Source organism: Pempheris klunzingeri, chromosome 3 (genome assembly GCF_042242105.1).
Source record: "Pempheris klunzingeri isolate RE-2024b chromosome 3, fPemKlu1.hap1, whole genome shotgun sequence".
In the NCBI taxonomy this organism is placed as follows: Eukaryota; Metazoa; Chordata; class Actinopteri; order Acropomatiformes; family Pempheridae; genus Pempheris; species Pempheris klunzingeri.
The window spans coordinates 5,366,372-5,510,550 of record NC_092014.1 but is presented as its reverse complement, the minus strand read 5'-3'; the positions used below and the strand labels follow the sequence as shown (position 1 = coordinate 5,510,550).

The 144,179-nt window shown below is 41.6% G+C and overlaps 7 protein-coding genes across 8 annotated transcripts; 4 read left to right on the top strand and 3 right to left on the bottom strand.

Moving 5' to 3' along the window:
* Nucleotides 1–64,321: 64,321 nt before the first annotated feature.
* On the bottom strand, nt 64,322–69,154 carry LOC139198743 (homeobox protein unc-4 homolog). Its single transcript, XM_070827673.1, has 3 exons — nt 68,893–69,154; nt 68,036–68,211; nt 64,322–65,488 (listed from the first exon to the last, which is right to left on the bottom strand). The coding sequence occupies exons 1-3, from the start codon at nt 69,152–69,154 to the stop codon at nt 64,322–64,324; spliced, it is 1,605 nt and encodes a 534-aa protein (XP_070683774.1).
* Nucleotides 69,155–92,171: 23,017 nt separating this feature from the next.
* On the bottom strand, nt 92,172–96,209 carry LOC139198748 (vascular cell adhesion protein 1-like). The gene is made up of 6 exons (XM_070827679.1): nt 96,040–96,209; nt 95,004–95,079; nt 93,963–94,101; nt 93,543–93,878; nt 93,016–93,246; nt 92,172–92,765 (listed from the first exon to the last, which is right to left on the bottom strand). Exons 1-6 carry the CDS (start codon nt 96,159–96,161, stop codon nt 92,695–92,697), a joined length of 975 nt encoding a protein of 324 aa, XP_070683780.1. The 5' UTR covers nt 96,162–96,209; the 3' UTR covers nt 92,172–92,694.
* Nucleotides 96,210–99,947: 3,738 nt separating this feature from the next.
* LOC139198752 (pyrin-like) lies at nt 99,948–102,958 on the top strand. The gene is made up of 3 exons (XM_070827685.1): nt 99,948–100,019; nt 102,067–102,328; nt 102,445–102,958. Exons 2-3 carry the CDS (start codon nt 102,076–102,078, stop codon nt 102,609–102,611), a joined length of 420 nt encoding a protein of 139 aa, XP_070683786.1. The 5' UTR covers nt 99,948–100,019; nt 102,067–102,075; the 3' UTR covers nt 102,612–102,958.
* Nucleotides 102,959–104,336: 1,378 nt separating this feature from the next.
* LOC139198751 (pyrin domain-containing protein 1-like) lies at nt 104,337–106,437 on the top strand. Of its 2 annotated transcripts, none has more exons than XM_070827683.1 (3): nt 104,337–104,453; nt 105,510–105,776; nt 105,936–106,437. In XM_070827683.1, exons 2-3 carry the CDS (start codon nt 105,512–105,514, stop codon nt 106,121–106,123), a joined length of 453 nt encoding a protein of 150 aa, XP_070683784.1. In that variant the 5' UTR covers nt 104,337–104,453; nt 105,510–105,511; the 3' UTR covers nt 106,124–106,437. The 2 variants fall into 2 exon arrangements, with proteins under 2 accessions (XP_070683784.1, XP_070683785.1); XM_070827684.1 differs by lacking the exon at nt 104,337–104,453 and adding an exon at nt 104,998–105,021.
* A 685-nt stretch (nt 106,438–107,122) lies between these two features.
* On the top strand, nt 107,123–116,700 carry LOC139198742 (protein GPR108). The gene is made up of 18 exons (XM_070827672.1): nt 107,123–107,306; nt 107,577–107,696; nt 109,354–109,404; nt 109,618–109,709; nt 109,801–109,871; nt 110,023–110,234; nt 110,332–110,394; nt 110,489–110,590; nt 110,668–110,801; nt 111,987–112,062; nt 112,190–112,263; nt 112,351–112,468; nt 112,559–112,689; nt 113,216–113,259; nt 113,352–113,401; nt 113,855–113,938; nt 114,483–114,604; nt 115,020–116,700. Exons 1-18 carry the CDS (start codon nt 107,211–107,213, stop codon nt 115,105–115,107), a joined length of 1,728 nt encoding a protein of 575 aa, XP_070683773.1. The 5' UTR covers nt 107,123–107,210; the 3' UTR covers nt 115,108–116,700.
* Nucleotides 116,701–117,491: 791 nt separating this feature from the next.
* On the top strand, nt 117,492–123,347 carry LOC139199107 (uncharacterized). The gene is made up of 7 exons (XM_070828122.1): nt 117,492–117,730; nt 118,850–118,909; nt 120,088–120,169; nt 120,263–120,383; nt 120,470–120,609; nt 121,757–121,920; nt 122,849–123,347. The coding sequence occupies exons 1-7, from the start codon at nt 117,492–117,494 to the stop codon at nt 123,345–123,347; spliced, it is 1,305 nt and encodes a 434-aa protein (XP_070684223.1).
* Nucleotides 123,348–127,419: 4,072 nt separating this feature from the next.
* On the bottom strand, nt 127,420–142,804 carry LOC139198733 (calmodulin-regulated spectrin-associated protein 3-like). The gene is made up of 19 exons (XM_070827659.1): nt 142,642–142,804; nt 137,942–138,219; nt 137,207–137,347; nt 135,986–136,072; nt 135,758–135,793; nt 135,071–135,118; nt 133,954–134,092; nt 133,443–133,582; nt 132,920–133,013; nt 132,768–132,819; nt 132,424–132,485; nt 132,269–132,299; nt 129,631–132,097; nt 129,400–129,521; nt 129,021–129,307; nt 128,824–128,923; nt 128,278–128,390; nt 128,054–128,172; nt 127,420–127,852 (listed from the first exon to the last, which is right to left on the bottom strand). Exons 1-19 carry the CDS (start codon nt 142,775–142,777, stop codon nt 127,523–127,525), a joined length of 4,782 nt encoding a protein of 1,593 aa, XP_070683760.1. The 5' UTR covers nt 142,778–142,804; the 3' UTR covers nt 127,420–127,522.
* Between the last annotated feature and the right edge of the window lie 1,375 nt (nt 142,805–144,179).

The following is a 144,179-nucleotide window of genomic DNA, read 5'->3' as shown; positions in this document are numbered from 1 at the left end:
TCTGCATTGTTTCATTTGTGTGTGTGTGTGTGTGTGTGTGTGTGTGTATTTTGTTGAGTTGTGTGTGTCAGGTAGTTAAGTGGGTTTGTCCGGGACACTGAAGACATTCTCCAGCCTCTCCTCCACTCCATTAGGCTGTAAGTGGAGGCGGAAGTGTATCAGATGTGTGTGTGTGTGTGTGTGTGTGTGTGTGTGTGGTGCGTGGGATGTCACTTCGGCTGTATTGGGGTCAGGTTGGGAAATATAGAAGCTTCCAGGCACTCAGCACATAATTGAAAATCTATTTCGTTCAAAGTGAGAAGAGGGAACGAAAGAGTGGAGAACAAATGAAAGAGGGAAGACCGACGGAGGAGGAGGAGGGGGAGGAGACGAAGGAGGGGGGGGGGGGGGGGTCGCAAGTGACCAAAAGATAATAGTGAAGGGGAGGAGGAGAAGGAGAGAGTATAAGGAGGAAGAAACAGAGAATGGAGAAGATATTATTTTAAAGGGTGGCGAGTGAGACAGTGGAGGAGGTGGTGGAGGTGAGGGAAGGACAAACCCGGCGGTGGAGGGCGAGGAAGCTTCTCCGCCGTCATAAGTGGATAAAAAGCAGAAGAGGCGTTGAGAACGGTTAATTTTTTGTAAAGACTTCCTTCCCGTATTATCCTCCTGATCTGTCACAGTGTGACTCCTTTACTGTGATCTCCTCTTGAAACACTGACTGCATAATATCACATACACTCATAATAATACAATATATCTAAATACAGCTAAATGAAAGTATGATTTATAACTAAGAAATATAGTTTGCATGAAGATTTAGTTCATTTTAGAGATATTACTGCTGTAAATAGTCGCTGTAGTGATCAAACGTAGTTATTGTTCTCATCCATCGTTTCTTTTATGTTTGGTTTGCTAATTTCACAGAATGTTTTATTAAAAAGCACAATCTGTGATCCAAATATAAACACATGCTGCAGCCCTTAAACTGATTAAATTACAGTCATTCTAATACAAACATGCACAAGACAAAATCCTCATTGCTGTTCTGATTCTTTAAGACCAGCTCTGTGCCTTTCTGGGCCTCAGGCAGATTCTTACTCCAGACTGACCTCACAGAAGTATGTATTTGTTTGCCTGATGTTACTGTCCACCTGCTTTTGAAATTTATCTCCCTTTAAAGCAAAGTAAACTTTCATTTTACTCACTGGTTTGACTATATGTCATGATTCTGAGGCATTTTCCCATTAAAATCTAACTGTATAATAATTTTTTTAAAAACAGGTTGATTCTTCTGCAGGTGTTTCTGACTGACTGAAACTGCAGGATGGCGTAAACACACATTAGTCCACTTAACATGCATGTTACATTTCACTGTATTGACTTTGCACTCAGGTTTAGTGTTGTCCACTAAAACCGGTTGCAGTGTTTTACTGCTTTAATGGCGGGCTGCTGACTGTCTCAGGGGCCTGTGCTTGTTTCCTTATGCCAGAGCCTAGTGTTGGTTAGCAATGCTTTTTGGTGCCTGTGTTTTATGTTTATGACCATCGAAGTGTCTGTGAAATTGTCACTACTTTCACACCTACCGGAGTTTTGTTCTTGGATAAATAGCACCTGCATGAAGATCAGAGGTTATTATGAATTGATTTTAAATGAATATGGTCTCAGTTATGGGATTAATTGTTATTTCTATGTCTAAAAATGTTTTCAACGTTTGTTCACTGACTAAAACTGAATAAAAAGCCGGCCCTCTTCCATGGAGTCCCTCGTGTTGCACTGCCATGTTTCTACAGTAGCCCAGAACAGACAAACAAGGCCCTTCATGTTTTTACGTTGTCGTGGCAGCTTGAGGTTGGTGGCAAGAATGCACCAGTTATAAGACTAAAAAGAAGAAAGAAGTGGAAAACCATTTTGTGTTGTGAGACGCCTGAGAACCTACATTTTCAAACTTATTATCTAGCACAAGAAAAGGTGATGAATCCTCTAGCTGCTCGAAGGAGGAGGACACACACACACACACAAACAAGCACACACACGACAGATGTGATGATCCTCTCCACTGGAGGGGATAACAAACAACAATGATACCATGAATCTGGACTGCTTCTCACTTGTTTCTGGTCTGATTGATTTGTATATTACTATATCTGTGATGACTGACCATAATCTTGCATTCATGACCCTAATCATAAATTCTAAACTTCAACCCAAGTGATTCCTTACTTTCCAAAACCACCCTCCAAAGTTGGCGACCAAGAAGATAAAAGTACAACAGCACATGCACTTAAGTTTTAGTAAATAATTTATCATCAGACCACAGTTTTTGGCCTTCCATTTAACTAAAACTGCACTTTTAATTAGTGGAGCAGCAACAACAAGTAACAAGCCAACCACAGACACACGGGTATGGACACACACACACACACACACACCGAGGCACTGACAACATAGTGTGACACATCACCTCATTAAACCCACAAATACTGAATCTGTGAACGTGGAAAGGACAGGATCTGGAGAGGGAAAACAGCGATTCTGGGAAAAGGGAGAGAGCAGATTTTATTGTTCACTGCTGCTAAAAGTCCCTGACACCAGAAGCAACATGGAAAGTTTTCTTGTACTAAATACATGTTTAGATATCATGTGTGTATGTGTTGTGTCTTTGTGTCTGTACCTGTTCAGCCAGGAGGTTTGGGGCTGAGGACGTCTTATTCACTGGGATGAAGGAGAGGAAGAAGCTTCAGTTAGGAGAGTAAATAACGGCAGGAAGCTGACGACGGGAACAAACACGACAAATGAATTAGGAGATGAAGTCGCTTTGACTCAATGACAGACTGAACAAGCAGGAGAAAGTAGCTGATGTAGACAACAAAATAATTTAATTCAATGATTGAATGACTGACCATCACAATACTCTGAACTTTCATATGCTGAGTACTTCAAATCCACATCCACAAAAACTGGCTTGGATGGTGAAATGGTTGTAATAGAGGTCAGATTCAGAGAGGGTCAGAGGGAGGGATACTCATACAACATGTGAGTGATGTTTTGATTAAATTGTTAGCTTATACTCATTGACGGTAGGACATTGTGAGAGGGTTGAAGGGTTTTTTTGGATGGTAAATGCTCATAATGCCACATATTCTCAGAAACGGTAGCCTCAGATGTTACAAAGCCAGAGAAATGTAACATAGTGCCTTTGAAAAAATTAACTACACAATGCTTAATATTCTATAATTGCTGCTGTGTTTAAATAAATACTATTATAATGTAACTCTGTGTATTTCCAAATCATTCATTTGTAAATCATTCTCTAAACAGTTCTTATTAAATGGTTCATATTTTCTCTTATATATCATATCTCAGATTTTTTTTTTTTTAAATGATGCGAGAAATTTTATGAAAATTGCTCCTAAAATCGTGTGCAAAAGACAAGAATAGCAGCACAAAGAACACAATTTGGCTCATTTGTCCACATGTCCATGTGTCTGTATGTGTGTGAGAGACAGCGAGGTGGAGGATGAATTGTGCGTGTGTGTGCATGTGTGTGCTCTGTGCGCCCGAGGCCTCTTCATCTCATCAGTAGAAATCTATTCTGCTCAGACTCATCCAATAAGGTGGGTAATGATACTCCACTCTAATATTGGGACCATCCAAATTGAACACATTTAAACTTTAATGCAAGTCAAGTCCTGGGGAGAATGTAATCTGCCCCACTTAATGTGTGTGTGTGTTTTAGGGTGTGTGTGTGTGTGTGTGTGAGAGAGAGAGAGAATCCATGAACATCTGTTTTTCTGTAACTTATAAAGGACTCTCAGTTATTTTTTTCACTGTTGCTCCACTAATGAAATTAAATATGCTGAATTAGTTTTAAGAAGCAGGTGAGAGGTGAGAACACGTGTGACGTTCTGCTTCAGGTTGTTTAAGCTGTTGAAGCAACAGTGTTTCTATGTTTAGAAGCTTCGGCTGAGAGGAGATCTGTGATGAGAAAAACACATTGAACACCTTTCAACCTCGCTCCCCTCATCCACCGAGAGAAAGTTCACGCTCTCTTGACTTTTTCCTGTGAATGTGTAGACTAAAGTCTGGAGCCTTTTTTTGATACAGGTTTTTTAATCTATTTTTCACCAAAAATTTCCTCTCAGCCTTGTCAACACTCACTTACTGCAGTAGAGCTCAAACTGTTTTAGCTGCGTTCACTGGCAGAATGTAACTAAATACTTACTTATGTACAAATTTGGGTTCTTGGCTCTCGAGTATTTTTCGTTTTATGCGGCTTTCTACCTCCACTGCATTTCAAAAAGAAATGTTCTATACTTTGTACTCCACTGTTAGATTGGCCTCCTAACGAATTAAGAGTTTTGCGCACAAAACCTACAAAGGGCAAAATTAAATCAAACTACCCAACAGTATATATAAATACAGGCGATTAATCAATTAGTCGATTGACAGAACATTAATTGACTTTAATTATTGTTTAAGTAATGCTTTATGCAAAAACATTTCTTGCTTCCACTTTAACAAATGTTTACCTGTTATTTTGATAATTGTAAATTATTCTTAATAATTCTGGGGTTTGAATTATTAGTTGGACAAAACAATCAAAACATTTGTGAAAGTGTCACTTTGGGTTAATTGTGATGCATTTATCACAAATTTTTACAAACCAAACAATCCATTAATCGTGCAAATTTTTTGCACGATGCAGTTGAAACAACGTGGAATCAACTAACATGGACGCAGATTCGCGTCTATTTACGTCTATTAACACGTTTGCATTGACTTAGTGTGTAAATTTGCTACTCCGATCTTTCGATCTTTCAAATAACAAAAAGCAAACATGTGTTATTGTGTACAGACAAAGATTTAAAAATATACTGTGTATGTTTGATCTGTGATTTATTGATCTTGGTGTAGACATTAGGATGTGAAATGTATGTGCCACATGAACTTGTGGTATCATTAAAATGCTTTTTAAAAATAAAATATATGTTACAAATATTGTAGTTTACACCTGATAACATCCATAATAAAATTTTACTGTGTGTGTTTGTGTATTTGTGTGTGCGTGCAAGTCATAACTCTTTCTTGCGTGTGTGTGTTGAGCGAAAGTGTTGTGACTGAGTATTTAGACATGTTGAGATCCTTACCTGCTCTGTCCAGCTGCAACGTCTGTCCGTGAATACGAACGTGTTTGTGTGTGTGTGTGTGTGTGTGTGTACACGTGTGCGTTGTTTTACCACTAATCCATGAAGAATCCTCTTCCTCCTCCATTTCCTCTTCCTCCCAGGATGTCAGGGTCACATCAAAGGGAAAGCAGCGACCTTCGACCCCGTGACCCCAGTTTAGCAGCTTTATGAGTGAGCAGGGCGAGAATCCATTAGCTACAGCAACATCTTCACCAACAAGAAGGTTGAAAATTGAGGAAATGTTGTTAACTGTTAAAGCCACAATTGTAACTCCATTTCCATTTAAGTACAGGTGATGAAGACTGTTATTAATTGAGTTAAACTGCGGCAAAGCACGTGTTATTATTAATGTGATAGAAGGATGGAAGTAAACCAAATACAGATGATCACACCTTATGATAATGGCAGTGATTTACTCCACCAGTAATAATGATAATATTCAGTGTCTTTAACATCTTTTCTTTTGTATGTTTCAGTGACACAATTATTTTGTAGCTGGAAACATGATGAGATTCGATTCCTTGTTTTCATAACTAATGAAAAATGACAGGGCAAACTGAAAGGCGCTTAAAATGCTGAGTGCTGTGTGTGTGCATGCGTGTGAGTGCATTTGTGCTTGTAAATGGGGCTAACCTGCATTTAAAGCAGCCCTCGGCATTGCTCCCTGTTTTTGTCTTTTTCACAATGAGTAACTTATCTAAACCATTCCCTCTTCAACACTCAACTTCAGCTGCCTATTTATCCATTTTGGGTTGCGTGCAGCCCGTCGTTAGTATTCCAGTACACACCTCAACAAAGCCATTATCATAAAAACACACACATTCACATGCAGATGGATGGCTCTTAGCCTCTTAGCTCTGCAGCTAATGGTGCTAGCCACTTAATTAAGGTCACTTATGGACAAACTCTGTTAGCATGGGCACTAATGAGTACTGCCCAGACAATGGGACTGCGTGAGCGTGTGTGTGAGTGTGTGTATGGTAATGATATTGCTGTAAAGCCTGACCTGCAGTCTCCATTACCTCCAGCTTATTGAGTGGTTTGTTTTGCAGAGTGGCTCTTAGAGGTGGGTATCATTGAAATTTCACTAGATGGACAACTGGACACTTTAGAAAATGCATCACAATACGTTTTGAGCCGGAGCATGTGTGTGGCCCCGTTGAGGGGTGTCCAGAGACAGAAAAAAAGAGATAAAGTGTCTGCAGTTTTCTCACCGAAACCCATGTGGAAACTAAATATCCGGCACATCGTTAATTTATAGCCCTCTGCTTTCCTTGTCCTCTCCCTCAGTCCTTTGGTGCTGTCCTCCCTTCCGGAGCCTCTCCTCAAGTAGCCTCATCTAAAAACAATTAGTTCCCCCAAGCAGACTGACCAACCAGTCAGGTTAGAGAGTGTGTCTTACGTGTGTATTTTCGGTGTTGTCCCGCTGGGGAGCATAACATTGCCCTCTAACATCACCACACAGGATGCTTCCGAACACTTGGTGACCTCTCACCTTCAGTGGCGAAGATGAGAGACGAGAGGGGGGGGGGGAGGAAGAGGACAGAGCGGGGAAGCAATAGGAAGACCCCGCTGCCCTGCCATGGCAGCTCAGCGCAGGATGAAGGAAAGTCCTTTTGGCCCAGTTAGTACATTTGGTGTTCAAGTGTCAAAATGGTTCAAATGGCAGAAGGTTTAAAATCAAGTTTTGTTGCTCTAATTTTATTTTGTGTTGTGCCATCTTCAGTCATCATATCTTCTCCAAACTTAATGAAATGTGTCAAATGCTACTAAACCCCATTATAGTCATTTTTATTCTATTGTATCCCATCATATCATATAGTATCTTTTCCTAATGTGACTTAACTGATCATAAAGCAATGTAGCACGCAGTGTTGTAAACTATACTTTTGTAACATTATTCTCTTATTCTCTTATTAAATCCAACCATATCCTACTATATTGTTCATAATGTATAGTACCATGCAGTTACATAGCATACCATGTTCTAATGCATCTTTTTGTATAACATAATGCAATTTAACATGTTGTCACATCTTATTAAATACTACAGTATTTTTCCTAGTGCTATGTACCATTGAGTAATATAATTTTCGTAACATAATCAACGTAACATAACATGTTGTTTGTAACATGTTATCAAATCCTATTATATCCTGTTGTAAGCTAATATATCTTTTCATAATATAGCGTGACATAACGTGTTGTCATGTCATATTGATTCATATCATTAATCATATCATAATATCTTTTTTTTAATCTTATGCTATCGTATCTTTTCTAAGCCTACCTAATGAAACTATACGTAATGTAACATATTGTATCTTTTCAAATCCTATTGCATCTTATCATATTTTCGTCCCAATACAATGTAAAATAATGTAACATAATAACACAGGTTAATGAAATGTAAGTTGTTTTATCTTATCCCATCTCATCCTATCGTGTCATTTCCTAGAATAATGTAACACAATGTCGCTTTGCATCTTTTTTTTTTTAATATAACAGAATTATCTAATGGCCGCAGAAAAAACTCAATTCTGATTGGCTGGCTGGTGTCTAAGAAAATCAATCAGTGTGCAAGGTATATAAAATTGCAAGTAACCATAGCAACAACATGTTTGCTGGTAGGCCTACAGATGTAAGTATGTTTGTTAATGTTGATCTGATCTCAGTCTTCCATGTTTCACTTTATAAAGTGACAATGAGAAGCTTGATAATACACTCCAATGTTTCCTAATTCAGAGAATAATACAATTATTCCTTTTTTCCACTACTTCCATATATTAACACACCCACTCACATACAGTACCATGTTACATCGTATTATATACTTTTGTTGTATTATGTTATAACTCATCGAACCTTGTCTTGGTGTATGCTGTTGTGTTACCTCATGCTGTATTGTTTTATATGATGTCTTATTATATCGAGACATTGAATGACATTAAATTGTATTTGTTGTTTTTTTCCTGGAGAATATTTACCATATAGTGTTGTATCATATTGCATTATTTTTTGAAGAAAGACTTGTTTCATTCATGTGTTCAGCTGCTATTCACTGAGAGACATTGACTTATTGCTCCCCAGGTGAAAACAATTGATTATGTCCTCACAGGGACACTAAAGAACAGCTGTTTCTTTCTTTCTCTGTTCACTTCCACCACCAACAAATCCATCTTTCACCCTCACGAACTCTGTCTTTTCTTTCTGTCTTCCCCGCCTTCCTGTCCAATATATATATCCTGTATATCCTGCATTCTTTTTAACCACAGTACTCCTCTTTCCTCAACTTTTACGGAAGGCTACTCTCTTTGTTTTTTATCTCTCTCATTTTCACTTCTGTCTGTTTGTGTTTGTATGTGTGCATCAGCAGCAGGAGGATTGTACGCGGTCTCACGATCAGGAACCCAAAGGTCAGAGGTCAGATAAATAGTTGTCAGGAGGGCCTCATCCCAAGAGACATAGAGAGAGAGAGGGAGAGAGAGACAGAGAGAGAGATTGTTATTATATGAGAAACTTGAAGCTGGATGTGAAATTAGCATCTCACAAGCTCTTGCCCCCTTTTCCCTCTTTGTCCGCTCTCAAAAGCAGCCTGCAGGTTTAATGGTCTTAAGGATAAGACTGAGACTGAGTGGCAATTTAAAGGTAGATGCGCTCTATCATTAGTAAATTTTCAGCTAAATGAAGTTTAATTAGGGCAGGACATTTCTGAGCTTGTAATAAGACTTGTAATAAGTGAAAAATGTTGCCTTACAATGTATTTTGCTGCATGAATATTTGTATTTCTTTGGAACTTGTGAGTATGATATCAATTTCACTGGAAATGAGACTTTACAGAGCATCTGAAAACACATTTATTTTAGATTACCAATGAGCTTCACTCGTGGATTTTGGTGCATTTCAGTATGATTCATTCTCCTGAACGTCCTGCGCTGCTGAAGATTTTGCATTAAGAAGGTTTCTGCTGTAGATGAAATAGGTGGCTAACAATCCCATTTCCAAAAGCCATGTGAAATAGATGCATCAACACAAAACGAAGAGGGAGACAGAGAGAGGGAGAGATGGGGGTTGGAGGAAAAGGGAGGAGATGGGTGAAAGGATAAAAGATGGATTAAGGTTGTGTTTCAGATCGGCAGGAGCGGTTTGTATATGCTGCATGTGTGTGTTTAATGTGTGTGTGTTTAGTGCGAACAGTAAGCTGAGAGATGTGCGACTTTATTTGTTAGTGTTTTTTTCAGCAGCCTGCCATTCCCCATGTCTCAGAAGGAAAAAGCCTTCTTACCCAACATACTTATCTGTTTGTGTGTGTGTGTGTGTGTGTGTGTGTGTCTGCAAGCCCCCTTACATGTGATAATGACAGCTGTAATGCCTGTCTGATATCTACTCAGCTCTGGGACTTCAGTTGCATGTTTGTATCTATTTGTGTGCTTGTGTGTTAGTGTGCATGTGTGTGTGTGTACATGTAGCTCAAACATGCACTTGGGATAGACATGCTTTAAACGCTCTTTGTGTGAACACAGGAACGTATCAGAGAGGGATAATCTTTAACGTGTGTGTGTGTGTGTGTGTATGTGTGTGTCTGTGTGTGTTTGATAAATAGTCTACGACAGGTGTTGGGGATGAGATCTCCAATTATCACACTTTAATACCTTTTTTCCTGTTCACACATAAACACACACCTCAGTGTGGAGTGGAGGGGCGATTTCAGGAAGAAGCGAAAATGTAGTGAGAGAGAAGAGTCCCAAAAAGAGAGGAAGAGCAGGGAGTTTTAGGGAGGTTTATTTGTGAACCTGCATGTTTTTATCAGTTCTGAAATCCAATTAATGGACTTAAATTCCAAAATAAAAGGACTCACATACATAATACATAGTCTACAAAAAAGACAAATGACAAATTTCTGATGATGCCTCAAACAAAAGTCTGGGTTTGTCTCGGCTTGACTGTTCCTTTTCAAATCTGTTTATTTGGAGGCCCCTAACTTTATGGAAGCACAATGCTAAATTAGTAGAGTACTCCTTTAAAGCAGAAAGAGCATGAGTTGATTTTGCAGCAAGAAGATGCAAAACAAGTATACATTTGTATGTGTAGTATGTTTAGAAAACAGTTGAAATGACAAAAGAGGACTTTGTCTGATGATAGCTGGTCTTAAATGTGTGTTTCACTGCATGTGTATAATCTAAGCTTTCATGTAGACATCATGCAGACAGAACCTGCACTTGGAATCACATGCATAGACAGTTTCATCAACATTCAGCCTCCCTCCCTGTGTTTCTGTCATCTTTCTCTCTTACGAAGGCACGGAGCTGCCATTTCCTCTCCCACTCTCCCACCTTTGATCGTTCTGTATCCGCTGCATCAGCAAGGTGCCAGGCAGCACAATGACATCATCTAACGGAGACAGAGTGGGCTGACTGACACTATCCTCCGCCCGTCAATCATCATCACCGCCCTCTAGGAGCACTGTGTTTATCTCCAGCTGTGACGGACTGAGGGACAGGTGTGTGTGCCCCGTCCAACGACTGCCATCACACAACAGGCCCGATTGCTCTTCTATGTTTGTGGGAACCATCTATTTATTGCTAACCTGACTCGAAGTCCATTTGAAATCATTTACACCAATCTTAAGCCATAAATCCAAGGCTCCACTCTGCAGGAGGGATGACGGACCATTGTTGTTGAAAATGTTCTCGACTGACCAGGTAATGTGAGAGCAGATATATTCAGTCACTAAAGTGATTAAGTGCGATGAAATTGGGTTTGTCAATTTTTACAAATGTGACCAAGCAAACACGGAGAGCATCTGCAGACAAGGCATTTCCAATGTTTTGCCCCAAAATTACAGGTTACAAGTCCTGACACGAGGCGATATTTGCCCAGTCTCCATTATTTAGTATCTTATTCCAAGAGAAGATGTCCCAGTGTATGAAAAACTGGAATGACTGGATAAAGGCTAAATCTCTAAATATAACTTATGCGTTAGAATAAATTTGCTACTCTGATTTTCTACAGTTCTCTAAATATCTTCTTTGTGTCCCATTTGTGCTGAACAGGAGCTCATTTACACAATTATATGGAAATTTCTTCTTCTGAATGAATGAAATTATTGTGATTCATTTGTTCTTAATAATCTAAAATGCAGTTTATATGCCAAATTTGTTACGCCTTAAAGAGCAATTTCACCCCAGTTTAAAGTCTTGTTTTTTTAGGATTATTTGATAGTGTCAGACTTTAAACACATATTCGATTAAAAGATGACATGGCATGACCAGATTAGACATCAACCACCATAAATAAACACAGACAGATTTGACAGCAATATACAAAATGTACTGGTCCTTTGAGGAATACAAATTAAAATATATTCCTCTCTCCCTGCAGGGAGAAATGGACCAACAGCACATAACTCAGCAATAAAAAGCAGCTGAGGGCAGCTGTTGACCCTCCAAACAGACCCAGTCAGGAAGAAACTCCTCTTTGGCCGTCACTGGTGTTATTCTTGTTGGACATTATTGTTATGAGGTTAATAAAACATCTTTTTAAATTCAGATATATAGTTGTTTACATGCTGATGCCAGCAGTTATTGTGAGGAGGTTATGTTTGTTTGTTTACATGCTTGGCTCATAAAATTTAAAGACTCAAACCAAATTTTCTTTGTTTATAGACTTGTATAGCAGATTATTACATTTTCAGTTATTCTTCCACTTAATGTTTTTTTTCAATCTTATCATCTTATTAAATGAAAAGACAAAAGTGATTTGTAGTACCGTTGGGTCCAGAGTTTGTAGATGGTACAGGAGCCACGGACTGAACCACCAAACTGTGTAATTAACGGCCTAATGAGGTTTTCACTTTTCACACTCACAGTATGTGTTCAATAAGCATACAAATAAAGAGCATCTGCCAAATGAGCCCATTTTAGTTTCTTTGCATGTCAATGCTGATCTTAACAAATGTATATTGCTGTATTTTTGATTTGTTTTTTTATTGGAAAACTGAAATAACTATATCACCAGCCCAGTATGAATAGCACGCCACTTTAAGGCCATTTTGCTTGTTATATGTTAATTCACATCATTTAGTCTCGACAGACTTGTGCACAGATGGTGTTCCATTTTATGTACCAGTAGATAAAACATTAAATGCACAATTTGCGTCACAAAAGTGACGTAACTTCACTTCCATAATTATCATACTTATTTTAACCCAAACCATTATCTTTTTGTAAACTGAACCAGTTTTGGTGCCTAAATCTGACGGAAATACGACCACATTTGAAACGTTTCTTAGAAAGTTTTATTTTGAAGTAAGCTTGCTGAGAATATTTTTTATTGCTACATATTTATTATTGCTAATGTGACCATGGAGTGAAAATGTGGAAGGTTTTGATTCTTAGGCAAGGAAAACTGTTAAATGACACACAAAAAGCTTAAAAATCTGTGCTATTAATAATCAATCCCATGATAAATACACGATAAAGAAAAAATGCTGTTGATCACAAAGGATATAGGCATATGTGTATGAGATGTAGAGTTCTGGAAATAAAAACTAAATAAATAATTAATTACTATGGATGGTCAAACAGTATTTCAATGATAGATTGTTAATGATTGATTCATTTTGCAGTTTCCCGTCCATGTTTTGCTCCTATTCAGGATAAACTCACTGCTGCTGCTGCTGCTGTAACTTGACTGATTTTCATAACCAGTTTTCAGACATTTTTGTGTAACACAGCAGATGGTAATTGTTGTTTTCATAGTTTTAATGTAGTTTTTAAAGAATTTATGCTGATTCACCCTTATTTGTTAGAGACATACAGCGTAACCACAGAGCAGTCATTCATCTCTCTCACACTGAATTTGGAAAATGAGAGCGTATTAGTCACTATTACCTGCTCTGCTGCCCTAATTTGACTTTTTTTTTTGCTCTGGCTTTGGTTTGGATGCAGGATTATTTTCTCCAAGTTGATTGGCTCCCTGCAGTAAATAGGATATTTCTGCAAAAGTGATCAGGATAATAAATGCAGCAGATTATTTGTGTATGGTTGTTGGAGAGCTAAGACAACATGCTAGCCTTATCTTTTTGATTGTTAGAGTCTACTGACAATGAATGTGTTATTACGGAGAAATATTAATATTCTGCGAGGTCTGGCCACCAGGTTTGTGCTAGACCTGCAGAATATTAAAGTTTCTTTCATCTCTTTTCATGAATGTGTTTCCTAAAACCTTTTTATACTGCAGCAGTTCTTATATTAGTTTTAGTAATATCAGTGGTCATTAATGAAATGCTTCTAATCTGAAATGTTTTTGTTATGACTGATTCTACAAACATTAAGCTACAGATTGAAAATCACTGATGGCCGTCACTGAATGGGGCCTTTCAAACCGTAAGATGGAATTTTCTTGTGTGCGTTGGTTCCTGCTCATGAGTTTGCAGTGTTTGTACAGTTCTGTATGTTTTTACAGAACATGCGTGTGTGTGTCGCGTGTGGCCTGTGTGTGTGTGTGTGTGTGTGTTATGGTTGGACGACCGTCACAGGCTCATGAGCTGGCCGTGATCCATGCTGGTGCGTACAGTATGTTTACACATGGTACAGTCGTGTCTGCAGCCACGGTGGCTGTGCATGTGTTAGTGTAAATGTGTGTGTGTGTGTGTATTCGCCGTGACCCATAATGTTGGTTTTGTTTTATTCCCAGAAAAAGAGGGGAGGTCAAAGGAGAGTGAAGCCCCAGTTCGAAGCGGGGTGGCCAGGCATCCCGCAGGGCCTGTGGCTCCATGTCTGACCTGGAGAACGTTCCAGATCTGTGAAGATGCTCCGTCCGTGGAGGGTAGGTTTGTGTGTGTGTTTGTGTGTGAGTGTGTGTGCATCTCACTCATTAGCCTGACTAGCTGCTTATTGATATACTGGTTAACGGTGTTCCCAGAACGACAAAGACAGATGGAGAAGAGGAAGAGGAAGAGGAGGAGGAGGAGGTTCATGACAGTAAAAAAACTACTGTGGAGGGAGAGAAAAAGAGCACATACATGCATATCCCTTCTATTGTTTACATTTCTGAGCTTGTTTGGACAATAACAACGACAAACAGTGGTTGTGTTTTTCAGCCTCTGTCATCAGATGCAAATCTAGACGCTAGAAATCAACTGTGCATTTATTTGTCTTCAGTAAAGTGAAAGAAAATGCATTTACTGCTGTCGTTTAAAGATGAAAAAACATACAAAAGAAATTCACTAAAACTCATTTAAATCAACTGGAAATCCTGCAACATGCAGTGCTGCAGTGTTTTGGGGCCAAAATAGTTTTTCGTTCTATTGTATAAACCTTTGTTGACTTGTGTTCAGACATAAGAAAAATTGGGATTACCTGTTCAATTCAATATGGATACACCTTTTTTTGGCTGAAGCTGATCAGATTGAAGTGGTCAGTGAGTTATTATGCTTGCAATTAACATTGGCTTCTTTTAATTAAAAGCTTTTTTGACAGCAGACATTTTGACTCCTCATAACAGAACAAGCACAGGTGTAATCAATACCACTAATAGAGGCTGCATTCCATTTAGATTTGCCATGCTGGCTCACCATATCTTATTGGGGCACTTAAATGGAACTGATGGACTTTTAGTTTCAACACTTTCACCTGTTATGAAAAGTCAAGATGTCTCCAGTGGGAAAAAAAAAAGTCTGCTGTTGTCAGTATCGCCAGAATATCTCTGGTTTCTCTTCATTAATCACTGCAACAACGAAAAAGTGTCTTAAAGAACTCACACTGACAACAATTTCACCAAATACACAATTCAAATAACATTACATTCATAATACTGAAAACATTTTAATTATTTATCATTTGGTATAAACTGAGTGTACTTAAAGAAGCAAAAGTAAAAGTACTGATTTTCAAGAAATTCTCTCAGTCTGTCTTGTTATACTCTATTTTTGGAGTTTTATTGTATCAATTATGAGTGATGCATTACTGAGTAAATAACTAGGGGCTTAAGCTGTCAAATAGCAGGGTAAGACATAAAACATTAAACTCTACTGTACTAAATGTACTTAAGTAGACGTATAAAACAGCATGAAACTGAAATGCTCAAGTAAAGTATTGTTAAAATTGCATTTGATTACCTCGTTGCAGTCCAACAGTGCTGACTGGATGAGCATGTTTTTTAAAAAAAAAAAAAAAACACTACAGACTTTCTCTTTGGCATGTAGTTACATCATTCTGGTCATTAAGCCCTCTGAAACGTAAGTACAGCAATAAAATTACTCACAAGAAAACCAAAAACACACCACACGGCAGAGAGGCTCCTGCCACTAACTACCTGGAAAACACGTTTTTTAGAGGGATTTTTGAGTTTGGGGCCGAACGCACTTCATCCAATTGCTCAAGAGATGGTTTTAGGTAAGTTTTTCAACAAGCTTTACCAAATGAAACCATTAAAGGGACATTCCTGCTGTATGTGTCTTGCAGTGTTGAGACTCTGTTGTCTTTGATTGTATGTTACCTCTTATTGTTGAAGTCCTCCAGGGTATTATAATCCACGGTTCTGTGTGTTTACATGTTTGTCTACATGGGTTTGTATCAGTGGCTACATGTGTGTGTGTTCATGTATGCAGCTGCATTTGTGTGTGTGTGTGTGTTATTGGTGTATAGTCCCTTGGTGGCTGTTCTCCTGCTGTAGACGCCTGTTCTGGCGATAGCATTGTCTTCATGTCCAAAGACCTGCCGGCTGCCCTATTCCACCACGTCTTTATCATGCTAATACAGAGAAAGAAGGAACGGGGGACGAGGGACGAGGGAGGAAGGGAGGAGGGAGAGGGAACGATAGCTCGACAAACAGAGAGAAGGGGTAATCTCTCCCCTCCTCTCTCCGTCCTCGTCTCTTCATTCTCACCACCTCCTCCGTTCTCTCTATCCCCCTCTACTTCCCTTTCTTCTCGTCCCCGCACCCTCTTCATCTGCCGCTTTCTTATCTTCCCCCTTACTTCTTTGATAATCCCTTCGAACATTGTCTTCATAATTACACACAACAATGATTCCCATCCTTGCAAGAGAAATGTGCGCTGTGCATGGAGAATATTTCATAGATGGAGACCAGTGTGTGAATTAATAACTTGGGTCTCTCATATAAGGTTGTTTCTGTGTGTGTGTGTGTGTGTGTGTGTGTGTGTGTGTGTGTGTTTGAAGGGGGAGCACGTTGAGCCCAGTGTTGTTTTAACACGACTGTTACATTATGCATGCTGACAGCCCTGCCTGTCCCCATTAAAGGCCCATCTTGTTTCCCCATTATATCTGGTTTCTCTGTTAATAGAGCTCTTTGTGTGGCACTTCCCTTTATACTGGGGGTGTTACAACAAAAAGGTCAGCGCCGGTACAACCTGCCACGCTGCCGCTGCTCTCAGACACAAGGCCCTGAATGACGACGACTGCACGGCGCTCTCATTACAGCTCCGGCTCTGGGAGGAGGTGTGGTGCGCTACTCTCTCGCGTTCAACATCTCTTCCTTTGTTTTGATTTTCTTTCTGCCTTCACTTCTGTATCACTTTATCATAAGGCATCGGTTATGCAGGTTACTTAATGGCTTTATTAATGATTATCATGATTTATTGCTACTTTAGAGATTAACCAAACAATCAGTACAAGTCTTGATTGTGAAAAATCCACGTGGCTGTTGCATATCTTCCTCCAGCATAACTTATTTTGTCTTCCTAGCTAACACTTTAATTCATCAGAATAACCTCATAATTGGCAACCATATCAACCCTAGATGCTTACAAACTCATTTGTTTTGCTAAATACACGGATGGTGGAGCATACCAGGCTCGAGACTTTGACAGCAGAGATGGGAGATATATTCTTCTGATTAATTTATCCATTCAACCTGAAAAAATGTAAAAAAAAAAAAAAAAAAAAAAAGGGGGCAAGGGGCTGCATTGGTTGTCTATGGTAGCGGTGAGAAAATAAAATGGGATAATGCTGGGTTCATTTTCAAAGTAATCTACCAGGAATGTGCAGTTGGACGTATTTCATTGGCCAACACGATGCTTGGCTGGATGACGTTGTGTTAAAAGTTGAACCAGATTAATCTTCACAAAACCACAACCTTTTCCCAACTTTACTGGAGTGCTTTGAGTTGCCTAAACAAAACGTTAATCATGCTTTCGTTGCAACGACAAATGAAATGTGTTTTTTTCTTCCATTTTCTAATGCAAATTTGTTGCATATAAACAGAAGCGCAAAGAGTTCCACAACATCCACTCTAAAATCTGATTATCATGAGCGAACTTGGTGAAATATCGTGGTGGAAGAGCCCTTTATCAACCATTCCTTACTACAGCTCCATTGGCTTACTATAAAGTGAAAAATGTATGACCCTTTGTTAATGACTCTTCTAGTAAGACACCAAGCCTGCTGTTATAAATGTTTCCTTCATCCGTCTGCCTCATCTCATCAGTCAGACGCCGAACAGATAAAATATGAAATGAAATGTCTGACGTCAAGTTGAGCTCCCAAATGAAATAAAACCGCATCCATGAACCTTAGTTTAGTACCCATAATTTTGTGGGACATGTTCCCATCCAAATTCTGTCACAACGAGAAAAATGCAGCGAGTATGTATGTGTGTGTGATTATATTTGCACTGAATCCATCAAGCGGTTTAACGTAGCTACTACTTAGAAATCCTCCATCATCACAAAGGCTGTGGAATGACTTCATTATAATAACTGCATGAAATAATATCCCGCTCCCTCTGCCATCTTTTCTCTTCTTTCCTTACCCTTTTCCCCCATTTGGGTTTTTCTTCCTCAATGGTACCTTGTTGACCTACCCCTTGCTCTTTCCCTCTCCCGCTCCCTCTCTCATCTGAGTCCACTGTGTGCAGGCCTCTGCCAGTGATCCATGGATGGTAATGGCCATTCCTGCTGCTCCCACAGCACACACCATTACTGCTGGAACACCCAGACGGAGAGCGACAGACGGAGGAAGGAAAGACGGAAAAAGACCAGGAGACACAACACCGACAGACAGACAGACAGACAGACAGACAGACAGACAGACAGACAGAGGGAATATTTTGGTTAAAAAAAAGTATAATCATGACATGAAACTGGAAGCATAGCAGCATGTGTGTATGGCGCATGGATGTGTGTGTGTGTGTGTATAGATCATTTCACGGTGAGGATTAGAGAGGGCCAGGTAAGATATCTTGTTTCCTGTGACCTGCTCATCGCGAGGTTTCCCACACTCATCACCTCACTCTATCACATCCCTCTTGCTGAGATATAAAACATATAGACATTGTTCCCTCTGACCCCCAACACACAGACAAAGACACACACCGTTACATCACACACACACACACACCTATACCTTTTATGCTGCTGAGCTGTAAATCCAAATTATCTCCAAATACCTCATTTATACTCTCACTTTCAGTCTATCTGTGTGTGTAACGCTATATTCCTGTCATACGGAAAACTTGAGAGATGTGTGTGTTTCCTGTAACTCACTGTGGGTTACGATAACAACCGTTTCTCCTGTCAGCAGCCCATAATGTCAGATTTACAGGGTTGCCCCCGGTAACCAGCCGGGCTGGCGTGCCTGAGTGATTCTACAGCATCTGTCAGAGCTAGAGAGGCCATCTATCACACACACACACACACACACACGCACACACACACTGGCACTCATATTAAATGTGTCTCACACACACACATTTTCATGGACAGAAAATCAGCATGAATTATCCAACACCTATCCTCCGCACTTCTCTCTTTCCATCAGTCTGAGTTCGCCCTCGTTAAGAAAAATGTCACCATTGGTTGTTTGTTCAAACAGCTTAAAACAATGTACGTTTATGTCGGCTGCCATTTACAAAAGAGGTCAGCGTGCATGAAGTGGACAGAGAATCTGATTTTGTCCGGGGATCTGCGCTTCCAAATCGTCATTCACACCCACCTTCTTTTTTTTCAGCATTTCAAAAATGGTGTATACGAAGATTAATCTGACTGAAAAACTGACTCAAAACGGGTGAAAAATGTGGTTGTACAGGTTGTTGTAAGATGACTTGGAGAAGAACTTAAGTTACCTCGCTAGTTAGAACACTGAAGCTTCTTCAGTGTGTCGGCTGGGTGTTTTCTAGGTTGTAAATGTTACTGTAAAATATATCTATTTTTAAGCTTTGACATGGTTTCAGTAAATATGCATTCATGAACACTGAGTCTGGGCCCAGATTCTCAAGCTCCAGCTAGCTTATCAGGATGTCCCATTTCACAATAAACTGACACTGAACTGAGCTGTAAATGATGTTGGAAAATGGAAATTCAGTCTGATTATCAGACTGTCGGCATCTCATACTAATACTAAAAAGAGCTTTAATGAAAGTTACGCTTCTCTGCAGGACTTGAACAGAGTATTTCACTTAACTAAAAGGTCTGAATCAAACTTATCAAACTGTTAGTTGACCATGATGATGACCGTTTCATAACCATAACTACGTACTCTTACCTGCCTATACTTGGCCATGGCCTGAAGAAATATGCCTTCATACTTACTGTGTATATGTTTGAAAGCTAACTCTAAAGTCTGTTGTTGTAGCTTCTACCCTCAAAGCGAACGGCAGCTGTGGTCAGATTGTGAAAATGGACTCAAGCCATCTTTTGAAACACACGTGGGTCCGTTTTGAAGCAACCTACTTGGTTTAGCTATACTTCCTGTCTCCTTCTCTCTCTTTGCTGAGGGGAAAACAGCACAAACTAACTGAACAGTAAAAGTTATGCCTTTCTTTTGCATTAATGTGATCAAAGCTGTGTTTTAACTGTTTTAAATGGGTCTCGCTGGCAGGCGTTTCCACCGATGTGAAAACCTGGGGGACATATCTGAGGATGCGATCATGTACCACATTCACATTCTGACTGTTTAGTTCTTATCACACCACACTATTCTAGATCTGATCTTGATAGACTATTTTAATTCTTATCATAATAGACTATTTCATGCACTGATGCCTTTTTACTCCCATGCAGCTGTGATGAGGTATAATTGGTTTGTTATGCACATATTCTCAGTCTGCTTCGCCATGCAAGCGCACAGAATTTTATTGTGTTTTCTCTTGTTGCCTTTTCTTCTCTTTTGTACTTTCACTATTGTTGAAACTGTAGCACTGGCCTACTTCTTTTTTACTATATCTTCAGACACACACACACACACACACACACACACCAAAGGTTAATAGTTGTTGCAGTGGTGGCGATCACCGATGATTGTCCACTGAAGCGTAACTGCTGTCTCTTCTAATCTTAAACACACACTCAACACATGCACACGTGCAATGAAACAATGTCTCTGGGATTTCTATCGACGAATCTGTCAGCCGGTAATTTCTCACTTAGTTACAATGTAGACAGAGGATGAAAATACTCAATATTTAGCTCACAAGTATTAAACAAAGCTTCAAAAAGGTGTGCAGAGAGAAAGAAATGCAGTGACCATGTTGTGGCCCAATGTTTTTCACTTTCACTTCCTCAGCCTCTCAGCTCGTCTCTGTGTGAGTGATTCTCAGGGATGTTTAGTCTCCCTGCTAGACCTCACTTAGCTGTCGGGGTCAAATTGGATCCTGCAGCGCCACATTGTCTTCTGCCACTTCGACTTTTCCTCCTCACCTTTATTTTCCATGTAAAATATAGACTGTATGCGTAACATTTAACGTGAACACTGCCCAAACATGTTTCTATAGAGATAATAGTCTGGAAAACATCCCTGAGAATCAGAGAAGTGGCTGAGATCATACCTGCAATATACACATGTATATACACACATATGTAAACAAAAAATGTTTTTTTTTGACAGCCAAAACTTTGCCAGAGAGAGACACAGTCATGTGGCGTTAACACAGACTTGTCTTGATTTGGGACTCAACTTGAATTTGCCCCCAAACACTTAAAAGCAGCTGTACTCTGTGAACATTTTCACTCTTAAGAGAACTTTAGCAACTCCTCCAGAGCAGTGATCGTATTGATTCAGTTCAAAGACAAACCCAGGGACAGCCTGGTGAGTGAGACATTTGTCCAATCAGGAGTAGAAAGGGGCATGTTTGTTGTTTTTTTGAGGGAAGGAAAGCAAATGTCCATCAACTAATGATCTGACCCACACGCTGACGCTGCCTTAACTAAAGTAATGTCTCTTGCCAGACCACAGTAAATCGAGTGAAAAATGTTTGAATTTTTTTTTCAGAATAAATGAATGAATGAAAAAATATATGATACTTACAATTAAAAGAGAAACTCTTCTTACTGCAAACTGAGGAACTGCGGCTTATAGATAGACAGAGATAACAGCAACAACAACGAGCACCTCAGAAAACCACTCCTTAAATACCCTTCAGGTAACTGATTAGAAAGGACTAAACCACCAGTAGGGGGTTTCACAATATATTACATTTAATTACATATAATACATTGCATATAAACACACAATTCAGCTGAAAATATCTATACTTGATCGATTTTGCTCATAAATTAATAATCATTTGCAGATCAAATATGGAACCATCAGCTTCAGACACACAGTTTTTGTCACAACAGACACAAACCCCCCCTCTGCTCTTCAAACATGGCAGAACCAGGAAGTACAAAAAGACATGAGATCCTCCTCAGACTCTTTTGCCAGAAGACCAGGAGGCAGGTGAGGGGACAGAGGTAAGCCAATACACAGATGCAAACATTTAGAATTGGTACTCATCAATGATAAGTTAGCATCCCATCAAACATTTAACAGCTGGCGTACCTCATGTATGTTTCATGCTTCGTGTAGGACTGACTTACATGGCTGCCAAGTGTGCAAGCATTAACACACAGAGCATGATGACAAAGTAGGTGCACGACCGTTCTGTTTTCAGAAAAGACCCATAGGAAGCTGGCTGTTAACATCCTGACAAGTTCTGTCAGGAAGAACCAGAGCGAACTGACTGTTAGCAAACCAGCCAGGTTGGAGAGCTTATGTTACTGACTAGGATGATCCTGGATGGCTTGTGAGCCTGAATGAACTTTGTTCATGTCACTTTCTGCTGTGATCTTAAAGGATAGGCTTGCAATTTTTAAAGTGGGCCTGAAAACAATGCTATGTGCATTGCATATTGCGTATTGCTCCTGTTCAGGCTGTTAAAGGATTATTTTCCAAAGTGATGAGGTAAAAAAATCCACAGTCCTCTTTCTGTGCAAAAACACCTCAAAGTTTATCTGAAGTTCATATGAGACACCAGCTGTCTGAATCAGACATGTTGTTAGTACCAAAAAGACTAACTCTGGATTTGATTCACCTCAGACTGCTGAGGCCTCATTAACTTCAGATAAACTCTGCAGTGTGTTTTTACACAGAAGGACTGTGGAGTTTGTCCCCCATTACCTACACTGGAGGCCTGTCAGGAGATCTTTTGATGTTCAGTATGAGCAAATTATACCAACAAAAACGGTTTCAATCTTAATGTGGGCTCTCGAAAGTTAAAGATAGATAAAACGTGAACTTATTCATCGTGGTGTGACTGTTGTGTATTTACCTATACACCTATTTTCTAATTTATTTGTTGGATTTGTGCACAATAGTTCAATGTTTATTTCACCTTTATCTTTGTTCTGCCTTGTTGTTCTTCTTGTAGCCGTTTGTCATTTCATTTTTTTTCTCTCCTGAAAATCTTGGAGCAGTTTGAGTACACTGAGAACAATTTAAAGCCGCTGCGCACACACTTGGCCAATAAAGATGATTCAGATCCTCGAGCTTTACACGTCCAACTCTTTTGATCAAGTATTGCCATTTACCAGAGTGAGGTTAGGCTTTAATGGAAGAACAATTATACCCTGTAACAATGCATGTGCCCTGTAGTCGCCACCTGGGTGTGTGGGATATGTCATAATGTGTTATGTTAATCACTGCCCCTCTGACAGCTCATGTCAATAGGTGGGTGATACAGCTGTCATCATATTGTGGTGTGAATGAGCTTGGCTCTGCTGTATGAGTCTGTATATCTGCTGAGTGTGTGTGAGAGTGAGTGAGTGTGTGTGTGTGTATCTGCAGCCCCAGACGGAAGCCCAGAGGACAGATGGTGGGTTCAGACGCAGACTGACGCACCGTAACCAAGCGATTACACACTCAATGACTCCCCCAGAAGAGAGGAGGGGAGGACGGGGTGAGAGAGAAAAAGTAGGGAAGTAATGGGGGAGAAAGAATGAAAGGTAAAAAAGAAGGTGGGAGCAGATCAATGCACGAGAAGTGTGGGATATCTGAGGAGACGTGAGGAAAAGGTGGAGGGTGTCAACTCTTCCATTTGCAGAGTGAGTTGTGTGGATTTAAAGATGAAGGAAAGAGAAGCGAATGGTTGAGGGAGACGGATGAATGAATAAAAAAAAGTAGAAATGGGTGGAGGTGGGGAAGGAGGTGTGAGGCGCCCCGTAATAGCAAGACAGAAGAGGAGATGGTGAGGGTGAGAAAGAGGGAGTAATGGATGGAGAGAAAGTCTTTAGGGACACCGGATTACATGATAGCCAATTAGAGTGAAGGATGTTGGAAACTCCCCTGATGAAACTGATATGTGATTGGTTCAGGGTTTATTATGCTCACTGAGCTATCATTGCCTCTTTAATACACCCAGATGCACACATACACAGTCGGAGATTAGATTTGGTCATCTTAAACTGGTGATGTTTTTTTTGGCACATGATACGAGTGGTGGAGGTGGTGGTGTGGATCTGGCATCACCAACGTGATTTATTCCAGTAATGTGTCACAGCCAATAGAGTGTGTGCAGATGTGAGGAAAAACATCAGATTTTTAAGGTGGATTCTAACCTCTGCCCACAAGAAACACTGTTTACAGCAGCGAGCCAGACCAAAAACACCCCCAACACACACACACACACACACACACACACACACACACACACACTGAGCCAAGCCCAGGTCAGGTCAAGCGGGATCATGGGAAACCATTCCTGTGGCCCTTCTCACCTTTTTCATCTGAGAGCGTCTCAAAAACATCCCAGACATCGTGCTCTCTGCTCTCCTTCTCTTCCTCTGTCTTCACACACACACACACACACACACACACACAGTCAAAAGAACCTTTTTTTTTTCCCAGCTCTGAAACAACAGTAGCCCCAGTGGGAAGTGCCATGGTGCTGACAATAGTAGTGGGACGTCTATTACTTACACCATGGCACATGCATGTTTAGACTGTTAAATATAAAACACCTTTACTAAGGACTGAAAGAATAGAAACCCTGCGCTTTCTTTGTGTGAAACATTAAATTGTCCATAGTTCTCAAACAAATAAAATGTCCTATCAAGTAAAACTGAACAAAATAGTCTTTTGGTGTTGTACACATAATCACATAGATTCTTGTTGGCTCACATGAATATTGTAGGTAAAAGTTACCTTGTCCGCTCAAAATTAGCCCGTAGGCAATGTGTCTGCTTTGAAGTTTGGTTTTGCCAAATTCTCTGGCCTCGCTCTAACTGTGCTGAAATAGGCACGACTCCGAGGTCCACCTCATGTGTCAGCTGCCGCACCAATCTAAAAAGCAGAGCCGTGGCCAACTACAGCCACAGTTAGTGCCTCTCACACACACAGCTGTTGGTAGCGTTACAGGGTGCATCACTCTGCAGTGGGAGTAAACACAACGAGCAAAACAAAAGAACCGCTAACATGTCATATTGCAGGTTTGAAATAAGGCATGTTCACACATCAAAACTGTCAATCAGCAGTTGTTTTTCCAGGGATACACAACCAGAAAAGTGCTTTTCGGTGAAGCTGCAGAAAAATAGTTTGTATCACTGTTTATTTGCTTGTGAGCGCTTTTAGAAACTTTTTTATGAAAGCAGTAATCATTGAATTTTTATTTGGTTCCATTTCATTGGTCATATTTGGTCCTTTGCCAGTGAACTTTAGTTGTTACATTGCCTACTTTTCCATAGGAAAACTAACCACTCCAGCCTACACTGAGATGTTACATTGCTGATATGCTTAAAAATTGCTCAGTATTCAAATAAACAGTAATCCCATTATTTGAAAAGAGCTGTTATGTTTACTGGTTGGTGAAAATGGCTGCAGAGTTCCCCACTTTGGTTCCACAACTGATACTGTAACAACAGTCCAAGTATGTATCTGATAACACCTAAACAACCTCAGTGTGGTTTTAACGGAGATGTTTTTCGACCTACAAATCGACACATCTCTGCATAGCGGGCTACCGTGGAGCTGTGCCATGTGACTGACCAGGCGGGGTGTTTCCCTTGTACTTCTTAACAAGTTTTAATAAGCGGGGGGCAGTAATGAGAGGGCCTCTCCCTTCTTTCATGTCACTTCAGACTCATTGTGAAACTTTAAATCCAGCCCTGTGTGGACTTTTGAAGCCGCTGGAGCAGATATTTACAGATTGGGGGGATTAGGAAGATAGCTCTTATTAAAACTGAGTCCTCATCATTTGACTGTCATTCTATTTAATCATTACTAAATGGACTCATTAAATTCCTCCTCTAAAGTGTTTCCCTTCAAACTTTGTGGCTTTGACGCGCTCACACACGCTAACACACATTCAAACGCAGACACACTGCACTGACCCAGTCTATTGAAGAGACTTTTATCTAATGTAATTTATCAACTTTCTAATGCGACCAGAACTTGTGATGCAGTTAATTCTCCAAGAAGGATTAGTTGTGTGTGTCTGTGGGTGTACAGTACAGTATAGTGTGTGTGTGTGTGTGTGTGTGCGCTGTAGTGAAAGGGGCATTGATGTGCAACTTTAGGTTTCTGAATTCTGTTTTTATTAGTTTACATATCTGGACAGCACGTTTTGGACGACCTAAAAATGTCTTGCATGCACTTTTTTGTTTTATGATTAACAAATGAAGTCCCAAACACGCTGATCTCACAGTCGATGACATTTCGAATTAAGTTATTCTAATTCATTTATTCTTATAGATTCAAACATTCATGGCTTTTAGCTGCGCTAGTGGTGTGGCTATGTGAGTGGCAACGTCTGTTAGCGGTCAGCTGGTCCACCGGGCCCCTGTTTTAGGACTAGAATATCCCAACCACTGTTGGATGGATTGCTATGTGATTTTGCTCGGACATTCATGGTTTCCAGAGGATAAATCTTAATGACTCTGGTGATCCCCTGACTTTTCCTCTTGCTGTGCCTAAGTACAACCTCACTGAGCAGCTAGCAAGTGCCATAGCTTGACTTTAAGTGCTTCTTGAGTGTGTTATGAAATCCCTGTCAGTAAATAATGTAGTCAAAGTATCTTTTAATAACAGAGGCCTCCTCGCCTCTCGTCCTCCTCCTCTTCTCGCCTTCCTCTGCTCTCCTCAAATACTTTTACTTTACTCAAGCCTCTCCCCTCCCGTCGTCCCCTGCTCTCCTCAACCTCACCCGTTGTCTCTCCTTTCCATTGAAACCAAAATGGGTCGTTGACGGTTAATAGATTTAGCCACTATACTGGTAGATAGACAATGAAAGAACCATCAATTTATCCGCCGTTTAACTGCTCCCATCTAACCTCCGTAAACTCGCCCGGTGAAACTCATTTCTGTGTTTCCTCGCCAATCTGAAAAGCTATCATCTCGCTAATCTTGGGCTTTCAATTCGCTGGGGGGACAGAGGGAGTCAGACCAATCCCGGATCTCGGAGATGATCTGTTAGCCCGCCGTAAATGTTTATAACACAGGGCAATCTCCAGGGTTTATACGTTGATGCACATGCACATGTGCGCGTCCAGGATTACACACACACACACACACACACACTTCCTTCTTTTTCCCTTCGTGTGTCTTTCTCTCTCTCTCTCTCTCGCCTTCTCAGGGGCATTTATAAGGATGTGAAAGCTGTTATTGGGCAGGTCAGTGGAGTGGAACTGTCAGATAATAGGCTAGTTACCGTGGCAGCACATGAATGAGGGATGGAACGGAGGAGGGAGACAGAGGGAATAGAAACGCTCAACTCACTCCTTAATCAGAAGGTAAACTAGAAATCTGGGGAGTTTAGACTCCCTGCTGAAACAGATAGAGAGGAGGGGGAGAAGTGGGGGGGGGAGAAAAAGAAGGAGAAAAACGGGATGAGAGGTAAGTGAGTGAGCGAGACAGAGGGTGACAAAGGGAGGAGGACGAAGGAAATGTGAATGGGCATGGAGCAGAGATAAAGACACAGAGAGAGAGCTTATTACCATTCCCTGGGAGCCAGGTGTTTATTTCTCTATTTGTAAACGCCGGCTTCATTACCCAGAGTTCAACAGGAGCAGGCTGAGCTGCGGCTGCATCAAGGTCAGACTAATCAGACGGCGAATAGGAAGAAAGACAGAAGAGGGAACACTAATTATGTAATGTATCCTCTCTGCTGCTCTTGCCCCTCCATTCTTGCCGTTTCCTATCTAGTTCTCCTCACCCTCCCCTCCCTCGTCCTCCTCTCGCAGCCTGCTCCCCCTCCATCTCCCTCGCTCCGCGGTCCACAGGGAGCAGAACTCTTCAGGCCGTCTCCCACTTTCCCTGATGGAGACTGACAAAGTCTGCTTTGTAGAATGACACTTGTTTTATATGTCTGTGTATGTATGTCCTCAATTCATTTGAAGCATTTGCCAGCAGAACCTACTTTGTTGTGTGTATATACACACGTTTTTCTGTTTTAGAGCCGTAAAGAAACTGTTTTTGTTTTTGTATTTAAGTGTTAAGGTTGGTTATTGGTGTAAAGTTTGACCTTTTGAGGTCAAGAAACTCATTTGAAGGAAACATTAAAGTGGCATTACTCCAGATAGAGAGATAAAAGATCAAATTTGCAACAAATTTCAAGAAACATTTGACCATTCATAGCAAATGATGAGTTCAGAAGTTGAATTTGACTGTGTAACCATTTGCAGAAGCTGTCAAGCATGGTAGGAGAACAACCCCCCCCCCCTTTATAAACACATATTAATATCACTTGAAGTTAGAAATACCAAAAACATTGTGCAGAAGGAGGAAGTTGGCATGAGCGTAGCAACAGAGTAATTATAAAGGCTGTGCCGTACGCTTGCATTAATACGACTGGACGATACCAGCGGTAGCCAAGCAGTTGATGAATGAGCCACTGGTGGTGAAGCATGAATGAAGCAGCTGATGAAAGTCTGCTACTACAAGTCTACCAAAGTCTGCAGCTTCAGTGCTCTGCCAGAACGAGTGTTGTAGACAGTACGCATCGAGTATGTAGTTATGGGCAGAAACAAAAGTTCACCTTAGATCGTAACTCCATGAATGTCTTATCTTGTCCTAACTGTGTATTCAGCAGTGCTGCAATAAACCAAAGTAAATTTACTCAATTTACAATACTGCGACTCCACCATATCTCAGAGGTAAATATTCTAATTTTTACCCCATTAATCTGACAGCTGTAGGCACCTTCCAGAGTACAATTTTTCCTAACCTTCTTGTTCACTAAACACTATGTATCTCCAAATTTGGTGATTTTGAATTTGATTGTTTCTAATAAAGTACAGGGTGAAGTGTTCCTTAGTGGCATGAGAAAGTTATTTTTCTTCTAAAGCTAAACGAACTCTAGACTTTTTGGAGATGCGTGATTCTCTGAGGTCAGCGATGCTACACATGATGACCCTTTAGACCACGATGCATTGCTGTAAAAATATAACTATACCCAACAGCACATAAAGTAGTTAAAATTAGTGCAACTTTAAAATGGATCATGCACATTAATGCAGCAGTAACATGAATCCTAGAACATCAGATACAACAGTAAGACAGACAGGGACCATTTTCTGCACAGTTCTTACTGCAAACATAAGCACGGTTTTGAATGCATGACTTGTAGTGAGTATTTTCCCTGTGTGATATTACTACTTTTAAGTAAAGGCTATATACTGCCTGAACATAAGTATTACCTACCTCAGAGCTTATAGGTGAAAATACACATTACATGAAATCCATTTAGTTTCTGTGGTAAAATGAGACTAACTTTTAATTTAACTTTATTCAAAGAGAGAAATCCCAAGGCCTCATTTGTGATGGTGCCCTGGTTACGATCATAATCACATAATCATAAAAACATAATCATACGATGTTATAAAAGATTATACATCAGTACATTTTATACATTCAAGTGGAACACACTACTTAGCTTTATTTATACTGATCAGAGTTTTCAGCTGTAAAGTGAAATGTAAATGTTGGCACATGAATAACTTAATAATCTTTTTTTCCTGTTTGGAGTCATGTTGTAGATAATGTTGTGGTTCTACATCACAGTTTGCTTGTGAGAGCATCCTGAAATGTCACACTGTTTGACCATGATTACTTTGTGGATCAGTTCCAAAATACTACATGAAAAATATGGATTTCCGTACGTGTTGTTCATTTTCAAAATGCACATTCAAAACATTTGCCATCTACACTGAATTATAAATGGAGAAACAGCTAAATCTTTTCCCCCTGCTTCATTTTTTAGGTAGCAAACAACAAAACTGCACCACCTCACCATGTGGTAAACACTGGAGAGGAAAAGGTCAACCTTTAAGATACCCGTATAAGACATTAAAGCTCTCTGCTTGCTCTCGGCAGGTTAATACTCCTTTGTCAACTCTTTTCGTTCTCACTTATTCTACAGCCAAATGCACAATACAGGCATCCTAATTAGCATGTTGTTTTTTCCCTGTCTGATGACAGAATGGGCATACGTCTTAATTTAATCTGACACTGTAAACAAATACAAAACCAACAACAACATTATGACAGTTCAGTCTAAACTAGTTTGTTTGTTTCTAGATCGTTCCTACAACACATTCCTCAACCAAACACACGTCTGGGTTTGGGAATGTCCAGTTTTTTCGATAATTTTTAAAATGTTCAATGAGCACCATTTTTGCTACGCTACAGCTGACATGAAGAGACTGAGGTGTCGCTTCAAACTGTGGACGTGATCTCAGTGCAGTCACTTTTTGACCCCGTGACCAAGCAGCATTGTTCTCACAGTTCAAATACACCAAACTAGACACACAAACAATCCAGAGCTCAAATAAACCACTCAAAACAAGCATGGAGTTATTGCACCCTCAAGTATGAATTATAGTTTTTTATGTGAAGGTATCTGTACGCATGTGGGTGGGTGTTAAGATAAGAAAAGGTTTTTTTTCTTCTTTTTTTTTGCGTACGCACACGACTTTACGTGGTATTGTAATAATCACAGATTCTTTTGATGTCCCTGACTTGAAAAAGGCTCTCAACAGGGCTGTTCTCCAAACTGCTAATCTCTCAAAGGTAGTGAAGAGGAGGAGAGGCAGGAGGAAGAAAGAAACGAGTAATAAGGAAGGAAATGGAGAAAGAGAGGAGGAGGAGGAGGAGGAGGATGGAAAGCGGCGGAGGACGGGGAGATCAGTGAGAAGGAGGCCAGACTCGAGGAGGGATGGAGGGAGAGGAGGGCAGAAATGGGAAAATGAATGAGAGGAAAAGCGATAAGAACTCTTGCTTTTGAACTTGAAGAGCTTAATTTGAAATGTCAGGGCTATACCCCTACCCCCCCATCATCCTCCCACCTCCCACCTCCTCCCTGCCGCACTCCCTCTCCTCAGGAGTCCCGGTTGTGCAGTACTGTGGATTAAAATAATTAAACAGGCTCTGTTTTAATTAAGACAATAAAGCCGGCAGTCTCTAGGTAAGACCTGAGAGAGAAAGATGGAGAGTGGGTGAGAGAGGGAGATGATAAAGTGGTCTAACGAGAGAGGCGGGATGATAGGAGGTACAGAGGGAGATGCATTATCTTCATTACTTATCTATCTTGTCTATTTCTAGGCATGAGATTGCATTATCACTTCCTACATAATTATGTTTGCACTGGTCCTCCGTGTACTAAAACCTGTGTGTGTGTGTGTGGGATAGGTGTCGGGGGCTGCTTGTTTAATGACTTAGGCCTGCATGTGAGCATGAATGTATAAATGCATTTATATTGCTTTTCCCTCCTCCTTTGAAGCGTGCATGTTTGTGTGCTCCTCTGTAGCGCATGTGTGTGCGCGTGCATCTTTATTTCGTCTCCCTCTCAGCCTGCTAATGAAATATTTATTTATTTCTCGGAGCGAGGGCGCCGGGTGGCGAGAAACTCAAATGAAATGTCATATCTCATTGTGTCTCCACGAGAGGAGGGGGGACAGGGGGAATAGAAGAACAGAATTGCTACTGAATTATATACAGAGATATAAAGATATATACGGGGATATAAAGAGTAAGACGTAGAGAGAGACGGGGAGGACGGGGGGGGAGAAACAAGTCATTCATCTCACATCACTTATGTTGTGTGTGTCATGTTGCCTCTCTGTCACATAATCAACCTGCGGTTCTGAGCCTCAGACGTTGAACTCTGACTGTTGTGACTACTGTTCGCTGTAGTGCTCATGCATGCACACACACACTGAAGTGAGCCACAACAGTGTTTTAACAGAGCCCATCTAGACATACCAGAGGGAACAGCTACTGCTTATCTAGTAGTAGCTGTTATCATTGCACTGAGCACACACACACACACACACACACACTGGGCCTCGCCACCAACCTAGAGATTAGAACTTCTTAATCTTCTCTCGTCCCTACTTGTGTTGCACAAACATGCACAAACACACACTCAAACATGCTGCGCTGTTTCCTAACATGAGGCTCTTGAGACTCTGCTACTACCTGCAAGGCGTGGCGTCACATGACAGACGGAGAGGTTCATTACGCTACTTTTCATTAGCCTTTGCTGTTTTGTCCACTTGTGCTGTAAAAGAAGATTACTAGTGAAGGAACACAAAACACATCTGGCCTTGGATATGAGTAAAGCTCTGGAGAACAATGGGGGAAAATGCATTAAAGTTTGTTCATCAACCTGTATTTGGTTTTTGATTAACGCAGTTTGTTATCACTTTAAATGTGATGAATGCATCAAGGGAAAAAACCACAGCAATAAAGAGCCAAATAGTTACATATCAATGATAACAAAACAGAGATTTTGCAAACCACATTTAAGAAGCGTAACAAGTGGTTTAACATTAGATACACATTCACCAGTTCACACACCGTTCATACATTGATCATCAACAGGAGGAAACTAACCATGGACTGAAGGAGGATTTCTCAAGCTATTGGATGGATTGCCGTGATATTCAGCTCAGACATTTGTTTGCCCCCCTGTGTCAACTGCAATAACTTGTTTTTTATTTTATTTTGCACCGCCATCAGGTCAAACTACTGATTTGTCTAGTATTTTGATTTACGACTAAATGCCTGCAGAATAAATGGCATTCCTCTCCGCCTTAGCTGTACTTTGTCTTTGCTAATTAGCCGATGTTAGCATGCTAAAAAGCTAAGCTAAGCTGGAGATCGTGCTGCACTTTATACCTGCTAAACATCAACACGTTAGCCTTGTAGTACATTGATGTTAGCATTCAGCTCACTGCTGTGCTTAAGTAGCCTGAAGAGCAGCATAGAGCTGCTAGCATGCTAACAGGGCACAGCTCAGTGCCATTAGTAAACAGACAACAAACATTTTGAATTCCAATAGTTCGTTTTAATAAAAACGTCAACAGTTGAACACTTTTCTACACAAAAGCATTGTACTAATGGGTTGCAAAGGCAATAGAAGTAAACATGCTAGCAGATTAGCTCACTAGTTTTGCTAGTTTGCTACCCCTGTCAATCATGTGACCCTCTCCTTGCAGGTCTCAGTGGCTCTTCAGAGTTTATTAGCATGACCATATATCCTCGCCCTGAGCCTTTCTCACGACCCTGCGTGTCTGCACTGCAGGTGCAAAAACACACCGATAAACAAACAAACAAACTGTGAAAACAAACGCAGGCTAATGACGGGACAGCTGTGCTCCGCTCACCAGGGTTCCCTCCATTAGTTAAATGCCGCTTTATGACTTTCCCTTAAGGAGTTAATGTGTCAGGGAGCGAGAGTGAAAGAGGGTTAACACCTAGGCATTCAATACAGCTGGAGTCTCAGTCAATTCTCCATCTGTTTAGAAGAAGACCATAGATACACAATTAAACCTGCACTGAACGCACAAAAACACACCAAGCAAAGTGCACGTCACCTGCTTGTAGAACCTGCAAAATGGAATATGATTTATTTATTCAATCCATTTTTTTTTTTGCTATTTCTGATTTGTGCTTGTTATGTTTTCCATATTTTCTGATCATATTTTTCAGCTGAGGGCATAAAAAGTGCATAAAAGTCATATCCGCAGCTCTGCAGCAAACGTCCAACTGAAAACTGTAAATATTCAGCCTCCCCGTAGCACACGAGCATGACCAAAGAAACCATTTGCAGCAACACAGTGGACCTTCAGCTCTGTTCAGACGCAGGAGAAGGGGGTTGATTAGGACAAAGTTGTGTAAGAGTGTAAAACAGAGAACTGATGCACTGGGTCAGATTTTTCTTTATTTCATAGTTGAAAAACACTCCAGCCTTTAGGACTTTAATATTTCAGTCTGGGATCACCAATAAAATACTGGAGCTATATTTGGGGCTAAAACGTCAGTCTGAAATGAATTTTGTGGGTAAGAATATTGCCGCGCTGTACTCAGGCCGGGGGCAAGAAATGAGACTGTCACACGTACAATATTCAATAACGAAATCCCATCATCCTCTACGGCAAGCCAGCCCTAAAACTATGCCAGTCAGCTTCTGACGCTTCCTGAAGTTGAAGAAATTATTTGCAGACAGGTGAAGTCTTTCAATTCTTGTTTGGTGGAGGTGGAGGTCAGACTGTGGCTTATTCATTCTAGGCATTTTGTTTGAAATGTTTATCAGTATATCCTGCTAAATAAAGCACAGAGTTTTAATACACTAAGTTACTACTGTACTGTGTGTACAAGAGAAGATACTTTTACTGAGATCCAGTGTCTCTTTTTAAGAACATTAGGCCAAATCCCAGAATAAAACAGACACAAAGATTGCAGACATATTCTTATTATTCTTATTCAGGATTAGCAGTTTTAACTGCATTTAAAACATCTTGTGTTTGCCATTAAGATCGTGTGAAATCAAATTCATTTTTAACCTCTTACACCTCAAACTAGAGGTAATTCTTTGCTCCTATTGCTTTGTTAGTATTATTCATGCAAAGACAAATTGGATGTGGACCTAAAGAGAAAAAAACATTTGAATACAATCTAATAGAGTCAGATTATACAATGCTTCATCACCTCACATCGAAAAGGCAGCTTCTATGTACCACTGACGGTGATGTGAGCAAGTGGGCATCATACTGAAGAGGTAATATATATCTGAATTAGTAGCAGGTAACTCACATATTCATATTTTCCAGTGTGTGTGTTTATTTATAGTGGATTTATTTTTCTATTTCTATTTTATTTGATTGTGATGATGCAGTTTAAAATAGTTCCAACACAAAGCTCAGCCCTGATGGGATGCACAGAGATCTTACATCGCTAATTTTCAACTCTTGCCCCTAGTTGGGCTTTTACATGTAGAGTGAAGTCAAAAATACAGATGTCAGTAAATGTCATAAAAACAGATTACGCTGCAAATATGGAATTACAATAAAAATACACGTCATGTGATTTCAGTTAAGGTAATGTTTTCCACAGTCCACGGCCCTTTATGGAGAAAGCTGGTTGTCCAAATTTAGATCTACAATGTGGTATTTTACAATTGCCTTTCACTACGCTCCTAGTTACTCTGTAGAATGAAAATACATCTCCTCCCCATGGTTGCCAACATCTAATCTGATTTCAAAAGTAGAGATGAGAGGGGAAATGTAATGAAAATAGTTTGTGGACCCCTTGAGGTCTGGCTTTTTTCACATCTGCACACGTGTCTGTAAAAACCTTGTTGGACTGATGTAGCCTGATAATCGGACTGAATGACTTCTTTTGTTTTGCTCCAACCAATCAGCAGTGAGCGATGTATCGTCATGTGATACATCAATGTTGCATTTCACTGTTTCATCATCCATTATTAGTCATATTATTTACTACTTGTTATATTCTTATTATCATTACTGTTGCTGTGCTTCCCTCTCTCCCCCTCACACACACACACACACACACACACACACACACACACACACAGCCTTGTCTGAGGTTTCTTCCTGTTAAAGGGGAGTTTTTTCCTGCCATTGTTCTGAAAAGTGTCTTCAGATAATAGTTGTTATGAATTGGTGCCATATAAATAAAGATTGATTTATTGATGATTATTTTACAGAAGCTGAGGCAGCCGTTACTAGGGAGCAGTTACTCAACTTTAATCACATTGATTAAAGAAAAATTATAATTATATACTTACAATTGCCGGTTCTTCACATTTAGAGTAACGATGTTTATTCCTATACTAAGACAGAACATGCCTGTCATATTACAGTGCACCCTTTGTGCCATTAGTATTGGATTGTACTGCAAACAATAAAAAATAAATACAAGGATCAAGGCAAAAAATAATAAATATAATGTAATAAATAAATATAATAGATGAAAATAAATAAATACATATAAAGCACACCCACATACAACAGTAATTGAGATTAAATAAAGTCAACAGCAGCAATATTATAAGAGGTAAAGAGAAAATATATGTTAGTAACACTCTTATGACCGACATTAACAATCGATTCTCCAAATAATCAATAAGAAATCAGATTCTGTTGTACTGAGGTGGAAACTTGAAGACAAAAGGTAAACCTGTGCTTGATCCACTCACCCTAGTGTCCCTTTAGCAGGTTAGCTGCATGGTTAAGATTCCTCACTAGCTTTGTGAACATGTTAGTTAACGTTAGCTGCTGTCAGACTTGCTTCCACCATGAGTTGACAATTTTTTTTTAAACGTTTCCGCAGTCTTCTTTCAAGGATTGCGCTGAAGTGATCCATTTAAAGTGAATCTCAGTTCTGCAGTTGAAAGACACACCAAGACCTCTCTGATCCACTGTATATTCAGGCCTCTCGCCTTTTTTCTATTGGTATTTTTCCTGAACATTGCTCGCCAGTTTTTTTTTAGCACAAAGCTTTAATTAGCCAGTTGTTCCTCTAACTGAGGGAAGCAGCCTTCAGTGGATCCAACTGTGCAGACAGATTTGATTTGCTGAATAAATCAGGGTAGGATTGTTTGTTTGGGACACTTTGAATCAAGCAAAAAAAGAAAACAGAACTTGGGTAATACAGTGTCGGAAAAGACACTTTTACTTTTGTCTGTGTGCTGCAATCCTTCTGGAGTCAATATTTGTCTAAAGACATTTTGCAGTTGCTCATTAACCACAATACGTAGTGCAGCTTTAAATTTTGACTTCTGATGAATGAGGGGTCATTGTACATTACATGTGTGTCTAGTTTAGAACAACGCTCTTCATCTTTTTCTGTGAGAACACCCTGTCAGTTGAATTCTACATCTGCCTTGAGTGACTATTTAGCATTAAAAGAGGCACAAATATTTTGGCTTGGAAGCGTGAGAGATTGAAATGTGCAGCCCCGCTGTTCGGTAAAACACACAGTGCAGCGTGTTGTTTTGTCTGTTTGACATATGCTGTTGTCTGTGCTTATCTCATGAATAAAGAGAGGTTAGAATAAAGCTACGCAGAAAGGCCGGCTTCAGTCTGGTGTGTATAGAAAAGGCTGCAGAGCAAGTAATAGCAGCCGGCATGTGGGAGTGTTTAATGGAGAGTGGAGTAATTTGCGCTTTTTAATGATGATTAGAGGAGGAAATTGGCTCAGATTTACAGTGTCACTCACCACTGAGACAGAGGAGGGAGAAAATAGAATAAAGGCCTCTAAATTGTCTCATACTCGTGTGTGTTTGTCTCTGTGTGTGTGTGTGTGTGTGTGTGTGTGCACACAGGTGTGAGACAGAGAGAGAGACCCGTAACGTACGAGTGACCCCCTCCTCGCAACACCCATCCACCCACACACCTCCACACCTCCACTTCCAGAGGAAATGTATCACTTAAACCAACTGCAGCTCAGCTCACAGAACCTAATGAATCTGGACTCAATTTTACGCCTAGCTGCCCTTCCAACTGACACACACACACACACACACACACACACACACGCTCCCTCTCTCTCTCTCTCACACACACTTAAATACTGAGGCTGTCTTACCTATAGCAGGGTGGTAGTCTAACGTAAAGAGGAAATTGGAAAAGTGTGATTACGCTACTGATTGGCAGAGGAGTCTTTTCTCAGACATTTCTGTCTTCTCATCAACACTTTATTCTCCTTTTGACCTCTCCATTATCCAGTGAAAACCTCCTGACATTCAACTCTGGCTCTTCACGGCCCTTTATCTCTTCCTTCTTTATGTCTCGGCTCTTTATGTCTTTTCCCCCTCTACTGATCACCAAATTACTGTCAGAGAGTGAAGAAGTGCACTGGATGAATAAAAGGAAGTTGCTGAAGAACATATTCATATATTTACAAAATGTACAGGATCGTGTCCATGTTAAAGAGATGTGTGCTGATTTTCAGCCGGCTTTGTATGACCTGAAGGCAGTTTCGGTCGTTACTGAGGGTCTCAGCTTTAGGTTTTTTTCTGTGCACATCAGATGGCTGTTAAATATGGAAACTTGAAGACAAAAGGTAAACCTGTGCTTGATCAACTCACCCTAGTGTCCCTTTAGCAGGCTAGCTGCATGGTTAAGATTCCTCACTCCTCAGCTTTGTGAACATATTAGCTTACATTAGCTGCTGTCAGACTTGCCTCCACCTTGAGTTGGCAATTTTCTCAAATGGCTCCACAGTCTTCTTACAAGGAACATGCATTTTATGGGACATTTATTGTGATAACATGAGGAAGTAGAATTACCGCTTTGTGGTTGTATGCTTCCAGCAACCAGTGAAGTTGGTCATAGACTAAGAAGTGGACGTTGCTGCCGTGAAGCCTTGGATTTTGCTTTAAGGGTGTTGCCATCTTGGTTTTTTGGAGCCAGAGTTATTCACAATGTAGTCCCGCCCTAAAGCATACCCTTGCTACCGTCTATTTTCCTCTAAATAGGACCAAAATGTACTAAATTAACATCACGCTGTGTTGAAGACTTGAAACTAGTGACTGAGATCATAAACTCATTAGGAAAATTACTGAGGTAGTAAATCAAGAAAGAAGTAGGCTCAGTTTCTCAGACTGCCATTCAAATACTTCTGTCTGCAACCAGCATAGTCCCCCCTGCTAGAAAGAATTCAGCTTTAACGCCTTGGCTTAACTTTTCAGATCTGGAAGCTTTGGCCATGGTTGAAGATTACTTCCACATCTGTCCAAATCCAAGAATAATGGCACCATTTCAGCATCCGACCTAATGTAAAATATGGAGACAATCTCCCTATCTGGTCCTGAGCTATAACGTTGAATAACGGCCAGATTGTCATAATTAGCATGTGAATTCTTGAGTTCTGGCCAAACATGTGTTTTGTGAGGCAAACTTTGGCCACCAGATTCTAATCAGTTCATCCTTGAGTCCAAGTGGACATTTGTGCCAAATTTGAAGAGATTCCCTCAAAGCCTGAGATACTGCGCTCACTAGAATGGGCCGACGATGGACAGACAACCCAAACACGTGCATGGAGGCATGAAAATACATCATTTGTGACGGGAGCAAGACTTTAACAGTGGCTAATATAGTAGAGAACATAGCTTGCTAGCCACTGATAGCGAGCCAACACAGTTACAGTATTCTTTCCTCACCTTTGTGCATGAATGCTGCATTATAATCTCTCCTCTCTTAGCAAAGACTGAGATAAAAGGTTTTATGTTCTAAGCAATGATTTAGAACAATGATTAAACTGCTTTTATTATTGATATACTGCATTTTAAAACTTTTCAGATCATCAGGATGAATTGCTTGTCTGTACTTTTCTGTAGACACAGAAGTTACAGTAGCGGCTTCTAGTAGTTATCATTTGTAATGTTTAATAAAGTTTGAACATAAAACTTAACACAGTTTGAAGCCACCCACCAGATCAACACCAAACCTTTGTGAATCGTTGACAAAATTTGAGACGTGGGCGTTTTAGAGGTTTGAAACCAGGTGCCTTCAAGTCTCTTCAAAAGCATTTTGAATGTTTTAAAACTGTGTCACCCTTTTAATGGCTAGTTGTGAATATTTGAGAACAAAACTCTTCAGTTTGGTGAAAACAAGCTTGGCTAGCAGCTGAACTGGTCTCCCACCTGCACTGATGCCTCTGTGAGTTTTGAGTGAAAAGCTCTTCAAAATGGTTGAAAAAATAGGGAAAAAAAGACAATTAGTATGAAATCTCTCAAACAAATTTGATCATCGATGACAACTCCGGGTGAGAGCAACCCTTAAAATTCAGGTCTGCTATGGTTCCTCCCAAAATGCCTCTTTCTAACACATCCACAGCCACACAGAGAAGGGCACACACACACACACACACACACACACACACACACACACAATCAGGTCACATACGTTCTGTAATTCTGAGGATGAGTTTTGCAGCTTTTTTTTGGCGGAGAGCCGTAGCATGCATTTCTCTATTAAGATATGTAAATTCATAATCTCTCAAAAGCCCATTTTTACATCCATTTCTGTCTGTCATTCAAACAGTCTTCATTCTCTCCTAACGTCGAGCTTCTCCCCTTTTTTTTTCTGCATCTGTCTCGTGGTTTGTACGTCTATCTTTCTGCTCCGTCACCCTCTCCCCTCTGCCTCCACCATCCAAACAGCAAACGCCAACGAAGGAGACTTGTCTCGTCCCTAAAGGCCAATTGTCAGGCATAATTACCATCAGAGAATTAGAGGTTGAAAAAGCAGATTAGATTAGAGCATGTGTTTCATTCCCCCCCTCCTCCTCCTCCTCTTCTTTTTGCATTGTTCCTCTGTACTCTTTATTTTTCTCATTATTATAGAATTAAAGAAGAAAGAGAGAAAATTAGAGTGTAGAAAAAAAGTGTGCAAAAGGAAAAAACACTGCAAGAGCAAAATAATAGTTTGCATTAGAGCTTCAACTATTAGTTTTATAATCAATTCATTTGTCCATTTTGTCCATATTTTAGTTTGATGTAAAAAAACATCATAAAATAGCCAAAAAAGCCTTTTGTCACTCTGGGACAGTGTTTTGTATGGTCCTACTAACAAGCTACAACCAATAAACATTCAGTTCAGAACAATATATAACAATGAAAAGCAGCAAATCCTCACATTTGAGAAGCAAGAAACAGAATTTTTGGCAATAATTACCCAAATTGTTGATTTTCTGTCTATTGAATAATCGATTAATCAACTAATAATTTCGATGTGTAAGTTCGATGTGATTCGAACACACACTTAAAGACAGTTGCTCAGTTTAACAGAGATAACTGAGGTGTTTCTGTTTATATATTCTATGTATACTGATATACTGTATAATGATGGTAGTAGACTAAATAATGGAAATATCTCTCTTTAATGTGATTCAGTTCAACAGCACCACAAACTGCAGCCTCTAAAATGGACATTAAGTTGAATCAACATGTCTCTAAAACAGGTTCCAACAAAAAATGAATATTACAACCTTCATAAAAGGAGGATTTATTGTAGGACTGTTGTATTAAACTGCATTAGTTTTAGCCAGGTGTACTTAATAAACTCTAAATAGTCGAACAGTCTAAGCATAGACACTCACACACACACACACACACACACACACACACACAGTTATTGATTGACTGGGCAACCCATCAATACAGGCCCCACCCTCTGTAGCTGTCTACCCTCCTGTAACATACACACAGACACGTAACGTGCATAAACGTCAGCCCACACACACACACACACACACACACACACACACACACACACACTTTCCCTGAAGCTCCAACACAACCATAAACAAGCGTAGTGCCACTGTGTCAGATAGAGTGAGGAGTAAAGCTCGATTTGGTCCTTTTGGCACCCTGGAGTTTGGATCCTGTCCCCGCTCTTTGGCTATCCTCTGTCATTTCTGCTGTGCCAACTCTGTCGTTCTGACACACACACACACACACACAGAGCATGCCAACTGTTACACTATCCCAGCCAGAATGACCATGTGTTGTTGTATCCTTCTAATGTCTCCATCATGACAGCAGTGCTTCTAATAGCACTTGATCGCTTCTATGACACAACACTGTTTCTTTTCTTTTCTAACGTCTCCCCTGTTTTCCTCTGGTATTCAGATCAATAGCCGCTGACATCATTAAAATGCAGCAGGCCGATCTTCACACACACACACACACTTGTCCATACACACACACATGCACACTCGCACGCACACACATACACACACCTCCTAGAATCAACACAATAATTGAAATATTTTCAACCTGATTAGGTCTGGCCTGCTGGCTGGGTCGGTTGCTAGGGCTGTGCTCCCTGGTTGCTAGGGGGAGTAAATCATCTGGCATTATTTGATTTCTGTTCCAGATATGAAACCGTTACCGCGGCGATTAAATGTCTCACAGCTTAGACACCTTGAGGGGGGGAAAGACTGAGGAAGAGAAAAGGGAGAGAGACTGAGAGAGAGATTAAGTTGAGGAGGGAGGGGGGGGAGAGGGAGGGAGAGAGAGGGAGAGAGGCCCCTTGTGAGAAAGAAATATGAGAAAAGGTGAGAATGATAATGCCTAAATACAGAAATACAGAGTGTGTGTGAGAGAGAGAATAACAGGGTAATAAGGATGAAATGTTTTCCTGCACTTCCATGTCTCAGTTGGCTGTTCTTTCCTCCTGACGACTGATAGGTCTGTGTGTGTGTGTGTGTGTGTGTGTGTGTGTGAGACAATAACGTGTTTATGCTAGCATGCATGCACCGTTTCCGATGGGGCTGACAGGCATGCATCATGGTGTGTGTGCGTGTGTGTGTGTGTGTGTGTGTGTGTGTGTGTGTGTGTGTGTGTGTGCGCTCTGGAGTTGTTTGCACTGTGTTGATATAGAGACGTCTACAGAGTCACGGTGAGGGCACCAGGATCCGCCTACACATGGGAGCTGTGGGCGTTCTCAAATGTTTATAAAACACAAACTGAACCAAGTACTCCCACTGGAACACACGTTATACACAGGAGGAGGCGAGCGGAGAGGAAAGAAAAGACTGAAGAGTGAGGGGAAATGACTGCAGTTCTGAGGGATGCCGTTTTATTTGTGTTTAAAATTCGGTTCTATTCGGTAAACGCAAACATCGCCTTGTACGTCGTTATTGATACGATCATTTACTCCATAGGACTCACATGTTGTAAAATTTAAAGGCTAAATTTCGTTTTGTGTATGAGACAACATGCCTAAACAACATGCATGTTTTATACATTCTCCGCACCACATGTTATATTTGTTATTTTGTAAAAGACACGGCAATAATACATGTCAAAATACAAGTTTAGGTCTCTGTGTTTCAAACCTACATACCTGTTTGAGTCCAAGACAACATGTGTCCATAACATCCAGTATCAGAAACTTGGTCGTATTCTTACCAGGGGTTGTGTTGACGTGGACACGTTGCTCCAGGTAGGAACGACCCAGAAGGATGAGTTTGAGTCATAGATCAATGAGTGTGTAGGCTTATCACACACCAAAACACTGCACGGTGATTTATAGCACTATGAGGAAGGATCTCACAACTCAGAGCTGGAACATCTTCACAGGGAAGATCCTCTGTCAGCACGGTAATGATGTAAACGGTAATATTACCCTGTTCAGCTTACGAAGTGATCTACCAGGAATACAGACGTGTGTTTTACTGGTCAGCGCTCTGCTGTACCAGATGATGTTGTGTGGCTGCAAAAGCTGAGCCAGACTTTGCACGACACAAAGACCACATGTCTTTTTTTTCATTGGAAACATCTGGGGCAGGACCTCTGCTGTGTCAGAGTAAACCCTCAGGCATGAAGAAGTTCAGCGTATGCTCTTTAAAAAGTAGCTAAAGGTAAACAATTTGCTTTAAAAGGGTGTTGGAAGTATTGTAAAGGTATTTAACATCTCCTAGCGACCCCCAGTCCTGTCTGTATTGCTTTATTACTATATACCCTGCCTCTTAGAAATGAAGTTTCTATATAACTAATCTGCAACAGCAAACGGTTTTGAAAGAAACACGACATGTTTTCTATTTAAAAAAAAAAGGAGGCAGAAAAATATTGATACTAACTGTGACTTGAGACACATCGTGTTGGTTTTCATACACAAACTGCACATATTGTACAAGATTATGCCCATTTTTCCAGTGAAATTTGTACATTTCTACAGTCGTCGTGTCATGTGTGCCTCTCCCCGCTTCATCTTCACACAGTTTATGTTGACCTCACAGGCTCCATGAAGCCAGCAAGCCCTGTCTGATAGGATTACAGCGGTAAGCGCTTGTATTTGTATGTAACTGTCTATGGCTGCCTCTCAGTCCCTCTCTCCCACTCCCTCCCTCCCTCCCTCTTGGTCTGTGTGTGTGTGTGTGTGTGTGTGTGTGTTTCTAACTGAGCAGTGGACATTGTTGAGTAATATAAAGCTACTCGAACACACTGTCAGGTGGAGAGATGAAAATGAAAGAGGTAGAGAAATGATTGTGTACCACTCGCAGCACTCCACATGAAGAGCCCCCAGACCGTTTCGTGTCAAGCACCCCAAATAGTTCTGTATTTGATCATGGACCCCCCTTTTGTTAAGTTTGTGTCCTTACCCCACATTCACAATGTCAGCAACCTGGTTGATGGGCTGCTCTGTTCTGACCAGTTGTAGCTGGCGTGAGAGGCTCTGATTTTACCAGTGTGGTGGTCGAGTGCAGTTCAGTGTTTTTACAGCAGAAGCAGAGCCTCATGCAATGATACTCTTGATATCTGTGTGATAAAACTGAATGCATAAATCCATTTCTCAGGACTTTTTTTTTTTGCTGTTGTCTCTCAAATCAGAGAAATAAACTTTAAATGAATAACTTGGTATCATTAAATAAAATCACAGAAACAAGGAAGCGTGAAAATTTGATTGGTTGTTGATGCCCGCCGACTGCAAAATGTTCCGCCAACTTGTCGGGGGAACTTTTCTCCTCCGACAGGCTTGTTAACCTTCTGACCTTCCACGCATCAGTCGCTCAGCTCTATCGGAAATTAATGGACTTGTAGTGACTTGTTGATCGCGTTGTTTGCTGTGTTAACATGGGGTTGGGAACCGAATCGGAGAAGGCTTCTGTTGTTGGCTTGACACAGACTTATATAATTATACACTGCTATTACAGAGGGAAGGGTAAGAAATACAGGGGCTTCCTAAAGCAGTGAAGTTCAAACATCCTTTATTTTGTAAGGAGGTTTCCTGTCAAGCCTGTCGACCAAAGATCAATGACATGATTTCATGCTCTTCATAAACAATTTTATCAGCTTTTCGCCTTATAGATCTTTTGGGTCACCCAACATCCTGAATGTCATAGAAACCAAATGTGCGTACACTGCAATACATGTCGTCAGTATTGTGGCAACAGTATTATTGCCAGATCGCCCAATAACAGCTTTAAACTCTGCCCCAATTTTTTAATTTCCATAAAATGTTCGGCCCCTGCTTTTCTGTTTTCTTAGTATAATCAGGCAAACCCAAAGCTATGGCTACAATAATGAAAACTTATCTCCCTTTGCTTTTAGATAACGTTTCTTTAAACATAACGTTTTTACTTACATGAAATATGCAACAGTATTTTATCAGAGAGCTGCTGTGTGGCCGAATAATAACTTTAATAGGGAACAACTTTCAATCTAATTGTAATACGCTGAAATATTAGCAAGAACGCACTCAACTATCGCTCAGACCTTGAAGACTGGGGACTGGATCCTTAATGTAGTTAAAGGAAGAAAGGAAGACAATGACGACACCCTGATTAGACTTTTTATATTGACACACTTTTTGCCATTGAACTGAAAAGCATTTTGTTTTTTTCGGGCATCTGTTATTATTCATGTATGTGTTGAGCTGAGCCTGCTGTCCATCTCAATCATACTACTCTGATGAAAGGAGGAGCTGATTCATTGGAATAAAGGCAAAATTTTCATGGGGGAAATCGTCAAAATCGTACAAAATGTAGCACAAATGATCACAACTTGCCAAAAGCAACTTTTAGCCACCCAATCTGACACTACTGTCCTGATGTGGTGCGATAAAACCTTGTCTCCTAGAAATGATATTTGCGTATCACCTTACTACAGTAAACTGGCACTTAAAAAACAACAATGCTTGGCTTTGAAAAGCAATAGATGATCCCAAAAGCCTTAAAGTGCCTTCACAACCCCCAGTAATTTGCCCTGTGCAACACACTTAACATGCGCTGTACCCAGTATTGAAAAAACAGTTTTAGATTGAATTAGTGTGCTTTTTTTCAAATGTGCTCTTTTTTGTACTTCACATAATCTCTAAGAAGTAAATTTTCTGGCATGTTGCACTTGTGATAATGACGGCAATACAGCTGCTGTGCTCAACAAAGTGGCTTGTTTTACTTTCTTCCATTGATGTAATATTAGTCACACTTTAGGGGTAGTTGGCTAACTGCAGTGAAAAGGATCATGGTGGGTTTCTGGCAGAAAGTACACTACTCTAATTGCCTTAAACCTGTTTCTCCCTTCAACCAGTCGATATGCCTACAGTGTGTGTGTGTGTGTGTGTGTGTAAATGTGTGTGTTTCACTGGTCAATAAAGCGTGTGCTGAGAGGCAATTGGTTGTTTTTCCTCAACTTGACACGTTAAATGCAGTCACACTTCAGGTAAACACACACAGGCACGCTCGCGAATACACACACAACACACGCACACAAACGCCACGAGGCTGTTGGGTAAATGGTATTGATTCTGTCCTGTTTTCAACTTATTTTCCCCTCATAACCCCTCAGAGCTCAATCACACTCACTGACGAGCGTGGAGAGTCTCTTAAATCACACTTACATGCAAACACAAACATTTATTCATAAGTGCAAACACACCAACAGAGAGACAAAGCACTGTTGTATATGCCATTTGTTGACCCAAATGAAAAATAGATGATGGAAAATATCCACTGAGCACTTTATTTTAAAGCCACTCTTGCTGAGGCAGTGTGTTGTCTTTGTCTCCGATCGATCAGTGTTGGTGTCGACCGGATTTAATTGGTTAAGTCTGAGCTGCTTGAATTCCACCCACTCCAGTGATGTTTGTATCAGTAATGTTGAAAGGTACGACTCGTCATGTGTGTTCAACCTGTGTTACAACCCCGGACTTATTTTCAGGTTTTTTTTATCTTTGTCCTCACTGAGATAATGGCAGAGAAATGTCAACAATAACCTGTGTGATTATCTGACCTCTTCCTTGTCGTGTTGACCCCTGAAGTGATTTATCCCTGGGTCTCAGCAATTAACTTGATGTGTCAAATATTATCATAGCTAATACGAATAATGCAAAAAACAACAATATTAAGACCCACATCTCTCTAATATTATTATTCCAGTGAAACTACCATACATGAAAAACACCGATACCATCTACAAGCTTTATATCTGATGTCTTAAGGCAAGGCACGTTTAATTTTTATAGCACATTTCAGCAACAAGGAAATTCAAAGTATTTTACATAAAACATTAAAAGCATTGTGACAAAGTGCAAAAGAATCTCATTATAGAGCGGCATTTAAATACAATAAAGAGCTGAGAAAATAGAAAATAAAAACAAGCTAATAGAATATGACAGGTACAAAATTACAAGAGTAAGTTACAATGCAGTGAAGCCAATGAATAAAGTGTTTGATTTAATGAAGGCAGTGGTAAACAGAAAAGTCTTCAGCCTGCAGTTAAAGGAGCCGAGGGTCACTGCAGACCTGCAGTTTTGTGGGAGGTTGTTCCAGATATGTGGTGCATAGAAACTGACCGCTGCCTCTCCATATTTAGTTTTGACTCTGGGGACAGAAAGCAAATGATCTGAAAGATCTGGATGGTTCATAGCAAAGCAGCACATTAGAAATGCATTTTGGCCCTAAAACCAAGAGTAGTATCTCGAAATAAATTCTTTGACAGACAGAGAGCCAGTGTGGGGATCTGAGAACTGGAGTAACATGATCTACTTTCTTGGTCTGAAGCGTTCTGAATTAACTGCAGCTGTCTGATCGTCTTTCTAGGGAGGCCTTTAAAGACACTGTTACAGCAGTTGAGCCTATTGAAGATAAATATATGGACAAGGCTTTCCAAAGCCTGCTGAGACATAAGTCCTTTAATCTGTGATATATTCTTTCATGGTTTTAGTAGGCTGACTTTGTAATTGTCTTAATGTGGTCGTTGAAGTTCAGGGCATAGATTTCTGGCTCAGTTTGTGGTTTTTAACGCTACCTTTTGAACTTTAACTTCTTTCTTTCTTGGCTCCAAAAACATTTATTTCAGTTTTACCTTGATTAATTGAAGATAATTCTAGCACAACCAACCGCTGATTTGTGCAATGCATTTACTCCATGCCTGTATTAGACTAAGCTGTCCTGGTTATAATGTCATGTAAATTTGGGTGTCATCTGCATAATGATGGTAACATATTTATGAATAGAGTGTTTACTGATGTACCGTTTTGTCTTTAACTCTCTGAACATTTGTATGCATAGAAAGAAGAACAGTTGCCATATGCAGACATTACAGAAAACAACAACTTTTGAAATGATGGCGAGGGATAAAAAAAAAAAAAAGTAACTGAATGTAATTAAGGGTTTTGCAGAATGGTCAATCCTAGTTTGGTTTGGGTATTTTTTTTTTCACATTGAGGGAAATGTATATAAATGTGAATCTGGCATACTAAAAGACTTACATGTGACTGTACTTAAGTCATGCAGGAGGCTGTGTGTCCAAAGGAATCATTCTTAAAGGAAGAAAGCAGAAGAGATGGATGATAGAATTCAATTGTGAGTTTTATGGGTCGGTTAACCCAAATTACAAACGTGGTATCCAAGCGATGATTTTGAGATATCTGTCTCTGAGGTTTCTGCCTTCACCCCAATACCATGGAGATAAATGGAATTTCATATCATCATCACTATGTACAAGTTTTCCATTGGAACATCTTCTACCACAGAAATGGTTCCTATGAAAACTGTTCAGATTAACAGACATTTTTGTCTAGACAGACGCATTAATGTTGAACGTTTAAAACATATTTTTTCATGCTCTTACCATCACAAACACATCTATTGTTTTGGAGCAAAAACAATCTGCCTGGCTAAATACCGCTTGAGGTAAGTGGGAAAATGTGTAAGGAATTAGCATGAAAATTAAAAATGATGACTGATGATGGTTTACTATTAGATATGATAGAGTTACACTATACACAAACAATACTACTCCTCACTGCCAGTAAGGCAAAGGGTAATGCTGTTTTATAGAGGCAGGAGTGTGAGCTTTGACACCCTTGCAGCGTCCAAGAATAAATAATTAGTGGAGTTGGCACCAGAGAGGATGTGGGACAGAGATGTCATTATTTACGCCAGATTATGGACACACAGACACACACTGACTCACACTTGTGCGAATATACATATTCACGCACACATGCTTGCAGATGTGCAGTGTGTGATCAGCTTTTGATTTGGCAGATGCCTTTTAGAGGCATCGCATACAGATTTGCAGAGTAGTGAGTCCACTTCACACGTCGGTAAGTCTATATCTCAACAATTATTGGATAGATTGACACGAAATTGTGTACATGCACAGTTCACAGTAGATAAAACCCAGCAAATGTCTCAACAACTATAAGATGGATTGCATTCACATTTGGCTCAGCCATTCATGTCCCCTTAAGGATTAACTGTGATCCCTTGACTTTCCATGTTGCACCATCATCAGGTCAAATTTCAGTTTGTCCAATTCCTTATTTTATGGCCACATACCTGCAAAAGAATAAGACTCCCATCAGCCTCAGCTGCATTTTCTGTTTAGTGCTAATTCGCAGATGCTTGCTAACATCAGAGTGTTAGCCTTGTCACTGTGAGCGTTTTAGCATCCTGATGTTAGCATTTAGCATTTAGTGCAGCCACACAGAGCTGCTAGCATGGCTGTAGACTCTTGGTCTCATTATATGAAAACATACAGATTAGCAGCCGATTGACCTGAGTTGTGAAATTAAATAGAAATTTTGAAGAATTAATTTTATTTAATAAGATTAGGTTAATGGTGTAAATGGCAAATAGTAGAAATGGCTTAGAATCCCTTTATTTATAGAGGTAATTCTATAATTAGGCTAAAGTTGGAGGGTTAGCAGTCGTCTAAGGACTGGTTGTCAGTCTCATCATGAATGCTGAAAGTCATTCGCAGCTCTGACATTATTGTTTTAATGGTAAAAATCTTATGAGGCTTCAAGTGTATTTTGAAATCTAATTGTTTTCTAATTTACTGGCTCACTCCCAGGAAAATAGCTCCTCATGTTTTCAGTTCCTTTCACTTCGGTTAAAACAATGTTTAGTTTTTGAAAGGTTACAAGGTGTGTCATACGTTGTGAATCTGACACAGGAAAATTAAACTTTAGTTGTGGCATGAGAAATAAAATCCTCAAGAGCACCATTACACTGAATGCACAGCAGAGGTGGCGACAAGTACATGACATGATCTTCAACACTGGTTTAATGACCAACAGTGAAATAGTTTAATAATCCTATAGTCTCTCACTTTCTTTCACAAGCACTCTTTTCTCTCCTCCTTTCTTTCCTCTCCCACATTTTCAGATCATTTTTTTTAAAATTCACCCTCTCTGTGACACCCTGTTCTCCTTTTAACCTCCCCCTTCCCCTCGAACTCTCCCGCGTTACCCCTCTAACTCACTTCAAGTGGACATCCAGACGTTTGTAGACACATCTGGAAACAGCATTTAGCTCTGGTTGAGTCTCAGGAAGTTTTCACACTTCACGACTCATTAACCTGCAGACCTGCAGGCCTCCCAAGCAAGAGAGAGGGCAGCAGGGGAAGTGAGCGGTGGAGGAGGAGGAGGAAGGACAGATAGGGGGGTGATGAGTTGGATACAGGAAGGAAAAGGAGATGATGGACGGGGGCTTGAAGGATAGTTTGAAATCACGGAAAATTGTGCACTGAAGCTGCAGCTAAAGTGAGAGTGGAATTAGCAAATAAAGACACCAAAATGTGCTCAAATCACCAAACGGGTAAAAAAATAATCATAGTTTGATCGAATTGGTTGGTGGCAGTTTAAATCACTGGCAGTTTTAAGAGCTGACAGGTAAAAAAAAAAACGGATCTTTGAGTTCAAGGAGTTAACATGTCAAAGAGCGAATATGGAAGACTAACAGGAAGATGTGTGAAGAAATCTAGAAAAACAGATCGGACCGAGGACAAGAATGAGGGGTGATGAATTAAAGACTAGATTGTGTGTGTGTGTGTGTGTGTGTGTGTGTGTGTGTGTGTGTGTGTGTGTGTGTGTGTGTGTGTGTGTGTGTGTGTGTGTGTGTGTGTGTGTGTGTGTGTGTGTGTGTGCTGTCCAGGGTGTCTGTGTCCAGCCCTCTGTGAGTAATGTGTCTGAAAGAAGAGCTTTCCTAATGAAACACTTTTCCCGGAGTGATAATTACACCAGTAGAAAGCAAGGACACCTCCAGTCAATGTGTGAAACTTAGCTTACTAAAACACAAACTTCCTCCCAGGCTACTCTGTGTGTGTGTGTGTGTGTGTGTGTGTGTGTGTGTGTGTGTGTATTTGGGAGATGTGTTTTCGGAGTGTGCATATGGGAAGCTGACATTATAAGCTTTGCTTAATAAGCAGCCCAATAAGTTGGAGCAGACCTTCTCCCAGATGTGTTTGTATTTTTCTTTAGCAGGGACACACGAGCTGACATTTACATGAGCTGAAAAGCTGATTTAATGCATTCACTTTCTATACGCCTAGTGTATATCAAGGCTGCTTCCTGTCATGGGGGTCAAAAACCAAATTATATTAACTTTGCCTTATTTCCCCTCTCCCTTTGGTTTGTTCTTCCCTTTTCCCTCCCTGATTTCAATCTCTTTGGCACAGCTGACTGACAGCCTCTGCTTTCACTGCGTGTCACAGTGGTTGAAATCTCACTGAGGGGCTCGATGCAGATAAGCAGTGAAGATGTGGATAAGCAGTGACAGAGCCTGAGCTTAGATATGGAGAGGAGAGGAAGGGGAAGATGAAATATTTTCTCTATGTGTTGGAGATGCACAAACACACAAAAGATACCTGTGTCTTTAATGGAATTTGCAGGAAATCTTGTATCACACTTGAACAGCCAAAGAATTTAGTTAAACAAATCAGACCTAGACCAGCAGAACAATTCAATTATTCCGCGTGGCTTTAATAAATGTTTGATATGCATTACATGGGAACTTTCTCATTCAAATTTTTACGATTTAACAGTTGGGGCTTTTCCCATTAATTCTCGACACACAAAGTTACAATTTCCACTGTGGGCGTTTATTAAATAAATATGAAACAAAATTATAGTAGGAGCAGGATAGGGTGGAGATTAGCGCACATGAGTAAAACAAAAGTTTCAACTACCAGTGTGTTTATAATACAAACTCTTCACATGTGCGCACTGGGATTTGGCAGATGAAGTGTTTAATTCTTTGGTTTAATAGATTTTTCCGCCTTTTTGGAAATATGGAAATGCCCTTGCTCCTTAAGCACATGCAGACTTTTCCACATGGTGCGAGCAAATCTCTCTGTTTGTCCTGCTCTCTCCATTGATGAGATTTTGAGTCTTCTGTAATTTCTGTGGACATCTATAATGTTTTCCAGCTGGCACATTTACAGTAGCATCTGGAGACTCTGCTTAAGGGTGGCTTTGGCTGCCTGTTCACAACACCTTTAAAATTCAGGGATTACCACCCTCTGGGGTTTGGTGCATGACTATCAATACCTTGTGCCTGACTGGTTTCACACAACAATGTCAGAAATAATATTTCACATCAGAAATTATTTTTGTTTGTCACGCAAAAAGACCTTCTCATCACTGTACTCCCACTCCACCAGGAAGACACATGAACACGTACGAGAGGCCGAGCTAAAGAGCAAGTTACCTCGCCATTTAAAATACAAATCAAATAAAACCTTTAAGCTGAATTTATAATTCGGTGATCACATCAACAGTGTGTGTCCTTCACTGCAAATCTGTTTTAGTTCCTTAAAATTAGATTATTCTGGTAGGGAAATGGTTCTAAATACTTTTCATTGTGGTCTAAAAATGTCCTTTTGTTGTCTGATTGAGAGGAGTTGATGTGAAATGCTATTTGACATGTGATAAATATATTTCAATATGTAGAGACTGGATATCACAATCATAAAACAGAAGGCTATAGACATTATTTGGATCCCTTCAATATTTGACCAACAATGTGCTCAGGAAGGCTTCCCCATCAGATACTTTGTGTTAGTGGGACCATTTCCATTAGAAATAACCAATTAGTTCTTTGAAACAAACCCAAAAATGCACTGCATCAGTGTAAAGGCTGTCAAAACATCCACCAACATATTGTAAAAGAACCAATAATCCACATAAATATATATTAAAACATAGATAAGATACGTGGCAGTGCTTTTAAAGAAAACTGGTAACAGTTTGGTCATTGCCAGTGGGATATACAGCCAGGCGAATGAAAGCCCACTTATCATTTGGCCAATTAGTGACATGATGGCTTTCAGCTGAAATTAGCCACCCACTGTTGTGGAGTGCAGGTTAGACGCAGCATCCGCTGAATGAAAAGAGACACTTCAAGTCTCCTGTGTGTCTCCTGAATGAATCAGAAAGAAAGAAACCACCTCAAAGCTTTTGTCAATGTGCTGTTTCATTGCATGTTATGTCATTTCCCGTGTGTGGACATAATAAATGACATGTGATCAATGAACATGGGTGATGCTGCAGAAAGAACAGCACCACTGTGAGTTCACTGCAGAGCATTAGAGATAGAAAATATGTACCGACATATTTACATTGGACTGTTGACTTTTAATCATAACTTTATTGGAACCTATTCACTTTATTTACCAAATAAAAGAAAGGCTTCATATATAAAAGACTAAAAATGACCAACATGCATATCAAATGAAATTGGCAGGGTCTGGTATTATTTACCCTTTCTGATACTGGATAAATACTGGACACTGGACAACTACAACAACTGTGACATATCTACAGATATTGGTGGGATTAATCATTTCATTATGTTATTGCAATCATCCATAACGTAATCTATAAAATAAGACACCTGAGCACACTGTATTAGTATTTCCTTCTCCTTTATAACATTACTTTACATCTGATGTCAAACTCGGCTCCATATTACTCAACAACTGCTGAAGACCAACACTGCAGGGAGAAAACTTGACCAAACCGTATGCATACATTAAGTGAATAATCACAAGATAATGAAAAACATGTAAATCTGTGCCCGGTCGAGCCATCTATATACAGGTTAAACAAGAGTGTAAGATAATACACCACCCTGCCTGACCTCATTACTGCCATGAACAGAATCAGCACTACCTTATCTACTACAATCTGTGTAGTCTGACAGGCATACAGAGACAGAACGGCTTTAAAGTAGATTTTTGGGAGGTTCTCAAACGCTTGTTTTTAATAATTGATTCAATCTGCTTTAGCAAAGTCAAAGAGACGGATGAATATGGTGGAATTGTGACTATGAGCGTATTTGGACATATCTGCTGTGCTATGCCTGCTTTTAAAGCATGGAAGCTAATTGTAAATATAAACAGCTCAAAATGTTCCCTCAGATTTTCCCTTACTCACCCTTGTGAGGGATAAGATCCTCCAAAACAACTACGTGCACATACTTTTAGGAAAACAATCTTTCAAGTGCCATATCCTCCTCATAGCGTCGGACACTTCATCACACTTTTACACTCTCAGTCAAGTCAAAGTAATTCCTCTGCCATGATTTAATTTCATCTGTGCCACTTGGATCATTAGCTGCCATTAGATGGTGAGGGGCTTTGCTATCCATTATAAACTTTTCTTTGCAAATTCCAAAATGAATTAGTCCCATGTATTTAACCAATGATAATTGTGTATTTAAAAGGGCATGTGTCTAGGTTTTCCATCCTCATCCAGCAGCGTCGAGTTCAGCTGCAGGTTCAAGTGAACTGATTTAAATTGGCGGCGTGGGCAACAGAATTTTTCTGGTTTTGTGATTTTAATGCTCTTTGGCACTTGCAGTTACTTCCAAAAGTTTTTAATGTTTCCGCTCTTGTACCTTTTTAACTGTTTGTGGATGCATCATATTCTTTCAGCACATCACACAGTGTTGCTCCAATGGCCAGTCACCAAATAAGATCAATGTAATTCTGTGTTATTTTATGTAGCGTGCTGATAATGGAGCATCTAAATAAATATATATACTTCCTTCCTACATGCATTTAGCCATTGCCAAGAATCCTCTGATGGAAAAGCACAAATTAAATATCGATTTTGCTTCAGTGTAGATCAGACATATTCGAGGATGGGCTTCCTCTTCCTCCGTTTTCAAGTGCAACAGGGACACTGAGCAGACTTGCTCAAATTTCACAGGGATAAGTGGTGTGGGAGTTGTGCGCTCAGTCAGGAATGAAAGAGGGGAACTGGAGATGAGACACATTTTATCTACAGTTTCAAAGCATACGTTTAGGGCTGGAGTTGAGAGCGTTGCTGTGTCCAGATCGTGTTTAGGCCATGTTACCACATACGTTTATTGACGGGACTAAAAAAGCTGCTGCTGCTCTGCGCCGTGGGACCGTGGGACTGTGGGACTTAGAGGAGTCGTGAACTTCTGCCGTTAATGCTTGAAAGCAAACAATTTGCGGAGCTGCCTCTAAGGGGCCACAGTGCAAGCGGAGGGTCACATGAAAGCATCGTGCACTTTCTGTTACCTGTAAAACAAGTACAGCAGGTAACACACACAAAGGAGTGGCTGCAGTCCTTTAGTGAAAGTGCAGTGTACAGTGTGTGTGGCTGACTGTGGGCTGTGACCCCATAAACAACATGAGCCAACAAAGTCACATCTTTTCAGCCTTTATGCTGCTGTTTCACAATTCCAAAGGAAATGTCATGCTCCACGGGAGAGACTTTTTCTTTGTGAGCAGTGAGCACAAGGTGTGACATGCTATAAGATCGATTTCTGAAGTATGCAGGAGGGAACAGAAGGGCCTATCAAATTGCTGTTTGTTTCAATCTTACCATACCTGTTTATCTTCTTGTTTGTGGCTGTTTTTTTTTTTTTCCATATATTCACATAGACAGGGGCAAATGTTTGACACTGCAGCTGTGCTTCCTGATTTGACACCTGTTATAAGTGTGAACTACTAAACGTCTTGCAGTTGAAGGACAGGCTCACACCTTCTCAAGTCTGTCTTGAAACAACACTCGTACGCCCGTAACTCAGTAAAATGTGAACAGACATATTTCTATACATATTTTTTCACCTTTTGGGAATAAAGATCCAAAAGAGACGCTCCTTCTAACCCCAGAACCTGACTCAAAATCAGCGTGTTTTTAAGTTTTCTTCAGTAACAAACTATTCCACTGACAGTTGTTTGTACATCCATGGGTGCATCGCAAACAGGAACTGCTGATGGCTACTTCGGGATAGTTTTAACGGTGCCAGTTTGACAAAATGTACACAAATATAGGCTAAAGAAATGATGCAGAAGATGTTGCCCACAGCTAACTCACTCCATTACAATGCTGTACATCTTGTTTACATCCCCCAAGGCCCCCAAATAATGGGAATTGTAGTTTCAAAACTTGGAGCGTGATTATCCAACATGTTGAAGGCTGCAGTTGTCAGCTTTGTCTTATGAGTGCCAACAGTATCAGACTTTGAAAACCCCTTATGAAAGGAAGTGTCAAACTTAAATAAGTAGCTAACCAGTCTAACAAGCTACGTTAGCAGGTTGGTTAAAGTCATAGACTGCATATAAAGATGGGCAAAGGGTTTCCACTTCCTCTTAGTGTACAAAAATCCATAGTTTTGAGCCAGAGTCTGGACATGTGGTCTGAGGCTGGAGACAAGGTATCATAGCCCGCCCATACACCCACCTGACAAAATCATAGGTTAGGATTGGCTGTCAATCAGGATGTCACACCCCCTTTTCAGAGCATAAATCAACTGATTAAAACCAAACTCATACGAAAAAATGAACTTGAACTTACAACAGAGTGATTACCTACAATCACAAAACATCTTTCGGAAAAATGCGTACTTTGATTTTTAAGTTTGGCCCCTGTCTCATCTGCTAACTAACATGGAGGGGCCGAGGTCTATGACCTACACTGCTGCAGCCAGACAACATCCATATTTATATTCTTTAAATACAGTCAAGAATAGCTAAATACTAGTGCTATGTACCTCTTATACTGCACTCAGAGTGATCAAGAAAACACACAAACCTTTCCTTTCCTAGCCCAGCGTAATGCCCTTTGTCATTGAATACATTCATTTTCTGTTTATTTAGTTCATAAACGACGTGCAATTTATGATAGATCAAATTTAAAGATGGCAAGCAAAGTGTCCTATGAGGAAGAATAAAAAATTAGGCCTGAAATTGTCCTTTAAAGACAGTAATTGTTTGGAACATGAATGAAATACTTTGACATTGAATATCTCACCTTAAGTCCACGCGTGCTGCAAATAAACATGTCTATCAAGAGAAATGTCTTCATGAATGCAGCAGCTCAACACTTCCCTTTTACTCTGCGCTATTTAAGGCTCACATCCTAAAGCCATCAACGATAACAATAACCTCCATAACTGCTGTATAAATAGCACTGACCTAAAATTATAAGACGGTGTCGCCCTGCTGCATCCACCAAACATCCAGCTCCACTGAAGCAAGCAGAAATTTTCACGTGTTTTTAAAAACTGTAGCTGAAATTGGCCATGAATTATTAAATCCAATCACTGTTAATCCAGTTTTCAGGTTAGGAGGCCGTTCAGCTACAGGTTAATAAGCATACGGGATAAAAACAACTGAGTCAGCACTGACTGACTGCTGGGTTTTGATTTACTAGATGTTCTTCTTTGGCACCTGAGGACGCATTACTAACCAATTATGCATTTGAGAACTTTTTACTGGGGTTCAATAAATCACCCTTTATGTCAAATATGACCGCTGTGCTGTCCCACTGCTGAGTCCAGCGAGTTAGAGCTGAGGAAATTATAAGTCAGTATTTTCATTTGAAGTATCCAGCTCAGAGTCAGGTGCCTACTTTTACTCGAGTACTGAGCCCAAGCGTGCATTTGAGGTACTTCTACTTGAGTATTTCCACTTCGTGCTCATGTATAAAATACTGTAGCCTTCATTCTGCTCCACTACGATTTCTGACGCCTGTATTTACTTCACAAATAAAGACTCTACATGCAGTATATGATACATAAGAGAATAAAATGTGATGTACTGCTAGATTTAACTACTCAACAGTTGGCCTCTATACAGTAATCCTATACGATAATTAATTCAGTGGTGGAAAATAACAATTAATTTACTAAATGTGCTTAATTTAAGTACATTTACTCAAGAATCTATTTGCATTTTATGATGCTTTTTACTTCTTTACTCCACTGCATTTATCCGACAGCTTCTGTTGTGAGTTACTTAAAGGATTCAGATAATTGATATAAAACAAATATAGCAAACAAACAAATATAAAATTGAAGATACACACATTTTACTTAAATCGAGGACGTGGGAGCTTCTTCCACCACTGAACACATGGCAGTCACAGTAGTTTCATGTATGTATGTATGTATATTTTGGCAAATGACTCGTGTGTGTGCTCATTTTTTATTGGTTTCACTGACTTTTATACTTTTATTACTAATTATTTGTCCATTTTATTGCTTGTCAATGACTGTATGAGCTTCTATCTATCTATCTATCTATCTATCTATCTATCTGTCTATCTGTCTATCTATCTATCTATCTATCTATCTATCTATCTATCTATCTATCTATCTGTCTGTGGGTTTAATAGAGCATTTTATGGTTTAGCTGAACAATCACACAGGGAGGGGAAAACTATGGAGTAAGTATTGACGATCAATATGTGATGAAATAGTTTTTTTGTCAGGACGTGTGTCTGTCACTTCTACGCTTCGGTTAACCCCAATCAGCTGGTGCCAGACCTCTGCAGAACAATTCGTCTCATACACTCTAGATAAATAACACACACCTTCTCTCCTCCCTATATGTGTGCGTGCGTGAGTGTGTGTGCGTTTAACTCTCTGATGCTGAATCAATGCGACACCTCGGGGATGGCACAGTGGAGGGAGGGAGGGAGGGAGGGGGAGGGATTGGGTGAGGGAGGAGAGGCTCGTATGCCAGGCTCGTTCTTCACACTTTTTTTTTTTTTTTTTTTTTTAAGGGAGAGGTGTGTGTGCGAAATAATACCCGCTCATTAGGAGCGCGCCGGCTCCTGGTTAATTCATCGTGGGCTGTCACGGGCCTGTGTACGACCCCCGGGTAACACATAAATCACGCACAGAACCAACCGGTCGAGCGGCGCGCTTCATGCCTCTAACGCCGCTGATTTATCAACCAAATTACTGCGAGTCCTGCTCGGCCCCAACACTTTGCCGAGGAAATCACCGTCTAACCCCTGAGCGAACCGATTTATTGAAAAGCTGTCCCCCTCCACTTCCATCTCCCCGCCCTGCCCCGCTTTCTGTGTCACTCCACTCATCTCTCACTGACTTAATTAAAATCTATCCCGTTGGCTCGTTGGCATTTATTACAACCACTGGGCTAATGAAACAAAGAAGGAGACAAAACCAAAGCTGCTTTGTGCCCATAAACGTTCATTACACTGCAACACACACGCACACACACACACACACACACACACACACACACACACACACACACACACACTGCCTCTCACTGTACATATTGGCATTTAAACAAGGTGGGCTTATTGGCATGTGTGTGTCTCAGTCAGCATCTTGAGACACCAAGAAGGATTTTAAGATTAAAAAAAACAACCAGAAAACAAAGTGACCCTTGGTTTGCTGATGGTTTTACTCCTTGTTTGGGGCTCCAAAGCTGTGTAATGATAAGAAGAAGAATGTTTCCATAATCAAGCATATTTTCTTTTAAATATGTGTATTGTTTTTTTTTTTTTTTCTTCAGACCTTGTGAAAACCCAGTATGTAGAAAAGTATTTCCCTTTGCCACAGAACTGGGCAGGAACATTTGATTTAAGGGGGTCAAAACAGAGCGCTGTTATTACACCAAATGAGGAAATATTTCAGTTTTCTGTGTAACCTGGGCCGTATACGTGAACAGAAAATTACTCTTTTTGTTTGCTGAAATCTCTCAAAGCGGCTTATATTTGGTTAAATGAAGGAAAAATGAAATTATTTTTTTTATCAAAACATGAAAAGCAGAGCCACACACAGGTATGTGAGCACACATAGGCCACATAGTGTATTAAACTGACATGCATGCTGTGTTAGGGATCTAACTTCCTGGTAAACTGTTATAAAAATGCCAATAGCATAATCCCACAGAGATTTATTTTGAGTAAAAATAGTGAAATACTACTTATCACATATAGATCAGGTAAAAACCCATCGTATTAAACCATATTTTAGTCTCTGAGACCCCAAACAGAAGTAACGTGACATTTTCTCCAGATATCTTCCAAAACACGTGGGTTAAAAATAATATTCATGAGCAATCTGCATAAAATCACAGACGAAAGCCACGAAGCATCAAGATGATAAAACGTTGTTAAGTGTTTTTTTCAGCTGTTAAAGAGTCTCCAGGAGCCAAACGCAGAACATCAGGATTAAAAATAAACCAGCTGCAGAGTAACCATGAAGCTCTGAAGTTTGGCTGACAGGCTAATAAAGTATTTAACTTATAACACTTTTAATTAGCTTTACCTCTAATTAGTTTAGACAAAATTAAGATTCTCCTCAGTGTGTAGGAAGTGCAAATTGATTTGAAAAAGTTAAGAGAGCTTCTGGTCTATTAAATAAATGTGAGTGATTTAATAGAAATGTGTGATTTCATTTAAGGACAAAGCTCAAGTTCCTTCCCCCCCCTCTGTTTTTTGTTAAAACTGTTAAAACTTCATTCTTGACCTTGGGAATACTGCAGCGCCGTGACCAACAAAACACACAACACCAAAGCGTCACTTTAGCACCACTTTTCCAGAGCTTTCGTCCACATCTCACAGCCTTCATCAGAGAACTAACAAGTTTAATTACAAAGCAAAGTTAAAGCGAATCATAAAGAGCTTTACAGGAGTGCTGAAACTCTGCTGGTGAGTAAATCTTTGACACTGAAGAAGATGGAATATGGTCTTAGGCCTCTGAATATTTGCACCACAGACCATGGAGATGACTCCACAGTCACCTTACAGCCTGTTTTCTCAAAGGGCCCAGTGATGACTGCTAGATGGGGGGGGGGGGGGGGTTAGGGCCACAGTATAATCAGCATATCACCGGTTTCTACATCAAGCAGGTCTAAGTGAGGATCCTTGGTGTGTGATGTTGGATGTGGGCCCATCCAGTCCGGATCAAAGACGCCTGTAATGACAAAAGCTGCTAATTCACTCCTCTGCGGAGGAAGGGAGGTGATGGAGAGCCAGAGAGGGGTGGAGGGGCTGGAGACGGTGGCTTGTAATAGGTTCTTGAAATTACGTCGATAATTAATTGTGCAAATTTGTTTCTATTAAATAAGAATAACACACATTGAAGAACTCAATTAGTGTTAATTAATCCTGCCTCTAAATTGCGTAAAAACAACGCGGATTGGAGGAGTTTCTCTTCCTCTCTGACATTATTTCTCCGGTTCTCTCTAACCTCAGGGCTTTTTTTTTTTTTCTCCTCTTCACTCTTGGAGGTTAGGCAGCCATTGGACTCTTTCCTCTTTCCTCTCCTGTTTTTTTTTTTTTTTTTTTCTTGCCTCCTCTTGAGAATTGGAAATGGGGGATGGAGACGGGGAATGTGGAAGGTGCTAAATTAGCTGGCTGATCCGCGCTCATTGCCGCATACACATCCCCCTATTACTGCGCCCCGGCGCCGCTTAATATTCCGGGCATGGCGGGCGCGTCTAGATAGCAGATTTATCAAATGGGAAAATGAATGTATGATGATCAGTTAAATTGAAAATCAGCGCCCGGGTGACAGGCCGCACTGACACCTCGGTAATTAGAAAGAAAAATGATGGCGTCCGAATGCATAATAGAGCAAAAACAATTTACGCTATCCCCCCACGCCGTAATGATCGCGCGTTCAAATTGAAAATTTCTCCCGGTTGAAATTGAATTCATAAAGTGTGATGCATGAGCGGCACGGACACGACGGGAGGGCCTGGCCGGTCCGGGCTCGGCTTGATCGATTGGTCGTTTGTGTTGGTGCCACCAAAACACCCCACATCTCTCTCTCTCTCTCTCTCTCTCTCTCTCTTTCACACACACATTTACACTCACTGTTTACTCACTGTTTCATGCTGTAACACTTAAACTCGGTAGATAGATAGATGGATAGATGGATAGATGGATGAATCATAGTTTTGTATTCAAAAAGTCACTATTCTCCTTGTTTTGACATGCAGACTGCAGCTCAGTGCCACATTTTACCCTCTAAAAACGACACTATGGAGCAGAAACTGCAAAACAAGCCACTAAAATACTTCATGAAAGCTTGTTTCCAGAGCTGATTTACGCAAAACTACCACAATAAGCTGGCCTCTACCTCTAGAATGCAGTTTTGGGGGTAATGAGGTCATTATTAATTCAAATTAATTAAAGCTGCAGACACGTGGGCCTGTGCTACACTTCCCTGGTTGTAACGCCTTCACTGGAGTGACAGGTAAGACATGGAGATACTGCAGGTATAATGAGAGACTTGAAGATAAGTGAATATTATGATGATCTACATCCACATTCTGGTTCTTCACTTGGATCTAAAATTAGTCCATAAAGTGCTTGTTGCCTGTTTTCTGTCTAAACTGTTAGTTGTAACCTTTAATTTCTTTAATTATTTGGCAAATCTGTCCCTTATTTACAACAAAGGCGGATTTTACAGCTTCTCCACGTGTGCTCACACTGCACACACACACACACACACACACACACACACACCATAAAGGCCTTGCTGAAGGGAGATCAAACCTATATTTTCTAATTAATCGCACTCTTGAAACTAACCGATTATTATAAAGCGTTTCCCCCTCCAAAAAAGGAGAATAAAAGTAGAAATTTCACAGAGCGCACGCGGAATGAACGATTTAATGTGATTGTTTCGGTCGAAGGGGACGTTTCCCGAGGCCTTATGGGGAAATAATGTCCTTATGAATTAAATAATAGGGTTATTACTTTCATTGATTTTAGCTGTCTGGGAATTTAGTGTTCAGCTTCGGTCTTAACCCATCCTCCTCCTGCTGTTTTTCACTCTCGCTCCCTCCTCGTCCCCTTGTCTAATTATTTTCCTATAAGCCCCCCGCTTCCTACAGCGCAAATAGCAGAGTCACTGAGCGAAAATTATGTAAATATTATTAAAGGGACTCAGGCACGGAAATTCATTTTAGGTCGGCGCAGCAAAGTAAAGCTCTGTCCCTCGGATCCCCCTCAATTTATTTGCAAATAAAGGCGAGGTGACCGGGAGGGATCAGGGATATTTAGCCGGGCTGTCAACACGGCTCCTCCGCGCACTGGCTCGCCAGAATTAATGGTTTTAATAATTGGGATTTCAGTTTCCAGGGAATTGGTGGCGTTTACACTTCATAAGCTAAACACACGCTTTCCTAAACGGGCGCGCGCGCGCTCGTGCAGTCGCGTGCGCGTGGACACACACCTGCGCCATTTGGGAGGATCCGTCTTCTCCTCTTGTCCCTAAACATCTCTTAATTCAACCATTCTTCACTTCCTGCCACCTTTACTTTTTCTGAGCTCAGCCAACAACTGGTCAAAAAATTATTAATGCAAGCCCGGCACATCACCCCCCCCCCCTCTCTCTCTCTCCCCCTCTCTTCCTCTTCCTCCCCTATATCTTTATCTGTCTCCCCCCCGGGGGACTCACAGTCCTATTAGAACAAATGACGAGGGGCCCAGGCGCTTTTGTAAAAAGGCGCAGGCAGGCGGGCGCGCGCCTGTCCTATTATGTGCGACACATGATCAATAGGGCGATAACGCAGCAACATCAATATAAGCGACAGAACAATGAGGGATATCATCGAACATCTATCTTAATATAGCCGACTACAAGGGCCGTCTGACAACCGCGGCAGCTCATGAAAATTCCGCCCCACGAATCTACCACCATCTCATCCTCCTCCTCCTCCTCCTCCTCGCGCTCAATAGACTATGCGCACTCACGCACGCACGCACGCCTGCAAACACGCACACATACACGATGCAGCTGGCGCGGCTATTATTTTCCCATTTCAATTTGACACCCCTGCCTTTCATGCTAATTCTATTATTGTAGGAAGTTTATGTGATTCCATATCACTAGAAATCGGTAATGTCTAATAACCCTTTGGGCTGAAAGGAGGGAAAAAAAACTGCCTCGAGACCCGCGGCAGCCAGTGGGAAAATAATTACTTTCATATCAAAACTCAGCAGGAGGCGCAGGGTCCTATAGCCCGCGGCCACTAACCTCATTCCAGCTCGGCCTTTCAAATGAATAAATTTGTTAAAGCAATAAATACAAACAGCCAGACGGACTTGAGCTCCAGCTCCGGCTCACTACACAGAGGAAAAAAAGGGGGATTTATCTGCTGTAACACGACAAAACTCCAGCCGCCATGATCCAAGGTTCTGCCACACAGCAACCTCCTCTTTTTTTCAGTTTTACCTTTACCCCCCCTCAGTACGGCCCTGGAGAGACAGTGATTCAATTTAAACAATAACTTTATTTATCAAAATGTTTACATATAAATATCATTTTCTCGTTTTTTACAATATCTGAGGATTTTTGTTGTGTAAGATGTTTATTGTAGCCTAGTTTTTGTTACAAGTTGGTCACCAAAAAGGAGAGAGAGAACCTGCTTCTAAAGGTGTTTAGGCCTAAAGCCTGAATATGAGGATGGCCACAGCTTCTGGGGGCCATCTGGATTGATCACACATTATGATTAAAAAATAGATGAGAATTAAGTCTCCTGATTCCTGATATGTTTTAGAGTGTCTCAGCAGAGCTTTGGGAATGTTTGAATAGTCTGAGCGGCGTTCCTGGTCCTTTGTTTATGTTTGCTCCTAGCAAGTGTTAGTCCATATCGACATCCTCTCCATCTGTTCCGGGTGTTTCTTGACAGTCTGTGTTTGCCTTGAGACGCTGGGAGAGGTCTGGAGAAGCTCGCTCCTCTCTTGCACCCTTCTCTGTTGCGCACAGCTCGGTGGCTTGGCAGCCATTGGTCGCCGCCTTCGTCCGAACTTTCGAACCCCTCTCCTCGCCGCTGTCGCTGGACTGCGTGCAGCTCAGCCTGGCCAGAGCCGCCTGAGCTGCACCGTGCGGCGGAGGGGAGACGGGGAATCTTCCGTTGCTGCAGTCACCACCACACTCCTCCACGTCCGTTCCCTCCACCCTATTGCTAATGTGATTGTGGTGATGCTGCGTGTTATGCTCCGTATGATCCGAGTTTAGAGGCTTAGTGACAAAGCTGGAGAGGTCGGCCGGAGCAGGGCTCCCCTCGCTCGGCGCACACCTCTGTCCCAGGCCGAGCCTGTTAATGCTGCTGTCCTGACATGGTGAGGCCTTCAGGGCTGTTTGGGGCACTAGAAAGCCCAAGGGCTGATGGGTAATGGGGTAAAGCAAGAAGTGGCCTTTACCCACCAGTGTCCGCTGACTGGGCAACGAGGGGAAGTCCAGCTGAGATTTCCGTCGAGGCGTGGCGTCAGAGAGGAGGCTCTCCACGCTGAAAGGGTTGCGTTTCTGCAGGGCAGACGACCTCGGGCCTCCAGGACTGGAGCTGTGCGTGCTGCCTGGAGAAACCTGCTCCGCTTCTCCTGTGGTTCTTTGGTTTTGGTGGTTTTGTAGTTGGCTGAAGTCGTGTCGTGTTTGGTCACAGCTGGATTCAGTTTGGTGTCCTCCTGCACCCTTCGCTGCTGGCAGTTCGATGTGAATAGTCCCGTTAACGCTGGTGGAGGACTGCTGCTCGCTGTCGGTGAACTGGGAGACCCCGCTGTCGCTCTCTGAGCCTCCAGGCGTGTGGAAGTTCTCGCCTGTGAGAAGTTTGTTCTGCGACTTCAGCAGCTTCCTCTCCTGTTTCCGTTTCTTCTTCTCGGCCCGCTCTTGATCCCTGCGTGCGATCTCCTCGGGGTCCATGGGCTCGCCGCTGCACGTGGTCGGGTGGGAGTTGTGAGCCGGCCGCCCCGGCCCTTTCTTTGTGTTCTCCTTTTTTCTCCATTTAGCACGTCGGTTTTGGAACCAAACCTGTGCACATGTACAAACACACACATGAAACACAACTGCAAAAGTGACACATGAGACAGTCTTTGTTTGAAAGTAGTTTCCTTCCATGTCACCATCTGTCAAACACCACCTAAGATCATATATTGGTTCACATTATTCACAGCAATTTGTTTTCGCAGCTTTGAAAAGAGCTGATTCATCCATTTGTCAATTACAAGATAATCAATCATAAATAATTTTGATAATAAATTCATCATTTAAGCCATTTATCAAAACAAATGCCAGAGAGTTGTTTGTTTTAGCTTCTCTAATATGGAGCTTTTCATCATCATTGTGAATGAAAGGGTTTTGTGTTTGGACTGTTGGTTGGACAAAAAAAGCTGATTCAGGACATCACCTGGGTCTTTAGGGATTTTTCACCACTAAATCAGTCATTTAATTAATCGACTGTGAACTTAATTAGTTAGTTGCAGCATTAATTGGAACAACAACAATCAGACAAGTTCTATAAAACAGGGCAGGTATGGACACTGCAACGTTCGCTTTATGCATCAGAAATGATTTGATTAAAATCTGTACTCATTTATTTTGGGATGAATTTTCTTGGGTGAAGGTGTTCCTGATAATCTGTCCCCCTCAAGAAAATGCATGCAGTGAAGTAAGCTAGACAAAATGTCACTCATGGAGTGTGTAGACAGCCTCAGACAACAAGCTCTGACAGCCTCAGACAACAGGCCTCACACCTGCCACAGCAATAAATCAGTGTCAAAGTGGTTATCTGATGCTGAAGACAAAACCATATTGCCTACAAATCCAAACAAATTCCACAAAGCCCCGAAACAAGTGAAGCCTTTGTGTTCTGCGTGTCTGTGTCTGTGTTTGCTGCAGCTTTAAACATCTAAGCATTCGGCTAATAGGTCACAGAGGTGGACCAGCAGATGCACAGATGTGCCGGTGTTAATTACCAATGAGTCTGTGTAATGGCCAACTCCGCCAATTACAATTAATTGTAGCGTAGCCAAATCAGCCCTCTCCCCGTCTCTGTATGTTCTTTCACACCCAGCCCTGCGCTCACATGCGGCTTAACACTTGCACAGCAATCCCCGGCTCTCCTCCCTCCGCACCGGGCCAAGAGAGGGAGCTTCCCCCGCCTGAGAGCTCTCGCTGCCGGGCCTCTGGGCGCGCTCAGGGCCGTATGTTCGGCGCTGATAACACCAGGAGTTTAGCATGCAGGAGTAGGATCCGTGAACATTGCATAATAAGGACGGGACACCAACATCATGTGCGACAATGGCGCTTCTTATGAATTGTTAATGTTGGTTATATCTTTCCCCCGCAAACCTGGTGATAAAGGAGCCTTAAGCAGCTTGAGGGAACAATAATCTGAGGTTTAGGAGCGAAATCCCCAAACAACATCCAGCAACGGCGAGCTGTGCTTCTGTCCCGCTTTTACTCGATCCAGCCAAGCATGCCAGCTGTATGTGGCTCATTTAGAAATACATGAATATACGTTAAATTACACCGAATATCACAAATGGATATACAGCTTATAGCACCAACTGAGCAAATAATATGTAGGCTACTAAAGCTAAGCCTATATTTCTCATTTTCCATATATTTCCTTATATTTATTATTAGTATTAGTAGTAGTAGCATCATTATTGGTAACATGTTATTAACTTATTATGGAATTAAATAAACCTCTAAGGGTGAAATGACAGATGGTAACGTTACCTTTGACAAGTTTAATCAGATTTTTTTTCAGTCAAATTTCTCATCATCCTAAGCATATTTCTTTTTGTATTATTATTATTGTTATTATTATTATTATTGTTATTATTATTATTATTATTATCATCCCAATTAATGTTAAGAAATTCAGATTGTTGCCACTACAAAATATAATCTTAAAATATTATGCTTTTACCATCACTTAATGAGTTCTCAATAATTACAACCAATATTAAAATAGAATAAAATATTAAATCACTACTACTACTATTATTAATAACAACAATAATAATAGTAGTAATAATAATAATATCGTGTAAAATCAGGATTGATAACAATAGTAATTCTAAAATAATTATTGATTTATGTTAAAATGAGCTTAAGCCTGAAATTGAACCTATAAATAAGTTGTAAAAAAATAAGGGCAACATTGTGAATAAACCGTGTCTAATCATTAGATATTTAAAAAACTGAAGGTAGGCCCTGAGAAGAATGGTAGTTACCATGTTCACCCCTTGGTTTGCTCAGTAAATAGCCTTGTTTTTATTAACCCATAAATCAATAGGTTGTCGCCATGCATAATTCAAAGGAGACCCTTTATTGATGCTTTGATAATTGACAAATAGCGATCTCAGTATGGGGGAGCCCTCATGGGTCACCACAAAAAACCTCTGACAGTTTTTTTAATAACAGAATGTTTCATGGATTTTGACATGGAAGTAAGACTGAGATCATTTGGGGGGAAAATCTGACCACAAAGTCTACCAGTTACCATCTAACTGAATAAATAAATTGCTGCCTCTGGAAAATGTTTGACCCATTTCTGCGTGTCTTTACCTGAACCCTGGACTCCACGAGGTCAAGCCTGAGCGCGAGCGCCTCCCGCATGAACACATCCGGATAGTGACTCTCGTTGAAAGCCTTCTCCAGCTCCTCCAGCTGCCACCCGGTGAAGTTCGTCCTCGTCCGTCTCCGTTTACAACCGGGACTGTCCTTATCCAGGTCCCCAGAGTCTGCAGTGGTCGGCGTGTGTGTTTGTACAAGTGTGTGTGAGTGTGTGAGTGTGTGTGTGTGTGTTTGTGTGTGAGTGAGTGAGAGAGAGAGAGAGAGAGACACTGGTGATTTACAAGCAAATTCTGCCATGACAGCTTATTAGTATTATCTTTCATTATTAAATATTTCCTTGCTCTATGATATCCCCAATTTTGTCAGTAAATTGAAGACAAAATGAAAACCCTTTCATGCCAGGCCTGTATTTGATATTTAAAAGCATTCACTATTATTGCAAATTTCAGTTTTGGCCATTAAACATCCAACGACCAGCTTCCAAAATCAATTCAATCGAGATAAATGACAAGTTCTTATATTTATTTTAACATCCAGTGCAGTTTTTTTTCCCATTAAAATCATTAAAAATGAGCCTGCAGAGAAACTTTTTTCCATTTATTTTTAAATTAAACAATCCCCAAAAGTTTTAATGCGAATGTTTAATGTTTTTTTTTTCCTCTCTGCAGACTTTTTCATCTAAAATCTGACCTGAAATGTTAAAATTTTTTGCCTCATAGTCAACTAAAAACGCATTATTATCTTATTTGGCCATAAAGCAGCCCATGAACATGTATTACACTTGCTATCACAATGCATCGTTTCCACCGTGTATTAATGGGGCATCAGACAAAAAGAGCGTGGCCTACCTGAGAGTTTGAACTGCTGGTTGTCGGATGAGAGCAGCGGGTTGGAGACCACCGAGGCCGAGCAGGAGCCGTTCAGTAATCCGTCTATAGAGAAGGGGACGGCGGACGCGGACTGCAGCTGGTGCCCGCCGGAGAGCTCGTAGACGTGCTGGTGATGGTGGTGGTGGTGGTGATGGGGACCGAGCGGGTACGGGAAGCCCACCAGCCCGCCCAAGGAGCCTCCGAACTGGGCGTGAGGATGCTCGAGTACCCGACTGTCCATGCTCGCCCGGGCTGCGGCGGGGCCGAAGTGAAGATGCAAAGGGAGGCAGTGTGGCTGAACATGCAGTCAAAAAACAACAACAACAAAAAAAAGTCAGGGAGAGGAGGAAGAAGCTGCGAGGAGGAAGAGGAGGTGAAGAGGAGGGAGCCCGGGCAGACGGCCGTCTCCCGCGGCCACGGTTCGGTGTGCGGAGGAGCGGCGGAGACCAGGCTGCACGAGGTATCTCACGTTTACGGTCCAGCTCGAGACGTCAACCCTGCTCTTTCTCTGCGCGAGCCAGCTCATTAGGACTCCTCCATCTGCTCGCGGGACCAATAAGAAACGTTAATCGCCCTGTGACGTCAGAGACGCGGTTAATGGAGTAACGGAGGGCAGCAGCGCACGAGGAAAAAACGGAGAGACCGAGAGCTTTTTTTTTTTTTTATTGTTTTTTTTCCCTTTTCTATCCGGATCGATCGCTAATCACACCTGACGCAGTGCTTTTAATTCAGCCCTGTCCAAACAATGAGGGCGAGGCTAAGCCAGCGCGTGCAAACAACCACGTGATTGATGGGCCGACTCTATTAAATACTCAGGAATAAAAACCTGCGTGTTTTGTATGTTTATTATGAGAAAAACACGCTTTATTTTAACTTTAAGAGGCAATGACTCGTTCCCTGTCCCCTGGTCTCAGCTAGTCTTCCGTGTGTGTGTGTGTGTGTGTGTGTGTGTGTGTGTGTGTGTTTTACAGGGGCATTCAAGGCCAGATTGATCCAATAACAGAGCCTTTATCATCCCCCCCTTTTTCCTGAGCTGTCACATCGCATTTTAAACTACAAGCCTCTCTCCATCTCCCAGGCACCCTCCCCACCACCACCTACACACACACACACACACACACACACACACACACACACACACACACACACACACACACACACACACAGACAACATCCAGTGTGTGAGCCTTCCAACCAAAGCCAAACTCCGCATCATTATGTGGATTTTTCACCTGAGCAGCTTACACCCATGTTTAGTTGTAAATGTAGACCAAAGTGGTCTGTAGCTACATGATGTGAAGCTTCCAAGGATTCTATACTTGCACGTGCTCCACTCACCCATCCTTACATGAGTTCAACCATTTCTTCCCATGAGTCCATTATCTGGCCAGGGATCCTTTGCTGCTACTTAAAACACTTTTCAAATCGCACAAAAAAAAGGAAAATACACTGAAACCATGTATTAAATTGACATTTATAAGCTAATAAACGTACCACAGGATATCAATCATGAGAAAGTCAACTAAACAAAAGAACAATCTCACCTAAAGGTCCACTGAGTAGCTCTCTGGAGTTCTCCTTCATATCACGTGACGGCTCCACCTGCTGATGAAGATCATGTGGGATGATAGAAAGCTCCACAACAGATCCATGGATCTTGAGGGGAGAGTGTTGTTGTCAAAAATGAATGAGCTTTAAAACTTCAGCAGGTATTTCAGTAAGATGCATCTATCTATCTATCTATCTATCTATCTATCTATCTATCTATCTATCTATCTATCTATCTATCTATCTATCTATCTATCTATCTATCTATCTATCTATCTATCTATCTATCTATCTATCCATCTACCTACCTACTGTGGGTTTAATAGAGCATTTTAAGGTTTAGCAAGCTAATAAAAAATGATTCTCTATTATAATCTCTGACACAATATCACACTTAAGAGCAAATGGGGCCAATCTGAAGAACCCTTGAAGGTGGTGTTGAGTAATCTGGGTGGCTGGGTTAAAGTATTTGGGTCTTAAAAAGTGATGAAATGGCCTTCAAGGTAACAAGGCAACAATACAACACCAGCTGAGTTACATATTTGATGTTCTTCTAAGAGGGTTTGTACCAACAGCTTCAGTGGAAGTATCAATGTTTTACTTTTACTTATATCTTAAGCATTCAGGTAGAAAATGCACATTACTGCTTAAAAGTGTTCTCATATTTTAGCATAAAATTTGTGATCACTGTTATGAATGTACAGTGACAGAGGAACCTGTAAGTAGCAAACAGACACATGTCATTAGTAGCCATGCATTTTTAATGAAAGGACTACTGACTTAGAGAAGACTAACTCTGCATTTCTACTTCCACAAGGTGCACGAGCACAGCGGTCGCACCAATACGTTTGCGTGGCGGTTACTTTTCTGCTTGTATGTGGAACATTCACATTTGTTTCCACCTGCGTTTTGGAACCCTGTGAGCTTCTGCAACCCAGCTCAGCCATAACACCCCTCTGGTTTACATGAGGCCACAGTGGCAGCTCTGTGCACTACCAGCTAAATGCTAATGTTTCATGCTAACATGCTCAGGATGACTACGCCAACGTGCTGATGTTTAGCGGAAACGTTTAGCAGAAGTTTAATGTGCTGCACTAAACATAAAGTTCAGCTGAGAAATGGAAAACGCGTCACTAACTGTTCGCAGCTTGGGATTTTTCCATTGAATGTCGCCGCCGACACACAGCTCCAATCTTCTAGCAATACTGTAAATGCAAGGACTCTCATCAGTGGGCTGAACCACCACTGTGTTAACTCATTCTGCAATAGACGGAGACTCAACAGACATTTATTATCTAAACGATTAGCACTTTAATATAGTTCATGCTGTGGGAACATACATTTCATGGCAATCCATCCAATATGTTCTCAAGACACTTCGCTCAAAACCACAGATATAAACGGTGTGGTGAGGCTTCAGGACAAGCAGGGGACGACTAAAGTCATTGGAATTTATCCTCTGGAGACCATGAATGTCTGCATAAAATTGCACATTGTATATAAGACGCTGCTGTCTCCAAAGATCAACAAAGTCATTTTAACAAACCTGAATACAACATGTAGGGACTGTGAGTAAAATGTGTGATCTGTGTGGTGGAGATTTAAAAAAAAAAAGAGAAAGATTACTGCAATTAAAATTTCAAGTTATCCTATTGAGTTAAGGGTCTTGTCTAATGTAGGGGAAATGGTGCTCGATTTGAAGAGTGCATCGGAAAATGAAAGGTTTTTGAAATTTACAATCATGGCCGAGGCCAGTAGCCACTGGGTGCCCAGGTGGACATCTCTGTGGAAGCGATGGGGGGAGAGAGAGAAAGATTATAGCCTACATATAAATTGTAAACGGTGTCGCAGGGGCCAAATCTTGCCCGAGGCGGTGACTGCTTCATTTTGTGTTAAATTTCTTGACAGAAAGCCACCCGCGTGCTGGTGAATACTGAATGGTAATCAGAGCTGGTTGAATAAGTGCCTCCCCCTCCTTCTTCCATTACTGTGAATTAATTCGACTTTATTTATCCAATTTCTGGAGCTGACAGAATGTTAATTTGAGTTGAGATTTCTCTCTGCTGTTCTGCCTGTGACCCGTAGCCCTGGGATTGGCGTGTTGTAATAACCTGAGTCTTTCACCAGAAGCTCCGATAATTGTTACCTTATTAGCATGTAAATTGTTTAATTAATATTATTATGAAGAACCATATAATCCCTCAGTTACTTGACCCCGAGTCCACACACGAGCAGGCTTTCTGCATTTCAATGTCTAGGTTTTAAATGGACTCTTTAATGTTGGCCAGTCGTCAGGCTGTTATAAACCCCCTTTCCCCAATCTTAGTGCAACTTTGAACGGCTTGAGAGGCGCTTTTGATGTCACCCTGTCTCTATCTCTCTCCTCTGCTCCCTCTATTCCCTTTTTATTCCTTTGCTGCTCTTTCTGATGTGTATTTATTTTCCTGCTACCATATTTGAACATCAAGACCCAACGCCTTCTTGTCATTTGCTTATAAAAGCTCTTTTTTTTTTAAAGCCCCCCCTCCCTCCTCTCTCCACTTTCCCAGTGGCTGTGCCAGCCAAACACATACAGTGCTCGATGAAAAGCAGCCCTTGACACAAGGTCCTAAGAGACCGCAGCATTTAAATTCTCTTTTCTTCCTTCCTCCTCCTTTTTTTTTTTTTGCTGGGCGCTAGTGACATTGTCAGATGCTGGCTTTAATTAATTTGATAATAAGATGGGCGACTCACATACAGGCTTGCCTTGCCTCAAGCCTTCATCCCCTCTCTCGTCTCTCTGTTCAGGCAGCAAAACCAGTCCTACACTTCAGGGGAAAAAAAGAGGAAAAACAAGACAAAACATTGGTCCCCACCGAGGTGATATCTTCTAAGCTCTTGTCACTTTAGGATCCGAGGTAGCCTAACACTTCAAAAATATTTTTCATTAGGTCAAAATAGAAGTCAGAAGCACTGTGGAGTTACAGGGAATCCCCAAATAAAGACCAGGTTACTTTCACTTTATCAGGTATTTTCTACATCTAAAACCAGACTAGTGTTCATGTCGTTAGTGTACAAAACATGACGAACAACATCCAGCCGATATCCCCCCGAGTACAGCCGTATACATATTTGTATCTATAATTGGGACAGATCTGGGCTAAAATGTATTGTTCTTGTTTAAAATGCTGGCACGCTCATACATTTATACGTTTTCAGCAGAGGCCTGTATAAATCAGCTTCATAGAAGGAATCCAAAAGGAGCATATTGATGCTAACATGTGCGGAGTATATTATATTCTTTAGAAATGTGTGTGTAAACAATACCTAAGCACAGACGCCTGGATTGAAAGTCTCTTCTTGGATAAAATGCTTAATATAATCCATGATTCAAACAACCAGAAGGGGGCGCTCAAGTGAAAAAATTGCATTTGATGCAGCTCATCAGATCAACAGCAGAGGTGTTAATGTATGAAAAGCTGCACTTTGTTCTTGTGATATTTTGACGAGAGATTAAGAAGCCAACAGGAGTGAAATGATGTGATGTGTTTACCATTTCCTCATTTGACCACCAGCTGTATCGACGGTATTAACTGACCTGTGACCGTATGTTTAGGAACAACCAACATTGCTTTTTGATTTCATATATTTCAATGACTTGGACTAAAAAACTGTGCATCGTTGATTTGCTGAGACAAAAATGTCTCACATGACCCCAATTTCCACAATTTAACTGTCCCTTTAAGTCAAGTCAAATTTTATTTATAAAGCGCAAAATCAGAAATCACAATTTGCCTCAGGGGCCTTTACAATCTGTACAGCATACACCCTCTGTCCTTAGACCCTTGATTCGGATAAGGACCCCTCCCCAAAAAAATTTACTCATTCATTCATTATCCAAACAGCTTATCCTTAAGGGTCACGAGACTATTAATAGGGAAAATATAGAAAAAATATGCAAGAAAGCTCAGGAGGCTCAACAAAGTAGGGATTCCTCCCCCAGGACGGACAGACATGTAACAGATGCTGCGTGTACTAAACAGAAGAACAAATTCACAGAATATTTCTGATACATTATAAAATATAAGTGAAGAATGTGGATCCAGGAGGACCCTGAACAACCTCAGGTGTCGCCTTAATAGGACCTGAGCCACAGGACCTCCTCTGGGCCGTGGGGACCTGGAAGACAGACAGACAGACAGACAGACAGACAGGCAGACACAGCTTGGAGGCTTATGGGAACAAAAACAAAAACAGAGTTTCACAATTTTATTGTTGCCGGCAGGACAAACATGGACTATGAGTGCCAGGGTCAAGAGATTCATGGAGACTGACGCCAACCGACCAAAAAGATAATAGTAACAGGTGTAAGGACGTTTTTATTTTACCTTGACTTTATTCACTGTGACACTAAAGTACTGAGCACTGCCGTCAAAACAGGCCCTTAAACTTACCCACACCTTAAACTTAACCTCTAACCTCACCGACCCCGGCAGACGTCTTAAATGTTCTCTGCAGGTATCTGTTGCACACTGAGGGTACTTTCTGCTGCTGAACCAAACTAACACAGTAACCTGGGCCTTAGGTTCAGTAGAAATACCTCAACAACTATTGGGTTGATTGCTATGACGTTTTTTTAAGGACATTCATGGTCCCCAGATGATGTATCCTAATGACTCTGGTGATCACCTGACTTTTCCTCTGGCGCCTCCAGCAGGTTGACATTTCTAGTTCTACATGAAGTATCCACACAACTACTGGATGGCCTGTGATGAAGTGTGGCACAGGCACGTTCGCCACAGGATGACTAAGTTAGAACTTTATCATTGCAGGCATGTTAGCATTGATGTTAGCATTTAGCTCAACACACCGCTGTGCTTAAGTTGAGCCTCACTCAGCCGCTAGCGTGGCTGCGGCCTCTTATCAGCCATTTACCAGCCCAAATCAGCATTGGCCACAGGCACACAGTTTGCCTTGGGTAAATCAGTTTGCACTTAGGGGCTTGTGCAGTGCAACCACAAGTCTCACACCAACGGCCACTGAGCAGCACCATGGGGGAGTGATCTTTGCTCAAAAGCACATCAACTTACTGAAGGAGGGGTGAGTTTGAGTTTTTTCCTTCCTCACCGTTTTGTTTTTCCTGCCAGTCTAGAAAAAACTGCAATCACAACCCCACTGCCATCGTGTTTATAGACCACCACTGCAGCCAGTATCCATATACACACACACACAGTGTATATATACTGTATATATAGGCTATGTCCAAAGAATCAAAGCTACATTTGATACCAAATAAGTTCCCAAAATGAAACAATTTTTACCCACGTGTATTTTAAGACAAGGCTTGGGAGTATTTAAGGTTCAGTATAGGATTTATTTGATCATGATGACATCAGACTTCCTTTTAGGCGTGCTCTTTAGCAAAACATGTGTCCAGAAAAGGTTTGATAGGAACAAGGTGACCGGTTAACATACTGCACTTCACCTGAGGACACGCAGCCTCAGAAATCAAATGTAGGCAGTTACATTCACCATAAACACCAGACCTGAGCATCAGAAGAAAAACTCCCCTGGTGCCCAAGAAACCTCCTGTGTTTTTCCCCCCATTTCTTCCAAACACGACTCATATATTAAAAACTAAAAGTCTGACCATGTAGGTTACTACACAGAAGAATAAGAATCTCTTTAGAGCCACAAACCCTCAGCAGGCCTCTTGAGAGGAGGAATCAAGTCATATTCATTTTTTAATTAGCAAACTAAGGTGAAGAAGTGGAGAGTTAATTACTCAATTACTGCATACAAGTTAATTTTTAACTATCTGAAATGAAGTCAGTCATTATTTAGGCGATTGGTTGATAATTAAGAGTCTAATCTAAATTAATTGTTGGGAGTTGTTTGATCCTGCAGTGCGCTTTGTGCAGCCCAAAACCAGGAAAGGATGCAATTCCAATTAAAAGTGAAGGGATTTAATGTATTGATGCTTTGGGTTTTTTTCTTCCACAAATCTTTTTGGTGACACAGTGGCTTTGATAATTTAGAAAAGGAAAGAACCCATTTCCAGGCGAGTGCGTTTTAGCTCTTTCTCTCCACGCAATTAGAAACTTTTCCTCCATCTAATTATGAGCGTAATTGTGCCTCTGACAGAATGTTGGGAAGAAATGCAAATTGTGATTGATTTAAAGTTCTTTTCTTTAATTCACCTCTTGTTTGGCGGCCTTTAAAGGCATCACGTTTAATCTGTCAAAGTCTCCCCGTGTTTATGTGTTTAAAACGAGTCGAACAAAAGCCCAACTTCCTCTGGAGCAATAATTCCATTTCAATTAAAAGTGACTTATCACCTTTTCAGAAACGTGCTTAATATGCCAAAAATTTTCAATGCTTGAAAGAGTCCAAAATGCCATTTTAATTGTTATCAGCGAGTCGGATCTCCCCCTCTCTCTCCCTCTTTCTGCTGCCCACCCCCCCTTCTTTTTTCCTTGGCTGTCTTGGCACAAGCCGCACGGAAATAGACCTAATTAACCCCCCTACCCCACAGGGAAATCCGCTATGCAAATTAACATTTTCAAAATATAGGCCTAGTAATGATATCATTTGAAAAATGGTGACGCCAATTTTTCACGCACCGGCTCTAAGTATTTGCATTTACTGTGTATTTAAGCGGCCCAATCAATACTTCTCTCATCTCTTGATCATCTGGAAGCGTGCGCGCGTGTGCGAGCGCGTGCACGTGGGAGGGGAGGGGAGGGGAGGCAGGGGGTGTTAAAACAAATGCTCAGATCCGATGGGCACAGAGGAGGAATGGATCAGCCTATTCGGCCACTGGCTGGCTACTGGAGCCCAACAAAACCATCTGCCAGGAGGGGAGCGAGGAAGGAGGAGACAGTCCTCTCCCTCCCTCCCTCCTTCCCTCCCCCCTGAAGAGCTCAGCTTAAAGCCGCTCTGTAAGCGAGGAAAGATGTTTTAATTAGGAAGCAAGTTCACGCGCATCTCATTTAAATCACTTTAATGAACAGCTCAGTCAGTGGCCTGAAATGACAGAAGTGATGATGTTTGAGACAAAGGTGCTTCCTTTCATTCCCGTTTTGTTTTCTCAGCCCACCAGGACCCCCAGTGTCCCCGTGTCCCCATGTCCCCTAACCCTCGCCACTTCATTTTACTGTATAAGCGCCATTACAGTTTACTCAGTATTTACTCAGAGTGTTTCATTTAATTCAAATACTGTTGTTTCTACTGCCCATTAGGGCTCCAGGTGATTCATGTAACACTTGGATCACACAAGCACCCTGAACACCAGGCCTGATCACCCACTAAGCAAAAAGACAGCACGAGTCAAGAGAAAACAACAGTAGGTTCAGGTACACTATGTGCAAGCTGCACTTTATTCCATTCTAACAGTGATTTTACTCACAGGTTGGAGATTCGTGTAGCTTTTCATTTATGAAAAGACGTGTAAATACATCCTTAAGACTTTTCTATTCAGTCTTCATTCTGACACATTATTAAAAAAGCTGGTAAATTATTGTTTTTGCCATCTTTGCTTTGCGTTGGCAGCAGGTTAATCGGTTTGTCCATAATTAGAGTGCTAATGCCTGCAAGTCAGTGTGTGCGTGTAAGATAATAACACAATATAAACATTTCAGTCCAAATGAAATGACAAAATACCTCCTCAGTGTGTACACTGAAAAGTAAATCTGACAAGAGGTAATATTCCCATCACTGTAAAACACAAGACATAATTACTTATACCTTATATGGTAGACTGAATAAGTGGCGCTGACATCGGCCAGTCAATGGGACATTTGATGATTTATGAAGGTTGTTTGAGCCAAACGGACACATTTAGCTGTCCGGCTCACAGAAGTTTATGGTTCTGTCCATACTGTGACCTTTAGGCCCAGCCTGACTAGATTACAACCCCTAACTGAATTTATATTATGTATATCTACTTTAAAATAAAGTAGACATGCATATATGTGTCAGTCAGAGCTTCACCTTGGGCAACAATAAGAATAAGATACTGTTTGAAGTTGTGTGTACAGGATGCTCTTGGATCCCAACAGTGGATCAGAAACACTACAGACGAGTTGAAAGGGTTTCTTGTTTCCACATTTTTTTTATCCTCTCTATGATTCTCTCTACTTTAAATGACCCATTTACATGCTCAGGGGATTCAAACCTCTCTTTTGAGAACTATGATGCTTGAAAAACCAGTGAAATTCAGAGATTTCCCATCCAAGATTAAACCTGGTTGTTCACATTTGCTTCAGGAATGGATTCATGTTCTTAACAATGTTGTCAGTACTTTACATTTTCCTCTACATGAACTGATATTCACTCATATGCAAGCAGGTTAAACACAATACCGTTTATTATATTATAGCTACACAATCAATACATTAGAATTAAAGACAGACTGAAATTACATAATGAAACTGAACTATGTAATTACTGACGCTGCGATTTGTTCATCAATATTGTTGCAAGACCACTGGAGGAAAAATTAACACAATTAGCCAGCTATTAGTACTTTCTCTTTTGCTCTATAATTGTAGTTCAGCTCTCTCTGTTAGTCAAACAGCCACTTTTAGAGGCATTTTCCTCCCAGCCGGCGCTGTACCAGTCATGGCAGCGTGCAGTGGATGGCACGCAGCCAAAATGACAGGACAGTTTAAGCAATTAATGCTCAAAGATACCAGTCAGTGAGTGAAATAATTCCAGATAAACTGCCAGTCCACCAAGCACAGGCTGATGATACCCTCCGGAATATCCCATCCTAACATATGCCTAATTGTTTACTACTGCTTGTTTACATAAATACAAAATGTTGCAGGGGAGGAGGGGAGAGGGGGAGAGAGGGGGGAGCAGACGAGAGTCAGTACACTATAAGACAGAGCTGGAGAATTAATAACAATTTGTGGCAGATAATTACTTATCAATTAAAGCTGTTATCCTGCCTAATTAGGCAACGTTCATTAAATTCAGCCAATTTAAACCTTAATCAAAGTTAGCAGGGCCTGACAGCAGAGGGAGGATTGGTGGAGGAGCGCCCTCCAGTGGGGGACAGGGGAAGGACGCATCCCTCAGGGTGTGTGTGTGTGAGAGAGAGAGAGAGGTATTTTATTATAGAATTTTTTATTGTTCTAAGATTCCTTTCTAATGGATTTATTTTGCATTATTATTATATTATTATTAGTAGTAGTAATAGTGGTAGTAGTAGTAGTAGTAATAGTAATAGTAGTAGTAGTAGTGGCAAAATAAATACTGGGGTATAAGCTAAAGTAAAAGTTGTAGGATTCCCACACTGTAAAAGTAATCAGTTACAAGTAAAAGTACTCCTTACACAGATTAGGCCTCCATATATTGTATTACTATTATTAATGTATATTATAGTTATAATTGTTGATCAATTAATGTATATGCAGCAAGGTGGAGCTAACTTTTACTAACTTATATCTTCCTAGTAATTAAAAATAAATGTACAAGAGTATGAAGTACAGTGTGTCCCTCTGAAATGTTGTGGAGTTGAAGTATAACTTGGGCTCAAATAGAAATACTAAAGTAAACTCGACCTCTTCGGGTTCTTCAGGCATAAAAATGAGCAGCCCAGCAGACATTAAGCCCTAAGGTGTCCTACTATCTGGGCGATGTGTACAGTTTTTATGCCTTGGAACATAATGCGGCCCAAAGGTTTGCTGTGTAGAGACTTGATTTAACAGGAAAGTGCGCCTCCACGTCCACTGAGATTTAAAACACATAAGAGCAGAGTTACCACAAAAACAGAACGGATTTATTGCTGCAGTTTTAGGTTCACCAGGAGGAAACCACCATCAGGAGCAGGTAACGGTGTCTGGAAACAACACACCAGGTGCTCCAGCTGATAGTTCAGTCGTCTGATTTAGGCTAACAACGTCTCAGGCCTAAAGGTCTGAGGTAAGATAAAGAAACACATATTAACAGCCACAGCTAGGGGCGCTTTTAGGGGCCCCTCGGGGCCTGGGGCCTCGGGGCAGTTGTCCCCTTTGTCTGACTGGTAATCTAACCCTGATGTTCCTTAATAACTTCACTGAAGTAAAGTACTTGAGTGAATGTGCTGAGTTACACTAATGATGAATATTATGTATAATTATATATTACCATTATCATTAGTAGTGCTAATAGTACAGGAAGTAATCAGATCATTCACTGAAGTGAAAGTATTAATACCACAATGGAAAAGTACAAGAACGCAGATTTTCACTCTTTGAGTAATATTTTGATGATTATTATTATTATTAATGCAGAACAGATGCAAAGTTGATGCAGAATAAGTTTTTTTTTTTTGCTAATAATTTACAGTATATCAGTCTAAAGTTGGATGGTTCAATCATTCGTTTTGTACGTAACATCTCAATCTGCAAAGAAACTTTTATATTTAAATACACAGTAGAGACAGAAGTACAAGAATCGCCTCTGAAATGTGATGGAGTAAATGTAAATACTTAAACTTCAGCACAGTACTGGAGTATAAAATTGCTTTCTAAAGATTTTGACATTATTTAATGTTGTGTCCTGATTATAAAAGCGTACACTCACACAGTGACTGGAGGTCTAACACCCTCCTTCACCCTCTGGCCCCTCAGCTCTGGTTTTAAAGCCTTCACTTCCAAGAACTGTTGTGGCCAATTGACAACAAAGCACGCGCTTCTCGGGGCGCCTCGGCACGAGGAACGAGTTAATTAATATTGGCTCTTGTTTGGTCTAGTTAATGAATGAGTGAATTATGCACCTCTGGGACACCGCCTCCCCAATCAGTTTAAATTATCCCCCGCACCCCTTCGCCCGACATTGTCCTCCAATTTCCCCACTCTGATCCTGCACTGATGGGGTCCCTGTCAGCAGCCAGACACACACACACACACACACACACCCAGAGACCGAGGCTACCCCTGCCGTCTCCATCTGTCTGTCTTTGTCCAGCTTGGGTGTATTTTAGTTCTTTGTCTCCAGCACATTTATTGACGCCTTTTTTTTTTTAATTCAAAGCTTCTGATCGACCTCGCATCGTCGGCTCAGGGTGGCAAATAACTTCCATCCCATTAACTCGTTTGAGAGGGAAGGCTAGTCAAACAAAGCTTGGCCACAATCTGATACACACACACACACACACACACACACACACACACACACACACACACACACACACACACAGGCCTTTTGGTCAGAGAGGAGAGGGAGAAAAAAGATCCATATTATTTGCATTAAAAGCCTCGCACCGTGAAATTCATTTATAATTACAAAGCGGGGTGCTGTGTGTGTTATGCAGATCAGGGACATGTGTGTGTGCTCAGATTGGTTATTTTGTGATATGCTAACGCGGAATGTATGGTGACAGATTGCAATTATCCCGTTATTGTAATTGTCAAAGTCAATTCTCTGCAGGCCGAGTGCAGGCTGCATGATGAGGGGGAAAAAAAAGAGCAGGATTTATGAATCAGGTTGTGGTTGTCTTTCTGACCCTCTTTTTCAATCTAGTTTGTGAAAATGTATCAGCTTTAATGTCTGCTGTCAGGCCATCACCTCAGATGACATGATGACACCTTACAACCAAATTAGGGCTGGGGGTGAAGGTTTGTTTACTTAGCAAATATGTATGAAGTTTAAATTTGATTTATTATGAAACTAACACATGTCGACAAATTATTAAGTTTTCTTTAAGTCCAATTAAGGGAAGATTCTGTCAGTCCAGAAATAAGACTATTCCTGTGGTGATCTCTGACGGAGCTGTGAGAGGTTAAGTGTTATTCTTATCAAAATACTTGCAGAATTCCTACATCATCTCTATTTCACTGACAAACGTAACACCGACCTACTGAGTATCCTGTAAGTGTGACCAGGAGTTCATTGTGAATTCAAGATAAGCCGTATTTAAGCATCTCTGACAGGATCCTCTGCACATCCTCGTGGATCTCCAGTGCCCCTGTGTGGTTCATGAGGCTCAGTGCAGGACAACATGGACACCTAATCATAACAATTCTCAAGATCCAGAGGTCCAAACATATGGAGTTAAAAAGTCTCATAAGTATTTACAAATGTCAAGTTACAGAACCCATAAAACAAGATGCACAAATAAATGCAGATTGATTTCTATGTTTAAATCTGGTTTCGTATGTCTCTTATTTGGATCTTGAATATCACCTTTTGTACATCAACTTATGATTTTCAAATGGAGATTTATTTGTGAATCTCAGTGGATTTCTGTGGATCCTTTTGAGACTGTTTTATTGTGGCCAAACACCACAGCATCAACTAGGGACTAGGGAGGGAATAGATCCATAATATCAGCTGGTTTATGGTGTTAAGTATGTGGCCTTCAGCGTTTCATACATTGTTCTCACTATTACTGTCGTTACACATATAAACAATAAGATATCTATTGACTGAGACTAAGAAGAATATGTTTAGTAACTGCACCTTTCTTCAGCAACTCTTATGCACAAGTCATTTGAGTTTTTAATCAAGCAGATTAAAAAGTCAAATGGAAAATCAGACCTGTGATCACTCTTAACCTGACATGCTGCAAAATGTATTGTGTCCTTTTTGTACTTGTGCATTTTTATATTTGTGTTTTAATAGTGTCACTTGTAATTTTTCTGTCACTTGTACACATTCTGACACATGACAGGGTCACAAGGTTATGTATAATGCATTTAATATTTGCAAACTAATTTGCAAGTAATCAAATGACCAAAATGCAACTGACAGACAGTAAACCTGCAGGGGACCATGATGGATGCATGGTGGGTAACTGATATATTGATATATAGTGTGTTGCATACTGTACACCCACTATACTTAAACTCCTAAGTACAAGAGTGTGTTTCTGACACATCCAGACGTCTTCAGCTTGAAGATGGAAGCAGCCTCTGTCTTTATTAAAAACCCATCACGGCTGTATCTTTGCACTGATGTTGAGCATCTGCTGGGTCCCCCTCACTCACAGCACTGATGTGGGTTAACAGTTAAATAACGGGCATTAACCATTTCAGGGTTGGCATATAAAACCCTGCTGATGCATCCCAAAATAGAGAAAAATCAATGGAAACTACATAAAAGTAGATCTGAGGCATTAAGCATTATGTTTCTGCTTGTCAACCCATCCCAAACCCTCCTATCCCACGACAGTAAGCTCACTCCCAAATGTTGAAGGTGCGTTTTAAAGTTTTGGATATGGAGGAGCTATAACAAAATCAGGGCGTGTATCTAAAGCTCGACTATCACACCAGATCAACACACCTCTCATATTTGCCCTTTCAATATGAAGCTACAGCAGCTGGTTAGCTTAGCTTAGCACAAAGACTGGAGACAGGGGGAGACAGCTAGCCTGGTTTTGTCCAAAGGGTAGGAAGACATCTTAAGGGCTTTAATTAACTCGTTGTAAATTTGGTTCTTCAATCTGTGCATAAATCTAGAGGTAAAAAAAATATACATTTCAACATTTAGAAGAAGGTTAACAGTTAGCATTAATGCTAATATGGGACTTTTCTGGAATCTCAGCAGTTGCCTGGCAACCAGCGGAGGGACTCCAGGAAGTTAGCTAACACAATGCTTCAACAGAAAGTCTCTCTTGAAACGGTTGTTATTTTTACGTATTGTTTAAGTTTGTTTAAGCACAGACTGAACAAGTTGATGTTGAGCTTTGGAGGTGTGGATAGGCTGATTTTGTGGCTTTTCATCTGGCCAGTCGTTTCCAGTTTTAGTCTTTGTGCTAAGCTAGGTCGCTGCTGGCTAACTAGCTATCTAGCTAGCGTCTTCAAAATGTTAGTAGGAGATGTTCTTTCTGTGGGCTATTTTAATTTAAGAGAGGTATTCAGCTAAAGATTTAATAGCTTAAAACTTTTTTGAACATGTTTTTTTTTTATGTTAACTTAATATGATATGTTTTATGTTAACTAAATACTAAACTAGCAGCGTTAGTTCTAACTGATTGGCTCATTGCAGAGGTACCACAGCTGACCACAAACAGCGCACCTGCGTGTATTTCTACTTAATTAAACCCTTGGTGCCTCCCTGACACCAAACCACGAAGTGAGCTTCTGTTACCGCATGTGATGGCTGAATCCCGCAGAGTTCAGTTAACCACTTTATCCTGCGATGTACCTTCATCCTCCGACAAGCCGGCCCCGGTCCCGAAGCCTCCGTCAGGTGTTCAACCGGTGAAAGAAACCCGTCCAGCCCGACCCGTCGAAACCGGCACAGTCCGACTGGTGCTCACGTTGTTTGAGCCCGATGAGCGGAGCTTCCCGGAGTTCAGCTTCAGTCAGCTGGTTGACAGCCAGGTGGGTCTGTGTCCTCACCTCAGGCCGCACTTCACTCATGGTCTGGATGATCTGCAGCTGCTGCATATGACTGAAAAACAAAGAACAAAACTCAATCATGTCTCAAGGTGTAACCCGTTTGTGTAGAAATGTTTAACAGAACAGAACAGAAAATATTGTCTTTTATTTATATATTTTTTTTTAACATTTGTGGACAGCTTTCTCCATATGTGCATGTCACATCAATATCATGATTGATAAGATTGAAGTTGTCATAGGCACTTGTTTTTTTTTAATGAACAACATTAAGATATTTGTTTTCAGACATATAATAATAAATACACTTTACTACAGTGGAGACCTTAATTCACAATTTAAAGTTTTGCATTACTTCAATCCATCCAAATTTGTAAACTACTGGTTTAATTTAAATGCATTAAAACATGGAAAATGCAATTTAGTTCTATTAGAAAACACAAATAGCCTAATATTTAGCTTTCTTGCAACTCACTTAAGACTATTTGGCCTTTTTCTGTGAAGAGTTTGTTTTGGTTTCCACCAGATGCCCCTTTTCCTAGAAGAATACACAAATGGAGACTCTGAATCAATGATCCTGTGATGATCTGACAACCTGACCCACTTGTTTAGCTCTGAACTGGACAATCATGATGAGCTCCAGTCCCAGTGAGCTCAAACTGGAACTGGAGGGCAGTGAATGAGAGAGTAAAATTCATGAACATCTTTACAAATAGGTCTGAGGCTGAAACTGAGTGTGTGAAACTACAGGACAAGGAACTGTTTTTATTTCCGTGTTAAATGTAAGATTGTTATGAGAGTTAATTTTTTCTTTTCTTTTAGATCAACAACACAAAAGATGCCGTCCCTCTGAGCAGATTTGAAGAGGAAGAAAAGAAAGAGAAAGATGAGGCTGCTGCAATTGCAAAGAGGTTGGAGGAAAAATATGTGAGTAGCTTTTTGTAAACCTGAATTATTACTTGGAGATCTTTTTTAATACTTTTATTTACCCCTTGTTTTATTTTAAGTGACGATAGGGGTGCCCCTCCATTTTAAGAAACGTAGTTTATTGGATTAGATTTTTTTTTTTCTTTTTTTTTTTAAACTGACTTTATCTCTGAGTAAGATCAAACTCTTCATCACATTAAAATAGCACAACAGTATATATTCTACCAGTGTGTATATATTTTTGGTTCTCGCTGTAGGGTGGCAAACCTCAGAAAAAGAAGGACCGCATTCAGGACTTGATTGATATCGGCTATGGTTATGATGAAGAGGATTCTTTCATTGACAACTCTGAGGCTGTGAGTCACTGTTAAGTCAAACATATGAAATTTCTTACAACAGCAACGTTTTCAAAACACAAAAAAAAGTGACACAAACTCGAGTGCTCAGAAATGTGGTTGCTGTTGTTCCCAGTGCTGACATTTAGAGGCCTTAAGTATTTTCTAATTGATAAAATCTGTTTTAATGAAATGATATTCTTGCTTCTGGCTGGTCTCTGTAGTATGATGAGTTTGTGCCGGCCTCTCTCACAACCAAATTTGGTGGATTCTATGTAAATTCGGGCGTGCTGCAGTTCCGCCATGCTTCTGACGCAGAGGACCTCACAACAGAAGAGAAAACGCTGGAGTCCTCAAAAGTAAGTAGTTCATCTAAGAAACATGCAAAGCAATTTGTAATGGATGTTTTCACAATCTCAGGCAACAGGTTTCAGTTTCAAAAGGCCTAATGTCAAAACTTTTCTTAGATTTCTGAGATTTCTGAGCTGTGTCTGAGACATAACGTCGTCATATCTTTAGAAACGTAAACTCAATGGTGAACAGGATAAGCCAAAGAAGAAGCCATGCAGAGAAGGTGGAGAGATGAAAAGCAATGTGGATCGGAAGTCGAGGTGAAGCAAGTTTACCTCTTATTTAGAGCCAGTTTGATGCTAGAACGTTCCTCGGGATAATTCTCTAAATAAACGTGTATATGTGTTTGTCTTGTAGCACTTTGTCTGGAATTGGACCGGATGATGAGATGAAGAAGAAAAAGAAGAAAAAGGCCGTCGGCACATTAAGTGTCACCAGCATGTTGAAAAAGTTTCAAAGGGAGAAGGAGAAGGAACGACAGAGAGGAACCCAGAAGGGAGCTGCAATCATGGGTGCACCCACAATCCCTCTGTGCCCTGCAGACGCAGCCGGAGGCGGAGGCTCGGGCTTGATGTCCGACCCTCTCCTCAGTTTAATAGGATCAACCAATGACCACGCTCTGATCCAAGCAGCCAACACGGTGGATTTTGATATCGATTTGGACTCTCTATTAGAAGTCAGTGAGGAGACGTTCTCACCAAAGTCAGCTCCTCAACCTGCCTCTCAGACACAGCTTTTCCAAGCCAAAACAGATGATCAGATCCAACCGATAAATACAAAGACTAACCTGCAGCTGACGCCTCACTCGGAGCAAATCCAGCTCCCGTCCCAAACCAGCTCTGCGGCACCCCATCAGTGCGTCCCGCTGCCAGAGGGGCTTCCCCCAGGACTGGAGGACAGCATTCGAAGACTCACGGTGGTGAGGTTGAGCTTTATTTGTCTATGCTAAGTGAAGATGTCTCTGTGTGCGTGTGTTGACAGATATAACACTTGTGAATAGCATCATCTGCATATGGACCAGTGCATAATGGACAGACAGATGAAGTACACTCATTTTTCAGGCTGCCAAGACCTCAGAGGGGGAGTCAAAACTCAAGTTCTTCACTCCAGAAATCAACTCAATCCTGCTAGAGTGAGTTTTCCAACGACACAGACGAAGCACATTTTCCTGCATTTTGACAATTATTATCTTAAAGGTGCAGTGTGTAGGATTTATGGGGACATATTAGCAGGAATGCAATAAACTTCATAATAATGTTATCAGTAGTGTAAAATCGACTGAAACTAAGTCACTGGCTTAGAATGAGCTCTTCACATCTACATGGGGAGCTGGGAGTCTGCCATGTTGCATCTCCATATTTCTACTGTAGCCCAGAATGGACAAACAGGGCCTGTCATGATTTTTCACTGAAGTGGCATGAAGAAGGAAAGAAGCAAAATACCATTTTGTATTGAACAGCACCCACATTTTGACAAATGGAGGTCATACTTAGTTGGCACAAGAAAAAGCAAAGGAGCGTGAATCCTCAACGACCACTACAGCTCCTCTCTCACGCTTGGAAAGGGGGCTGGGAGGCTATTCAGTTGGTTTCAATCTGCAAACCATGCCACTAAATCCTGCACACTGGTCATTTAAGCCAGGAGCACACATACACACACACACACACACACACACACACACACACACAAGTCTTTCTTTAAAACTTTTATGAACTACAAACTGACCGGCGACTCCTCAACTGCTACACACTTGCAGATGATGTTTGATATTCTTGATTCTTCAGTCACGAGAATGAGTCTTTATGGTAGATGGACTGCACGTGTAGTGCCAGTATAAAGCCCAGTCATTATCCTACACATATTTTACATTCATACACTGATGGTTCTGAAACTGCTGTGTAAAGTGTTTTGATGTACGGTGCCATTCTTAAGGTCACTTTGACAAACCGTTGGATGGATTGATTTACCCGTCCTGCGATTCCTGGAGAACCTTTTCTGAGCCACGTGTACCGTCACACTCAAATCTGGCCACATCTGTCGTATAATCTGTCTTTAAATCATACAGCCATGTGTTCTTGGCGTGAGTTGTCCATAGTGATAATAAACGCAGTGTTTTAAATGCGTTGCTCAGCTCTGTCGCTGTGTCTTTGCCCAGTATTGAATTACAGTGTCGGGAACAGGGTGGCCAGTTGCGCTCCAAGGTGTACACACACCTGTCGTCTTTCCTGCCCTGCAGCAGGGATACACTCCTCAAACGTGTGAAAAAACTGTTACTCGCACACGTGGTGAGTGTTTTTAATGTTTGAGTTGCATTTTTTTTTTTTATGACAGTATTAATTATGTGGTGTTCAGGTTTTTTTGTTTGCATGACTAGCTTGAGTTTGCCACTGACCAGGAGGAAGCGCCTGATGTGGAGGATCCCATTATCAGACTGAAGGAGGCCATCGGCAAAGCTATGCCTGAGCAGATTGCATGTTTCCATGAAAGCTGTCAAGCATATGAACAAGTCAAGACTTCAAAGTAAGTTTGTCAGCATGTGTTCAAGGGTAATGGCTATTTAATACTTCAATTACTTAATTTAATTTTATTTTTTTTTGGAAAGCAATTCCCTCCATTGTTTAATTTTATTTGTTTTTAAAATGTCGGGTCTTTTTTTTTTTGTCCTTACATACTGATTGAGTTCAAATGTGACATTAAAGGTATGGAAACACTACCTGGAAATGAGATGTGCCAAAACCCATTATGTCATTATTACAGTGATAATGTCAAAACTGCACATGACAGGAAAATGTACCAAGAGAAGACCAAGCAAAAGGTGGCGTTGGCTCTAAATGTGAAACCTTTTCACTGATATTCCTTGTCTAAACAAAATTGACGCCACCTTCAGGATCTAATCCTAATCTATCATTCAGATCTAATAGCTATTACCTACAAGGCATGAATGTTGTATGAACCAACATTTCTGCACAGCTAATATCCAAAGATGGCTGACTACATACGTAGATGCATGTATGCTTTTTCTGCGTAAGGTTTGGGTTCAATGGAAAATTATATTTTTTTCCCATCTCGAAACCTGCTTATGTGTGTGCCAGGGCCACAGAGGAGGAGAAAGAGGGCAAACAGAAGGTGACTGTTAGCCCAGAGGACAATGTGGAGGAGAAAGGCGGGAAAAGAGGAGGCCCAAAGAAGTTGTTCAAATGGAACGAGGAAATCAGGTCAGATATAATAAAGATCATTGGATTATTTTAGATGATCTCATACTTCAATCTCACTTTGATAGAATTAGGCTTTTTGTGGTCTGAGAATGGGGATGGAGGAGAGACTAAGTAGTCACATCTTCTCTGGCACAGGGAGTGCTTGAGTCATGTGTTGAGGGTGAAAATGGAGGGATGTAAAAAGGAAAAGGAAGGGAGCCAGGAGATGGAGGAGTACCTTAAGACCCTGCTAGACAATGAAGTCAAACCACTTTGGCCAAAAGGGTGGATGCAATCCAGGTATATGACACTGATGCAAATTCACACCTTAAACCATATGATTGTCATACATTAAAGGGGACTTCTTTACCTAATCGTCCATGTGGACATTCTCTTCATCAATGTTCTGTTGTTTCAGGGTGCTGATAAGGGAGAGCAGGAAAATATTGAACTCCTTTAATTCATTACCGTGAGTACAAGCCCCAACTATTTTGTCTATTAAATAGCGTGGATGCAGTTAAAGCTCCAACTGATAATATGCAAAGTTTGATTGGGTTGTATTGTAAAAAAAACTTGATGTCTCACTCAGTGTGAAGAGGGCCAGGCCTGAGAAGAAGCAGCAGCCATCCATCAGTGGTCCTCCCTCTACGTCTGATGGCTGCAGCGTTCTCCAGGGATCTCCACTACTGAAGGGACTCCCCCAAGAAGTATACTACGTCTCAAGCAACTCCAGTTCCATGTCGCTGGATGCCGCGAAGAAGGAAGCTGCTACCTTGAAAAAGATGGAGGGTAAAACAGGAGGGGGCGTGGCAGAGGATGCTGGTTATCCTACACCTGCAGAGTCAGGTGAACCTCTGGTCAACGCCCCTCCCACTCCGGCTCATTCGCTTCTGGATCTCCTCGCCGATCAGGCACTGGCACAAGAGCATCCTCTCTCCATCTCCCAGGAGCTCTTAGCGGCAGCCGTTGCAAAGTACAAACGTTCTGTTCGGCACTGGAGCTTTGGGGTGGACGCCAAAAGTCCTCCCCTTCCTCCGCCGCCGCCTCAGTCCAGCCCAGTCAGTTTCCCAGTGAGCGGGGTGTGTCAGGTGGTTTTGCCTCGGCTGCTGCAGGTTGGAGACTTTGCCCGGCACGTGGACGCTGCCCAGGTGCAGATCATCTCTGATGATTCTGACACTACTATACAATGACAACACAGTAAGTTGGATTTATTTTTTGTTAAAACTTTTGTAGACTTTAGTTATTTAGTCTGAGTTTGGCAGAATTTTTAAACTCACTCCACTGATTTTTATATCACACTTCCATGAAGTTGAGTGACTCACAAGAAACATATGAAAAAATAAAATAAAAAAAAGGTATCAACCAAAACCAGTGAGCTGACATTCTACATTTCCCACAATGCATCAAATATCTTTTTATTAGACCCTCTCAGCCTGGTAAATGCATCTTTTGTCTTTCAAACTTCATAAGTTCAGTGTGACCAAATATTCTTAACCCAGGGTTCATGTGCCAGGTTTCCATGACGCCATCTGCAAGTCCATGGGATGTAGTTGAAAGCTCAGTAAAAAAGCTAATAGGTGGATCTTCAATCATTATATTTTCATTACATTTTGTAATAAAACCATGTGAACAAGTAAATTACTATCAATAGTCCTTGTTATGACACCGTGCAACAACCAAAAAAGCGCTCAGTTTTGTTTTGTAGACATTTTTCTTTAGGATGTCAAAGGCATAAAATCATCCACATTTTATGACCTGATATACTAATATGTGATATCAGGCCCTGCAAAATATCTTGTAGATTCTGATATTTTGCTTCAGTACCAAGAACACAGCTGTACGATGTTGACTGATGCTGCCCAGACATGTTGTGAAGCAGACGGAAAACGATAAGTCTGGCATTTGTCTTTTCCTTCTAGGTGGGGCGGTGTCCTTGGTGGTAGACCCATGATGGAATTACTTTACCAACATCAGGTGGAAATGAACTACCCAGCAGAGGTTAATATTAATCTGCCTTGTTGTCTAGCTGAAGATGTAGTGTTTGTGTTTTGTTTTTGACCCATGAAAGTAGAAGAGGCACTTTTTTTTTTCTTTACCAGCGAGCACCCAACGTCTTATCTGTTTCTGATAAAACTCTGAGAGAAACTTGACATCTGCTCAAACAGTCACTTGTGGCAATGACCCTTTACCTCTGGTTTAAAATGTGTATGGTTTGCTTTGACTTAATAAATAATATGGAGCTTACATGTTGTGTAACCATTTGTTTTTAGCTTTTTCTAGAAAGATGAAGTACAGCAACTGAAGCAGTCTAAGCATTAAGTTTTAGTATTGATGCACTAGACTTTTTTTTAAAGAGTGATGGACAGTGAAAGTGGCCTGACTGCAATTTCAAACCATTTAAAATCTTGCTCACACACAGAAATATCTGGATACTGTCCACCTTTTTATTCGCTACAGTTGCTAAATCAAGGATGTGTTTTGGTTTCAGTGCCAGCAGAATTTAAGTTTCACACAAACGTTACCAGTTTCAGTGGGATTATGTTATTTGACAATTTTGTAATTATTCGCTAAAACAAGAAAGTACAGCTGATGCACACAAGATGTTTTAGCATTGTAATATACAGCAGACAGAATGTAACTAGTGGAGGAAGACCTAGTGATGTGCAATGTTAAAACTGTAGATAACACTTGGATAGCTCCTTGTTGAACACATTTACACAAGAAAGCCAAAACGGTGTTTGGCAAAGGGTTGAGACGGTTGATAAATATCCTCTTTAAAAGAAAAAGACATGGTTGATTATTTATTTGCACAAGACTAGAGTGAATTTCTAGAGCGGCTTTCGGTCTGGAGTATATGAAATTTACCAGATTACATGGAGTTCAGTTTAATAACACAGAAAATGTACCTTGGCAGAAGCTTTCAAAAAGACAACTTACGTGCTTCTAATGAGAAATCTAATGAAAATGAAGGTGCACAAGACAACACTAAACCAAATGTGATCCGTTTGAACAAAAGAGAGACCCAAATCAGTGAGTCTTCCCTGACAGCAGGAGCAGCTCATCCAGACAGCATGGAAAGAGGAATCACGGATCACGATGGGGTCTTTCAGGAGAGTTTTACAGCCAGTTAATCGTCTGAATGAACAAGACAGCCAACAGGAAATGTCTTTTACAGCTGTTTGCAGTTCCTAGAGAGAGGAAAAGACAAATTAATTCCACCAATAGAGGATGATGTTAAACCTTTGCCTCAGTTTAATTTTTTACTCCAATCCCCTTTTTGCAAGATCTTATAATAACGGAGCAATGCAACATTTCTTATACGTTCAGGAGAGAAGACTCAAGAGTCAATAACAAGTTTAAGCATTTGTGTTTAGAACTTCTCTATAAAAAAGTGACGTGTTTAAATACACTTATTTTATAGTAATGCGGAAAACCTACCGCTGTCAGCAAGGACCTCCACCTCCACTGTAAAGTTTATCTGTCCGTGATGTCCTTTTGCCAACACCGTGTATTTCCCAGCGTGCTCTCTGCTCGAGTGAGCGGGCGGGGCGACCACCTGCCCAGCTCTGAGCCAGGTGACTAATGGTTGAGGGTTTCCTCTCACCTCACAGCCAAGGCTCTCCCCCTCTCGCACATGCAGTTTTGTAGGACAAACGAACTGTGGACCAACTGAGGGGAGAAGAGACCGTGAATGAGAGGAGGAGATAGAAAAGCAAGCTTGATGTGTTTTACCTTTTAGTAAATGGATGAGAGGAAAGATGCAGACGCCCAAGAACAAACAAAGTGGTTTGATTTCTCAGTCTGGGATCAATTAAGTACATCCATCTATCTGTCTGTCTGTCTGTCTATCTGATTTGAAAGCAGTTTTAACTGATGTGTTGTGTTATTTTCACATGACAGCAAGGTTTTAGTTCTTTGCTCAAAGGAAAATGGAAGTGTGTTGGTTTTGTTGTCGTCAGACTCACAGTAGACAGCGGCACTGATGTTTTGCGACCTCACCACTGGAGGATACGGAGGTCCTTCAGGTCCCAGTTGTAGCTCTGCTTCACACCAGTACTGGACTCCATCATGTTCTTTACTGGCGCTGATGTCCAGAGTGAAGATCTCAGTCACTGGTGTCTTCTTTGTGTTGCTGCTGTTGGACTGCAGTCGCTCCAGTGCTGTCTGTCCTCTGTAGAAGGTCACAGTGAGGTTTTCAACAGGAGCCACATCCTGAACCGTACACTGCAGAGTGTACTGGTGACCCTCAAACATCGGCCCAGTGTGGTTCACAAAGCTGACGGACACGTTCTCTGGAGGCTCTGTGGAGACAGATCAACAGATAAAGCACACAGAGAAGACTTCGTTCATTTTCCAATGTGCCAGAAAGACAAATATGAACTCACTGTAGACTATTAGAGTGAGAACAATGTCGCACCGTCCTCCTGTTTCAGATAGTGCAAAGCACATAGGCTTGAGGCTCCACTCAGTCATACTGTCCTCACTCCAGACCTGAAAACTATTCATAGTGGGTTCAGGAGTCACCTGCAGTCACAAAAGGTCACAAAGCAATTAAGACTGTTGATTATGATAGAATACTAGTATTTGATTGCCAACCCCCTGAATCCACTCAGCTCCATCCAATCCATGGGGAAATTCATGACGACCCAAAACTTTTCCAACAGGAGATACGTGCTGCAGCTTCAGAAACGATGTCAATTGAAAAACATGTACGCAAAAAACGGAAGCGTGCTGCAGAAAGCCAAAATAAATACATTAACAGCAAACGAGAACCTGAAAACAACAGAAAAATGATACATATTCAGTCAAACCAAAGTGCTCCAGGTCTCCAGGGAACAGGTGGATTTTCAACCTTATTCTTCTACATATTCTTTTTTGATCTGTTTTTTTACATTGGCTCTCTGAAGCATGTTTTTTCTCTTGGATTTTTGTTTGTGTTTTTGAATTGGCACCATTTCTAAAGCAGCAGCACGCTTTTCTTAATGGAAATGATTTGGGCCGTTCTGGTGCGTTTGTCCTTGTCAGCCACCGTAGGAGGGGCCCTGGAAGATGGAATCCAACTGGGCCATATTGGGAACCCGGGAACAGCGGTTGTGGACTGGCAGATAGGGGTGGTGGTTCCCATAAAAGGGGACCAATTGGTTCACTGCAAGTATTGAACTACCACAAGGCACAGCTGGAGAGATTTTGTAAAGTGAGTCTGTCTGTTATGGTGCGCTCAGATTGTTGCAGAAGGTGTAGCTTTGCTGGCTTCATTAGGCCGTGACTGTCCGCTGTGTCCACTGGGGCTGTTTGCAGCTGATTGTGAGACTGAGTGTAAAGTATCTTGGTGTCTTGTTCACAAGTGAGGGTGGAGATTGACCAAACTTAGTCTAATTAAGCTAATAGGGCTTTCAAGGCACATATGAGAGTGCTGATTCCCGTACCAGTAGGCCGACCCAACCGAGAACAGGAAAGCCCATCCCGTGTAGAGAGCAGTTAGCTGTGACTGGATCTCCAAACCTGTGACAGGAGAGTTTACACAATTAGCTGTTAATAAAGACAGATAAGTGATAGCAAGAAGAAAAACAAGAATTCAAAGTAACTGTTAGACCAAGCCTTTTTTGTCTTTTCTTTACTTTCACAGCCTGATTTTGTGCACAAACTGGGCAAAGGTAAAGTCCTCTGTGGGTGGCTGTGTCACAGGAGGTAGAGTAGGTCATCCATTAACCTGAGGGTTGGTGATTCGAGCCCTGGCTCCTCCTGTTCATATGTCGAAGTTACCTTGAGCAAAACGCTGAACCCACTCCTGATGGGTAGACCAGTGGCCTGCATGGCAGCTCCATGGCCAGCAGTGTGTGAGTGTGTGGCAACATTGTAAGACGCTTTGTCCATTAAGGTAGAAAATCACTATGTAAATGCAGTTTATTTACCATTCTTTAAGATTTAAGATTCACTTTAGATAGTGAGAGTAGAGTGGAAGAGGAAACGGGAAGAGCAATTGGGAGCTCAAACCCGGGTAGCTGCCCAGCTCCAGCGGCACCAAAGGGGTACCAGATGAGCTACTGGGGAGGCGCCCTACCATTTACCATTGTCATTTTTCTTCATCACTAGTTTAAACAGGCATCAACTGCTAAATAAGCATAGATTATATTAGTCAGATGGTTGGTGAATGGGGCTGAGATTAAAGTGGACCGTTTATTCATTCATAAACTTCTCATTGTGGACAGTCCAGTGCTCTAAGGATAACATGTCTGCAACTGCCAAACACCCTTTATCCAATGCTACACAATGCACCAGAGCACTTTTATATTATGTCTTAATACTTTGGTTCACACACTTATTTTCTACACCAGTGCTTAGTCTCCTCCGTTCATGAGAAGTGAGGATTCTTTGGAAAGGAAGGGAAGAAAGACATATCAGAAAGTGTTACTTGGAATCACTGATCCACCTTGAAATAATCAGTAACTATTCCTGCCGTACCTGACCACCAGAGTGGAGGGTGATATTGTCAGACGGCAGCTGTCTTCTTTTGTTGACACTGCAGAGATGCCGATGAGGGGTGGGACATTGAGAGAGGGCAACGGAGGAGGAGGAGGGGACATTTGTGATGGAAGAGGTGGAGTAGTTGTGTAAATTGAAACTGGGGATGAGGTAGCTGAGGTCACAGGGAGGGGTCAGGGGGTGGGAGAGGAAGACGGACACAATAAGTCACTTAAATATGTAAAGGTACAAATAACTATATCTTAAAGAGGAGCTTTACCACAGTAATGTTCAGAATAGATGCTGACTACAGTTAAAGGTTATTATTTCACCAGAAAACACGTTCTTCTCTTTTATCCTCTTAACTCTAAACACTGAAAAATACTAAAATACAGGATTTAACATATATGTAGTGCCACTATATACAGTATGTTAAAGTATCTGTAGTGTTAATGACAGAAAAGAAATGGTGCATCTCCTCACATGTTTATATTGGAGCTGTACGCTGTGTGACCCTGTGAGTCATTTTCCCCTGTCTTTACATAATACAGATGAAGGTCAATTGAATTTTGCCATCTCGTGAAATAATACTCTTTTTAGCTGATCTATTGTGAACCATTGTTTTGTAGCGCGCTGAATACACCCAGTGTGTTCCTCTGAGGAAGGAAGGACACCCTGCCCAAGTCAAAGAACTCGCTCCTCTTTTCTATGACCACTGTTCCACTAAATCCTTAGGTTGTTCTCCTCCCTATCAGATGATCTCACTCACAGTAGCTCACTGGTGTGTGTGTGTGTGTGTGTGTGTGTGTGTGTGTGTGTGTGTGTGTGTGTGTGTGTGTGTGTGTGTGTGTGTGTGTGTGTGTGTGTGTGTGTGTGTGTGTGTGTGTGTGTGTGTGTGTGTGTGTGTGTGTGTGTGTCGGTATTCTGGCTGCTCACATTGATAGTTATGTTTTCCACATGCCACACAGCAAAATGAGTGTAATAAGACAACTGCCATGTTTCAGTATGTCTTATCTATAGATTTAAATATGGTCAAAAATCAGAATGAAGCTTGAACAAAGTAACAATGTAAAAAAAAATAAAGCAAAATATCAAGTAGTAAAAAAAAGTATTAGTGGCAAAATATATGAAAGTATCAAAATTAAAGTATGGACCCTTTCAGAGTTTTATTGCGTATTACATTTTTGGATTACTGTTACTGATGCATTAACATGCACCCGTTCGTTGGTTGAGCCGGAGCAACCCACACACACACACACACACACACACACACACACACTGTATACTGTGCATGTAGTACTGAGTGAATGCCCTCACAGTGATGTATTTCCCTGTGGTATTTTCTACTGGTGTTTCCCAGTCTGGGGGTCGAGACCGCCCACATGCTTTCTAAAAAAAAAATCATGAGGTATTTTCATATGGTGAAAAAAAAGAAAAAACATATGGCTGTTTGTTGTCTGTGTGAAGTCAGTTTTATTTACAATATACAGATTCACACTCCATCCTCTTTCCTGGTAAAACCTGGAAAGTTTTACGTCTTTAGTCCTCTAAAAGATCTAAACCTGTGACGACATCCCTCACAGTAAGTCCTGCTGTGGCACAAGCCAAAAAAAAGCATTATCGTTCTAAATCACTAGTCTGGATCAGCTGCTCGTCTCATTGGACCTGCCCACGGCATTCAACCAGCTGTCATCTCACTCACCTGAGCTGAGCAGGCAAAAGTGCAGAAGCATGACTGACCATCCGGATCCACACATCCTTGATTAGTTTCCCTGTTTCCAGATAAAACGGCTCCTGCTGCTGTTGCTGTGACGCCTCTCTGAAACAGCGGTTACTGGCTGTGTGATGCTGGCAGTGTCACAGCCTGAGACTTCTGAGAAAAACACAAGACACTTCAGGTTTTTATGGGGGTGTGGGTGTGTGTGTGTGTGTGCATTTTTTTGGTGTGTGTGTGTCTGAAGCTGATGATCAGGCGATTCTTTTGCTTTGGCCTCTGAAACCCGCCATGGGCGTTCTCTGTTGGTATATCAAGAGAGGAAGGAAGGGAGGGTCAAGAATAATGCAGTGTAGAGCTGCAGCACTGAGGGCAAGAATGAGCATGTATTGTTTTTGTGTGTGTGTGTGTGTGTGTGTGTGTGTGTGTGTGTGAGAGCAGCCACACACAGAGGGGCTGCTGTAGAGCTTTTGAGAAAACAAAACAGTAGGTAGATTCAGAGATGATGTATGATCACAGAAATACCAGCATCATCAATATTAAACCTGTTGTTGAACTGTTACAGCCTTCAGCCATTTTTGGGGGAAAAGTCTGTATCATTACAGCTGTCCAGGTAAAACCATGTATCTAAAGGGATACAAGGATATTTAATTGTCACTGTATCGCACAACGAAATGGAAGTTGTTGCTCCTTCAAGACACACATGGACCAGATAATTAAAGATCCAAATTTTACTATATATATATGTATACAAACAGGAAATGATTCAGTGGCGTATCTTTTTTTGAGTGGATGAATGTAAACAGCAGCAACAAGATGGTGGTGATGATGATGGTCTTCATCTTCACATTAAAAATATATCCTATCTACATATCTAACCGTTTCATTTATCTCGTTAAAGCTGCTATAATCAATATGTTTACGCCAGAAATGGAAAAGCTGACTTAGTTTATGCAAGGCTGGACAGTAAATAAGTACATTTACTTCAGTACTGTACTGAAGTACATTTTTCCAGCGTCTGTACTTTTTTTTTGTTTTGGAAACTTAGGACTTTAACTCCACTTCATTTCAAAGACAAATATTGTACTTTTAACTCTGCTACATTTCAATGAAGGCTCCCGCTACTCTGTACTCTGAAGCATAGCTTTGAAACTCCTCCTCCTCCTCCTCCTCCTCCTCCTCCTCCTCCTCCTCCTCCTACGCCGTCAGTCAAATTCAAAGAGCTTTCTGTTTTTCTTCTTTCTTCAGTTTGACCTTGGCGGTGGTAACGATGGCTACGGCCGTATCTGAAGCCCATGTTTGAGATTTTTAAAATGAGGAAAGATTTGTGCCAATTTAATTCCTGGTGAACATTTTAAACCAGGTGGTCCGTGCTTGTAGTTTTATGCTGTGATTGATCAAATGACTTTTTATTGATTGCTATCGATTTGCCCGCTGTGTTGTGGTACTGGGACCAGGTCCTGTCGTTTCTACAGTCTTCATAACACATGCAACAATAATAAGAATCTTTTCCTAAACCTAACCAAGTAGTTTTGGTGCAAACTTAACCAAACTGTGACTGAAACTGATAATCATAAAAGATGATAGATATATAAGTTAACAAATAAATGAATGTACCGTACTGTTGGTCTCACACAACACTGACCTGAAGAGGGATTTATCATTCTTTATACTGCCTAACTAGAGTTTTATATATAAAGGGCCACGGATGCTCTCGCCTTCACTCTTTGATGTGGAGCTGATTGTTCTACATCCTTCTTTCTGCCAATGGGTTTGTTCATGTTTCTTCCTGCAGTTTTCTTCTTTCGTTCTTTTTCTGTTTGATGTCTATTTAAAATCTCAATTAGAGCTCAACGTGCCGTTTCACACCAAGGTTGTTTATATATATTATATTAATATATTTGTTTGGAAATTCTCTAAATGAAGTTTAGATCGAAATACTGACATTATGAGACCAGATGCTTTGTTGTGCTTTGACCAATATACAACTGTAGTGTTGTCTTTTCCTGCCATTATCTATCTATCCATCTATCCATCCATCTATCCATCTATCCATCTATCCATCCATCTATCTATCTATCTATCTATCTGTCTGTCTGTCTGTCTGTCTACCTATCAGTCAGTCAGTCTCTTTCAGCACTTCAACATTCAACACATCTCTGCTGCGTTGCGCAAACTTCCTGTCAAAGTGAAAGTAGACCATAACTTGCGCCATTTTCTGTACATTCCCTCTCGGCGCTAATATCTGCAGGCTGTCGGAGACACGGTCGGTTTTTCCATTATTGTGCTTCTTAAAACTCACTTTTCTTGCCACTTCGGTCCTGTGCTGAGCTGCTGCAGCAACCTGAATTGAAATGATTAAAGTTACGGCTGAAGTGAGCAGTTTTTCCTCTGGGTGTGTCAGGACTGTGTACTGTGATGGTAACAGCTCTTGTTTTCATATGCACGTCAGGATATCGATGTATCCTGTACAAAGTGTTGGCTGTAGCCTTCAGAGAGCCGTCACACACATCTGGTTATAATAATAATAATGATAATAATAATAATAACAGCTGAATGACGCGATAGTTGATGTAATTACGCGCTCTTTGTAAAGGGTTTAAACTGTAATCAGTGGCTTTAATAATGCTTATAAGTGATTTAGTAATGCTTTGTACATGTAAGTTACTCATAATGCTCAGAAATGATTTAGTAATGCTTTGTAGATGTAAGTTACTCCGTGCGTAATTATTGGCACAAGATGTGACTCGCCTGGCTGGAGAAAACCCTCCTTCAGCTTCCTGTGATTATAAAACAGCTCTTTAAAGGGGCATTCCGCTGCTTTTACGCATCATGTTTAGTGTACCCATCATCCTGGGATGTAGGCTGCTGCTCAGCCTGTGAAAACAGCTGTAGCTCACACTGGTCTGCGGTCCAAAGTTTGAAAGAAATGACCCAGATGATGTCAGAAGGTGATGTAACATGATATCGACTTGCATTGTGGGAAATGTAGGATCCAGTGTTTATGGAGCTTGAGATCATACTAAGGGCTGAAAGTCAGGAGAGATCAGCCCCTGCTGCTTCAGTTTTGAGTGTTCCCCTAACTTCATAATAATGCAATATTAAATAACCGGAGTGGCCCTTTAGTTCACCAGGAAACCCCTCCAATGTGGTTCAGGAAAAGAGTTGCAGAACATTTGGGCCATTACTATTATTACTGCAAAGTAAACACCACAACACTGGGCTGGACTGTGTGCAATAGTGAGATTAAAGATGACAGTAAATGGAACATATAGTGGAGTGAATGAGTTTTTACAGAAGCCAACAGTTCACCATCACATTCGCAGAGCAAAATTACTACACAGCCCTGATCCACTCATTTATTTAGTCAGCATCCCACAGCCTAGAGGTATTCCTGGGGAGTTCAAAGCACAAAATGAGACAAAGGCCGGCTTAGAGTCCATATTTATCTGGATAACTCAAAATAAGAATGTTGATTGGATTAATAACATCTATTACAACCAACAGCATTTTATCAACTACACTAACGCAGCTCCTGCCTCACGAGGAGAGCAGGCGGATGCCCCTAGCAGAATGGCTTGGCAAAAGAGTGTTATACTGGTTTTTAGCTGCGCAGCCTAATAAGAGAGGGAGAATTATGGCTTTTATAGCAGGTATAAGTGGTTGAATAGTCCACTGGGTCCTGATGGATTAGGGCCTTTTTAGCTACGGGCTAACGGAAAGACATCCTGGCAACTGAAAAGCTGTTCTAATTAATGCTTATAACTGATCTGCATCAGCATTATTGAATTATTTATTCTATTTTATTTAGAGGCAGCGCAGCACTGTTGCCTCACAGCAAGAAGGTTCCGGTTTCAAATCCGCTGGCCGGCAGGTTTGTGGTTTGAACCTGAGGCTTTTCTGTGTGGGGTGTGCATGTTCTCCCCGTGCTTGCATGCTTGCGTGCACAGCCCAAAGATATGCAGGTTAATTGGTGACTCTAAATTGCCCGTAGGTGTGAGCATGAGTGTGTCTCTATGTGTTGGCCCTGTGATTGACTGGCGACCAGGCCAGGGTGTACCCCACCTCTCAGCTGGGATTGACTCCAGACCCGCACAGGACCCTTAAGGATAGGCGGTATAAGTAATGGATGGATGGATGGGTAGATGGGTAGATGCAGCTCTAGTCTTGCACATAACCCCCCACCCCTGTATGAGAGTGGTATCAATCTCTTCATTTAACTTTGGCAACAAAACAATTGTAGTATTGTTGAATTATTCCTTCAACATTAATGGCTAATCCTGAATCTAACTTCCCGTCTTCTGCCTTTTCAGTGAGCAGACATGCTGGTTCCAGAGCTTCTCCTCGAGACTCTAGAAGAGCTGGGCAGTGATGACTTTAAAACATTTAAGTGGTACCTCTCCATGAAAATCCTGGACAGCTGCAAACCAATTCCTAAGTCCCTATTGGAGACGACATTCCGGCCTGAGACTGTGAGTACTTTGATAGACCGCTACGGTGAAGACTTGGCCGTGGACATCAGCGTTGCGATTCTGAAGAAGATGAACAACAACAAAGCTGCAGTGGAGTTACAGAGTGCGTGCTGAGTTTCTGATGATGAGTTCCTCAAAGTCACTAAGTAATCAAAGTCTGTTTCCATACAGTTTTTAATGTTTATACTGCATCTCCACATCTGAATTTTTTATCTGCAGAGACCAGGACAGCTGGATCCTCCACCTCCTCCTCTGCCGCAGCACCTCCTGCTCCCCCTGCTGCTGCTGCTCCTGCCACTATGATGGCACAGGAAGGAAGTGTGATCATCGCCCCCTCGGGCACCGGGGGCACCTCTGGATCATGGAATATAACCATCAATAAATAACCTCACAAAACATTTTTTTAACCCTTTATCGGGCAACATGACAGACCGGCAAGAAACCATATATGGTAACTACATTGACCTTGATTTTCATCATAACATTACATTTTATTTTGAAAAACTCACAAAAGAAAAAAAGTCTTGTCATGACCACCAGTAATGGTCTAGGGTTGAAATTTTTTATTTCTAAGTATTTCAATGAGTGCCCTATAAAGGGTTAATTATTGGTTTTACTATAGTTTTTACATATTTTAATAACAGCGTTGAAATGATACTTTCTGGAAACACCCTTTTTAACATTTGTGAGCTGCATACGAACATGAATGGTTTAATAAACAATATAATACGTGTATGTGCATTATCTGTTCTGTTCAAGTGTCCCAATAAGCCACAAGAGTGTGAACGAGTGGGAACAATATCAGGAGCCTGAAACTAAAGCAGCTGAATGGTATTCAGCCATAATTCATTTTTATCCTGCCTGTACTACTCTGATGAATCAAACTGTCTCCCAGGAAAAAGGTTTGTCGATTATCAACAGCTGAGTGACCAGATCCTGTGGCTGAGATACATTTAGCCCATAAGAACCCTTTTCTCCTTTCAGTATAATTATGGGGGATATAAAACAGACTAAAAGGACCACAAGGAACACATTTCTGAACTTATTTCTGAGATACCACCCCTACTGTCCAAGATCTGAAATGTTAAGTATATGCCACAGCACTATTTTTTGAAGCCGTTTCATATAAACGTTTTTATAAAATATGGTCAGAACATGTTAATTGTAATGGGTTAAAAGTGTGGATCCTGGGATTAAAGCTGCTGCCTCAGACTTGCAGAGGTACCTGCAGATGCTTGTCATTTCCACCTGGTGTCAGCAGGAACGTGAGGGGACGACATACCGTTCTCAAAAAAACTACTGATATGAAATAAACCCAGCAAAATAACCAGGAAAGGAGTGAATGTGAAGCTGAATGTCACCTGTGCCAGGTCCTTAACCAGTTTTATGGCATAACTATGTCATGATTAACTTTTTCAGGTTTCTGCTGAAATAGTTCGATAGATACTCATCAGTTATTTTATCAGTTCAGTTATTGTGAGCTGCAATGTGACATTTTGGATGGTTAAATTAAATTTTGATGGCTGTCTTCTTTAAGCTTTACACACAGAGGGAAAGGGACTCTTGTTAGCTTTAAGTTATTAGTTTCTGTCTGACTTTTTCTTTAACAGATTTATCTTATCTGCATACTTAGTATCTTTGAATTCTTTATTTTTCTGCTGGGTTTCTGTATAGAACCTCCTAGAGGCTAACATTAAAAATTAATCAAAAAGACGGCACAGTCTATTACAGTTTTGCCAGCTAAACTGTCAATTTTTTATTATTGAATATCTAAAAACGGCACTTTACACACTTAGCTCAAAATATTCTGTAGTAATACTCATCTAATGTAAGTCTTTATAACTTTAAAACTCTGATATGGACTTATTGTGTATGATGGATAAACAACTCAAACGGCACGTCAACTTCAGTGGATTTGCTTGAAACTTGGTTAAATGTATAATAAGAGACACAATCAGATGAAAACATAATTTTCTTGAGGGAAATGTCCCATTGTGGTTAACATATGTGCTTTTTCTTGGGTTCACACGAGTTTTAATAGGGGAACTATTGAACTCAGTTCTTTAGTCAGTCTTGTTCTCTGTTACTTGAACTTGTGTCTGTGTGCTTGTGGTTTGCAGTGGTCACACTTCCTGTTTTTCAGTCTCAGTTAGAAACTAAAAGTATTAAAAGCATTTTCAGCAGATTAACTTCTGTCAGAACGTCTGTCTCATTAGCGGAGCTCCACGGTAAGACACTTAAACATTTCTCACTTGTGTGGTCTTTCTTGGTCAAGTCAGATATGTCACATGGATGTTTTAACAACATTAAACATGACTATATATTATGATAATGGTTATTCCTTAGGAGTTGAGCAAAAGTCAGCTGGACTTGTTGAAGGTACTTGAAGATGTTTTAGAAGACTGGTAGGGAGATCAGGCATATAAACACTGTGTGTTTTAGTGTTTATATGAATCTTCATAGACACATGATAATGGTGTTTACCTGAATGCGATTTTTATTATTGACCTTCATCAGCAGCACAGCTTGTTGTATTTTTTTTGCACTTCTCCTTTGATCATGAAGACAATAAGTTAAGTTAGTTCAATTGAGTTAGTTTTCACTTGCATGTTCTTAATGTAGGAAATAAATATTTCATGTTTTTTTTTTTTTTTTAAATATCTTTGATACTAAATGTCTAAAGTAACAACAACTTCTTTATCATCATTACTGTTTTTTATTTTTGCTATTCTTCCCCTGGTAGTTGAACGTAGAGATACACACAGGAAACATAGGGGACAAGAAAAGTTCATTGTGGTAAGCAGAGCGCTAGCATGTACACCTTTTGCAGACTGCTAACTATGAAAAATTATACTTAATATGGACATTTTATATATGTATTGATAAATAACACCCTCAAAAAGATTGCTCCCCTGTAAAAATAATAATTCAGGTACAAATGATGGTGCCCTTCTTTCAAAGCAGTGTGGCAATTCACCAAAGAAATGAATAAATGAAAATTCTGTATGTGCAAATTCATCGCAAGCGTCTAACAGAAACAGAGGAGAGTTTTATTGTACTTCCTCTACAAGAATGTGGAAGACTTGTAAAGCACTATGAGACACTCTGTTGTGATATTGGCCTATACAAATAAAATTGAATTGAATTGAATTGAATTGAATTGAATTGAATTGAATTGAATTGAATTGAAAATTTAATTGAATTGAATTGAATTGAAAGACTCTGAGCTTTCATGCTGGATTTGACTGCACCCTCAACTTCAACAAAATGTTCCGTCTTTCCAGACATGCAGGTTCCACTTCTGATCTTAGACACTCTGGATGAGCTGGGCGCTGATGAGTTCAAGAGGTTTCGGTGGAACCTCACTCAGCCAGTGCTGGATGGATGTCAGCCCATTCGTAAGGGCTATCTAGAGAATGCAGACCGGCAGGACACCACCAGTAAGATGATAGAAGGCTACGGAGAAGAACTGGCTGTGAGCGTGACTGTTGAAATCCTGAAGAGGATGAACCACAGCAATGCTGCAGAGAAGTTAAGGACATCATATGCAGGTGAGGTGGATCATGAGTCTGTTGGCAATGATGGGAAGTGTTTTAGCCTTATTTTGCAGCTTCTCTCAGGCTGATTTATGAGTCGAAGGTTGTTTCTCAGCTGAATTCTGCAAAAACAATGGGGAAATTATTCTTTTTGTTTCTGTTTTTCATCAAAAGGGGGGTCGACAGCTGCGCAAAACCAGCTTCCTCCAACTTCCTCCTCCTCCTCCTCCTCCTCTTCCCCTGATTTGACTCCTGCTGCTGGTGCCACAGTTTGTACTCAGGGTAGAAGCGTCATTGTGGCACCCAACATCCAAGGCACCAGCTCCGGTGTATCAATTAATATGAACATAAATACACAGTAATAGTTCTGTCATTGATGTAGAATGATTCTACACCTCCTTAGTATTTGACGCAAAGTGATTGCTAATGTAGCTCCATGTGTATTGGATGTAAAAATGAGCACGTGATTGGTAAAATGCGGTGACACTGTAATATGTTAGTGTTGCATTTAACGCTTGTTTAAATGTCGTTTTCAATCATACAAAAAACATAAAACATTTTTGTTTTCTGGATTTTATTTCATTGCTTGTATGTTTATTGTTTGTCTAGCAGGTTATATTTTTGGGCCTTGTGGTGCGCAAAGTCTTATTCTAACATTTAAACAACAGATGTGAAAGATAACATACAAATCTGAATATCTCTCTTTATATATATATAATATATTTCTTTTGTCAGTATGTTTGATTTATAAAGAATAAAACACTCTTATAATGGAAAATCAGTTAGTTCCACGTGTCAAACATGTTATCACATCATATCTCATCCATGCATACATTGGCAACCCGGACACTTCCTCATCCGACGTGGAGCCCTTTCAGCCGGAAGCTGACTGCCAAATCCTGAACCACGTGACCAAATATGAACCACGTGACCAAATCCACGGCAACTAATTCAAGGTATAGTCAAGACCGCTTTCCTGAGAAAATCGATTGTTTGGCAGAAAAATAACACACGATTCTGTGTAGTTAACGCGGGGAGCTGTTATAAGTCACGTTTCCTCTACTGTAGTAGAATCTGCCGTGCGGTATTTTCTTCTGGCTCACGTCTCCAGCTGTGTCCCGGATGTTAGCCTACATTTGGTGACGTTTTTGTCGGCACCTTGCACAATGTTCGGTCTTGATTCAAGACCAGGAAGCGAGACTTTGCCATCTACAGTCTAGCCGTATTCCTACGCGATGAAAACACAAAAGAACCGGAAGACACAGCATAAATGGATGTAATTTGATATTAAACTACGTAATTAAAGAACCAATAAACTAGCATTACTGTAACTCGCCTTGTATCCTGTTAAGACTGCCAGCTAGCTAGCTAGCTTGCTACTTAGCCATCTGCCAAGATTGTCGCTCGCTAACATTAGCACTTCGTTAGCAAGGTGGTTACTGCCTGGTGATGGCTGTGGCACATAGAGAGTGTGTCGTGGCTGGATATTTACTCCTATTACTGCTGTCTGGGTGCGAGGCAAGAATACACAAGCTCACCTTGAAGGTAAGGCGACTACCTCACACTAGAATTATGTTAGCCAGGGAGCTAACTCCGGGCGGCGTTTTATTAGCTAACTAGCTAGTATGCCTTAATTAGCATTGACAGACGGTGATCTAAACATGGTGTCGTGCTGTTGTGACACGTAGATTTTGAAGAAAAGTATCAATTAGGATGATAACTTCTAAAGGAGCTTGTATACGTGCGTGTGAATTTGAGCTGTACATGTTAAATGACAGAACAGTTCACCCATTGTTTATTTGTTTTTTCCCCCAGAATGAAACTCGGGTTGCCGTCGATCTCAACAACTTTGGTTTCTATGCTGATGGGATTCTGGATGTCAACCTGGTTTCTCTGCGCCTCCCAGATCAGCTGGTGAACTACAGCCTGCACCCGGTGAGAAGTGCTTGTGTGTGTGTGAGGGTTGGTTTTATACCTGTAAGCTGCAGCTAACACTGAAGTATTAGCAAGTGGAGTAAGTGTTCATCAAAATGATATTTAACAGATTAAATCTAAAGACAGAAATGCAAGCTGAGCTGGTGACACTCAACCAACCATTAAGTTTTGCCTGTGTAGCCAAAGCTGATATTATTCCTCTATGTGTCATAGAGAAACACACCATCGCTCAAAATCATTTATTCCTCTGTTACCATGAATATTGGCACTTTTGAGTCAATCCCACATACATCGTCTTGGTCGATGTATCAGTCAGTCCATAGCTGAAAATAGTCTTGAACTAATGCACACATTACTCCTGTGTGAGTAAAGTTGCTAGAAACTACATTACCCAGTTGTATTCGGAAATAACTTGGCCTTGATTCAGGCTATGATTGTTCAGAGCTAGTTGGAAAGTGTGCTGTCTGACCACGTTGTGAATCAAAAGTGCTCCGTAAAGCTAGCGTTGGAAACGGAGTGAGGACGTTTCTGAAGTTATAGTTTGACCATCTGACAGGTACCTCTAAAGAAGCACTTACAGATCCATACCTTACCCTCTCTGTCCCAATATTTCTTGTCAGAATTAAGTTGACCATACCATACTGCTATTCATTAAATAGCTGTGTCATTTATAATTTGTGCAATTGACATAACTTCCATTTTATATTTAGACAGTTTTTGTCCAGAGTATTTAGAGTGTTGACTGTTTTGCCCCTGAGGCAATTCAGTGGTGTGTTTAAGTGCTCCAGCAGCAGGGAAATGTCAGTCCACCTAAACACAAGAATGACAAACAGCTTGTGCAGCTTGTGGGATGGGTAGTGTCTTAGCTTTTTATGATACTTAAGAAGTTCGCAGAAATCGTTGGAAGCCACAATTATAATGCATTTGAGCATTTCCAAGATGAGTGATACTCAGTGATACTGAGTGATACAGATAATTGGGAATTTGGCTTGACAGCAGACTATCATTCAAAACTATGGAGATATTCTGTATTGTCATGCCGCCCCATCAGCTCCTCAGCAGATAAACCCTGTGTATCACAGTGCGTCACGCTTTATGACAAATGACAAATTCAGGACTCATCGCTGTGCTCTGTACCAGAAGGTTGGATGGACTTCTTCACAGAAAAGAAGAAACAGTCACCTCATGTTGTTCATTGACAAAGCTCCTCTGTTGGAAGCCTCCAGACTACCTCACATCTCATCTCTTATTTAAATCCACTAAGCTCAGTACTCGATCCAGTGGCTGCCTAACATTAGAGATTCCTTACGTCCGCCCTAACGTTCGCAGAACTGGTTTTAGGCACTATGCTACTTTTAAATTGGATGAACTACAATCTGCCCTCAAACTAGAGTCACTCATTACCCTCGGAGATTTTAAAGCCTTATTATTATTGTGTTTTTGTGAATGTTGCTTGTTCTCAGGTCTCTCTTGTAAAAGAAATCTTAATCTTAATGAGACTGCCCGACTAAATAAAGATTAAACGAAATAAATAATGAGTATCGCATGATGGCACTCAGTTGTGAACGGGCCAACTAGAGTGAAATGTTGTCTTTACACTGAAAACGTTTTCATTTTTTGACCCACTGACTGATTGGATTTGTAACTCTCTCTTTAGGTTGGCTTCACCCTCTCCAGGTCACGTGACAATGGGGTCTTGTCCTACACAGTGAGTACATCAATCATAAATATTTAACAATACACTCAACCTCCTTTCGATCAGTCACGCTATTATACTCTCAAGGCAAGCCTGTGTCTCATGTCCCAAGTCATGAATGCAACTAATATAAAACACTGATCTATTATAGGGTAGGTTTAGTGGTGAGATGTGTGTCAGGCTGTACAAATATCTGATTGTTTTTTGTTTTGTTTTTTTCTCCAGGCAGAGGAGACGGACACGTGCCCGCTCATCCTCACAAAGTTAACCAGCAACGAGCCTTTCATTCTTTTTCTCATCGACATGAACACGCTCAGGTGTGTATGTTACAGCAGCAGTGTGTAATACTGTGCCCTGACATCCAAATGTGAAGCTTCACAGTTTAATGATTGTGATCTGTTTGTGTAGTGTCAATGTGAGAGTTCTGGGTGAGCAAGACAACATCTTGACAGCAAAGCCGAAGCCTGAAGCACCTAAAGGTCAGTGTGGAATGAAGCATTTTAAACTGAGTGTACTTTGAAGTGTCCTGTAAGAATCTAGAAATTGCTCAGTTTTATCGGCACTTTGTGAAAGCCAAGGATTATGACAGGTAGCCTGGTGTGTCTTGTACCTTCTTGTGTTTGTTTCCAGTAGTTCAGAGGAAAACCAGGGATGCTCCCCCTCAATCAGCAGGGGGCTCACCACCTGAGAATGGGGGAAACGAAGATGCAGATAAACCAGACGATAAATCGAATCAGAACAAACCGGAAGTTGCATCAGTGGATATTAACAAAGATGCTCAGACAGAAGAGAAACCAAAGCTTGCAGTAGAAGATAAGAAAGTAGAGGGAAGTGAATTCCTGGTAAGTTGTGTGTCTGTGTGTGTGTGTGTTTGTGTGATTCAATTCAATTCAATTTCAATTTCCATGAAATCAATTTCTAATCTGTATTTGCTTCCAGCTGAACAAGGTCAACCAGCTGACTTTAGCTCTGGACAAAGTTAATGGCTCCTACAACTTCAGCGTAAGTCCACCTTTTGCCCCCATTATATGTGATGTGACACTGTTTAATGTGGTTGGCTGTTACATGACGCGTGCTCTCCGTCCCTCTTCCACAGTTCCACATGGTGGTCGGCTCACTGGCGGAGGGTCTGTACAGCCTCAAGTTCCACTACTGTCCAAACCGGTCACCTGGAATCAAATATCCGTACTCGTTCACTGTAAGTTGTGTGTGTTAGTGTTTGCGCTTGCATGCTCAGGTGTGCGCATGTGTGAAACTGAATGTATCCCCGTGCAGGTGGAAGTGACAGAGAGGAATCCAGGTGGCTTCCTGTCTGCAGCGGAAATCCCTCTGTCTCGTCTTTACATCTGTATGGCTGGAGTCTTCTTCACCGCCGCCATGGTCTGGGTGTACACACTCATGAAGCACAGGTACACATGCATACAGGCACACGGACGTCAGTGTTGAGTCACGTGTTTTGCATTTCCTGTAAGGTTTTCCCAACAGCCACATTATAACAGCAGAGTCTGCAGCCTCTCCAGGAGCTCTGTGAGGCTGAACTGAGGCACAATGTTGCTTTGAGCTGAACAGCAGCTAACTAACATACTCACAATGTCAGTGCTAACACGCTGATGTAAAGGGAATGTTTATCATGTTCACCATTTTAGTTTAGTTTATTAGCACACTAATACATGCTAATTAGCAGAAAAGGCAAAGTACAGCTGATGCTGATGAGAATGTCATTAGTTTTTTGACCATAAAACTAAATATCAGACAAATTGGATGAGATGAGAAGTTAAGGAATCAACAAAAATATGAATTGATTCTGACAGGAATATCAACGTCTGTACAAAATGCAATTCCAACAATTTTCAGCTAATAGACCTCACAATGGTCATTTTGATTTGTCATAGCAGGAAAAGCACAGGCTCGTTTCCTTAAAGTGTGTCAGTGAACAGTGTCAGTGGGCGAGCCTTCACAACAGGGAGCTCAGCTAAATACAATGCACTCGCTTTTAACGTCGCTGTGATATTTCAGTCAGTCTGGACACAACCTGTGAGGTGACGTGCCATCATGCCGACACTTCCTCTGAGCCACATCTCTAGTGTTTCTAAAAAGAAATGAAATGACACTTTCCCCAAACGTAGAGCCTCAACTGGAGGCAAGAGACAACTGTGACTTAAAAAAATTAATCCATAAGGAAAAAACAGGGGCTGATATGCTGTGTTACCCAGAGAGAGATGTACACACGTGTGTATTAGTCAGGTATGTCGCTGGTTTGGAAGCAAAAACCAAAACTGTGTAAGGCTAATCTAACAGTGTTTTTATTGTATTGATTCATGTAACTTATTTAATGTTATTATCTTTTTGTATCTAATTTGTAAGTCGTGCATGTAAATAGGAACAATAAAAATATGAAATGTTTGTCGGTATAATTAATAATTTCCTTATCTCCAAGTGTGACCGTATTGTTTTGTTAATACACAACAAACTTGGACCTAAAAACCATAGTTAAACTTGATTAGCGTGATTGATTACATTGATCACCTTATAGTGGTACCGATTTATAACTATATAAAATCTTTAAACATCCTCTCCTGTGTGCATGTTTGCAGGTACAGTGTGTTTAAGATCCACTGGCTGATGGCAGCACTGGCCTTCACCAAATCCACATCGTTGGTTTTCCATAGTGTAAGTGCACAATCGCCCCAGAGAGATCATCTCTTCATCATCTCAAGTTTGCATGTGGCTTTTATTGCGTATTGTGTCTCACTTTTGTCTGTTTATCCTGCCTGTGTGGATTCTTTGTCTCTCTCAGATCAACTATCACTTCATCAACACCGAGGGCCATCCTATTGAAGGCTGGGCTGTCATGTATTACATCACTCACCTGTAAGTACAGTCTCTTCGGGGTATGAAGTTTAACATTATTCTGTTTCGTGTTTTAATTTTTACAGTTTGTATTGACGCTCTTTTCAGACTCAAGGGGGCCCTCCTGTTCATCACACTGGCACTGATCGGCACCGGCTGGGCTTTCGTTAAATACATCCTGTCTGACAAGGAAAAGAAGATCTTCATGATTGTCATCCCCCTGCAGGTGTGTGTGCATGACAAACAGTAAGTGTGTGTGTGATTATTTGCACTCAGTGTATTTGTTTTGCTGACCCACCCGCCTGTCTTCCTCCAGGTCCTGGCTAATGTTGCCTATATCATCATCGAGTCTACGGAGGAAGGCTCCAGTGAATACTATTTGTGGAAGGAGATCCTCTTCCTGGTTGATCTCATCTGCTGTGGAGCCATCCTTTTCCCTGTTGTGTGGTCAGTGTTGGTGTGGTCTGTCTGTATCAGTCACATTTTCCATTTTAAAAAATCGATTGAAAATTGAATTGTGACTGGTTTACTAGAATAGTACCGAAGCAGCTGGTTTCCGTAGAGTGTTGTCAGTCAGTGCTTTTTGTCGAGAGAAAAAAAGCACATTTAACTTATCGGTAGCAGTATGAAAGAAAGGTAACCAAAGAGACCAAAGGTAAAGCTTGAAAGCAGGCATGATGATGGGCTGGATGAGCAGCACCACCAGCCAATCAGAGGTAACTTCAGCCACGACGTAGCTTCCTCTCTTCTCAATAAACCCACATTATGAAAAGTCATGGAAACTACTCACATTTTCAATTCACAGTCTTCAGGTGCAAAATGACAAAACAAGGTCAACGATGGTTTCTTCTGTAATAACAATTGATAAAATAAAAAAGTGTTACATGCGTACCACCAACATGGCTTATGGTAAATAACATTTGTCAGTCTGTGCTCAAATATTTATATTTCTCAAACACTGCTGTCTTTGTAGGTCCATCCGTCATCTACAAGAAGCTTCCAGCACTGACGGCAAAGGTGAGAATTCAAGTCAGTTGCAGCCAAAAGGTTTGATGAGTTGTAGATATTTTAATTGTTTTAAAATTAAATTTGGTCCATGTCCCATTCAGCTGCCATGAATTTGGAGAAGCTCAAGCTCTTCCGGCATTATTATGTGATGGTAAGAAGTTCAACTATATTTTTCTCGTCGTAAAGAGCCGACCATTATTAGATTGCTGCTGATATTGCCAACAACCGTTTGGATAGATCGATACCTCAATCCCCTCAGATCCCAGACATCTAATGCTCAAGTTGTTGATGCTGTTGCTGATGTTGAATATTTGAAAAAAGTTTTTTAATGTTAAATGCTTTTGCTATTTGGTTTCAAACATTATTCTTATAATAAATTGTTCTGAGTCACAGTGTATAGCAAGGCCACCCAGGCTTCTCATTTAGCTTCTCATGGATTCACGGCTGTTTGACCTTTTTAGATAATGAGCAGTATATCATTACACTGTCGCAAGGAAGGTTTCGCTAACCTTGAGCGAGATAGTGAGGAGAACAATCAGTTTAGATTAAAAACTGTTAGTTCAAACTTTGTATTATTATTGAAATTCTGTTTTCCTCTTCTCAGATTGTGTGCTACATCTACTTTACGAGGATCATAGCCATTCTGCTCAAGGTCACCATGCCTTTCCAGTGGCAGTGGTGCTATGAGGTAAGACAGACGGCAGCAAAGATGTACAATAACAGTCTGACTTTATTACTTTAACGAGCACTCGCTTGTTAAAGAAAGACGTCCTGTTCCCGACTCTGACTCTCAACAATGACAAGGCAGAACTGGCTGGAAGTTTGACATGGATGTGTGCCAGAGTGATGTTTGAACACATGCATTCAATGCCCTTTATTATTTAGCAAATGGTCAAGAACCGCCCATAGGTTTGATAAGATATTAGCATTATGGGAAGGAGGAAACGTTTCAGGTTACACTCACCAAATCATGCAAGCTCCTGTCAGCTTTTAGAATGAGTTACAGCACAGGGACTATGAATTCTGCTTCAATGGTCTGATGTCAGTAATATGAAGCTGGTTTGGAAGAAATGTGCTTATTTTGACAAAGTAGTACATAGCTGTCACCTCTTAACTGCAGGCTATTTTCGGCTGTTGAGCTCAGCTGTGAGCAGTGTTTGTCGTTTTTTATTGTTGCACGTGTTTTTCTACCTCCCGTCATTGAACGCGCACACTCTCTCATGTGTCTTCAGTTTCTGGTAGAGGTGTCTACTCTGATCTTCTTTGTGCTAACGGGCTACAAGTTCCGACCAGCGTCCAATAACCCCTACCTCCAGCTTCCCCAGGATGAGGAGGACGTGGAGATGGATGAAGTGTAAGTATAAATGACCTCATTCACCCATTCGCACACACCGACGGCAGTGTTAAGGGTGCAGGTTCGGTGTCTTGCCCGAGGACACTTCGACATGCTCTACCTCCTGTCAGCATCTACACTGGATGCATTCAGGCACAGTATTGAGTGTAGGTCACCTGTGCTCACCCAATGTTGTTCTGCATGGAAACCGGAGCAACAACACACTTAGCTGAAATGCGAGAGCGTGATTGATTAAGTTAGAAACACATCTGTTCTGTCGGACGACTGAAAAATTGCAGCTGAAGTGTAGCTGCTCCAGTGTAGTCAAGTTGTTAGCTAGGCAGGACATATATCGTCACTGTAGATTAGCTCTGTTAGCTCCAATAGCGTCTTGGTTCTGTCACAAATGTCTGTCTCTGTGTCTCCCTGTGAACAGAGTGACTGAGTCAGGGGCACTGGAGGGTATTTCCAAAGTCAAGAAAACGTCTAACGGACGCGAGCGCCAGAAAGAGTCCACCTTGTGAGCGGCAATCTGCATCTTTCGGGGTGGGGGGGGACCCACAAAACATCCCCAGGCCCGCTGGCAGAAAGGGATGCACACGGACCACGGCTCCCCACCCCCAATGACAGCTACCGTTTTGAAACTCTGAAGTGGTTGCGGTGGTCATGCCCACTGTCTGGCTATGCAACAAAAAAAAAAAAGAAGAAAAAAAAAAAAAAAAGACTAACTTTGTTGGACGTGCTCCGTTTCCTTAAACTCCACCCAGAAACTCTGAGAGGTTTCAGAGGGAGAGGGGATCCTGCCACATGGATGGGTGGAGATATGAAAAGGAGCTCTGATGTTCTCTAGTTTTCATCTCTCTCTCTCTCTCTCTCTCTCTCCAAAGATAATATCATTTTAGAGAAAGACTTGCTTTCCATTGTGTTTATATCAGCTATTTAAATTGGTACTTCTGCGAGCCTCTTAGCTGTACCTTTTTGTGCGTGGTGTGAGTACACGTGTGTGTGAATGTGATGAGACAACACAAGATCATTTCCCCCCCACCCCCCTTCCTTTTTGGAGACAATGGCCCCTACTCAGGTAAAAGGCTAATCAGTATATATTTAAAATTCAGACAATAATCTTAACACGTTTCTCTCTCCCACTGTTCAGGGATCAGTAATGTCCCATTGGTCATTATACAACTTCATCACTACACAGCACATTATAAGTTACTTTTTTCTTATCTATTTGATTTTTATATTGAAATATATGGATGTAAAAGGTTGTATATTTCAATATATTTACTTATTGCATATTGAAATTATATTTCAGTATTATTATGTTATTATTATTATTATGAGCTCCTCTCATCTGTCACTTGGACCGCTGCTGTAATTTAGTGCTTTGGTGGTTGAGGTCAACTCACATCGCTGTGAATTCAGCCCAGTTGGAGGCACGTGGGCCTCTTCATGAATACAAACGTCTTTGGATCAGTCTCTGAAACGACCAGAGCAGCGGCCCTGCTCGTGTTCAACGACAGCCTTGGTTTTTGTTTTGTATTATTTTTCCTGTTTGGCCATGCGGTGCCAATCTGGACAGAGAAGTGACCTAACTGATCATTTTTGAATTTGTCTTCTTTTGGTTTTACCTTCTTGCTCTTGATGTGAAGCTTATTTTATTAATTATTGAAGACTTATCGGTGAAAGGTCAGAAACGCGCGCAGAAGAGCGGGGTAGACGGCCATTTGTAAATAATTTACAGAAGACGACGGTTGAAACAAATGAAGGCACATAACACTTTCATGAGAACTGCTTAGAGGCTTTATAGACAGTGCTTCAGACACAGTCAATGAGATGTTTTGATTCCTTTACGTAGTCGGAGAGGGTGAGTACACGTGAGGGATCAAGGAAAGACTACTGAGATGTAACCACAGACACTCCTGTAGAGGGATGAGGAAGCCACACAGTGGTTACAGACTGTTGAAGTGTCTGCGGCCTCTGGTGTCGTTCACCTGGACAACCAGAGTAAACGGCCTGTAAGCCAGCTGAGCAGAAAAGGTTTTGTGCTGAGGGTTGTTTGATGTCTGTGTGAACTGTCACAATAAAGCTGGTGTTCTGGAAAGGTCTCAGACGAAGCTTTTGTTTGTTTTTTAACCAAAACTTTAACGATTTAACATTGTATTTCGATACAGAAGGGGAATGCATAAAGGAATGGTCAGACTTGATGAATCATGTTGTTGTTTGGCCCTCCCTGCCTGCTGAATGTCCTTGTTTACTGAGCTCCACACCATCTGTTTGTAACACTGGCTTTCTATTTAAAAAAAAAACAAAAAACAACGGGAACTCTAAGCCTCATACCCAATGCCAAATTACTCTGTTAGACTAGACAAAGCTCCTTCAGAGCCACACTGAGCACTCCCCATGATTAGATCTTGATGTGTAAAATCTGTTGAGTATCCATTTAAGAGACAATATGACAACATGTCAGTCTCCCCCAGAGTCACTTTGGGCATAAAAGATATTTTATAGACCAGATGATTCATTGAGAAAATGATTAATCAATAATAAAAATGTATTTCAGCCCTGTTCCAGTCTCCTAATTAACTTTCATAGAATATCTAAAGGAATGGAAATCACTGGCTGTTGATACAATCTGAAAATCCATAAATAAATACATTAAAAAGAATTGTAGCAAGTGTTTTTAAATTGTTGTCAAATAATAATCCATAATTTTTAGGTAAGAGTTGTAGAGGTAGAGGTAGAATATGCCAAAAATGGTGGTATGTTCCTTTAAAGTAAGCTAAAGTGTGCACCTCCCATTATAACTCAAAATGCAGCCCAATAATTCTGCTGTAATGTTTTAAAAACGCTGCCTAATGCTCCGTAGACCGAAAAGGGGCCACGCAGAGGAGCAGTAGACATCAGGATGTTCTTCATCAGCAGCAGTGACGGGCTCACATCAGCTGTCCGCTGCCGGCCCCCCTGCTCTGCAGCCCAGCCCCTCCCTCCCTCCCTCCCTCCCTCCCTCCCGTGGGCTCCGGGCGGACTCTGGTCCTCACTGCAGTCCGCAGTAAACCCAGCGGAGCCCGTCAGAGTGCAGCAGACTGCAGTCTCCTCCTCATCCTCCTCCTCACCCTCCTCCTCCTCCCTGCGCTCCCCTGGCAGGTGGAAAGGACGCACTCACACACACACACGGCGCCGGGACAATGTGAGTATCAGCTCTCGTGCATTATATCCTAAATAAATACCGCACTGGTAGATTTGGAGACATCTCTGCATGTGTGTTTGACCGTGCTGATGCCTGTTTGTGCCACTTTTCTGCAGCGTCATGCGCAGGTGAAGTTGATTTTTTTTTGGCTTTTTTTTTTTTTTTGCGTCATTGTTGATCCGCCGTGCGCGCATGGAAATCTTCCCTTTTTGCTCAATATTTTCCAGGCTTCTGCATCACTTGTTTAAGAGTCAGACAGAAATCTGCAGAGAGAGAGAGAGAGACAAGAAAGCGAGCCGGTGATTGCATTTAGGGACAATCCTTAAATAACCTGTGTTTCTTTCAAACGGTGTCTGTGTTAAATCGGTCATATTAAACAGCCTGGAGGGTCTTAGTGAAGATGATGCAGTGATCGCAGTTCCTCCGTGACCTCAAAACGCCTTTGGTTTCGGGGAAGGCAGCGCCTGATGATGCAGCACAATCTCTCTCCCCTGTCTCCCCTCTCTCTCTCGGAGCAGGAAAGCGTGTCCCATTTCATCTCTGCAGTGCAAACACCGGAGTGCAGCACACTAACAAAGCTTTTTAGCAAAAATCCCTCAATGGGAGTTAACCCATAAAGTGTCACAGGCCTTTTAAATATTCTGGAAATGTCCCTACACAGCTTTATCCTTGAATTTAACTGAAGAAGTCCCTCAGTGACAGCTACTAGACATCAATATGAGTTCCCAGGACACCATTTCCAAAATGTTGGCGTGCCTGATTAAAACCTGTGACTCAACTAGCTGATTTTAAACAGCTTGTTTCTAATTCTAATACTGTCCTAAGTTACAATTAACCTGTCCTGACCATATTTTATGAAAAGGATGTGAAACAGCTTTGAGAAATAGTGCTGTGACATATATTTAACATTTCAGATCTTGGACAGTAGGGGTAGTATCTGAAAAATAAGTCCAGAAATGTGTTCCTTGTGGTCCTTTTAGTCTGTTTCATATCCCCCGTCCATCATATCTTATGGGTTAAAGTTTTCCCACATTATTAAATGAGGCTGTGTGATGTGCACTTGTGTCCTCCTGCAGGGCTTTCATCTCAGCCTTGGCCGTGTTGGCCCTGCTGGTCTCTGCTGAAGCAAGTGTTGGGTAAGTCGATCACTTCGGATAAATGAATGGCCAAAAGTATGTGCACACTAAATTAAACTACTATAAAGTCAAACTGTGTCTTGCTCAAGATCAGTTTCATGTAGACAGAGTGGCTCGGCCATTAATAGTTACAGCTACAACACGATATGTGATTGCTGAAGGCCTCATTATTTCCTAACAAACGGCATTAATCTGCAGCTATAACAGCCTCCACTCATCTGGGAAGGATTTTAACGGGCTGCAGTGATTTTTCTTTTTTTTCTCCATTCAGCCACAAGAGTATTAGTGGGATCAGGCTCTAATACAGTTACCAGATGTAACTCTCAGCAAACAAGGCTGTACATACTGCAATAGCTGCCTCTACTTATAATGAGTTGTTATGTCCTGTGACCACGTCTTCAGATCAGTGGACCTCTTGGCTGTTCAGAGGTCAAGGCTGAACTTTAAAGCTGACCTGGAACAGCTTCTGTTTAAAAAAAAAAAAAACTCTTAAAGATCCCATATTGTGCAAAATGCATTTGTGTATTTTCTTTTGAATGTAAATATCCGGCCCTGGTGTGTCTACAGACCACCAGACTATGAGAGAAGACCGTTTTTTTTTTCCTCCTGCTCTAAGATGTGTGCGAAAACACTGGCTCCCTTTATGATGTCATAAGGGGATCTGTTGAACATGTGACCTCCTTCAGCCCTTCGGTGGGCCGACTGAAAACCTCCACGGTGCTGCAGCAATATCTGCTATGAGAAACATAACTTGAAACCATGTAAACCTGCTCTGTCAGGACCTCTAAATACACGTATGAACTTGTGAAAATGAGCAGAATACGGGACCTGGTTTGTTTTCTTCATTTTATAGCTTCTACTTTGTGGGTTGGACACTTAATTCTCCTCGTTTTAATACGTCATCTGTTCTGTCTCTCCTATCTCCTGTTTGTAACTTCTTTTTCTTCTGTGTAAATAAAGTTTGCTCGCTTGCTTTGTTCACGAGGGTGTTGACATGTTGAAACAGCAAAGGGCCTTCCCCAAACCTGGCACCTCAAAGCTGGAAGCCTGCTGTTGTCTAAAATATCCTGGCATGCTGTCGCGGCCTCAGACCAAACGTACACAAAAGTAAACAACCCTGTCCATGCACTTTAGACCATGAAGTGTGACTGGATAATAAAATCATCCCTCTGTTACAGGCCGAGCACCAACGCAAGCTTTTGCACAGAGTCAAAGGAATGTCTGGAATATGAGCTGGTCTGCAAAACAGATGAATATGAGGTGAGTGGACCCCCGTCAGACAGCACATACACCTCCACAACAAGCCGTTGTTTTGTTCTCTAATTTCCCCGTCTATCTGTGTGTGTGAGTCAGGTGCGACACTACAGCCCCACTCGCTGGGTGTCAACGGACGCTGAAGCTTACTTCATGGGCGTGGGTGCAGCCATGGCGTTCAGGCGACTTTTCCAGTACATCACTGGAGCCAATGAAGGAGGTAAGAACGGGACGGACGCAAAGACAATCAGCGCTGAAGAGCGTGTTCATTTTCTGTGTGTTATTTATTCTGTGTGTCGTGGGCAGGCATCCAGATGGAGATGACCGCCCCTGTCCTCGTCAAGATCCCAGAGGAGACCAAGATGTGGGAGCCGGCTGTCTACACGCTCAACTTCCCGCTGCCGGCAGCCTATCAGGAGAAGCCGCCCGCGCCCACCAATGACAAGGTGAGCTGAGCCTGACAGCTGTTAACGTGGGACACACAGCAGTGAACTCGCCCTTGCCAGTCATGAGGTCAAACGCTGTTATCCTTCCGGTATCTGTGTGTAATATGATCGTTGATTTTTGCTCCGAGATCAATATGGAGCGTTGATGGACGTGCAGTATTTAGTGCAGCTGCTTTCACTCACTCAGCAGAATAGAAGTCGATGGTGCTCGTCTCAGGATGGTAACAGTGCTGACGTCCTGCATCTGTTTTATGATTTCATGATTTAAAGGATGCATGGATATTAAAAATCCATATATTATCCAAATATTAAAAGAATCATTAAACAAATAACTCCAATAAGCCTGCTGCTACAGAGTAAATTAAGGGTATTGATTTCTACAACATGTCCATTGTCTACATTAACCATAATTACAGCCTATACCTAATAAGACAATAACATATAACATATAACATGTTCTGTTTTCATGTTTCAGCTCAACAACTGAATTGATCAAATAAGTCAGGTTTATTTTGTTGTCTCATCCAGAGTTTTGCTCAGTATATGCTAGCACATGTTCATTTAATTTGATGGGCAGACAATATGGAGGACCAAATCTAAATTAGGAAGAAATAATGTATGAATTAATTATTGTAGAAAATATCTGTAAATGTGTGATAGATTGATTACACATTAGTTGATCATTAGGATTAGTTTATCCGCCAGAAGAATTTACAAAACTCTCTTATTATCCCCCTCGCTCAATCACAATAAATCTGTTTCTTCATTCAGCCCATTTAGAATTCAGGTTGTTCAGTGGGTGTCACTTGTATGTATAGTTTAGTATATATAGTTTAATAATTTGATCTTCCAGTCCTTTCTTGACATTTTTAAGATTGTCTGCCAACCACAGTAAAAACCTACTGATTCCAGGATGTTGTCAAACTTGCAGACATGAAAAGACACGAGATAAAGTCAAAGCTGAAGTGTCTCAGGCTGCAGATCTACTGTTAGCTAGTGGTTACTGACTCACATTGGACTGAATGTATTTAAAAAGGGCCAATTTCAGGATCTCAGTCAGTTTTACTGTTTCCAATGAGTGACTTTTCTTAAAACTCTGCTGTTGCTATATGATGTGTCAGTGCTGCGTGCCATGTCTCCTGCACAGCTGTATTTCACTGAGATGCCAGAGATGGACGTGTATGTGAGGAGTTACGGGGGCTGGATGCTGTCCGTCACCTCCCGGCTTCACGCTCACCTGCTGACTAAAGAACTGGAGAGAGTCCGAGCCTCCTACAACCACAGCTACCACTATGGAGTTGGCTATGACAGGTATTACACATATCATGAATACTTCTTGGGGAAAAACATAAACACTACTTCACTAGTTCTAGTTCCTTAAAATTGGCCTCCAAGTTTTGCACACATGATGTTTTTCATATTCTGTATCTGTTTCCTATAAATAACTTAAGTCTTTAAGGTGTAGCTTTTGTGACATAAACATCCATAACTATTAAATAAATAGCAGAGCTGCAACCAAATTACAACAGGTGCACCAACCTACTCTGAGAGTTTCTGTAAAATTTAACTGCCTTTCACCTTTAAGGTGACTCGACACCACCACAATAAACTTAAACAGACACAAATGAGCGCTCATCGTTCTGACTTACTTGCCATCAGATGTACAGAGACGTCGTATTCCAGAGCAGCTTTTAGTTATTTTTCTAAAACAATAGTTGACGTCAGCCCACCAGCCTGACCATCACAATGCTCGGCTCATATAGCCTTTAAAGATTCACACACTTTCAAGGCATCCAAACAAAATATGTATCATCACATCTAAATTGTTACTATAAATGCAACATACTAAAAATATGAAACTATAAAATGTTACAGATTTCTGTTATACCCACATCAACAATTTACTAGCTGTTCATCTTAACTTAGATTGAATGTTTTGATCATGATTATTATCCAAACTTTCAAGACTTTATATGAACCCTGTAAGTGTATTTTGAAATTAAATATTTCACTAATTAGAATAATTATTCAGATGATTGTGTGGCCTGAATTCCTCTCGACAGATTACACACACACACTGCACATGTCTCTCACTTCTAACTGTTGTTCGTCTCTCTTGTTCATTCCTTCTGTGTGTGTGTGTGTGTGTGTGTGTGTGTGTGTGTGTGTGTGTGTGTGTGTGTGTGTGTGTGTGTGTGTGTGTGTGTGTGTGTGTGTGTGTGTGTGTGTGTGTGTGTAGTCCCTTGAAGCTGTTGAACAGGCACAATGAGGTGTGGTATGTGGCCGAGGGGCAGCTAGTGTGCACAGATCCACAGGAACCGACCCCTGCACACACACCCAGGCCGACTCTGACCAGCTCCCCCACAGAATTTGCGTCTGAGCCTCTCCCACACACACTCTCTGACTCCCCCTCACTCACCCCCACCAACCTGTCCTCCTACACAACATCCAACTCCTCCTCCTCCTCCTCGCAGACGCCCTCTGACACACCCGCTCTCCCCCCATCTAACGCTCCGCCCAGTCCCTCGTCCAGCCTGCCTGCCGATGCCCCGTTCAGCCACCCCCCCACCTCCACCCAGATCCTGCTGGACGCAGCGACCAACTCCTCCGATCCCGTCTCCCTGAGCCCGTCCCTGGAGCCCCAGTCTGACGCCGCCCCGTGGAACAGCACAGCCCACAGCTCCCTGGATTCACGAGCCGACAGTGACCCCGTGGTGGAGCCAGAGGACGCTCATTAGCAGCAGCCAAGTTTGATTTAAGCAGCTATTCCAGGTATATTAACATGGGATCTGAATAGGAAAGAAGCAGTGGAGGTGCTGTCAGAAAAATGAGTGAATGTGCGCGATAGATGGACAAGCTGTTCTCTTCCTCCTTATCTCTCTATTCCTATTTATCACACCAACTTCTTCCTACGGCACTTAGTGTTAAACTATATGTTCTGTCACAGCTTTGCACCTGCAGCCTCCTGTATCAGACGCGTTTGTCCACGTCGTCGCTCTGAGGTTATCATACAGCTGCATTATAGAATTAAGTGAGATGTATGTATTAGTTAGAACGTCACTATTCAAGGTTATTTGTTGTGTTGATCCATCCAGCTAAAGCTAAAAGCAGGGATAGATGCCGTTTAACATCTGTTTAACCCCTAAAACCTAAAAACGTAGCTGGGATTAGCCACAGTAGGCTGATATATCAGAGGAAACCTAATCATAATGTGTTCTCGCCACTCGTGTAAATGGACTTTGATGCTGTAATTAGTGATTCTAAAACGTTTTTGTCAATAGCCTCCAGCCATAACATCCTATCAGCTTCTACTCTGTTTAGCTTCACGTCAGTTGATTTCATGATATAAGTGGCAACATATTGATGAATTGTCATAAATCCAGTGTGCGCATTCATTGGGGTCTTTGGTGCAGCCCTAAACCTAAATTCTAATACTGTACGGATCTATACAACAGCAAAGTTCAGGAAAGCTCCCAACTTATACCTCTTTTACCTTGAATCAAAGCTTTTTCACAGTATTTGTGCTCTAAAGTACCTGTAAAAACATCGGCCATATGTCCCAATGTTTTACATCAGCTTTAAAGTATTTACAGTACAATTTGATCAGACTTTGTGAATTTGATAAACAATTTTAATTACAATAATATAAACTTAGATTATGACAAATACTATTTAATCAGTAAATAAAACAATACACATTCCGGTAAATCTAATCCACACAAGTGTAAAAATTAATAATTTACAGTTTTTTCTTCTGGCTAATTCAGACTATGGCTGCTACTACTACTACTGGCTAAAGAGCACGGCTCTGGTAGGAGATGTTGATTATTAAGAAAACTGTTAGTCCATCCACACATTGTCGACACTGCTTATCCTTCAGGGGAGCTGGAGCCAGTCACAGGGCTGACACGTAGAGACAGACAACCGCTCACACTCACGGGTGATTCAGAGTCACCAAATAACCTGTCCAACCTAACCTAAGCCATGCAAGCAGGGGGAGAACATGCAAACTCCACACAGAAAGGTTCAAGGCTCAAACCAGCGGATTCGAACCTGGAAGCTCAGGTGTTAACCACCTGAAAACAGTGTCAGTTCCACAGGAAAATCCCACAGGACTTTAACCTAGATGTTGTACATTAGAGAAAGTCAGGCCCTAACTCAACTCTTTCTGTGTGTCTATACCCAGAAAATCAGTCCTCAACAATCCCTAATCCTGATTGTTTTATTTTAGTATTGATATAGTGGTGGTCTGCAAACTGTTTGGTAGGCGATGATGCCAAAGCTACCCAGAATGTGAACTAGAAGCGGTGGGACTGCCCCAAGGATCTCAAAGAATCTCGCCTGATCAACCAATGCAATACGAGTTACATCACTGACTAATTGCCATTGTCTATTTATGCGTATCTGCGCTACATGCTGTATGTTCTGAGGAAGGTGCAATAAAGCCCATAACAAACTCTACTGGGACTCATTGTGTTCTTGTCGTCTTTGGACTTGATTGACCAAGAGAATAATTTAGTTATTCTGAGTCTGAGCAGGTCCTGAAATGTTTCCCCTCATGTAAGCCCTTACTTTGTCACCCTCAGGTGGTAGTGTAAGTGTAAGAGTAACACTGTGGAAGAAAGTAGTCCACGCATACCTTCAACAGCTAATAGAGGACATCTTTGCACCAAACTTTGCCCAGTCTTTCTTCTCAGAGCTCCTGAAGCTGCGGCCGAACCCTCAGTGGACGTCGTCGGTTGCAGGCCGATGTGGCTTCCGGAAATCCAGAGAGAAGCTGGCTGAAAACTTCTGTTTCCAGACCAGAGCTGGATGTTTTTATCACAAATGTCGGGCCGCTGCTGTTACCCAGTGTTGTGTCTTATCAAGACACACATGAGGGGAGACTACCATTTCAGTGATCTGACTTTAACGCACAATGATGTGCCCCTAAAACTAACATGAGAGAAACAACAGGCCATGTGGGTGGGGCAGGAAGAACAGAGCAACATACCGAAAGAGAGGAAGGGGAAGGACAACAGAGAGAAACTGCTTGATCAGTGGAGTTTAATCCGGTCTGTTATTTCATACAGGAATGCTGGTCTGAAACACCAAACATCAGTTTAATTGTGTGCACCCTGCCAAAGGTAGAGATGGGGTCCAATGGCATTTTATCCACTCAGAATCCAGTTCCGAATGGGTATCATATCCACTAATATTCACAATATTCACTCTAGTTTTAGCGTTCAGAAAGTGTCAACTAAATCCCACATTTTTCTGCCTGCATGCTGCACTTAATGTAGCCTGATGGGAAAAAAGGGTCACAGTGTAACACCTGCAGCAGAGAGGCGGCGCACTCGTCCTCAAGAATGCCACAAACTCAACTATTCAAGTAAGGAGCCTTTATCCTCCTGAAAATATTGCACTTCACAGTTAAGTTAACGCAGTCCACCACATTTACTTAGTCATGACTATATGAACGTGATGGTGATCATGTTTGCATATGCCATTTTTTTCTTCTTTGCAGATTTGAGGGTATTTTACCAACTTGGAACTGGATCCAAAATGAAACCAGCTGCTAGATCCCATCCCTAACCCAGAGCGTAAGCAACCCGGGTGCTTCTAAAATGTAAGCCTGACATGACACCTCCAATATGCTATTAGTTCAGTGTTGTTCATGTGACATCTGACGCTCATATAGGTTTACCCATTATCAACATAGTTTCATCAAACCACACGTTTTCACTGTGATATTGTTCTGTAATAAGCTTATACCACATACAGTAAATAACCATTCATGCTGTGGAGATCATCTCTGAAAACCACTGGCACGTTTACAACATCTGCTCCCTGCATCACATGGTTAATATAGAGCCCCGAAAGTCCAAAGTCTTGTGCGAACAAGATAATTCATTCTAAAGTCATAAGCATCTCTACGTAGCACATGAATATTGATCATGTGTTGACAATCTAATGTTTTTTTTTCTCATCCAAGCACATGTGTGGGTAAGACAGTGGGTGCCTTTAAATTCCCAAACAGTATATAAACCAGTGAACATTAAAACAATCGATAATGTAATGTTAAATAGCGTAACGCCAGTCTGTACTATGTAAAGATGGACATGAATTTATGGTAAATTATCTTGTGCGCACAAGATTAAAAAAAAAACGTTCACCTTTCGGGACTGTAGGGGCTTCGAAGGTTATGGCTATCTTTCATTTTGCAAAACAAATGTGCTTTGATCCACCTACTAACAAGATAAAAGTCCAGTCAGTCACTCGGATACAAGAAGGCATTTTCTCTGTTTGGCTTTATGTATAAAACTGGTGTTCTACTCGACCTCAGTCCACAGAACCAGAGAGGGAACAGACAGCAATCGAACGTCTTATGAAAGTCAATTTTTTCAATAAACAACTTAATAAAGTTTCCTTTTTTCCTCTGAAAGAAAAAAAAAAGTCATTCTCGAGTTTGCACTTCAAACAATGAAAGTATAAGTGATGAGACTTTTTAAAAGTAACAATTTCTGTGTGCAATTAACATTTTACAAAACTTCCCTCTGTACACTCTCAAGAGTGCGTCTCTGCTCGGGAAAAGAAAGCTGTGCCGTGAACATATTCATGGGGGGGGGGAGTACAAATACTTTTTGAATATTTTTTATTTGTAGCAAATCCGAGGGCAAGAGAGGTAAGGTTTATGTCTGTAGGCTCATCTGTGTGCACATGACTTCATATTTGACTGCAGTTTTCACCATAATTATAGTGATTTCTTTAATGATCTGTCTCTGTGATGTGATAATTTCCTCCTCACTTGGAAACGACTGCTTTCTTGGTAAAGGTTTCTCTCCTGCCTCCTACTGTTTATCATATCTGACAAGCTTCCACTATAATTACAGTGTTTTCTTTAATGATCTGTCACTGTGATGTGTTATGTTCCTCACTTGGAAATGACTGCTTTCTTAGTGATGCTTGCTCTCCTGCTTCCTCCTCCCGCTCCTCCCGCTCCTCCATGCCAAAGATGGCTGGGGATGGTGAAGGCGTCCACGCTCATGCCCATGGTTTTGGAGGGGATGGCACTAAACTGCTTCCTGTCTGAACTGTATTTGTAGATGGCCTCCACCTGGGTGGAGCTAATTGTCCGCGGGCCCATGCCAGTAAGTCGCACGAGCTCCTGGGAGTCGGTGTTCATGGTGTAAACGCCCCTGAACTGGCAGTTGGCGTCACGAAAGAGGATGAGGAAGTGGTTGGCAGGACTCTTCTCCATCTCCTGATGTTGGAAGAAGGTGGAAATAAGGAAGTAAGAGATAAATGAGTTAAAAATATCATATTGACTGTGTGGTTTAGTTTTCAGTAACCTAGTCTGGCACCTAAAACTGCACAGTAACATTTAGATTTATATGATTAATGTCATGAATCTTACTGAAGAAGTAGCAAAGTGGCTCATAGTGAAATAAAATCAGTCGTCTACCTCGACTATCCTGTTCTTTTGTGTCTCGTTGACTTTTCCAGCGAGGCAGCAGCGAGAGAGAGCGTTGTGAATGATGAATTTGTTGGACTTGAGGCTTGGCTCTTTGAAGAGCTTTGGACCTGCACATACAAACACAAGCACACTTGTTTCTGCTGACACACGTGCACTATTGTGAGCGTTTTGGCAATGCACATGAAGATACGCTGAACTGTGTAGTGCTGCACCTGTGTACTCCGGGGCAGGTGAGGTCCCGTTGGAACCAGTCTCCCAGTCCTTATCTCCGTTCTGATTTGCCAGTCTACTTGCTGTCACACATCCTGAGGGTGAGTCAGGACGGCTGTGTAGAGAAAAAAGGTCAAACAATAAACAAGCAAGCAACAATACTTACAGTCGACATGTATGTTTAAAACTTTATAATAATATACTATATATTATGTAGCAAGTCCAGGTAATGTTAGTGTGTCAACATGTACAGTTACTGGTAACATATTTACCTTTAGCATGCCACAGTGTTAACATTTATCATTAGAATCATACAACATAACATTCAGCATTGGAAATGACATGACATTGGAACGTTTGGGGTCATTTGGATGCATATATATTGTAAGTTTCATGGCAATCCATCCAATACTTGGTGGGATATTTCACTCTGGATGAAATTACTCAACTCTGACTGGCGTGCAGTGCCTTCTCTGCTATGCTACCATTGTGACTGAATGCTGTGCTAATGAGAGTAAAGAGGCATACATGTGACCTGTGCAGCATACCTCTGGGGTTTCTTAGTGGAGTCACCACAGCTGTTTCCAGGCTCATCTGTGGCTGCCAGGTTGAGGGAGGAGTGAGAGTAGACTTTGGTCAACTTAGAGCCTGAAGAAAACATGAATATTAAGACATAAAATGCCATTGAAAAAATCTACAAACACTCTTAATTTGTTGATAACTTTCTTGTTACTTTTGACGTTACCACGTTTTCCCTTGGCTGGACTGAGAGACAACTGTGTTTCCTCCCTCGTCATGCTGCGAGGCCGGGAGTGGGTTTTCTTCGTGGAAGAACGTCCTTGACTGATTGATTTCTGCTGGAGCACTTTGTCCAAGTCTTCCATGATCTTGAGTTGGTGCCGGCGTGCGTACTCTGCTCGTGTGAAGTCTCCCCTGCGGGCAGGTGTCGCAGGGGGTGTGGGGGAAGGTGAGGTTGTGCCTGCGGGAGGTGTATTGGAGGGAGATGCCACTCTATTGTCTGTGGACGGTTGTCTGAAACCAAGAGCAGTGAGGTTATTTTTACATACTTTATTTATGCTTTCACTTGCACATATCGTCATAAATGTGTTAAATGTGCCTGTTACCTGTTTTCCCGTTCTTGCTCGTGCCACTGTCTCCTCTTCTTCATCTCCTCTGCTCTCTTCTGCTGTTTTTCCAACAGGAGAGCTCGTCGCTGGGCCATCTCCCCCTCGCTATGTACCTCCTCCTACAACGACACACGGCAATGATCATGTACCAGGCTAGTCACGACAGAATTAATCTATGTGCAAAACAAAACTCTTCTTACCCCTCCATTCTGTTTTGCAAGCACTCACCTTAAAGAAGAATTGGATTCCTCCTCTTGTCCCCAGCTCATTCTGTTCTCCACTTGTTTCCAAAGTTTCAGTTTGTCCTGTCAGCTCTCCGCTGGATGCAGGCTGTTCTTGTGGCAGACTGTCGGCTGCCATGGCCAGCTCCAGCTGCTCTATGGGGTCTAGGGGCTCTGCAGCGAGTACAGTATCCGGTTCCACAGCATATTCTGTGTGGTCACTCACAGAATCAGAGGAAAACTCCTGCCCTTCATCAGTCGGTTCATCACTGCCTCCCTCTGGCCCTCCGAGAGATGACATTGAGACCTCTATCAGGCTGCAGCGCTTCCCTGCGGCTCTTGCGCCTTCACCTCCAGCACTGTACGCAGCAGACAGAGACAAAGTCTCGCTCTCAAATGAGCATTCAGAAGGAGCTCCAGAGCTGCTTCCACCAGCAGCCCTCGGACGATCTTGCCTCGGTGGCTGGAAGACCGGCAGCCCTCCTGCAGCCTCTGCGTCCTCCTGCTCCAGCTCCAGGCTGAACTGAGTTGGCGTCTCACTGGAGCCTGTGTCTGAGGTGCTCTCATCAGGCTGCGGCTGCTGGGTGGGCTGAGGAGAGTCTTGAGGGGTACGAGGCCCACCGATTCTGAAGGAAGAGGCGGTCTGAACCTGACATTTACTGGGGGACACACGGCGGAGGTGGGGGAGGGTGTCCACATTGTGGGTTGGCGTCAAGACGCGGTTGAGGGGGGGGAACTTGAGTTCGGAAGGCCGTGGGTGGGGCTGGTATTGGGGACGTGGGTGGTGCTTTGGGCTGCGGGCAGTGGAGGAGGAGTGGACCTTTGTGCGAGGAGCTGGGCACGAGGAAGAGATGACAGTTTTCGGGGAGGTGACAACGTGAGAGCGCCGTGAAGGGGAGGTGGCAGCGGGGGCTCCAACAGGAATCATCCAAGCTTTAGAGGTGCTCTTTGTAGGAGTCTTTGTCGGGGTTCTAGGTGGCGTCTTTGATGGGGTGTGAGGAGGAGTTTTGGGTTGTGTTTTGGCGTTACTTCTGGGTGCTGATTTTGGAGTGGTTTTGGGTGTATTTCTGGGTCTTTGGTTGTTCATGAGCTGCTGCTGCTGCTCTGTAAGTTTCTGCATGTCCTTCTGTAGTGACTGCAGAGCTTCACTCAGTTTCTGCACCACTTCGTTGTACTCCACTAAGACAGCTTCACCTCCTTTCTCTTTCTCTGCTCCTTTTTCTTTCTCTGCTCCTTTCTTACTTTCAATAGAGAACGTGACCTGCTTCTCTAGTCGAGGAGCATTGGAAACAGATGGCTTCTCTTTCTCCTTCTGTCCGTCTTTCTCCTTCTCCTTTTCTTCCTTCTCCTCTTCCTTTTTCAGCTGCTCTTCCATGCGAGTGAGGCGCTCCTCCAGGGTGAGATTATCCTCCTCTGCTGCCTCCCCTCCTCCTTCACCTTGCTCTCTTTTCAGTTGGAGGAAAGCAGTTTTTCCAAGCCTCTGTCTGTGTTTGGCAAAGATGGCTTCAATGCGTCTTTTTTGGGCTTCAATGCTTTTGCGTTTTTCCTCCAGACGAGCCCCCAGCTCCCAGGCCTCAGAACCTGGTTCAGGGCCTCTGGGACCTGGGCTGTCCTGGCGACCAGGTGCCCCCGCTGGGGTGGAGGGTGTGTGCGGAGTGCCTGGGGTCGTTGGGGTCGAAGCGGACGCCGACTCTTCGCCGGGAGCAGCGGGATGTCTTCTCCTGCTGTCTCGTCGCTCAGCAAAGCTCGTCATGCGTGGACTGTTGTTGGTGCTGTGGTTTCCATGGCGATCGTTACTGGGTCGAATGTTACCAGGTGCGTTTCTGGGGGTATCATCCGATGCTTCGGAAGAGTCAACGCTGCCATCGCGTAGAACAGAGTCGTCATCACGTGACATCTCTGGAGTGCGGCCTGTTCTCTCCCTCCTCTCTCCCCTTCCTGGCCTTTTAGTGTCACCCACTTCTCCTCCAACAGGCCGGTAGAGGACTCCTGAGCGACAGGGAGCAGAGCTACTGAGCTGGGGATTCTCCTCCTCAGGGGAGTGTAGGAAGAAGCCAGCAGGGGCTCCTTCGGGACGTAACCTGGGTTCTGGCCTTCCACCCAACACTCCTCTTCCACCTTTCTCTGCTGTCCTTCCCTTCTTCCGATCTTTGCCGCCAGGAGTATGAACCACCTGTAGAGCCTCCTCGATGGTGGGCAGCTCACCCAGTGGCGCCGTGTGAGAGTAAGGGCCCCAGGACGAGCGCTGCGATGGTGCAGAAGCGCTGACCAGGTGGCTGACGTCCTCTGGAGGGCTGTACGGGACATGAGTCATCCCGGCCGCTGTCACTGGTGAAGTCATTGCAGGGATGCCGGTGGTGAGGCTGTCAGTGCTGACAGAGCGAAAGACAGAATCTATTGGGTTTCCCATGACAATGTCAACATCACTGTCCAGCCCAAATGGGATGCTGAAAGTCACTGCTGACAGAGGACGACTGCAGAGGTGGATGACGATGAAAGGATGGACCAATGGATGGGTTGTGCCAGACGAAAACGGAAAAGCAGAGACCACAGAAGCCAAAGTAAGAAGATTAAAAATTAAGATAAAATATGAACGCACCACAACATTTACTGTAGAAATCACATGGAGGTTTTAATGTAACTACCTGATTTGTTTCTTTGTCCAACTTTTGTTTTCTGGAAAGACAGATGACAATAAATCTAAAGTCAAAAAGAGTATTAAAGTCTATTTAGTCTGTTCGAATACAACACCCATTCAAATAAACACAACATGTAAAACAATGTGCTTTCTTTTTCTTACCCGGTGACACTGGGGAGGAGATGGGCACAAAGGGTTGTTTGAAGATGAAGGAAGGAGAGCCACTGAAAGAGAAATAAGCACTAAAATGATCCCCATTCACAACTCTTTTATCACAGCAAGAGTAAAGTGTAACATTCACAGTTTATGTGTGCTGCAGCTTTGATTTTAAGACATTTAAGACATGTGGCTGGAGTTCTTCCTTTAATCATTTTTTGATTCAGTAAATTCTGCAGTGTTTTAGGGTTCAGATTTAGGAGAGATTCCACATCAGACTGAGTAGGGTCATGCCTAATTTTTCCATCCTGATAGTTTTTATGTGGGTGGTTTTAGAGGGATGTTGGTACCTGTTGCTGTTTCCGCTGACCGGACTTGTGCAGCCTAATAACCCTGACACATCTGCAAGACATTAACAGTGTGATAATTATTCATTAAACAGCCAACGGCGAATGTAACAATACTACAGAGATGTTCTCATTAACCTCATGGAGTCACAGACCTGTGAGGTCGATGGGTTGTAGGGGCTTGACGAAATCGGGCTTCTTAATCTCAAACCACTCCAGCAGCTCAGCTATGAAGCTCATGATGTTCAGCTGCGGAAAACAGTATATCAGGTTAGCATGGAGGTGACTCATGTGGAGAATTATAAAGGCCATAATGAGTTAGAATAAGGTGACTTTGTTTCACAGGGTGTCAGAGAAGATAAAACATGGCAGAATGACATCATCCCAAAGAACAAAGGGACACTGCACGTTCTCATACAGTCAAAGATGAAAACCAAGGCTGAAAATCCTGCTTGCGCTGCCATCTAGCGGTCGCTGCACGCTCAGTCAAACCCAGTTGCATCCAATAAACTTCAGCCTTTAAAGTCAATGTGATACTTTACATCCTCAGTGAACTTAGTGTGACCTTTAAGCACTTTCTTTTCCATCCATACGCTTATCTTTCTCCTCACGTTAACTGTAGTGGCATGTCCACATTGGATTAATTACAGCGTAAACGTGAAGGTTCATAATGCTCACATGCAGCACCGGAGGAGCGTAGAGCAGATCCTCCACAGCGAGGGGGCAGCAGCTCTGTAAACTGCTCTCGCAAAACTCTTTGATCAGCTGCAGGTTGTAGAGACTGTCGGCCACAGACATGGTGTCCTTCAGACACACATCTGGGAGGAGCAGAGAACGGTTACTTAAACATAAGAATGCTTTGACAAGTAAAGTTCACTGAACTGCAGCAGAAAAACACAAATACGAAACATGTTTACTACTATTAGAGTCAAAATTATTATTATTAAATTGAATTGAAAATGATTACACAGACGTAATAATACGAAAAGTTGGGAGAAATGTTTGTCTAGTGAACAGAGCATCTACTCAGGACACCACATTTATTGGAAACCTTTTTTTTTTTTTTAAATCATAGGTCCATCATTCAAGCTCTCTAGTGCTTTGACGCATACATCAGCCAAATATAAATATTTAATCATCAAATGTGTTCCTGTATGCATGTGTGCTTTGCATCTGAGCACATGTGTACCCTCTAGAGGCAGCAAGCTGGAGCAGTAGTAGTGCAACACAGCAGCTATAGCACAGCCATTAGACAGATCTTTGACCGCAGAAACCAGAGGGAAAGTTGGCGTCAGCTTAGACTGCACTTTATCCTTCCTGTAGCGAATCTAAGGAAGAAAAGAGAGGGAAGGAGGAGGAGAAAGAGAAGAGGGTAAAAAGAGGAGTTGTGCAAAGACAAGTGGGAAACAAAAACAGTGAGTGAGGGGAAGAGAGGAAGGATCATGAGGCAGACATAGGCAGTATTTACAATTTACTCATCTTAAAGAGAGTTAGAACAGTGTCAAAGGAAATATTAAAACCAGGAAGGCTTGTCGATGTTTCAAACAATAAATGAAACCATTGACTCAAAGTATGAAGCCAGCCAAACTCCAGGAAAATTACAGAGAAGAAAACCCACAGAAACAAAGCGCAAGACTGGTGATGCCTCAATTAAGAAACATGTGCACACATACACACACCAACCAGAAGGTTAAAAAAAGACATTGCAAAAAAATACAATCAAAAGAAAACTATGGGCAGAAAAATGTCAGTGATTATTAATGAAAATGAGGGTGTTTGTTCTCCGGTGTCCATGCAGCAGAAACAGGCACTGATCACACTGTGAGCCTACAACTCAGATCAGGAAAAAAATATGAATAAAAAGTGAATTTTATCAAAATGAAAAGCTCTCACGCTGTATAACAAGAGATAAAACACACCCAAAACGATTTCAAACAAAACAAACACTGCATGTGCATCAAGTGTAACTTATGCTGAATGACGTTACACAGCCTTGTTGGAGGAGGACAAGGATGAGAAGAGTCACATCCAGTCTTATTATGCCTCCTATAACATGGCTTTGTAATACATACTTTTAAAAAAGCAGCAAAACAAATCCATATGGATAAATACTGTTAAAAGCTAATGAGTTCTAACTGATCCATCCAACCTCGGGGTTGGAATAGTGATTAGTTTGCAGTCAGTCAGTCGGTCAGTCACTGGTCAGCGGCGTGGGAGAGGTGTGGCGATTGGTCAGCCTTGTCAGTCGGTCGCTACGGGAGACGTGGAGGATGAGGGTGAGAAAAGAGCGAGGTGTTATACGTTACCACTGGCGGCTTATTCCCCGACTCCTTCAAACAAAAAGCGATAGCATGCTGGATGGGGGATGGCAGAGAGAGGGAAACAAGCATAAATGACAAGGGGGCCGGTCATCATGGGAACCGCCACACCACAAAGTCACATGGCACTGCTCAGGGAGAGAAGAGCGACAGAGGAAGAGGAGGAGGAGGAGGAGGAGGAGGAGGAGGAGGAGAGGATGGGGACAAACAAAGGGGGTGCAGAGGGGGTTTAATAATCAGCAGGGAAGTAATTTCACCTCCCTCCCTCCTCTCCAACATCTCCTTCTCCCCCTCGGCCCGACAGTTTGAGATGAAACTGATGACTGAATGTTACAACGTGATAAACACCCCAATGTCCAAAAAAAGACCATCAGTTATTAATGATAAGAATTCTAATTATAATAAGCAGCTACAGGACATTTCACTGGAATCTACTTGGTGAGATGTAAAAGTCAGCAGACTTTTAAAATGACATAACCAATACACAAAGACACTTTTCATAATGGGACAGATAAGATTTATGTGTGGCATTTCCAGCAGGCACAATACTGTCAGCCGTAGCAGATGGACAGACAGGAGAGAGAGAGAGAGAGAGAGAGAGAGAGAGAGAGAGAGAGAGAGAGAGAGAGAGAGAGAGAGAGAGAGAGAGAGAGAGAGAGAGAGGAGTACACTTACGGGGACTAGTTTCCAGTACCAACGGGTGGATTGACACTGCCAGAGAGCAAGGCACGACAGAGACAAACCAGGAGGAGAAAACAGAGAAGGAGAGCAACGTCGGTGTTAGAGGCTTCAGCAACACAGCGACAGTATGAGAGACAGCTGCTTCATGGCAAAATCATCATGCATGTGTGTGTGTGTGTGTGTGTGTGTGTGTGTGTGTGTGTGTGTGTGTGTTATTTTTACCGCGTCCTGAGCAGGCTGCAGGTCTGTACATGTCTGTGACTTTGGAGGCTCCTCTTCCTCTGTGCTTTCTCTCAACTTCTGATTCAGCTAGAGGGCATTAAAAGGAAGAGTTCACAGTTTTTCAACCAAAACCTTAAAACAAACGTTATATTTTACACACATCATCACACACAGTGATGCAGCAGCACACAACGACGACGACGACAGGCCAAGACAGCATGAAAAACAAGTCTCGTGGGTTCCCTCAGTTTTCTGTTTAGCCCTGCTGTGGCTGCAGGTTGCAGGCGTTTGCCAAAGTGAGCCCCTCTACAGCTCAGCGTCCTGCACCCAGTTCAAATATTAATGTAAAATAAATAAATCACATTTTAGCAATCAAAGTAAGTATGCCATATTACATCAATTTAATAAGCATTTTTAAATCAGGTTTTTTTTTTTCTAACATTGTCAAGTCAGAGTTTTTGTGTTCAATCAAACAGTAATTTATTGACGGTCTAGAGCTTCTTTGCAGTAAATACTGGGAGAACCTGACACAAAAATGCAGCAGGATTCAGAGTGAATGTCCAACTTAAAACTAACTTCATTGCGGTTTGTTAAAATGTAAAAAAGATTTAGTAGCCTTTACTAAGATGACATTGAAAAACAAGACCAGCGCATATCGACTTAACATCAAAAACTCAAGAACTTGTACGACAATGTCCAGCTCCACTAAGGGTTAGGGTTAGCACAACTAAATGAAGGAACACAGTACTAAAGGTAAAACTGATGAGGACACACAGTTTAGAAATATAAATATCATAAATAGCAATATGGCAAGTAAAAGAGAAGAGGGCCGTGGAAGGAAACAATAATACCAAAAACTCCAGATGTTTCTTCACCATGGGGACAGAACAGAACAGACAGAAAGCTGTACTGTACTTCTATTTGGTCTGATTTTAAAATGGAGGTCACAAACTTTCTATCAGCTTTTATTTCTCTTGGCTACATCCGCAGCAGAAAGCAAACCTGTGTGGGGACATTTTTGGGTAGAATTTAAATACATCTTTGGGTTTACAGAGAACTTCTAGTCTTCCTAAAATAAGAGTCAAACAATCCAGATGAGAAGCTGCAGCAGAGTGGTGCGAATACCAGAATACCAATGATGCTAAACCACATTTTAATCAGACCTTGAGGGTAAAGACAGGAAGTGTAATCAGCAGTGTTGCTGTGATATTGAGGTCTCACCCTGTTGACCCAGAAGAGCAGAGCGTTCTCCCACGGAGCCCCGACACCCATCTGCTCCGCCTCCGCCGCCATCTTCACCCTGCCCACCGACTCTTTGGCAGCCAGCGTCATCAGAGCGTCGATCAGGGCGAGGTGGGCTTTCTGCACCAATCACAAGAGGGCCAGTTTAACACAGCTGTCTCCAGACACTCAATGAAATAAAACTGTAAAGAGGTTGACATTTCGTTTACTACAGTGCTGACTTTGTACTCTGTGCTTTTTTAAATCCTTTCTACTTTTATTCCACTACATTTTTAGCAGAAATCCTTTTACTCTACTATATTTTCTTTTCTGCTTTGCAGAGGATTAACTTGCATTTCACACAAGGTAAGCTTGTTAAATATCACTTTGTTTCGTTCCCTCTTTTTCTCCTTTGTTCCTACTTTTCTTCCATCTTTTCTCCTTTTCTTCATCCTTCTGTCCTTTCTTCCTTTGTCCCATTCCTGCTCTTCTTCCCTCCTACCATCTGTTGTTCTTGTCCTTACTGCTGCTGCTGCTAAGAGGAGTTTACTTTACTGCTACTTTTACTGTTTACCTACTCGATTATATTGTATTTTTCACTGAGTATTTACTTTTAATGAATACATATTTAAGGGGAGAGGAACAACTGGAAATCAAATAAGAACGAACAGAAAAGAATAAAGACCCCACACCCATAAACAGCTACACACCGATGCATCACACCACCACACCCACCGTCTTGATGGGGACGTAGTTGAGGTCCTCCTCGGTGACGTCTGCATCCTGGACCTTTGGAGTGAAGCCTTTCTTAATAAGGAACTGCAGCAGGGCAGAGTTGTCGGCCGGGGACCCCTGCGACGCCGGCAGGGAGACCCCATGCGCCTGCGTCAGCAGGGCCTGAGCTCGGCAGTAGATCTCAGGGGACAGAAGCAGCTTGGAGACGGACGGCTTGAGGTGCTCTTGTTCATACTGGTCCTTGTAAAGAGGCTCCCGCAACTCCACAGGAACGTTTTCTGAAAAGGGAAAGAGGACAGTCGAGTTGAGCTTTTTAGCAGCACTAGGAAAATGGTTTTAAAGTCAGTAAGTCCACCACTTGGGTCCAGACTGAAATATCTAAACTATTAGATGGATTGTCATGAAAACAGTAGAGACATTCATGGTTCTGAGAGGATGAATCCCACTGACTTGGCTGATCCCGAATTTTCCTCTTGCACCACAAGTAGGTTGACAACTTTTGGATTGATTGCCATCAAAAATAAGAAAGATATGCATGGTGCCCAGAGGATGAATATGATCCTCTGATTTTTCATATAGTGCCATCATCAGGTCAAAACATAAATTTGTGCAACACTTGTTTTATAACCAAAATACCTGCAAAACTAATAGCATGCCCATCAGCCTCAGCTCTAGTTTGCCTTTAATGCTAATCAGCATGCTGAAGCTAGCATTTAACTCAAAGCAATGCTGTGCAGCCACACACAGCTGTTAGCATGGCTGCACACTCTTGTTAATGTATAGAGAGAAAGAGACTACTGTGCTCATGAGCTCAAAAGAGGTCAGAATTAATATTTCAGTGGATGACGCAAGTTGAAAGAGTCCATTCAATCATTATCCAGAGGGGGAAATAATTACTGAGTGGAGGTGCTCACTCATCTACTGAAAGACGTTCTCTGACCTGCATGTGAGAAGAAACAGAACCATGAACTTAATGGTGCAGAAAAAAAGACTTTTTCTTGCCTTTCTGCAGATATAAGAGAGGAAAAATGAGTCAGCTTCTCTCTCTCAGAGAACAATGCAGGGAATTGCTTGGTCAGTGCATTGTCCCATGTGGCAAAGGTCACAGCCTGCTGCCAAGAGGATGCAGCTCCACTGTATTATCTGTTCTGGGAGAAAAATCTAAACAACTACAGGATAAAGGATAAAAGTAAAGAAGTTTTCCAACTATGGAAAATAGGTGACAATAAGTGACAAGTGGGGGGGGGGGGCTGCAGCAGAGGATAATATCATCATCTGCATGAACAGCCAAGCTAAGCTCCCCAGACAAGCGTGTGTGTATGTGCGTGTCGACTTATCTATGATCTGCAAGACACTCAGACCACTATCTATGAGTGGGTCATTTCACAGACACACACACACACACACACACACACACACACACACACACACACACTGTGGACACAACAACACACACGCTTCCCTCACTGACCCACATTCCAACTCTGCAGCCTCTGGAAGAGTCAGGATAATCCTGGAGATTGAAGTGGACTTCTTAAAGGGAATATCAGAGTCCACATCTCTTCCATTTACAACAACAGTCAATCCTCATTCCCTCTAAGTCTTTACCGAAGTCTTTCCTGCTCCTTCATCTGTCGTTACACATCTAGCCATGACTCTCACTGTGGGCTACAACTCCTCATCTTTTCCTCCTGTAACCTACTGTCATAAGGCTCTTTTATGTAACTCCAACCTCTTCTTGTCATCCTCTCCTCACTGTCTCTTTTAAAACGGGAGGAGAAAAGAAAAGAAAATCTATCTGTGTCACTGCATAAACAACAGTGGAAGCACACACTCCACTGCAGTGTGTCACACACCGTTTGGGGTTAAACCCTCTCCTTTCACACTCTGCAGCACCGGGAGGAAATGGGACTGCCGTTGCCATGGGAATGGTGGAAATGGAAAGCGGCAATTCTGTCCCGATCGCAGCGGAGGCGATGAGACTGGACTGCAGAGTAGGACCCAGCTAACCCATTTAACATAATACCAATTCAATCAGGAAAACAAAACAGACACAGGCCTGTGCAGCTAAACACAGCACAACAGTGTTACACTGCAATGGATTTTTATAAGTATCAAAAGCTAGAAATCATCAATAAAATTAAATCATTTCAAATCTCCCTTCCACAATGTCATCACACATAAACAAACACATATTTAAGACCGCAGCTAACAGCTTTTATTATCAGGTAATCTGATAATCTATACAAATGTTAGGTATATAATTTTAATATAATTTTCCAGACCAAGTTTGATTCTTCAGATTCATTGTTTTATCAGACCATTAAAGGTATTGACTTTGCTCTTTGCTCTTGTATATAGCAAAGAAAAACAGCAGATCCTAACTTTGGAGAAGCATTTCTGCTTGAAAAATGACTCAAATGATTATTTCGAATACCAAAGTATGAGATAATTATTTTTCTGTCAATTAACTAATCAATTATGAAACTAATAATTCAAGCTATGCACATGTCAACACAAAAAAGTACTTTTTCCACTTATAGTTTTTTTGTAATGTAAACCTGCAGCGGTTAGCGCTCAGGGGCAGCAGAGACAAGACATGAACACATTTGTTGATCTAAAGTATAGTTTTTTTTTTAAGGTGATGTGGCAAACTTGTTAGCAAACTCATTTACACGTCGAGCAGATATGGAGCAACATTAATTTGCTGTCAATGTTTTGGCCGCCTGGTGAATGCAAGTGTAACATTCTCCCTCTTTTAGCTCTGTTTTTGGTCTCCACCACCTCTGTGCTCTCCTATAGGAGAAGTTTTTAACTTGACTGAGTAAATGCCTCTAACTGATATCACAGAAAACACAGGCTTCATCAATTCTCTCCATGTTTGTACGTGACTTAGAAAACATCACTCAAAAATAACAAGAACAGGATTTTTTTAAGAGTAATCATCCTCTGACCATGTCAGTAAGAATAAATCTCAGCAGAATCAGGACTGTGTGTTAAATCCCATATGACCCATTGTTAGCGCTATTTTCTTCTGGGCATCCATTAAAATTATATGAGGCACCCAGTGGGCATTTTCCAGTTGACAGACAACAATGAAGCCTCCCTGCTGAGAGGTTTTCCGCTCATCTCTCCTCCTGTCCCACTGACTGCCAGACCGGACACAGATACAGCACGAAATTCTGTCTAAAGCCATTACAACAGCAAAAAAAACATGGGTTGTTACATAAAGAGAAACTATGCAACTTTGCTACTGCGGTATCAGCCACAGGGTGACATCAGCAGAGCCTGGAGCCACATTCAGGGCTGATCTTTGACTGGAGCGAGTCGTTTGTGTCCAAATCTGGTGTCAATTAAGAGGAACAGCTCTGAAACAATAAGCTGATCAATGACAGGCACCTCTGGTAATCGTTTCGGTCCATAGACCCTTGTCATAGCAGACATTTTGATTTGCATTTAGAGCCACTAATGATGGCTGAATTCCATTTAGGTGAGCCAGCTCCAGGACTCCAGCATTGTGTCTGCTCACTCACTGACATGTCTTACTGGGACAAGGGGTCAGTTATCAAACAAAGTTCTGTTTTCAGCATGTCGAATGTGAGGGTTTACTGCTTTTCTTAATTTTACACGTTTGTAGATCTAATATATGTTTGGATTTGGGGTTTGAAGACTTGAATATGAGCTCTATGATGTGATTTTGAGCATTTTCCCAATTCATCATACATTTGTACTGTTTATATTTGTTTGTACATGTTACAGATGTAAAAAAAGCCATGAGAGGTTGGGAACCTCTCAAGAGGAGCAGCCATCAGTATGATGTCATCCAATCCAGCACCACCACAATTCACAGACATCATTAAAGATCTCTGAGCCTGGATCAATAAAGCGTATTATCTATCACATGCATGTATTACATTGGATTGCACACTGTGCAGGCTTTACTGGTCTTTTCTACCTGTATATAAGAGCACACCTGCTGTATTTTGGCCAACAAAATACACATCAGGCTACAAAGCTGCAGGCACAAACTAAACATATGCCTGACTAATTGTTAAATCTGTGTTAAATTTGCAGCAGTTATCACCAAAAACACTCCATTGTCTTACAGACCTACTATGTCACCTACACTGCACTGCCACGCGCTATGGCACAGCGTGCGCGCGTAACACTGACACAAATATTATGCCGTCCTGACCCATTTACAGCCGTGCCCACACGTTGCCAATCTGTGCGCACATTTTTGCGGTCGTTTGGTTAAATTCCAGGCTATGAAGCCGTTTTTCCCTCCCTTCCAGGTTATGCTGAGGCCGGTGAAGTCCTCCACGGGCCTGACGGAGCCCGGCTCCGACAAAAGCCTTTGTTGCACTGCAGCGATGACAGCCATCACGCACCACCGAGGAGATCCCCTCTGACAAGCCTCAATATTAAGTTAATAATTGGCTCCTCGTCGCTGACATAAGCTACATGCAGCGGTGAAGACGCACATGTGGGCCGAGCAGGTTAACTATGAGCATCAGTGCAGCGGGTGATGGAGGATGGAGGATGGATGCTGGGCGGGAGGATGCTGGAGGTTCCCCCTCATACGTGAGATAAAACGGCAGGTCTAACTCAGAGCTCCATATATAGCAGGATTAATTATTAAGCGCCCCACCCAAGCAGCGCCTCGGTGATGTGAACACCAAGGCTGGACTGGAGTCTACCTGCAGAGCCGTAAGACTTCGACAGCAGCCACCGGACGCTGGCGCAGATCTTGGCCCGGTTGAAGTCGTACCGGTCCAGCGGTTTGATCTCCGGCACCGAGAAGGTCTTCTTCATCGCGCTGGGGGAGTCCACCATGGCCGCGCTGCGCCGCACGAAGGACACGGAGGCAGCAGCAGCAGCAGCAACAGCAGCAGCACCGGGACAATGTGAGGAGGAGGGATGGAGGAGGAAGAGGAGAGACGGGGGAGGAGGAGGAGGAGGAGGAGAGGGAGGAGAGGGAGGAGGGCCCTGTGATGCAGAGTGAGATATAAAAATGATAACAAGACCACAAAGTTTAAGATGAAAAGGTGAAAGCAGAAATATGAGGCTTAATGTCACAGCTGAATCAAAAAAAATCTGATATATTGAGAATAAAACATCTCACGTTAGGCTGTCAATCCGGCTCCACGCGCCCATAAACGTCACATCTCAGCCAATGGGGATGTGACAGAAAACATGTTCTGCTAATGTTTCAGATTTACGACAGACGTGAAAGCAGCAGCAGCAGAAACAGACCTGATAAATGTCCAGGAGACAAAAATCATCGCCGTGTTTTGCAGATTTAGAGTTTCCTACGTGGGCTGGGAGCATGAAATGTCAGTGACAGTGTCCGCCTGCTTCCACACGGAGGCGCCCTTGAGCAAGGCAGCGGCATCACCCCACAGCATCTGACCAGGTGACCCAGTCAGGTGGGAAACGATGGAGGGATGGAGGTGGTGTTGCAAAGTGCAGAAGAAGAAACTAAACTACACAAGCAAACACAAATGTTCTTGTCTTCGGCTCAGAGGTCACAGAATCTAAATCCTGGTTTATTTCAACCTGTGAGTAATAAAAACTCTCATTTATTACCACTGGCAGGTTTTAAAGTATGCTTTTGCTATTTAGTAAACTTTAAAAAGCAAACTACACCCAACATATGGAGGGATGTTTGACAGGCTGGACTCATGGCAAGTCTGATAAAAATGCATCACTGACACATTTCTGGACGCCAAAAAAACTTTTTAAAGCTAAACATGAAGAACTTGAAATTCTCATCGTTGGCCAGCGACAGGAAATACCTTCATACCTTTAAGGTGCACCCTAAAAGCCAGAGAGCAGGTCAGAAACCTGGATGTCGACCTTAACGTCAAGATCACACGTCAAACACTACTAGATCATAATTCTGTAACTGTAACTTGAGAAATACATCAAAAGTAAAAAGCTCAATAACACAAGCTGATTCTGAGACACTGGTTTAAGCAAACAGATTCATTTACAGCAATGCTCTTTTCACTGGACTGTCTCAGACGCGCTGCTGAGAGTAAAGTGCAGCAAACTAACCCGGATCTCTTATCTACTGAACTCAGAAACAACCTTACATTCTCCTCCTTTTATTAAAGCTTTACTCACGGCCCAGACAAAGGGTCTTTAACCAGAAATAAATAATCTAAGACTTTACTCTCTCTTTTGATGTTTTGTGGCGTGCAAGAAACAGGAAACTGCAGGAGGAGCCTCTCGT

Excerpts from the sequence above, each read along its gene's own strand:
- LOC139198743 (XM_070827673.1), bottom strand. The coding sequence starts at position 69,154 with ATGGACAGTCGGGTACTCGAGCATCCTCACGCCCAGTTCGGAGGCTCC. Across the intron at positions 68,212-68,892 it reads CCAGCAGTTCAAACTCTCAG|ACTCTGGGGACCTGGATAAG; the intron begins GTAGGCCACGCT and ends CGACCACTGCAG. Across the intron at positions 65,489-68,035 it reads TCGTGGAGTCCAGGGTTCAG|GTTTGGTTCCAAAACCGACG; the intron begins GTAAAGACACGC and ends ACATGTGCACAG.
- LOC139198748 (XM_070827679.1), bottom strand. The coding sequence starts at position 96,161 with ATGTCCCCTCCTCCTCCTCCGTTGCCCTCTCTCAATGTCCCACCCCTC. Across the intron at positions 95,080-96,039 it reads CCCTCCACTCTGGTGGTCAG|GTTTGGAGATCCAGTCACAG; the intron begins GTACGGCAGGAA and ends CTCCTGTCACAG. Across the intron at positions 93,879-93,962 it reads TCTCACTCTAATAGTCTACA|AGCCTCCAGAGAACGTGTCC; the intron begins GTGAGTTCATAT and ends CTGTCTCCACAG.
- LOC139198752 (XM_070827685.1), top strand. The coding sequence starts at position 102,076 with ATGCTGGTTCCAGAGCTTCTCCTCGAGACTCTAGAAGAGCTGGGCAGT. Across the intron at positions 102,329-102,444 it reads AGCTGCAGTGGAGTTACAGA|AGACCAGGACAGCTGGATCC; the intron begins GTGCGTGCTGAG and ends TTTTATCTGCAG.
- LOC139198751 (XM_070827683.1), top strand. The coding sequence starts at position 105,512 with ATGCAGGTTCCACTTCTGATCTTAGACACTCTGGATGAGCTGGGCGCT. Across the intron at positions 105,777-105,935 it reads GTTAAGGACATCATATGCAG|GGGGGTCGACAGCTGCGCAA; the intron begins GTGAGGTGGATC and ends TTTCATCAAAAG.
- LOC139198742 (XM_070827672.1), top strand. The coding sequence starts at position 107,211 with ATGGCTGTGGCACATAGAGAGTGTGTCGTGGCTGGATATTTACTCCTA. Across the intron at positions 109,710-109,800 it reads ATCGACATGAACACGCTCAG|TGTCAATGTGAGAGTTCTGG; the intron begins GTGTGTATGTTA and ends CTGTTTGTGTAG. Across the intron at positions 112,264-112,350 it reads ATGTATTACATCACTCACCT|ACTCAAGGGGGCCCTCCTGT; the intron begins GTAAGTACAGTC and ends CGCTCTTTTCAG.
- LOC139199107 (XM_070828122.1), top strand. The coding sequence starts at position 117,492 with ATGTTCTTCATCAGCAGCAGTGACGGGCTCACATCAGCTGTCCGCTGC. Across the intron at positions 118,910-120,087 it reads TCTGCTGAAGCAAGTGTTGG|GCCGAGCACCAACGCAAGCT; the intron begins GTAAGTCGATCA and ends CCTCTGTTACAG. Across the intron at positions 120,170-120,262 it reads GCAAAACAGATGAATATGAG|GTGCGACACTACAGCCCCAC; the intron begins GTGAGTGGACCC and ends TGTGTGAGTCAG.
- LOC139198733 (XM_070827659.1), bottom strand. The coding sequence starts at position 142,777 with ATGGTGGACTCCCCCAGCGCGATGAAGAAGACCTTCTCGGTGCCGGAG. Across the intron at positions 132,820-132,919 it reads ACAACCCATCGACCTCACAG|ATGTGTCAGGGTTATTAGGC; the intron begins GTCTGTGACTCC and ends AATGTCTTGCAG. Across the intron at positions 128,391-128,823 it reads TCCACTAAGAAACCCCAGAG|CCGTCCTGACTCACCCTCAG; the intron begins GTATGCTGCACA and ends TTCTCTACACAG.